At 34.8% G+C, this 144,179-nt stretch overlaps 1 protein-coding gene across 2 annotated transcripts; it reads left to right on the top strand.

The window, feature by feature from the left end:
* The first annotated feature begins 59,575 nt into the window (after positions 1–59,575).
* Positions 59,576–129,689, top strand: LOC120770427 (pneumococcal serine-rich repeat protein-like). Of its 2 annotated transcripts, none has more exons than XM_040097879.1 (10): positions 59,576–59,961; positions 78,690–83,895; positions 124,523–124,644; positions 125,328–125,412; positions 125,479–125,557; positions 126,903–127,071; positions 127,141–127,299; positions 127,496–127,664; positions 129,049–129,215; positions 129,309–129,689. In XM_040097879.1, the coding sequence occupies exons 2-10, from the start codon at positions 78,941–78,943 to the stop codon at positions 129,515–129,517; spliced, it is 6,114 nt and encodes a 2,037-aa protein (XP_039953813.1). In that variant the 5' UTR covers positions 59,576–59,961; positions 78,690–78,940; the 3' UTR covers positions 129,518–129,689. The 2 variants fall into 2 exon arrangements, with proteins under 2 accessions (XP_039953813.1, XP_039953812.1); XM_040097878.1 differs by having other exon boundaries at positions 127,487–127,664.
* The last annotated feature ends 14,490 nt before the right edge of the window (positions 129,690–144,179 follow it).

The following is a 144,179-nucleotide window of genomic DNA, read 5'->3' as shown; positions in this document are numbered from 1 at the left end:
GTTCATACTTTTTTATTCTCTATTCGACTATGGTATGCCGTTTTTCGTATTTGCAAAAATTGTAAAAAGTTATATGCCTAATGTCCAAACATGCTACATTCAAAAAATAACAAGGAAACGTTAAAACTTGTGATAAGTGAGAGTTGAAAGTAGCAATAGAAAATATCTTTAGCAAAATTAGACCTTAATGTAACACTGAACATAGTGTAATTATAAAGTAATTAGTTCAAATTTTGCACTAGGCCTTATATACCTAATTTAGTGACTTCCACTTTTCAGAAAAGCAGTTTGATGGACGGGGCAAGGATTGAGAGAAGTAGGTCCTTAGCGGCTAAAAATCAATAAAGTCAATGGATGGTATTTCAGTAAGGGCATTCTGCATCGACCGGAACAAATGGTACTCAGAAGAAGGAAGGTCTGTGTCATAAGACGGAAGAAGCAAACGCAAAAAAAAATAATAATTTTTAAGCGGTCTTGGAGCATGAACGCCCATTGTTGTCATGATGTAAAAGTATTGACGCGGATCTAGTCCCAAACTCCAGGCGTTTTTGGACAATCGTTTACCTTAATGTGATCAGTTGTTATCGGTAACGTTCTCAATGTTGTTGTTGGTCCGTTCCGGTTACGTCGACTTGACCGTCGTGAAAACGGTTCCCATAAGTGATTTCGCCTGGTTTTAGAAGCTCATAATACAGAACGCTCTTCTGATCCCACCATATACATACATATCCATTATACCTTGGCATAATGTATGTTGTTGTTGTAGCAGTAGAAAATATTCCAGAAAGAATTTCGAGGATTGGTGTCGAGTCGAGAGTCCTTGGCCTGATAAAAATCCGGCTGCTTAGACCCGACCGTCGTGGGAACGGTTGATGAATGGATTTTCGGCTCTGCCGTTGATTTAGCCAGTCAGAATTCATTGCGACAACGCACTCCTTTTAGTGACCATGCAGAATTTCTGACATTAAAAATCGTCTTTAAACTTCTCTTGGCTTGAATTCGGCTGGCACCCAAATTCCTTGTTTTTGAATGTATCCGCCCACTTTTAAACGTTTTGAAAAGGCTGCTTGATCCTATGTAATCGGATTTTTAACCGGTCAAGGACTTTCAGCTTTAAATTATTTGGAGGAAAACTTTTTCACGCTCTGCAGGCAGATGTAAGCAGCCAATAACCATTGATATCGATTTCGATTGTATCCAACTGCTTGAGATATATTGCCACTAGTTCGGCCTCTATATTTTTAAATCTAGAATGTACTTCCTAGACTGGACAATGTAATGTTAATTTCTAAAATGTAAATATATCCATTGTAAATCGTCACAATATCGGTGCATTTCTTATTGTATAAAAGCGTATAAAAATATTTTATCTTGATTTTGATGAGTCAGTTCGTGTGTAAGCTATATACTATAGTATATAGATATCGGGAGTTCTGAAAAATTAGTAGCTCTGTATTCCGGACTATATCAGATGCCTCTTGATGTCTCCTATCGAACATCTCCACAGTAGAGACCGTATGCTCCCAGGCCGTATGCTCTCCAGGCAGTTTCATCTGGATGTTTCGAAGAAACCATCCCTGCAGTCCCCTGCTTGAAACGGAACCGCCTCCTACGGGCATCAAGATATCCTTCTTTAACTAGGTCGATGACATAAGACATTGCAGACGAAGAGCTCGAGTTGCTACGAGAATCGAAAGTAACCCTTGTGCAGCTTCGTTCTCCATACTGTAGCAGTTTAAACTCTTACTTAACCAGAATCAACCTCGACATACCAAATATTTGTCCAGCATGCAACGAGTCCCCGCATGACTCTAACCATATCTGACACCCCTCTGCCTATGGCCCGATCCCGTCGAAACAGCATGTTTCCTGGTCCTACCGTTAGATGATCTCGATGATAACTTATTTGAACTTTGCCAACCTAACGGGGACTAAATAACTGTTACAACAACAACTGAGTAAGTTTGGAGAGAAAAGGATGTGTAAAAAATTTCACATCTGTACCTCAAAAGCTGAGCAGCTAATTTACTTACATACATATATACAGGCTGCTCAATGGGTCTTTGACATTTCATTCGAGTGCAAATTTCGTGGCATATACACAGTTCACTGTACAATGAAGTTTCCAAAATATGTTCAACCAATTCATCGAACGTTTACTAAACCTCAAAGTTGTTCAAAAATGTTGGCCAACCCTGTATATTGTAAAGTTTCGGTACAAAAGCAGCAAATAATGATACACACAGGTTTACTTACATATGTATATTATTATATATATGTACAATGTACATGTACATTGTACATATATGTATATGTATATAAGTGGTTGCCATTTTTTCTTATACATGCTTACTCTTTGTTTGTTTCGAATTTTAATTGAAAATTGCACACAACCAACGAAGCAACTACTGAAAACATGAAAACTTTTTACTTTGGTGTTGTACCTTTCAGCCTAAAGAGGTTACCAACATGCGCTGTTTTGTTGCTGTACATTGAAAATGGAAAGTTTGAAAGCATTTGCTTGCAATCAAACAACACTTTGATTCACATTCAACATACACTTGCGCGCGTGTGTGTGTATGTGGATATTGCAGCTTCTTAACCTGAATATTTGTGCCTTTGCAAACTGAAAGCATTTCACTGCGTGCGGCTTTTTTCCTAACGAAACTTTTATGAAAATCTTATGTACATACATACATATGCCTGTATGTCTGTATGCAGTAAAACACACCAACAAAAAATGTCATAAGCTACCAACAAATCGCAGTGACATGAAGTAAATTATATATTGTGTATAACTAAATATGCATGTGTCCATACCATATATGTATGTACATACAAATATGCATGTGTCCATATCATGTATGTATTTATGTGTGTGTATTTCATCTAAATTACCGCATAGCTTCTCCAGTCAACACAGTTCAGCGCTGGTTAAAGCTTGTCAAGCGCCAAGAATTCCTTTCTCAGCCAAGCAAATAACTTCCTACATTATACTAGACTACAAGAGTCTTCTAAGCTGAGTTAGAGAATTATGAAAGCCAGCAGACACCACACACACTGCATTGAAGAAGTTGGAGAATTGAAAAAGTAAATGTGTAGAAAAGAATTGTCAGTGTAGGCGCCTGCTTGCTTGCTTACAAACGGAAAAGTATGAAAGTTAATACAGCTGTGGTGAAAATATTAGCAGTAAAGCGTTAATTATTTATTATTTAGAAGAAAACAGTGTAGATTATATGCGTACTATATGCATATAATATACATATGTATGTATAAATGATCAGCACGACGAGATGAGTCGATTTAGCCATTATCGTCGGTCTGTATGTATTTACGCGTATTTGTGCCTTAATTTTTCATCTGTCGGAACCACCAATAACGGACACCTATAGCATGTAGCTGCCATACAATCTGAACGATCGGAGTCAATAGCTTGTATGGGAAGCTTTTTCATTTGACGAGACATCTTCATGAAATTTTGCATGAATTACTCTCCAAACTAGTGCTATAATTTCTAATTAAATTTTTTAGATCGAATCACTATAGCATATAGCTGTCATATCAAGTGAACGTTCAAAATCCAGTCCTTGTATAGAAATCTTTTTTAATTAACAAGATATCCTCATGAAATTTGGCATGGATTTATGTCCAAAGCAATGCAATAATCTCCGAAAATTTTTTTCAGATCGGACCACTTTACTATATAGTTACCATACAAACTCATAGTTCAAAATTAACATAGTTTATTATCCAAGGCATCGCTACTATCTCCGAACATATTGTTCAGATCGGACCAACATAGCATATAGCTGTCATACAAACGGCTCGGACTAAACAAATACATATAATGATCATTTTATACCCTTTTATGCTATAAGAAATGCAACCGTAGGGTATTAAACTTCGTAAACGTTTTTTCTGTTTGTTTTATATCGAAGTTTGCTAGTATAGAAAATAACTTACCTACGCGTACTGCTAATTTTACCAACATAGCTGTAACTAATTGCCTGCATTAAGAATCTCAATAATAAATGCGTATTCTGCATTTGAAAAGTCACAAGAACATAATGGCGACATCAACGAACAACAATAAAAGCAATTGCAACATGAAGTATTACATTGCCGCCAAATGCACTGATGCTGCCGCTGCTGAATGCCACGAGTATCTGCCATTGTACAACATTACGACTTTGTTTTCCCATTAATTAACCGTCACCGGAAACGGCCATCATTATATACTCATGCTTGTAAAATACTCGACATTTAATTGTGCTATATAAGTATATATATGTATGTATATATGTATATATTTACTTGGAAATGCATTTAAGTGAGTGTGTCTTTGCTGCTTGTATCGTCCCCCTCTTCATTGCTATTAATTAATTACTAATAACATGCGCTTGATCTGCTGCAATTACGTATTGCATACTCACACACACATACACAAACATGGTACATAGTTGACCTTTGCCATTGTTGTTGGCCCCTTAGCGCTTGTTGAAAGTTGAAGGATGCTCAAGTGTGGCAATAATGTCTGTGGCAGCACAATACCCACAGTAATGGCCAACACTTTGGCTCTTCAATTTATTCCATTTGTTTTTGTTCTTTGTCTGCCAGCTTGTCTGCCCGCCTGCCACCACATTCCGACTTCTTCACATTGCAAGTGGTGTCAATTCAGAAGGCAAAGCAGCAATGAGAAATAAAAACTAAAAGTATGTAATGAGCAAAGCGCTCGCATTTACATCTGTATGTGTATGTGTATGTGTGCTTGTTGTATGCAAAAAATTACTTTTCATTTTATTCTCTCAGCAATTACTGATTGCATCATATTACTACAATAATACACTTAAAATTTGTAAGAGCTGTCTGTCGCTGCTGGCGCTTTTCGGTCGACATCGTCACCGCCATCGCCCAGTTGTGGCACTTTGGCCTCCTTCCCAATTGGCGAGCCGCCAAAGGAGACGTCACTCGGTAGTGCACACCTACTTATTTATGTGTATGTATGTATGCCTGTAGTATATAAATTACTTAGCGCCACAATTGCTCATAACTAGCCAATTTTTGTATAGTATGTATCATGTATATATCGGTAGACATGTTGAAGTTCTGTATTGTGCCACTAGGGTAGTCGCTAAACAAAATTGGATGTATGTACGTATATTCAGAAGTCAGCTGTTTTTTATGCATACAAATTTTTTTCTAATAACAGTTCGAAGAGACTAAAGCACTCTAGAGTTAAAAGAAAGGCCTTTAAGTTCGGTTGCATCGAAGCTATAATACCCTCCACAAACACAAAAGACTCCATACAAGAACTTGATTTCGATACGTCAGTTTGTATGGCTTATATGCTATGGTGGTCCGATCTAAACAATTTCTTTGCAGATTGTACTTTGGCTTGTGCAATAATCCATGCCAAATTTAGTGCAGATATCTCATCTTTACCAAGTTTTCCATACAACGACGGGATTTTGATAATTCAGCTTGTATGGCAGCAATAGTGGTTCGAGACCGTAGGCTCCGACAGAGCCTACCCATTTCTTGGGAAGAGGATGTGTGCAAAATTTCAGATCGAAATACAGACGGACAGATATACGGACGTGGCTAAATCTACTCAAGTCATCACGTTAATCACTTATTATTATGTTTTATAGCCTCTGACAGGATTTCTAAATTTCCTCCGACGGATTGTAACAAAGCTAACAAGAAGCGAATGTACACGGACTCCACCGTTTGTAGGTCCAACGCTGGGACTTAGCTATAATTAAATAAAACCTCAGACGGAAAATGTACATTCAACAACCGGTTCTACGTTGTCGGAATTAACTCGGTTTTTATGCGGCCAAAAGCTATTATTTCGACGATGTAAAGTGGATATAAGTTTGTGATGATTGCAGCAATACCTAGTAGAAGAGTCGCAGATTATCCTCTTGATCCGCGCTGGCATTGAGTCCAACCCGGGGCTGTTGCGTTTCCGTCAAAAGACGGAATGATGGATGGAGCCATCTAAAGAATTGCTCAGTCTTTAAAACACGATACGGTCGCCTGGACCAAGTGAAACGCGAACGAAGAAGCTTCACACATGCCAGAACATCTACATACATAGTAAGGACTAGTTCTTACTAGCCACTGTCCAATAGGCATTCATTATGTAAGGCTTAAAATCTTGTCGGAAGTTAGTTGTCAAAGTTGTACGGAGGAGGGTGAGCTGGAAACATCCCGGCACTTTCTCTTCCGTTGTCCAGCCTCTGCAAGACTGAGACTGAAAAATTTCGGTAATCTTACCCTCGGCAATCCAGAAGACATAGCCGAAACCGGTATTAGACGTCTCAAAAAATTTGTGATATGCTCAAAGCGCTTTGTCGATTTGTAACCTTCCTAAGATTGACCTTCCGGCTAAGGAGTACAACGCACTTCTCTCCCAACAGTTTCAGCTAAGATGCTTCCGCAGGAATCACCCTTACAGTCGTCTACTTGTAATGAAACAGCCTTCTAGGAGCATCAAGAGCTCATTTCTTGACAACGTCGACGATGGATGCAAATAACTTCAGACACGCACTGAACGCCATTCATATTGGAGTCATTAACACCTTCGCCGACTTCCTCTCAGTGAGTGGCGTACTTGAAGTTTAACCCTAGCGCAATTTCATTCTAAATGTTGTAGAAGGTTAAACTCCTACCTATCCAGAATCGATCCCGACATGCCAAATATGTGTTCTGCGTGCAGTGGTTGCTCGCATGATTTTTGAGTTTCCATATCCTCACAAGAAAAAGTCTAACAATGTAATATCACACGATCTTGATGGCCAATCGACCGGACCAGAACGTAAAATTATCTGCTCACCGAAGTGTTCTCATCGCTGAACAAAATTTGGCTCGTAATCATCGGATTTTCTTGGAACCTTTCAAGGGCCCATAAAGCGAAATGATATCTCAATGGAAGGTCGATTCGCGTGATCTGCCAAAAAAGGCTATTGAAAAAAGTACTCCTACTTGGATCACCCGTTATAAATCTAATATAATATTTCTACAAACACAGATGATAAACAACGCTGACAGCCGATTTACTATATATTCGGCAAAGAACTGACTTGGCAGCTAGCAAACTATTTGGGGAGCAACAACATATGTTTGAAATATTAATATGAAATTATTTTAAATAAATTGGAAAAACGGGCCCGCTCACCCTGGTAAAAATAGACATATTTTTGTACGTACATTTAAATATATTTATCGTTACTATCTGCCGCATGTGGCAGCATTCGTAAACCCACATTGTTTACCGTTTATTTTTTTACCATTTTCGTAGCTTCCTCACTATTGTTTGCTTGTTTATTCTTTTTCAATTTCTTTCATCTTTCATTCGCATTTACTATTGTTCTGGGCGTGTCCGATAACGACGAAAATGAATATCGCATTGGAAGGTTAATGTTCTTCAATTCCAGGCTAATCATTAATTCGCCTGACGTTTCGTGTGACTTTGACAGTTTCTCAATTGCAACGGACACACATTTTCACTTGATTGTCATTTCATTGCAAAGTGCGCTATTTACATACATATAAACACTTATGATAATTGTCCATTCTGTTGTAGCGCCCATATTTTAATAGCTCTTTATTATGCCATTATTTGCATTTCAAACAAGTGGTCGGTCGGCTGTTATAGAATCTGCATAGTGAATGTCTTGCTGGATTTTGTCGTTAATTTGCTGTATTTGTAGCATATTCTATAATTAAATATGCGTGTGGGTAACGGAAATAACTGGCTGGCGCACTTCTAGTCTGTGACGCTGACCATTCTTTTCTTTTATAATGGCAAACTCGTCTGGTGTCTATCTGCTAATCATGCTCTTTGTACACGACCTTAACACTATAACATGTTTTTCTTGATTGATATAAGCGCTGCTGGTGGGGATCCGGCATCATCTGTAGCTGGTCGGGCGTTTGGGAAGGTACTCTGTTTGTATTCTCTTGTCATAACATAACCATAATTTATATTCTTTTGGAAAAATCAAAAATTTCAAATTATGTTGTCGTTTTGGCTTTGAAATCGCACCAGGATGGTAGATTACTACAGGAATTATAAACGCGTGTCATAAAACGTTGCTATAGTGGCCCCATCTGTATACTACAAGTTCTGAGACTGTAGCGTTGCTTTGAACAATAATGCCAAATTTCGTGAAAATATCTTGTTATATAAAAAAGTTTTACGTTTTGGATTGGTAAGTTTGTATGTCAGCTATATGTTATAGTAGTCTGATTTTTGTTTTCAAAATACAATTTTGTTGTTCGTTACAGCTCTATAGGTTATTATCCAATTTTGTCGTAAAGAAATTCAGATCTCAAAACGCAAGCTGCTTACCTCTTTATTAAGCTAAATTTCTTTTCAAAAAGCATTTTTTAGATCTGAGATCCGAAAATGTTACTTGGAACCGACCTCTGCGGAATTTCGAAAAACAATTTAAGCAATTTTACCATCGTATACATCGATTTGAAGCACGGTCAGCTATCAATTTCACTTGTACTAAAAACGATGATTCCGAATGTCAATAACCCTAAGATTTCAGTTGTGAAATTTTACAGCTTGTTCTTCACTCCTCACTCGAGCACTAGCCGGCAGCACAAAGGGGAAAAGACAAAGCAACGTTGTTGTATATTGGCAAGGAAATCGGCCGGCCGGTCCTTAACTACGCCGAACCAATATGACCACCTGGATGCAGTGAAACGCAGACGAGGAAGCTACTATGACAGGATGCCTCTTGATGTCTTCCAACGAACACCTGCACAGTGAGGCCCTTATGTTCCCAGTTAATGAGCATAATAAACTCCTCTCTAAGCAGTTTCTGCTGAGTTGCTTTCGTAGAAATCATCCCTGCAGTCATCTGCTTGAAGCTGAACCGCCTCCTAGGAGTATCAAAAGGTCCTTCCCCAACTACGTCGACGGCATAAAACAGACTTCAGACGCAACAAATTTTAGACATGCACTGACCGCCATTCACAGCGAAGCCATTAACACCTTCACCGACTCCCTCTCAGTGAATGGCGTACTTGGAGTAAAACGACCATCCATTGCAGACGAAGGACTCGAGTTGCCGCGAGAATCGAGAGTGATCCTTGCGCAGCTTCGTTCTGGATACTGTAGCAGGTTAACTCCTACTTATCCAGTATAGACCCTGACATATCAAACATATGTCCAGCGTGCAATGAGTCCCCGCATGACACTAACCACTTCCTTACATGTCCTGCTAACCCTATACATCTGACACTCTTCTCCCTATGGTCCGACCCCGTCGAAATAGCACGTTTCCTTGGCCTACTGTTGGATGACCTCGATGACAATTAATCTAATCCTCACCATACTATCGTGGATTAGGTACACGTTACAACAACATCAATTTCATTTTGTGAGTTGTATTGATATTTTCATCTTTAACATTCTTTTGGACGACCTTTGCGTTTATCACATTCCATATTCATTTAGCTTGCACGGCTTTTGTCCAACACCTAGAAATAGTTGCTCTGCTTGCTAATAAACACGGATGAAGTCTATCGAATTACCTGTTCCTAATGCTATATCTCCTGAAACAATTTTTCGCCGGCTGTGAAATTTATACTAAATGGACTGCAATATACGTAGATACTTATATGGATTCAATTCGAATTCTTTCCTGGTGCAAACCTCTAAGTCTATCTGGTATACGTATAGTACGAATTAAGAGAAAAATTTTCAACAGATCCACGTTGGCAGATTTTCTTTAACTAATTCTAATCTTTAAAATTGGAAGTAAGGAAACAAATTACTTCCAATTTTAAAGAAAACAAGAAACTGCTTCTACACATGTTTTTCCTACGCCATGGCGAAAGCGAGTATTTTAGAACCAGAAAGCTTTCGTGACACCTGTTCTTCGGTAATTATAATAAATTCATTTTATTGCCTTACATGAAGATCCAACCCAAAAATAGGGGAAACTCATCAACTAGCAAAGATTCAAGCACCAATTAAAAATCTTAAATGAAAAGAATAAAACAAATTTAAAAGTGCACAATCAAAGAAGCACTTATATGGTGGCTCACACTTGAGCTGAAGACGAAACTCTAAATTATTCTCTTCGTAACGATGAATTTAAATCATTTTAATAACTCCACAATTTTGTATAAAAATACCGTTGCGCACACCTTCTCTTAGTTGTCTTTTGTATTCATTGGCACTTAATTTCGAACTCAACACTGTAGTCGTAAGTAATCAAGAACGAACGTGCAAAATAAAGTGTGAAAAGCAGCAAATTACTAAAGCGCCGAACTGATTTGAAAGTGTTTGGCACCGAGCTCGTGATCTAAGCAGAAAATCTTAACGGAGCTTAGGAATATAAGTGTGTACTATAAACTGTTTCTTCTAGTTCTACGAGTAGTGGCATGGCTGTGGGTATGTGTGTATGATTGGACTATCATCACTGGTGGCACTGATATCTCATACTTGGATCTGAAAGATATTTCAATAACAAAAAGTTCACATTATATATTCTTTAATGGAAGAATATAATTATACACGTTCAGTGACCCTCTTGGCCAAACAAAACGGCACAAAATAAAAAACAAGAATGCCAGAGGAGGACACTTTGTATGCACATAAGGGGAAATAAGAGGAAAAGTGGAAAATGATGTCGCCGACGCACAGTGTTCGGTTTATATAAATATATGAGAATTGGACCACGACCTCAGGTCTATCGTGTAGTTTTAGAAATTGTTGTATAAAATCGATTAGTCTATAAATATTTATTCTGTATTAAAATTATTAAAAAAGGTAATTTAACCATCTCTTTTTCTGACGGATAGATAAATTTCTTATCAACATAAATGTGTCAGTATTTCCAACAACTACAATTGATTTGGTGAGACTGAAGAGCAGGAATAAAGGGATGTCCAACTCATTCCAGTGTGAGAGCGCCTCAAAATTAGCGTTTTTTATAACATTTTCCATTATGGCCAGATTGAACAAAATAATAATTTTTGGGCATTTAAATTAAAACACCAAACATTTAGTATGAATAAAAATTACTATATAGTGGTTATTTATTATATGAAGAAACTATTTAAATCTTTTTAAAGTATATTAGAACAACTGACTTTTGACCTTTCAATACCCATTAAAAGGATTTAAGCTTGTTAGCTCTCAATCATTAAATGTTTTTAATCATTTTCCATTGAAAATAATATTATGATGCTTCAAATTACAAAACATTTCATCAAATATTTTTAAATTGCACGAATTTATTTAATTTTCATTGTTTTACATTTTTTATAAGTGGTCTTGAACGATGCAACCCTCCGTATACATTTTTTTTTGGGAAGATTTCAATCTGGCCATCGCTCGTTTTCAATTGCTAAACGTCAAAACCTCCTGAACTCGATGAACTGTCAAAGTTCAGGAGATTTTGACGTTTAGCAATTGTTCTCTCACTTCCAGTGAGAGAGGACTTGGACATCTCTCTGCTTTATCTCTGCTAAGGAATTTGTTTTCAAGTTAAGACCTGAATTTAAATTTGGTTCGTTAAAAACTTGAATCTCAAAAACAGCTAACAAAAAAAAACCTTCGTCTAAAACTTACCTATTTTTTTTATTGGAAAACCAAAGTATATATGTGCCGTCAAATAAAAACTAAGACTATAGATCAATAACATATTTTTATACTCTCTCAGAGTACAATAGTTTTGCTCATCTAACTTAGTACACATGTGTCTCGGCAAAAAAGTAATTCGGAGTTCTTAGATGGTCGTAATCGGTCAGACCACAAAACATCATAAAGGAAAACCTATAAAGTGCCATAGCATAGCAGTGTAAAGTGTACAATCTTTTAGAACATATCATCTTCCCTATTTAGTTTTGCGAATTGTTTTCTCCAGGATTAAAGACGGAGCTTTTGGTATTGCTGCACGTCAGTTTACACAGTCGTATTGGTTTTGCGGCTTTGTGAAACCAAATTCAGACATAGCGCCATAAAGACAGCTCCTTTTCGTGCTGTCAAAAGCACACGGGTCTTTTCCAAGATTTGGCGCATGGTGAATATCTGGTTTGTTGATTTTCCAGGTCTAAAGCCACACTGATAAGGTCCAATCAGTTTGTTGACGGTGGGCTTTAATCTTTCATACAATACGCTCGATAGAACCTTATACGCGATGTTGAGGAGGCTTATCCTACGGTGGTTGGCGCAGATTGTGGGGTCTTCCTTTTTGTGAATTGGGCAGAGCACACTTAAATTTCAATGGTTGGGTATGCTTTCGTCCGAACATATTTTACAAAAAAGCTACGAAGAGTTTGCAGAATTTTTTTGAATTAAATCAAATTATTATTATTTTTTTTATATATTTTTTCATGAAGTTTTATTTGAAAACTAGTTTGTAACCAACACAAACTGTCAAAAATCGTACACTGTGCTGTGCATCGACCCTCAGCGTAGGTGGCGATGGTAGCCAACGCAATGCGCATAGAGCGAAGCGTGTAAAACGCATAGAGTTGGTGAAAAAGAAGTGATACAAAATCTGCCGCAGCAGTTTCAGTTTGTGGGTAAAGAAAACTTAAAGAAAAACTGCAACAATTTTTCCATTTTATTTGTTTTCGTTTTCTTCACCGCTGTTGTTGTCAACAAGTGTTTAGGTCTGAGTGCGTGCGTAGCGGGCCAAAGACGAAAAGCAACAATAAGGAAATAATAGCTGCGACGCTCACAGAAGCGTATAAATGCAATAAAAACAACAAGTATCAATAACAATCGTAAAATCGCATGAAACCACAGTGATTTATTGCGGCAAAGGCAAAAGGCAAAGCAACGCATAAAAATCCCCAACTCACCAAATAAAAATCAAACGAGCGAACGGATGGTGCAAACACTCAGAGGCGAATGTGGTAAAAGCAATCGAATGAAATGAAACAAAAATCGAATGAAAAACTCAAATTCCCTGAAATAAAGTGACGAATAGCGTCGATATGTATGCGAATAAAGGCGATTACGTATTTACATCCGCACGAACTCGATGTTCATACAGATTTCTGTATGTGAGACATGCTCTTGTGTGTGTGTGCGGTGGTGTTTACATGCGCGCATAAAAGAGACGCTGACAATCAGACACGACGTGCGGCAACTAGTGGGTGGCCGCGCGGGTGAATTGCCACACTACATACTTTGGACGCTGAATGTAACTCGCGGACTTACACACACACACATGCACATATTTGCCTACATATTAGAAATTTATATGCCTATAAATGTAGCTACACACTTCTAATGCAAATACAATGCTTAATGGCAGTAAATGGCGAAATTGAAATGTGCGTAACTGCAAATTTATAACGCGCCAGCAGGTAAAGCTGTTTTATTCGCTTTTTTCTAACTTCAAGTATGCGGTTTTCATTTGCTAATTCAGACGGACAGCTGTTTGACGCTCGCCGTCGCCGCGTGACTATATAGAGGCATAGATACAAACACACATACACAAATCCAACCATATTTAGTTGTGTTGTTGTAGCGAATAGTTTGTTGGCGTTGGCGGCTAGCCTCAAGCGTTATGCAGACGGAATAAAAAGCAAGCAATATTCAATAAAACATTTTCGATTTGCTTTTGCATAGTTAGTAAAACAAAATACAAATAGAAAAGGAAATATTTGCCGGTTTGAAATGTAGTGTGCGGTTTTACATTAAGTACTCGCGTTGGAGGGGATCTCAACAGAATGAAAAGGTCCTACCTATAAATAACGAATATGTCAACAGATATACTGTATCCGAGGTTTCCCACTTTTTTTAAGAAGAAACGCACAGAAACTTCAAATTGATTCCCCATTCAAAGTTAAAGTTTATTATCATATTTTGAAGATTATCTCTCCCCAAATGTTCGCCGCAGACAAGTCTCAGAGGGTACATCCGTTGAGTCCAATTTTCGATAAGTCAGGCATTTCGACTGGTAACTGGCGAGTGGGCACGCCCGATGTTTTGCTCCAAGGCCTGAATCGAATAGAGGTTGTCCGCATAAACTTTGGACTTTACATTTCCCCACAGGAAAAATTCTGTAATATCACACGATTGTGATCAATCGACCAGCCCAAAACGTGAAATTATCTGCTTGCTGAAGTCTTCTCTTAATAAATCCATTGATTGATGCGATGTGTGGGAAGTGGCGCCGTCTTGTTAAAGCCAAATGTCGCCGAGATCCGAGCTTCAATTTCAGGCATCAAGTAGTCGGTTATCAAGGTGCGATAACGGTCGCCATTGACGGTTACATTTTCACCGGCATCATTTTTGAAAAAAATACGATGATTCCACCGGTCCCGAAACTACAACAAACCTGTGATTTTTCTGAATAAAATGACAGATCTTGAATCTCTTCATGTTGCGCTTCGTCCCTAATGTGGCAATTTTGTTTGTTTACATACCCAATGAGCCAGACTTGAGCCTCATCGCTGAACAAAATTGGGCTCGAAAACGTCGGATCTCATTGGAACTTTTCATGAGTGCACAGAGCGAAGCGATGTCGGTTGGAAATGTCGAGGTCGAAGAAAGTATCTAAACTTGGATCACCCGTTATAATATCTAGTATCTCTTCTCCTTCCTTATGATGTAAGTATGTATTTTGTATTATCTATCCCATTCGATACATATTTTTTGTTCGCCGTTACCGTTATTTGTAGCGGAAACTAAACTATGTTGTAAGAAAATGTGCCACTCAAAAAATTTCCTTGTATTTGCCTTTTAGTTTTAGAACTTCAGGACTGTCATTGTATCAGAGCTTTCATTGTATTAGTCCTGTCTTTGCATTTATAACAATATGCTTTCACGTAAAATAATAATAATAACTTTCCCACTTCGATCAGATTTTTGCATCTTTAAAGACTCGAGATCTCTTCAGGAATAAAAATTAACTACGATCAAAAGCAGTTTCGGATCACTTACCTAGGGAATATGTATATTGTACTGTCAGAGCATTCTTCGAGATGATTTCAGGGGATCAGAGTAACGCATATTAGGCTCAAAAGAGTAACTAATAAAATGAAAAAGAATCTATTGAAATTAGGTTATGTAATTTTAGTAAAAGAAAGAGGGAATCAAAAACTAATGAAGAGGAAATAGTTCTCGCCTGCCGAATAGCCTATCGGTTTCAAAACAAACCTATTTTTCAATAATACACTATCTTAAATTGGAAATAAATATAATGCTTTAAGTAGTTAGTGGCTTCGGTTTTATGTTACTCCTGCTCGTTTTAAAATATATCCACTTGCTTCCTTTTCGTTTTCTTTACATCTTCCTTCATGTATTATGTTTTTGCTTCATTACTTCCGCTTCGTATATTTCTACTATAGTTTACTATATTACAATATATACATATATGTTTTATATGCATGTATGTATGTATGTATATACGCATGTAAGATGTCGAGCTTAAACTGCACTTTGTGGGGCATAGTGAAGTATGCAGCCAGTTTGGACTATCTTGTGAGCGGAGGAAAATCGCAAAAGTTTGTAAATTTGTTCGTAGTAAAATGCTACAAAACTCTGACAAGTTTGCTTTGGTGCAGCTGCGTTTGGTTTCACTCCTTTTTCTTTTCGTATAAATATACTCGTAACGTTACTTCCAAGTTCGTTATCCAAGCAGTCACTAAATGCGTAGTCGCAGATAAGCTTGTTACTTTGTAGCCCCAAGCTCTTGGGGCGGCACACCCATTTTGGCTCACAAAGTCTGTCGTCTGCTGGTCATTGCTCCAGTTGTAACTTTTACTGCGTTTAATATGTAATTTTGACAGCTTAAAGTGAATAATGGCGTATTAATTAATAGAAATTATTAGTTTGTTTTGTTGGTTTACTTCGTTGGAGTTGAAAAAGTTAACTGTTGCACTGTCAGAGCTTACTGCTTGCAGCATGGGATCTCTTAATTGCATTATAAATTCCCCATTCATTGAATTATGAATTTCCTTCAAAACAATGATTAATTAGTTTAAAGTCATTTTGCGTCTTATGTCAGAGGCTGTTTCTTGCTAAACCGCAAATGTTAGTAAAAATTTCCTAAAACGTAGGATCTTTTGTGTTGTAGTCAAGAGGTGTCAAACCACCACCATTTACTAAAATGACAAAAATAGCTGTGCTTGATGAAAAATTTTTGAACTCAAATTCGTTATCAGGACGCCTCAAATACCCCACAGACCTCTTAACACATCAGTCGCAATTTTTTTCAAAGCTCCAAATGGTATTTGGTATGTGGAAGAAATTCGAGGTTCAATTCGTTGCATCGCCTTGTTTGCCATACAAACTGAACAATCAAATCAAGTTCCTGAATGATTTTTCTTTTGTAGCACTGTAGCATACAAGGTCTGTCGCAAAAGAAACAAGACTGTTAAAAAAAACAACAAAAAATTAATATTTTTCAAAAGTTATATTTTTTTATTCAAAATAAAGTAAAGTAAGTAAATTTCAAATGAGTGTTTAAGGTCACTTTTCGGAATGCTCTTGAGAATATCGGTCGTCGCCTTTTGGATAGCTGAAATGTCCTGAAATCAGTGTCCTCTCATGGGCTAATGAAGTTTTCCAAATAGGTAAAAATCACAGGGTGCCAGATCAGGTGAGTAGGGTGAGTGATTAATGGTTAATATGGAGTTTTTTGTCAAAAAAACAGTGACAAGCGTCGACCGATGACACGGCGCATTATCGTGCAACAGGCGCCAGGACCCTGCCTCACGGCATTGTGGTCGAGCACGACGAATGCGTGACAAAAGACGCTTCATAACTCCAAGGTAAAACACAGCATTAATCGTTTGGCCAGGTGGGACGAACTCTCGGTGTACAATACCCTCGAAATCGTAAAAACAAATCAGCATTGTCTTTATTTTTGAGTTCTGAAGACGACCGACTTTTGATCGTCACAGAGGTCCTCACGACCTTCTTGGAATCGCTTAAACCACTCATGCACATTACTACGGGATAGGCACTGATCACCATAAACTTTTTTCATCATTTGAAATGTTTCAGTAAACGTTTTCCCAAGTTTAAAACAAAATTTAATATTTGCTCTTTGCATTTTACGACCGATGACCAAAAGCTGCTGTCACTTTTTGATCGATAACATCGATTGTAGTTATCCAATTGTCTTAACATTTTTACGAAATGTCAACTAGAGAACAAACTTTTTATTTCATATACCCACCAATAGGTGGCGCCACCATATTTAAAAAGTTCTTTTGCGACACACCTTGTATAATATGTATGTATATCTGCTATAAGGGAGTTGCATTTAATTTTTCGGAATTGGAAAACAAACTAAATATTAATTATCGAAAATAGCTTTATGTTGTTTTTCTCAAAATATTCTCAAACTAAATTTTGACACTCTGTATCTCCAAAACATGGATTCTGGTCGCATCAACCGTCTTTCAGGTATGGACAAACGTTGATTTCTTACATATATGTACAAGTCTTTCGGATAACCCTTCAAATCGATAAGTGCTAAATATGTGATTGTTTTAGTCTACATTTGAGAGCTTCATGGTGAAGGATGATCCGTTGGTTTTCTTGACTACTTGAAAGACAACTGGCACAAAGAAGGTTGTGTACCACTAAGAATTTACCATACAGTCGACTACTGTTTACTTGTAACCTGTCATCACCGCTACCGCTACATTTGATCAATCGACACGAGCCTTTGTTTGAGTGATTGGCAAATTGTGTTGGATCTAGCGTGTACAAATTTTTGTACAATCAAATGTTCAATAATATTATGAATGTATGCTGGTCCCACTAATGCCTATTGTTGTCTCAATCTCACAATGGGTCACATGACGACCTTGCAATATCAGATTGCGCACAGCATCAATAGTTTCCGGAACAATAATTGATTTGGGACGATTCTCACGAAATTCGTCTTTGAGTGATCTATGGCCTCGATTGAATTCTCAATACTGTCAATAAACACTGTTTCTTGGTGGAGTTTCATCGTCAAACATTTAATTAAGCTCATAATATATAATATATAACTGTTGCGGATTTAATCCTCGTCGAAAAATGTAAAAAATTAACGCGTGAAAATGTTCTCAACTTAATTCTATTTTTTGGTCAAGAAGAATATTTTAAGTCACTATAAACAACACAAATAGCGCTCGTATGTCAAAACATTCTGAGTAAGTAAAACATCAAAATTGTCAAACTTAACAATAAAGTTGTGAGTTGCCACATTGCAGCAATCCCGAACGTAAATGCAAATTGAAGGATCAAAATCAAGTTCTTGTACTTTTTTATTTTTATAAGTGAAAGTTTTATAAGTACATACTTATATATGTAAATATATGTATATATATACATATATATATATATATTTTAATTTATTTATATTTTTTTGTATATTAAAAATTTATTTTTATTATATACATATATGTTTTATTTTTTGTTCTTTAATATTTTTTTTAACTTTTTTTTCTAATTTCTGTTTTAGATGATAAGGGGAGCTGTAAAAATTATGCTTGTCTAAGTACAAGACTCATGACTCAATTATACAAGTGAATAAACTTTTCATAACTTTTCAGCCCGCCTGTTGTAGATATGTCTTTAATCGGTTAATAAACCTTTTATACTATAATTCTCCATAGTAACAGCTTTCTAACTATTTTCATATTTCTAAATAAATTATAATAAACATACTCGAAATGCACCAGCGTTCCCGCCAACAACTGAAGCACCAAATCGCGTGTGTGAGTTTAATATTGCACACATTTCCTTACACCTGTAAAAAATGCCATAAATTGCCGTTACAAATAAATAGCAACAAATAATTTTCGTGGTTGCCTTACAAAAAATGCCCGGTCGTAGCAAAAATCCAATTTCTGATCTGCCAGCTGTGGCTAAAGCCGAATTTTTGTACTAAATGTCTAAAACATTTTCATAAATTACTATTTTTTATATACTAATAGATTAATATTACTGTTGTTGGCATTTTATGCACGTTCGTGCGCACTAGAAATGAACGTGAAACTTCGCTGCCAACGCGTCGTGTTCGCTTGTTGTTCGGTTTTGATTTGATTAAGGTTCTGTTTATTTGCTTTTGCAGCTAACCTAAATTTGCGAGGCATGATAGGTGCACACTTGGCGCTGCTTTTACTTTGCCTTGTCTTTTTTTCTTGTTGTTATAATTTTTTATTTGCATATCTTGTTTTGCCGGCTTGCTTGACCACTTAGTTGCTTTTATTTTTTATTATAAGAATTAATTTTTTATACTGGCATCTGGTGTTTAAAACACAGTTAGCGTGTACTTAGTCAATTATAAGTAAATATTTGCATTTGTTTATACGAGTATTCATGTTATTTAAAGATTCTTATCGTCATATAATTTGATTTGTCTAATGACTCATACGACTTTAAAAATATTTACTTTTAATTTTCATTATTCACTCATTTTTTGATAACATAGCAACACGGATTGACCCTTAGACAGAGAAAACGATCTCATTTTTTTATTATAATTCTGCAAATAAAGTGCGAAACGTTTTCAAAGCTTATGCGTAATATTTGTATTTATTATCGCGTAAGTATAGTCGTGTGAGTTATTTGCAACATAAGGGGTTGGGACAGTCTTACGCTAAAAAATTGTATGATTTTGATGATTTATTCTGGGAGAAATGAAAAATAATAAGACTTTCAGTCTTTGGGGTTGTTTTTGATAATATAAAAATAATATCTTGACATTTTCGCTCAAAATGGCCACTATTTCACCTATTTTTTTATTGTGCTACCTGAATAAAGAAAGTGATTATAACCTTCTTAATATTTCATAGTGTAGCTGGTAGTACGTTACTAGTTTGACAAAGTTTTTCTCAAAATGGCGAACTTATAAGAAATATTTAAATTTTTCGACTTATAATACATATAAACAGTAAATTTGTAATAAAAAGTAGCAAAAATAACCAAAAATAGTTAAAATTTCAAGCGAATAGTAATGTGCGATAATATCCGAGAGTCGCCATAGACCAATGTCAAAATCGCAATGGAATCGATGGCATGTGCTCAAACGTAAACGTATCTCTCCAATCTTTCTTGCTACCCCGCTGCACGGAACCTAACACTCTCCCTCACTAAATTCACAGCGACCATATTCTCGGATTTCCGGACGGTCCTTAAATACGCACCAATGTGGACGCCTGGATGTGGTGAAACGCAGACAAGAAAGCTACAGATATACTACGACATAAATATGTACAACAAGGTCTCTCTTATGTCTGCCATAATGAGCTCTTCTCCAAGAAGCTTCTAGTAAACCACCACCCATTGCAGACGAAGAGCTCAATTTGCCGCGAGAAACGAGTGTGACCCTTGCGCAGCTTCGCTTTGGATACTGTAGCAGGTTAAAGTCCTTCTTATCCCGAATCGACATATCAAACATATATCCAGCGTGCAGCTGGTCCCCACATAACACTAACCACCTCTTTGCATGTCTTGCTAACTCTACTCATCTGACGTCCCTAAGTACTATAATCCGACCCTGTCGGAACAGCACGTTTTCTGGGCCTACCGTTGGATGACCTCGATGACAACTTATCTAATCCTTACCATCCTAACGAGATTAGGTAACCGTTACAACAACAACCGATTTTAAAACTACAGTCTCGAGAAAAACGATCCGACGCTACATCGGTTTCAAGAGAGGGAAACATGTTTTCAGTACTCTGTCATAATAATAATACTTTTAGGGCCCTAAATGTACTACAAGCCAAAAATTGCCAATTTGTTTGTTTAATCCTAGACTGATCTAACCTCTCAAACGACAATTCAGAAGCTAGTTTCCAAATGGCCAAAGACGGTATTTTCGAAACTTCAGTATACCTATTGACTATAACTAAATGTCATTGACCCGATACGCTTGGATATTTTCTTCTTGGAAGCTTAGTAATGTCATCCTCAAGTAATGTTTGTCGTAATGTTTTCGCAGTAAAAACAAATACAGCTAATTGCGTTATACAGAAACATCCCTCCAAAAATACGGACAGTATTCTACTTTTTGCTTAAGAGATATACAACAGACGGCGTGTTCTATTCGACATCTTCATTACTCTCTTGCTGTGCCACCACTACATAAGGAGTGGATCGGATTTTAGCCCATTGCAGAATCTAGAACAAAGTTGTGAAATGGTCACACCGGTGTCATGATACTACTCGACCTCTTGTTCTACAATGGGTGATATATGGGCTTCAAAGACGCCATGAACAGGAGGGAAGTAATGAAGGAATGAAGCTGTTCATAGTTCCATTGTGAATGTCTGCAACAATGATTTCTTTGAAAGCGTCCCAGTAGAAACGGCTCACTATGCTCCTCAATCCTCGTTGCGGAGATGTTCTAAAGGCGAAATCAAGAGACATCAGGAGATATCCCATGGCCACCCCTGGCTGGTCTAGATATTCTTCTGTTGTCGTTTTTCTTCCAGTTATAATTTACCCCCGACCGGCCGCTGCCTTATAATTTACCAACAACGTCTGTTTAACTCTTCCCCAGTTTCTGCCGGCTAGTGACTTGAGATTCTTTTGACTTTCGTAGTAATAACAGTTGCATGCGAACAGCTCAACATTTTGGTGTTGTTTACTGTCGGAATTTTGATATCGTCAAAAATGTCAAGATCTAGTCTGCACTCCTCTCCTAGTTTTTGAATATAGGCGCTGTGGATGTAGCAGGAGAGAGTGTTAGGCTCCTAGCAGTGAATGGGTGTGGTCGTTCAGATAGGTTAGGTCAAAGACCTCACCTAAACTCACCATTTATAAGAGCTGCTCAAATAACAAAACAAAAAAACAATGATGAAACTCATGTGAATTGAAATGACACACCTTTTTGGAGGTGCTACATTTTTTTTTTTGTTAAATATGTAAAGTAATGTAGTTTGTAATAACAAAATATTTAGTAACTAATTTTTATCAATAAAAAAAAAAATAATAATAATAACAATAATAATAATAATAAATAACAAAAATGTAGAAGAGTAACATTATAACTGTATATTATTTTCTTGGTGTTTTCTATTTAATTTTCGAAAACCACTTTTTTACAATTTAACTTATTTCGTATTTTCTTCTATTCTTTCAGGGCGATTGGTGGCTCGCACGCAGCAAGAAATCCCGTCAAGAGGGCTATATACCTTCGAATTATGTTGCCAAATTAAAATCTATTGAAGCAGAACCGTAAGTAGTTTATAAATAATCTTTTTTTTATAAAAAGGGAATTTAAATTAAGGTGAAAAAGTTTGCAAGCAAGTTTGGTGTTTTAATTCCTATATTCCTATGAAGAAGTTTTTCATGTCGACTTTTATGTATTTTTAATACAATATACATATATGTACATATGTATGTAGCTATGTATATATTTTGTGGCTCTGGCTTTAGCCGCAGAAGCAGATAAAAAATCTGAAAAAATGTAGGAACATAAAAATAATTAAACATTCTCTGACAAAAGCTTTCAAATTGTTTTCATACGACAGCACTACACAGTGAGCTTTCGCTATGTCACCGACTCGCTGTATTTTCATGCCTAAATGTATGCAATCATTTATATAGCCGCAAGCATCTCAAGCACAATGAATTGCCATGTATTAATGTTTGCACAAGCGTAACAACAAACGCTTATAAAAATATAAAATTCGTTTGAAGTTTCGGAAATAAATGCAAAAGCTCGAATTTTTACTACTTTAAATTATTAAATTTTTTTTTTGATTAATTTGATTATTTTTAATATTTTTTCTTTTATCTAAATATGTAGAAATATAATATGTGTTTAAAATAGTGGGAAAATTATGGAGTAACAGTATCTTAATAAATAGAAAACGGTAAAAGTATACAAAATATGTTTGGTCTGACTTCCATTATTTCATCAGCTGTTTGCTCTATATCTCGTCTTCTGGCATTTTGTAACACTTTTTATATGATATGCAAAATAATTTACTATTGCTGTGCGATTTTCGCAAACTACAAAAAATCAATCACTCACGCACACGCGTACAACTATGCATATTTAGGCACTTGAAAAGTTTAATCAACCTAATTACACAATTTGAAGGCATCACGACACGCTCACGCACACTTCGTCATTTAGCTACTGACCGCCCCTGAATTTCAGTGACACTTGCATACTTCTGTTTTTTTTTTTTTTAATAATTTCATTTCATTATTGGACCTTACGTAGAATCGTAAATAAAATAAAATTAAATTACTGTTGCCTTTAAATGTGCCTCAAAAGGCACAAAGCTGCGGGATCAGTCACTTTTGCAGCTCTACGAGCTTTTTAAGTATCGTACGGTGTAAATTTTATCATTTTACTGATTTCATATTTCTGTTATTTTATTGTTGTTATTGTAAAGAGTCACATAAATATACTACTTATTATAATTATATGTGCCACGGGGTTACTTTTTCGATTGCTGATGAAGTGAAGCATGTGTGAAAAACTTCAAAGACATAAAGTTTTTTTTAGCTATTGTTGAATACGTGTTTGTGTATGTTTTATTACTCATTCAATAGTTCAATAATTAGGTTTTTTTCCTTAAAACTGTTTATGCTCATTAACATTTAAATGAAATTTCCTGATTTGAAATAATACATTTCCTTTTGACGAGCTTTTTTGCACTTGCATAAACTATAGAAGCTTTAACTTCACTGAAATATATTTAACCCAATTTAATGTGCTCATAACAAAGTGACCGTTATCGCTAAGTTTTTAACGGCCTGTCATAAAAGTTTCAACCTGTCACTGTACAATTCATAGAATTAGTAACATAAGTAAGGTTGGAGAGTCTATAAAGAGGAACCACCTTCGCTAAGCCATACATACATATCTCATATGTAGCTACAAATGTAATGAAACTAAGTGAATTACAAAATTTTTTCCGTTCCTAAGAGAGTCGGGTCTACGTAATTGGAAAACTCTATGTTCTATGTCTGGTTGATATTCGACAGCATTCCTCAAATTAAAAGGTGATCCATTTCGAGGTTCCCCACTTTTTTTTAAAGAAAAAATACAGAAACTTCAAATTTAATGGGGAATGCTTATTATCATTCGAAAGAACAATCTTCGGCATTTATTTTTTGAATATCTCTAAAATGTTGGTCATGGCTACGTCTCAGATCGTCCATCCGTTGAGTCCAATTTTCGTTGACTCGTTCGAGCATTTCGACTGGTAACGGCGAATGACTCGAGTGATGTTATGCTCCAAGGCCTGAATCGAAGCGGGAATTGTCCGCATATACTTTAGACTTTACACATCCTCACAGGAAAAAGTCTAACTTTGTGATATCACACGATCTTGGTGGCTAATCTACCGGCCCAAAAGGTGAAATTATCTGCTCACCGAAGTGTTCTCTCAATAAATGTATTAATTTCTACGATCTGTGGGAAGTGACGCCATCTTGTGGAAACGAAATGTCGCCGAGATCACGAGCTTCAATTTCAGTCATCAAATAGTTGATTATTATGTGCGATAACGGTCGCTATTGACGGTTACGAAATTTGGATTGATGATCCACCGGCCCACAAACCACACCAAATCGTTGTTTTTTCTAGATGAAAAGGCAGCTCTCAAATCTCTTTAGGTTGCAATTCGTCCCAAATGCAAATGTCCCGGCGATTTTGCTTGTTTAAATACCCATTGGGCTAAAAATGGGCCTTATCGCTGAACAAAATTGGCTCGAAAACGTGGGATCTCCTTGGAATTTTTCACAAGGCCACAAAGCTACGCGATATCGCTGTGAAAGATCGAGCGGCTCCAGTTGTAGTACAAGCTGCATTTTGTACGCTTTCAATTTAAGATCTCGACGTAAAATGCGCCAAGTTGTTCGTCAACGTCATTCCGAGTTGCTGCAAACGGCGCCGAAGTGACTCTCCACGGTCTTCGTCTGCACTATCAGCTACAGCTGCTATATTTTCATCACTGCGTGCTATCTTTTCGGTCGAGTATTATCCAAAAATGAATGCTGGGTCTCAAGATGGGTGATGGTGTTGCGAATACTACGCTCTGATTATGGCCGATTATGTTGACCTTAAGGGGCTATACCAGTGTGACACTTTCAAAAAAAAAATTTTTTTTTTGCTTTTTTCGATAGCTTATATATTCAAAAATATCCTGTGAAATCGGCGAGGTCGTATTTTAAATAGTTTTTGAATGGCAGCGTTCTAAATAGCGACCGCTCAGAGGTGCAAACATATATAAGTGAAACTTTAAACGCGTTTTTCTCGAAACGACATTTTTCAAATTTGCTGACATTATAACTCAACGAGAAATTAACCGATCGACTTCAAATTAAAACTGGATATAGTTGAATACATTTGCTATACAATAGACTACGATCTTTTTGATTGGCTGAAAATTGTCAATTTGGCATTAAAAAAACGACAATTTTTTTCGTAAAAAAACGATTTTTTTTTTCAAAATGGCGCCATTTTCTTAATTTTTGATATTTTTCAAAGATCGTAGTCCATTGTATAGAAAATATATTTAAGTTTAATAAACATTTTGAATTTTTTTGTTTCAGCTACTCAATCGACCGGAATCATGCCAGCAGTTGAGGCACTTTTTTTCTGGCACTTCCGCAGACAGCACATTACTCCGTTATTTTTCAATATTTTTGTAAAATTTTTTTTTAATATAGCTAAAAATATACTTTATTACGTCCATAGAACGTCGAAACATTCAATCTAGTACTTTCTTTTAAAGAAATTCACGAAAATCGCCTAATTTTTCATGCGTCACACTGGTATAGCCCCTTAACTTGAACGAAGCTCGCTAAAGACATTCTTTGCAGAACGTGAATTTTCATAATAAAGTTGAACGATTTAGTCTTTCCATGATGAAATGCCAAACAATACTGAACAAAAATAACATTTCAGCTTGAGACGACGCACGGGTGATCTGTCAAAGAGAGGGTATTGAAAAAAGTACATCTACTTGTATCACCCGTTATTTGGAATGTCTTTTGCCGCTAAAAGAAGAACTAATATTTTATACTAGAACCCACTTATTGAATTGCGCCGTCTTAGCCGTCTTATTAGTGTTCTGCTATAACCCGTTTTTCAGTGAGGGCTTTCTGTATTTACAGGAACAAACAGTAATCAGAAAATGTAAGATCTGCGCTTAAAATGGGTAAGACAAAACTTCCTTGTCGCCGTTTTCCAAAGAGCTTTTACTCGGTCTGAATCGAGCGTTGTCATGATGGAAAATTATTGTCTCATGTCTAGCCTCCAGCTTTCTGATCCCACCAAATACAGATTATCTTGACGTCATGATTTAGCTGGTTGTCAAAGTTTCAAATATGATTTTTTGTACTGAATGCTCTGCTAGTAGATCCAAAAACAATCCAATGCTAAAACGACTTCTTTTTGTAACGTTCGAGCAGCATTTCTGACGTGAAAAATCATCTTGCCATGTACCTTGGCTTCAATTCATATGCCATTCAAATTCCTTGTTTTTGTCTGTGGCCGACTATTTTTAAAGTGTTGAAATGGCTGCTTGAGTGTCTCCTGAAAGTTCTGTGAGCTCTTCTTGTGTTTGGTAACATTTTTTGCCGAGTAATGCTTCCAGTTTCTTATCTTCAAACTTTTTTAGTCGCCCAGGACATTCTTCGCCTTCCAAGCTAATATCACTACTTTTAAATCTTGCAAACCATTTTTGTCATTCCCACCATAAGCTTTAATCAAAATACATGTTCGGAATGTTGAATCAATTGAATTAGAATCAAGTTTCGACAGCTTTTTGCAAACCACAAGAGTATACATACATATGTAGTTGTAGAACCTAATTGCAACCCTGAGATTTAAAAGCGTTTAGTGAGCTTTATGTCAATCATGCTCTAAGTATTAACCCCCACAAAAGATAGTTCAGCGGTATTAAATCGCTCGATCTTGGAGGTTACGTCATAAGCTCAAGACGCGCCCACCAAAAGCTTCATTCATTAAATTGATTGTTTCGTTAGTTCTAAGGCTTGTAGCGCCAGTCGTACTTCCTTTTCGCTGTTTGGCGCCAATTGGAATTGCAAGGTTCTTCTCCACCTGGTCTTTCCAGCGGAGTGGAGGTCTTCCTCTTTCTCTGCTACCCTCCGGCGGGTACTGCGTCGAATATTCTCAGATCTTGAGTGTTTTCATCCTTTCCGACGCCATGGCCTAGCCAGCTTAGCCTCTGTCTCTTAATTCGTTGAACTTCGTCAATGTCGTCGGAGTTCTCATACAGCCCATCCTTCCATCGACTGCGTTATTCGCCGTTGCCAATTTGCAAAGGATCGTAAATGTTCCGTAGAATCTTTCTCTCGAAAACTCGTAACGCCGACTCATCAGATGTTGTCATCGTTCGTGCCTCTGCACCATATAGCAGGACGGGGTGATAAGTGACTTGTAGAAACTCTTTGTTTTTGTTCGTCGAGTGAGGACTTCACTTCTCAATTTCCGACTCGAATTCTTTTCTCCAGGAGTAAAAAGTCTTTCCCGATCATGACGGAGCTTTTGGTACATACATATGTAGAGACTTATCGATCGGCCCTCGTATTCACATTTTATTCAATGGAGAATTTCAAAGTGCAGTAATAATCAAGGAAACAATAAACTCAATTTGCATTTAATTTAAAGGGCAATTGCATAAATTGTTATTGTTTTTATAGCAGCTTATATATTTTGTGCAACTGTAAAATTGAACGTTTCGCAGTTTCACTGTCAGTGCTGCACTTTTCTTTCAATATTTGCGAAGAAAGTGCAGGGAAAGCCCAGGCTCTTCAGCGGCTTTACACCTTCAATGAGTATAAATTTTGAAAAACTTTGCAATCTTGTAACTTGAGACATCACTTTTTCGCCACCGATAATATCAATTTACAACACACAATTACATTGATATTTGTTGTTGTGTTTTTTGCTTTGACTTTGCTCGCTACTTTCGCATTTCACCTACTTAATTTATCCTGAAATCTGCTCACCCTTACACAGCCTTCTTTGCATATGCCTCATTACTCTTCAACGCGTCGAGTGTTTGTGAACGTCAACCTCAAAAAAAAACCTGAAGTGGACTCAGCATCAGATACAAGACGCCAGAGCTCGGACTGCGTTGGCAAAACCGCTTCCCTAAAGTATACATATATTTATGCGGTACTTGAAGTTATTTACGTGCACCGAAAGTGGGTTAACGAATATGAATTTGTGGTAGGCTGTGGACGGCAGGACAAGTGTGTAGGAGGCGGACGTGCAGCCGGCCGAGAATGGGCGCGACGGCAAGGTTGCAAATGCAGTGGTGGTGTTCTTTATTACGGTGTTACAGGGACATTTGACGCGTGCATTTTATGACCACTCTTTCTCAGCTGTCGCCAACATCTTCTCACACACACGTGCGAGTTGCAGCCTCACTCACTTTTTACGGGTACTAAATATAGTATGTCAAGCCAAGCGGCTAAAATCTGCTGGCGACGTCTGCTCTTGCCACCCTACAAGTGCAATCTTCAGCCAAGTAATCGGGGAAGAGGCATCTGGCAGCGACAGCTGATAAATCTGCTAACTTCTTTGGGTTTTTTGCTTTTAACCAGTTTTTATAAGAGAGTATAAAATTACTGTGGGTCACTCAAGGAGCCACACAAAAGTAGAATTCCATACACTTTTTTATAGTTGTTTATCTTTAAGCAGCCTGAGTGATATGCCATTTTACGATGATTTGGTTACTCATGCGTTTTACTGATGTCCGTTAAAGATGGTCCGCAACGAAAGTTTTACAACATGCAAGACAATGTTGTGTTACTTTTTGTCGTAAAATCTTGTAATGTTGTATGTTGGTGCAGAATACCTTCGGCAGAAGTCGTTTTCAGAGTACTTGAAGTTTTTTTTAAAGCCTTGGTCAACTATAAGTATATGTATATGTATCCTGATACAGATATAAAGGCATAAGGGCAGCAGCTTTGAAATCGACGAAGAGGTGGTGTGTATCGATCCTCTTTTACGAGTCTTTTCTGGTCAGTTGTTGTTTTTCCAGGCCTAAAGCCAGACTGATAAGGATGATGGGCTTTAATTTTTTACACAGTACGCTCTATAGAACCGTATAGGCGGTGTTGAGGCTTATCCTACCCTAGTTGGTGAAGATTGAAAGGTCACTCGTTTTGTGGATTGAGCAGAGCAACTTTAAATTCAATCGTCGGGCATGCTTTCTTCTGTAAAGAAGCTGATGCATGCTCCTTATCAGTTCTTCGCCGCAGTACTTGAATAGCTCGGCCGGTAACTCTTCGGCCCCGCCGTTTTGTTGTTCTTCTGACTGGTAATTGCTATTCGAATTTCTTTATGGTCGGGCAATGGAATGTCCGCTCCCTCGTCATCGATTAGGGAATCCGGTTCACCATCTCCTGGTGTTATGCTTTCACTGCCATTCAGCAGGCTGGAGAAGTATTCCCTTCATTATTTCAGTATGCTCTGGGCAACAGTTACTGACCACCTCTGGGGGTTTTACAAGAGTTATGCTCCGGCCTTGAAACCTTCTGTTAGTCGCCGCATCTTTTCCTAAAATTTTCCAGCATTACCTCTGTTAAGCTCTTCGTATTCACACCTTTCGACCTCACCTTTTTGTCTGCAAATGTTTTATTTGCAGATGCAGACCTAATTTTATCTCTTTAATACGACGATACAACCAATAAATACTCAATTAAAGCGAACAGAAAATTAAGTAGGGTAGTACAAGGACAAATTTTCTGATTTGTTCGGGTCTCGGAACAATTAGCCGAATATATTATTATATTACAGCTGTTGCCACTTTGTCGTGAACTGAGTTATCATTTTGACCATTATACGTGCGTAACTGATTCCAATAATCCACAGCTGGCAATATGGAAATTTTTTGGCAACTTATGCAACAGTTTATGTGAATCATTTCTTAAACGGTTTCGATGAAAATTTTGAAGTAAACTATACGAAATGCGTTTTTTATTTTAAAGATTAAAACATGTTTGAACAAATACTTTTCGGATTTGTCTGCTTAGTATGTAAATATATGCCGAGGTATGTGCAAAACAGACTTTGAAGATCATTAGTCAAGCATGAATAACAATTACAAAATAGTTTTTGATTGCATTTCTGCTCGTGTGTCAGTGAACTTCGTGTTGGCGCCGTACGTCATTCCTACAGCAACTGCAATTTTGAAGTCTGTTTTTCATTGATGATCTCACCTTGCGGCAGGGAATGCACCGCACCGCCTTTACGTCGCCAAACTTAACAATACGCAACTGTAGATATTGACGTCATCATTAGCTATAACCGTTAAAATTATGCAGCATAATGTTTGTTTTAAACAAAATTCAATTATGAACAACAGGAAACCAACTATTTCTTGTTTTTATTTTTTAACTGACGCCTGGATTCTACGAATTGCATTTCAAAAGTTGAAAACAAATGTTATGTGACAATACCCATTGGAAAGAAGTTGTTGTCTGATGTCTCTTTTAGGGGGAATCCACGCGAACAGGTTCCTTTTTTTAACCCTTTAGTGGTCAAGTAGTTAGAGTTGAGATTTTAAGAGGATTTTGTGGCTTAAATTTTTTTTTATAATTTATTTAAGTTTTGAGAAATTTCTAGTATAAATATATTTTGTATATATTATAACATTTTTGAAGAATTTCTTGAAAAAATATCGACGATATTAGCGACCCCATTTTGCATGTCGCAATCAGACTCGGCATTTTGCGTATATTTTGGAAACTTCAATTTTCATCTAAAATCAAACTAGGTTGCAATTCACTTTTGCTATAACGGGTTTTTCAATAAGAGCGCTACAAAATGCCAATATGTGTGAAACTAGATTTCTCTTGCATGACCATATCGGGCAAGCTTCACGTTCAATATTCGTACGAAGTTCATCAATCGACGCTCGCTTATTGGTATAGAGTCTATAGACCATAGACTTGACGTAGCTTCATAAAAAATAGTGTAACGGCGTCAAATCGCACGACCGAAGCGGCCAATTGACTGGGCTATTTCGTGAGAAAACACGTTCCCCAAACTTGGTTTTCAATAAATCGATTGCGTCATTCGCTGTGTGGTTTGTAGCGCCGTCCAGTTGGAATCATCTATTGTCCAAGTCCATATCATCCAATTCGGGCCAAAAATATTCGGTTATCATTGAGCGGTAGCAAAGAAGTACGGCCAAATGACGCCGCAGGCCCATAAACCGCACCAAACAGTAATTTTTTCAGGATGCAATGGTGACTCATGTTACGTTTGAATTGCTGCCTGACTAATAAGGCATATTTTGCTTATTGACGAAGCCAGTCGGTCAGAAAGGCAATCCGAATCATCTTAAAGTTGTTGCTCAGCCCAATTCACGAATACACGACAATTGTGGTGGTGAAGCAGCTTTAGTTTTTGCGTCAATTTGATCTTGTAATGATGTAGGTCAAGATCTTTTCGCAACATTCGCCACGACGACGTCACAGAGATGCCCAACGCTTGAGAACCACGTGTGAGAAACTGATTCCTCAATTGATGCGCTAACAGCAGCAATATTCTCGACACTACGGGCACTTCTTTGTCTCACTGGCACGGGACCATTTTGTACTTTGCCTGTGGTTCAAATTTTTCCACTAGACGCTCAATTGTTGATCTGACAGGACGATTATGACGGCCATAAATTCCACGTAGCGTTCTTAAAGTTGAGGCCACTGACTTCGAATCTCGGTAGTAAATTTTTATAATTTCAACTCGTAGTTGGATCGTACTTGTATATCTTTCCTTGATGAAATGGCAAATCATACTGAAGAGAAATGTCAAAAGAGCCCTATAGGGCTACTTTTGTAGACTCTCTATTGAAAACCCCGTTAATAACAAAACGACTCGAAATTTCCATTTACAATTTTGGAAACATATTTTTCAATACTTTTACTAATAAATGAAACAAAAGGAAATTCTTTGAATCATCTAAACCTATTCCACCTCTTATGAACAAACAAGCAATAAACGATCAATCTGTGGAACTTTTGAGATTTCATTGAAATTTTTACAAATATTGTTGTCGTACTGTCTTTGATTTTTAATCTTCGAAAATTGCTTGAAATAAATAAAATAAAAACAGTTATCCTACATATTATTAATCTATGGTAACAGAAGCGACTTGACATATCGCATACTAACTACAAAAGAGACACAACTCGAAAATTTGCAAATGTTCAGCAGGCAATTTTTTGGGTAGGTAGTTAAGTGTATTACACATTGATATATTGAAACATTGATTTCGAAAATTTTTTAGTTATGACTCTTTTCTTCCTCAAAGTATGCCATTTTTTCTATCACCGCCAAAACCATCTAATCCAATATTTTGCAAGCATAAATTTTCATTTTGTAAATCTAAGAGTAATAAACGGTCATCTGTGCTACTAAAGGGTTAATAAACATTTTGAAATTCTCGGTAATTCATAAAAACTTCGTTTATCGAATATCTGAATCATATGCGAGTTGCTTGATGCTGACGCCACCTCTTTGGTGATTTTTGCTTTCGCGCTTAATTTCTTAAACCAAATCTCTGTTGATAAGCTACTTAAGTTAAAAGTGAGCCATAGTACGTTTTTAAACACTTTTGTCTGAATTTTTTCGCAGAAGTGTGCAATAAATACATTTTAAATAATTCATAACTATATTTTTTTTTTGCGTTTCGCTTTACTTCTTGAAATTCGCGATTTTCCCTGCTTAAATCGAAATTTGCGCCATTTCTGAGATTTTTTGGCCATTGCCATTAAGCTTGGTTCCTTATAATTTTTAAACGCCTTTTCTGCATTTTCTCATTTTGACAGTTTCGCCTGAAATCATAGCAAGATATATACATAAATGTCATAATAGCTGTTAATTGCTTGCTTAAATATTAAATTACATATATTTTCCCCAGTTTTTGATGATATCACAACAGCGATTGTTGACTTTTTCGAACAGCCTTGGAACGTATACATATTTATTTGTAGTATGAGACGTTGCTCGTAATTATGTGTATTTGTTTTGCTGATATCTTATTCCACACTTTCGATTTCCTTATATTTGAGTATTTAAGTAAATAAACAGTCACTTTCTTTAAAATATGTATTTGCTGATAATTTTCGTATTTCGCAATTTTGTGTTTATATAATTTTAATAGAACATCGCTGAACATTAGTCAATTATATCTGTATGGAAAAGGTAGCCCCATGGACGAAAATGAATAAAAATATTTGAAAATTGCCAACTGTTTCTGAGTTATATTTAGTTTTTTTTAAACTTAGTTCAAAATATTGATGACTTGCAACCTCCGAGACATCTTCCCTAAGCACTCGATCGATAGTTGCGATTCTTCTCCCGTACCAAGCCTTGCATTCGCATTGAAGACGTTGTTCTTCTACCGCTTCGCAGATTATACAGTCTGCTGGCGTATCTTCTAATAGGACAATAACTTGCTAGCACTCTTACTAGATTTTATCCCGTTTCTGCCACGTTTGCCTGCGAGTTGAATAAGTTAAGGATTTACTCCACCAAGATCATATAAGTGTCTCTATAACATGTTTGCCAATTAAATATCCACAAATATCCAGAGGCATATAAATTCCCTCTTTATCGAAGTCTACTTTTATAGTCTGTTCGTCTACTTCACAGTTACCTGGAATATCAGTATGTCCTGGAACCCATTGCAGGTTTATCGTGAAATAGCATTTTAGATTCACTAAGAGATCAATACTTCGGTAACCTTAACCAAACCCTAAGAGACTTTAGTGAGTTCGCTCTTTGTCAGAACAAGAAGGCTTTCTTTAATTGCTCTGAACTCCGCTTGGAAGAATCAGCAGGGGCTTGTTAGTCAAATTGCGGTTCTGGCATTTAATTTTGCTGAAAAAACATATCCTAACACTCGATTATTTAATTCGGACCCATCCGTTTAGATATTTACCCCTGTATCTCTGTCCATCTCACCCCTTTCCCAATCTTCTCTGGAATGAAGAGCCCAAAGTACTATTTTACTACCAAGGAACTTCAAGAGCAAGAACAGCTCATAAAACCTGAATTGTTTCCATAATAAATGAAATTGCTTTACAGGGTGATAATGTCGTAATTCAGCTAACTAACAGGCAGCCTATATAGTTTTCTAAGATCTTCGCGATTACCTTGGATTTTCTTTGGATTAGACCTTAAATGTCTAAAATCGGTAGACTGAAACGAGATATTAGATATACTTGTATATAATTTAATGTAGCTTCAAAACAGCCACTTGACATCGCCTTGACGGTCTGTAACAAACTACCGACCTAAAGCGTGATCCATTTCGAGGTTCCCTACTTTTACCTTTTAAAGAGAAAACAAACAAACTTCAAATTTATGGGGAAAGTTTACTATCATTCCAAAGAACATTCTTTCGCATTTAATTTTTGAAGAGTATCTCTTTCAAATGTTTGACCCGGCTACTTCTCAGATGGTCCATCCGCTAAGTCCAATTTTCTATGATTCCTTCGAGCATTTCGACTGGTAACTGGCGAATGACACACGTGATACTTCGCTCCAAGGCCTGCATCGAAGCGGGATTGTCAGCATAGAGTTTAGATTTTACATATTATACGATTTTGCTGGCCAATCGACCGGCCCAAACGTGAAATTATCTGCTCACCGAAGTGTTTTCTCAATAAATCCATTGATTGTTGCGATGTGTGCGAAGTGGCGCCGTCTTGTTGAAACTAACTGTCGCCGAGTGCACGAGCTTCAATTTCAAGCATCAAACAGTCAGTTAGCATGGCGCGATAAAATGGCAGCTCTTGAATCTCTTTAGGTTGCTCTTCGTCCTAAATGCGTCAGTCTTGCTTTTCAAGAACCCATAGAGCGAAGCGAAGTCGCGTGAGAAGGTCGAGCGGCTTCTGTTCTAGCACAAGCTGTATTTTGTACTCTTTCAATTTAAGATACCGACGTAAAACCTAAGTATACGTCAGTCCGAGTTGCTGCGAACGGCATCGAATCAACTCTCCTCGGTCTTCGTGTACAATCTCACCTACGTCTGCTATATTTTCTTCACTGCGTGGTGAGCGTGGTCTATTCGGTCGAGTATTATCCAATACAGTAGAGGCCCGCTAATCCGGATCAATTAAATCCGGGCCCTATCCGGAATATAAGGAAATTCGGATTACCAAAGACATATCAGAAGTATGTATTATGAAAAAATATTTATAAATTTCTGTTTGTTTATTATAACAAATAATACACATGTTCCAAAAAAACAAAAAAAACTTAATCCAATAAAGCATAAAAGCGAATGTAGTGATCCGGATTAGAGAATACGGATAGAGAATTTCGGTCCGGATTACAAGGGACATAATAGAAATTTTGAGTTTTTTAACCCTCTCCGGATTACAGTGGAATCCGAATTAGGCCATGTCCGGATTAGCGCGCCTCTACTGTAATGAATTCTGGGTCTCAAGATGGGGGATTGTGTTGCGAATAGTACGATTATATTTACCATAAGTTGAGCGAAGCGTGCGTAACACATTCTTTACAGAACGTGAATTTTCCAGGCATAAGCCTTTCCATGATGAAAGGCCAAACAATACTGGACAAACATAACATGACAGCTTGACACGACTACTGAAAATAGTATCTCTACTTGGATCACCCGTCAGTTGCCTTAATTTCTTTGTGAAAATTTCCATTGAGAAAGAGCTGTCTCTATCAGAATAACATATGGTTTAAATACACCATTCTTTTCATATATCTTTATACTTATTGTGGTTCTTTAGATCAATTTGCAAAGATAGCAATAAATTTCCATCAGAGAAACTGCAAATTTTTTGCGCATTATTCTGAACAAAGTGCCAAAAGTGCGTTTGCGAATTCACATTAAAAAAGTTAGTATGCAAAAGGTGTTCGCGTTTTAATTGACATTGAATTTCGCAAACGACAATAATAACAATATGAAAGAAAAACACACAATAAAAATGAAAAACTCTATAAATAAAATTTAATTGACAATTGACAGTACGCGGAATATTATGCCAGAGCTACCGTTGTGGTTGTGCGGGTGATAAAAAAAAATATTTGCGAAAATTACAATTCTCCTACGAGCGCCTAACAATATTCCTTCCGCACCGGAAGATAGCCCGCAAACGCGCGGTCCAACAGGTAAACAAACAAACGAGCGAGTTTGTATGTGACTATTATCGCGACAGAGCGTGCGAATAATTCGCTTGCAGGCGGCGATACGCAAATTATTTTCGAAAGCATGCAATAAAGTAATACAAAAACAAATTATAGTAACACTTATAATTGTTGTGCAGAAGTATGTATATGTGTGTGTGTTCAGGTAAGCACGTTAGTTTTCTAGCCATTGCTGAAAAATATTAAGTATTCACCCAATGGCGTTAAAAACACACACGAAAATAATTCGCGAATTTTCAATACCCGCTGCGACATGCGACATATTAGGTGTGTAGCTGCCTCTCTTGACAATGAAAGCGGTGAATCACCTACGTAAACAAGTACACATAGGTGTACATACAGGTGCATATGTGGTATATAGTATATATTTATAAATCTCTATGTGCAATTAACGAGTTCACAAGTCGCTTTTTTTATTTTACGAGGTCGGTCGAATAAGTACGAGCCTTTAAAAGAGAAACGAAAATGTGGGATAAAGCGCGATTTGAAAAATTTCTTTTCTAAGGGTCTGCAAAATAGGCATCCATGCGCCGACGTAATAACTTACTCAAATTTATGTCCGGCTAGTCGCTTTTTCAAGTTTCATAGTGTTGTCAAGATGGAAGAGCTATTTTCTTTTCCTATTGAGCCAATTTGTTATGCAATTCGGCATAGAGTCCGCCGTGGTAGAGCCCTGTCTGACGTTTAGTGCTTATGCAAGAGTGGTCTAAATCTTCCGCAGAACCTTCTCTCGAAAACTCGTAACGGCGACTAATGAGTGACTTATAGAATTTGGTCTTTGTTCGTCTAGAGAGGACTTTACTTATCAATTGCCGAAGTAGCACCTGTTGGCTAGAGTTATTCCGCTTTGGATTTCGAGGCTGACATTGTTGTTGGTGCTAATACTGATTCCAAAATAGACGAAGTTATCTGCTACTTCGAAGCTATGACTGTCAACAGTCACGTGGGAGCCAAGTCCCGAATGCAACGACGGTTTGTTTGATGACCGGAGATATTTCGTCTTGCCCTCGTTCACTACCAAACCCATTTGCTTCGCTTCTTTATCCAGTCTGAAAAAAGCAGTCAAGGTAGATCACAGTTTGTAAATACCACAAACCGGTGGTTTCATCTTCCTCGTCCACTTTAAACAGGCAGTCTGCCAATATGAGATTTTGGAGTTTTGTCAATTTATCCATCGTAGTAGCTGTGGTGTAGGCACCTTTAAACAAATGTCCGACAGTCGTCATCTAAGAAGTAAAGTTGTTGTATACGGTATTCAAGCGCTAATTGTTCTCGTTGCGCGAAGTCTCTACTAAAAAATCTACTAATCATCCTATATTCCTTTCTTTAATTTTTACTTCGGCTCCCCACGCGGTCTAAACAAAATTACGCATGAAATCTTGACAATAGCCGTCTATGAGAATGTTCCACACGGCTGTAAAATTGTCTTGCTACTGTCGCGACTTCAACGTCAACTTACTTATATACTTATACTTAATACTTATTGGACTACCCTTTTATTTGCCAAATTATCCGCGGTTACATTGTAATATCACAATGCGACACTGCTACGCGATCAGCTGTTACAATTTACCTATTCACATACTCACTAATATTTGTTCCATCGCGAATTAGCATTATAAATAATTGCGTAATTCAACCTAAAAATTATATAATCATTCGCCCAGTACTCGTATTCTATAGCAAAGGTCGTTCGGGTTCATTGTTTGGCAAAATTTTCCACTTTCATGATCGCCGCTCGCCGCCAACTTGTTTTGCATATCGTTTGCTCTCGTGTGCTGCCGCTACGCACGCCACAGTTTTCCGTTTTCGTAATTGGTAGTCATTGGTTCGGGTGTGCCATAAAAACTGTATTAGATTTTTATGATGACATATGAAAACTTCATGTGATTTATAGCGAGTTGCAAACCGCACTGCTAATTCTTTTTTGTCACAATGTTTTTTATGTTTTTAGCGGCAGTGTTGCAATATGCAACTCTAACAAAGTTAGAAAAGCGTTTGATGTTTTTCAATTTTTTCCAACAAATTGTAGTTTGAGTTTTGTTGTTTGTAGTTAACGTTTTTTATTTAAAATATCTGCTTTTGTTTCACTGAATATTAAAATAATTTTTTGTTTTTAAATCCACTAGACTTATAGTTTTATTATCAGAATATTCTATCAAAAGCTGTCTGTACGAATTAGGAGTTCTACGAGGAGCTAGAATTTACCCTTTACCCTATAAAAGGGTATACAAAGATATTTGTCGTAATTTCTATAGTTTTGTTTGTATGATAGCTATATTATATAGTAGTCCGATCGGAACAGTATATACGGATATTGTATCGTTGCTATAGCCAAGAATCTATGCCGAATTTCGTGAAGCCCCCTTGTACCTTTATAGAAAAGTCTTCCATACAAGGACTTACTTTTGATCGGTTAGCTTATATGACAGGCATATGCTGTAGCAATCCGATATTGGCGTTTCTGACAAATTAACATCTTATTGAGAAAACTGAGGCATTAGTTCAGCTCGTCAAGTTAATATACCGATACACATATAGGGCTTCCGACATTTCCTTATTTAGATTTAGTACATTTTATTCAGGGTATAAAAGTAGTTAATCCGAAATACATATATATATAGAAACATATTAGACACGAATTAGAAAATTAAACGAATACTTTCAGTATTTAAGACACCCAATTATCGCTTATGTCCACACTTGATCTACTATTCGAAACTTTTTTATACTCTGAGTTCGGTATAGGCAACAGAGTCTCGAATACCTTATTTACCCGCATCTACTAAAGTGTATCCCTCGATGCGGCTTTCCGTTTATATCGAGCAGAAAGTAGTCGAAAGCAGCCATATCAGATGAATTCAGTGGCTGTTGGTTGGTATTTGTATTATTTCTCTTCAAAAAGGAGCTTTTAACCCAACTGAATTGATTAATGGAACCAAATAAAGTTTTGATTTCTTTTGTCGCCTTTCTGATGGTTAATTTTCGGTTTTCTTATACCAGTTATTTAATTTTCATCAGGACAAAATGGAGTGAGTTTGGTTACCAATTGGACTTCTAAACGCCTAGGAGCGTCGTCGGACATCCACTCTATCAACCTGCCCAGTATATCAGTATTGTAGGACATTATAAATAAGACGCAACAGATTTAATTATTCATCAATATTTAATTTGTCGCCTTCAAATAAATCCCCACCTGATTTTATACACTTGTGCAAAAGGGTTTTCCTTTCGAAACTCCTTCACAATCACTTAATGGGATGGCCTGCCTTCAGCTCCTTCAGAGAATTTTAATTTTTCTCTTAGATTGACTGGAAACGGGTTCTATTCCGATGATTGTTGACTTGTTTGCAAATTCATAAACCCATGTATCATCGTCAGTTATAATGCTTTCCATGAATGGATCAAGCATGTTCAAAGAGGCCGTACGTACGGTACTCTTTAAAAAATAATCAGCTTTATCGGGAAGAGTCGAGCAAGAACGCGTTTCATATCCAAATATTCACTAAAATAATTTGAACGAACTCGAGAGAGATGTCGAGCTCTCTTATCATTTCTCTAACACTTGCCTGACTGTTTTCAAACACCACATCCTTCACTTTGTTAATATTTTCATCAGTTAAAGAGGTCGCAGGCATGTCTTCAACGATTTCGCGACCGTCTTTGAAGGCTTTGTACCAACATTCGCAAAGATTCGTTATTACCATCATCCTTTCAGTTCTTAAATACTCATTACCGCTAGCCTCTCTGCCATTTAGGGCATACCCGCGATTTCACAGCTTGCCAATACACTTAAGATACTCATTCATAAAATTTTCTACAGCATAACAACAAGTAAACCAAATACAGTAGCAGCTGTTTCAAAAATTTTGTAAAACTTCTTTATTTGTACAATTTATTTACACTAATGTCTGCCGAAAAATTGTCGCCGAAAAGCTTGAATTATTTTCAACGTGATACAAATTACATAAACATGTATTGTAGTTTTTTCCCCACCCTCTCTCTTGTTTCCGCTAAGTTTTCGCAAAATTTTAGCACACGTTCGAGTTTTGTATCTTATTTGTGTTGTTGCTGTCTTTTTGGTGGCTCAGTTGTAGCTGACTAGAAATGTCAATTAAACTTGTTATTGAAATCTAGCGAAAATGTCAGTGACCCGCCCAAACGAATTCTCTATTATTGTGTTTAAAATCGACAACCGAATATAAGTTTATTGTTTTCTTTTTGTTGTAGTAATGAAATATTATCAACATATTAAATAATAAACAAAAGCAATGTTAATTTGAAATCAAACGAAATGTTTTTGCGTAAATTTTCCTTTCAATCGCCCTGTAGCACATTATATCAGATATTTTAACCCCTTACTTCCCTCCGCTTTGTTTCGGGAAATCGCTTTGTGGCTGTAAATTAAGCAGCTAATTGATTAATGCACAATTTGTTACGCAAATTTTCAAATTATTTCTGATATAAATAGACTAAATTACATATATGCTTGTTGTGTTGTTGCTGTTGTGGAAGTCAGGAAGCACTTTCGAAAATTTTTTCTCCACTCGTAAAAAGTAAAAATAGAGCATTTCAATTATGGGCACACTGCCATAAATTAATGCTAATCAGAAATCGGCTGTCAACAGGTGACAACCGAATAATCGATTACCAGTGTGCGCTTGTGCTCATACAGTGCGCTCGAAAACAGTGCGGACACATTTATTAGCGTTTACATGAATATTATAAATGTATTTGATTTTTAAGCGAATGCATGGACTTTAGGATAATAAAAATCGTTAACTTCGGCTGCAGCGAAGTTACAATACCTTTCACAGATGCTATAGTGGTTGCATTGCCATTAGAGAGATAGCAGAAGATCTCAAAATCTCTTACGGATCGGCTCAACACATTTTTGTTAATGCTTTGGGTATGAATCATGTCAATGCACGACTTTTAAAAAAATACCTGAACCTTTTGCAAACACGGCGTCGACTATGGGTCGCAAAGATCTTGACAACGTAGCTGAGGAGCCTCCATTCATCGAGCACAGCATTACTGGTGACGAGACGTGGGGTTACGAATATGACGGCGTTACTGTCCAACAATCGAGCGAATGGCGCTCCAAAAATTAGCCAAAACTGAAAGGAACAACTCATAGTCAGAGTATTGGCTCAAGAGTTTATGTTAAAGGCGACAATAAAGAAATATTGTTTTTGCTCGTCTAACTTAAATTTGATCACATGGTTTCTGCGGATATTGTATCATTGCCTAGAACAATAATCGATGCCAACTTTCGTGAAGATATCTTGCCAAATAAAATCATTTCCATACAATTACTAAATTTTAAGCGATCAGTTTGTATGCAATATCCCATAATGATCCGGAATACGGATCATTGTGAGCAATTTAACTTTGGCCAAGAGGCTATGGGTTTAAAACCGGTTTCGAGCCAGCGATTGGTCTTAGGTAAAGTTTACTTTTTCGGGTTTATAAAAATTTCTTCGTCAGTTCTTGAGATATCCGAACGAAAATGAAATTTAATACTTAGGTGCATCTTAATATTCTATTGATCATTTGTCGAAATCGGCCAGATCGGACAACTATGTTACATTCCTCGCACAGTGCGAAGTGGGCGAAATCGGACTATAACTACGCCTACTTCCTATATAGCACAATTTTAAATTCCTTTTGATTATTTCGCTTTCCAGTACACAAATCAAGCACCACTAAATACAATATAACGGTATAAAATTGTGCTTTCATATTTCCTTTAATGTATATCACCTTATGACCAAAAATTGCTCAAGTCAATACAAAACTGTTCAAGCCCCTGGGTACCGAATATGTGTATCCCAGTATCTATTGTTGACTTTTGACTGAAAATAACGGTCAATATGTGAGATATACAATTAAGATTCGGAGAAAACCCTTTCCTGGATATAGTAACTCTGTGTATTTAAAATGGGTTGAATCGGGTAAATATTTCCTGAGTTCCCATATAAAGATTTTCGAACTTCCCGGTGACTTTCGGCCAATATTTGACTTATCCTTTTTGAAAATTATAGAGCCTGTTTTACTCATAACAGTATATCTTTGTGTAACCTAAAATAGATAAAATTGACATAGCCCCATATGACTAATATCAGAATTTTCGAACATCAGGCTGACTTTACTCCATATGATTGGTGATTGTATGTGAGGTACATCAATGAAACCCAGGAAACATTTGTTTGGTATGTGGCATGATAATAGTTAATAGATAAAATCGGTTCGAACTACCCCAACTACCATTTACTATATATAATGATTTCGCTTATTCCAACAAATCTTATGCCGAATTTGTCGGTCACTGTATGAGTTATGTAGAGTTTGATATGATTCCGATCCTCTGGTTGACGTTTTACGTCTTAAAGTATTTCCATGGCTTTGATTCCTGCAAGTTGTAAGAGTATAAAATGTGCACCCGAACTTAGACCCGTCCTTACTTGCTCAACATTTATTTATAGTCATGCAGATGTTATATATCAAAGCGACTTCTACCAAAAGTTAATGCAAAATGCGCTGCCAGTAAAGGTGATAAGTTTCTGTGCAAGAAGCTCAAAGAAAAAAAATTCTTATGGAAAATGTAACTTACACTTAATTTTCACTTAAGTTTACACTATTTACCACATGAATAGTCCGGGGCCAGGCATATTTTCTAAACAATAACAACTGTTTGGAACAAATAAAATAAACGAAATGTTTTTATTGTCCGCGTCGCTAATTGAAAAATCAGAATAATTTTGAACAGTCGCAAATAATTAGCACTGAAATAATAATTCGAGGAGAAAACGTGACAATAAATAAACAGCGAGATGAAAGGTGAAAAATATCACTTATAACGCAAATGGGTCATGTGCCTGTTTGTAATGTATGTATATTATATAAGTTCAACTAATTTTGTTGGTAAAAATTAAAGACCTCTTTAAAATTCTGAAACTTTTGCAAATATTCTTTATACCCTGAGGTCAACTTTTGTAAAAACAGAATTATATGGAAAAGTTATTAGCGGTTATTACAATATTCTGGCTTCCTGGTTTCAAAGAACTTTTATATCAAATATTAAATTGTAAGTCACAGAGTTTGTTAAAAATCGCGTCAAGCGCAGAATTCCTAAAGAATGACTACTCCTCTTGGACTTTGTAACTGAACTCTATCTGGTATCGCAAAAGACTAAACTGGTCTATGCATGGCTTATTGGCCTACCAGATTAAGCTAATCTAACCTAAGTCGTCGCCCTTCGGCTGAAAATTTGAACTCTTTGCCTATGCCATATTTCGGCCATCTTCTTATAATATCAAGAGGCGCTCGACAAAAAGGTAGAGAAGATCAGTTAAACAATTTAAAGAAAAGTACTCTTTATTGTAGAATAGTATATATGTATGTACATATAGCATGAATAATTTGGTGAATAATAACCATGGAAATTAGTAAGAAATAAGTATAAAACACGCAATAATGACTCTCCGTAAATGGTCTATACTAAGGAAAACGGAAGATGAAATACAACAATTATTATGCAGCAAATGTGGTATTTTAAAAACGGTGTTTATGGTTTCATTGGATTTATATTCGTAATTTTCTCAATAGATGGCTTCCGGGATGTAATCCTTCGTATAGTTCTGAGAACATATTGACTACGGGAAATTAAATTTTTTTTTATAATGCTTATATATTTACAAGAGGACCCGCCCATGTTTTACTGTGGCTGATACATAGGTAGTACTACTAATACCATCTTTATGATTTCTATTAGTTAGATTATAAATATTAGTTAAGGAATAATCGCATTTTTGGTGAAGCAACAAAAATGAATCAAAAAGCATTTCGTGTGTTAAGAAAGAATTGGTTTTTGGGGTAAAAAACTATTGAATTTGGGCTGTGCATCAGTGAAATCAATCGAGTCCAATCGATTGTCAGCCTGGTGAACTGCATATTAAGAAACGGTTCGCAAGCGTAGAAAGACAAACAAATCGGCTGGCAAGGTTATGGCATCAGTCTTGCAATGCTTCAAAAAAATTTCTGTCTCAAATTTTAATAGACCTTTATATCAACAGTTCAGTTATGCCGCAATTTTTTTATGCCAGATCTTTTGCAATTTTAAATTGCCTGTCAAGATACCCCCTCCAACAGTTAGCAGGTTTGAAAAAAATTTTATAGCTACCCATAGATGTATTGAATCACCCAATTTATTACTTAAGAACGAACAACTCTGTCCACGTTATGAAAACTTGTCTACAGATGTCGCCTTTTACTTTGGCATCGTTTTGTTTATTGCACGTTTACGCCAATTTAAGGTTTGAATATTGGATACTGCGATGGTAGCGCAATCTATCGGTCAAACATTCCAAAATTAGCAATTGATTACAAATGAAAAATTAATTAAAGAAAAACATTTTCCAGTGGACCAAATTGTGAATCTAAACCATTCTCGAATCTCCTTGAACACACACAAAAAATTTCATCAAAATCGGTCCAGTCGTTTAGGAGCAGTTCAATTACAAACACACGGTCAGAAGATTTATATATAAATGGGTTGTCAAAAAAGTCTTGCGGTATTTTTATCGAATTTTTTTTATTGAAATTGAAATGAGTTTTTGATGACTCATGCCCAGCTCTTGACCGATGCTACGGCTGCTACTATGCCGGTCTCGTTCGACCAATTCAGCGATTTTATCGACGACAGGTCTTCCGGAGCGTGGCGCATCTTCGACCACCTCTACACCAGAACGAAAACGTTGAAACCATCGTTGTGCGGTGGAAATGGCAACTGTATCGGGTTCATAAACTGCACAAATTTTATTGGCGGCTTGAGATACATTTTTGCCTTTATCGTAGTAGTACTGTAAAATATGCCGTATTTTCTCTTTATTTTGCTTTATATTATATACTATATATATAACTCACGAACGACTTAAAAGAAACGACAGTCAATCAAACACGTGTTAGCGCGTGAAATGATCTTTCCAAAAAGGTATAGCATGACCCGATGCGACGAATAAAACTAGAACTACGCGCTTTCAGCGCCAACTAGCGAAAATACCGCAAGACTTTTTTGACAACCTAATATAAAGATTTTCCTGAATTCATAACGTCCTGGGTCTTAACGAAAATAGACGGTCCTAGATATCAAGGTACAAAAAATCTAGAGAAGTTATGCTGTGGCTAATTCTTTTGTATTCCTGTGAGCAAATTATAGTAAGACGTTTTAATTTAAATTTCGCGTGAAAACGCATTCGTCGAAATGTTTGTTTTCTTGGGTGGCATGACTGTCAGTGACATCTGAGTCAAATGTCACATCAATATAATCGTTGACGACGAGCCACGTCCAAGACGGCCGTAAAAATTAACTGATGAAGTCGATAAAATAAAGCAATTGGTGCTTGAGAATCGACGATTAATATTTAGAAACCTTTTTGACCTCGTTGGAATATCGGAAGGATCAGTGAAAAACATTTTGAAAGATATTTTGGGCCTAAGAAATGTGAAAGTATTCTTTCCGACCACCAGGATGTCATGAAACGTATTAATACTGGCGATGAGTCTTGGATCTATTCTTACGATTCGAAAACAAATGAGCAATTAACCAAATATCGTGACAAAGGTGAGACGAAGTCGAAAAAGCCTTGTCGAAAGTTTTCTTCGTTTATCGAGGTGTGGTGCACTCCGAATCCCTTCCGACCGGCCAACCCATCCTTGTTGACTTTTTGTTGTTTGCGCGAAGCTATTCGTAAAGAGGGGCCGGCATTATGTGACGACAACTCTTGGTTTTTGCACCTTATCGTGGCTACGTGCATTGAAGGATATTCCGAATCTTATAAGAATTTTAAAATCATGAACAAAGCTTTAGTATTTTCTTGTCATAGCAGTATACAAACTTCTTTGCGTCACTGTTGTTCCGAATGGTTATCGCTATATTTTATATTCTGAGTCTTACGATTAGGCATGCACCACGGATCATTAGTTAATGCATATGCACGAATTAAATATAAATTTGTAAGCGCAAAATAGCTAATTTGTTCATCTATTTTAGTTTGTTCGAATGCATTACCGTATAAAATTTCCATTTTAGTGTTTTAACTGCTGTTAGTTTAATTGCTACCGTACATTTCCGCCAATGCGCCACGCCCTATCGTCTACACGTCGCGATGCTCCTTTGTTTAACACATGTTTGATAAATTATTGACACACAATTAATTGTGCTGTCCAATATTTGTCGGCTGTTATGCATATTCCATAAATTCGTTGCCCTTTTCTCCCTCTTAGTCCCTGCAAGCAGCGTCCAAGCATCTGTTCGGCTTATGTATGCGGATGCGCAGTGCCGCACATGCCTTTCGCTGACCCAGACTGTCGCGTTTTGGCCCTTAGTTTCGTATATTTGTATATAATAGTTACCAAAAATTTTCCTCGGTTGGTAGGGCTTTCAGCTCGAATGCATGCACATTTAGCATCAAGTCTGAAGCAAGTCGCTTCTTGCCGTACACACATACACATCTCTACATATCATCTTTATTTCTTCTGCTGACTTCTTCATTTTCGTAGTTCGTTTGTTTTTGGAGTTTTACTGTTACTTTGATGTCGAAAATGAGCAGATAAATAAATTCCGTGCATTTTTGTGTAGGTCGCCACATTAATTTGAATTTCGGCTTCGATTTTTTTCCTGACGCTGTGCGCTGACTTTGTGGTCAGTTTGGCTTCTCATGTCTCGACGCAATTAATCGTTGCTTGATCCACTGTTCGGTTGCTTTTATCACGTGTACGTCGCATGATTTCAGCACTCAGTTTTTCGAAGAATTTCGAACTTGTATTGCGGTAATTTTGTGTGTGTGTACATCTGTGTCTTTATTTGAGTTTGAATATGTATTTGTGAAAAAAATTATTAACATTTTTATTTCTTTTCATCCTCTCTTTTAGGTAAGTACCCACTATGCATTGACCTTTCGAAAAGCTGCAACGTCACGTGACATGCACATATACCATTTGTATGGCAGCAATCTGAGCTTTAGAATTATTTTTAGATCGATATTTTCTGTGCACTCACCACCAACAGGTAAGTACTTATGTATGAAAGTGTGTGCAAACAAAATGCGGGATGACCTAAATTAGGTCAACCGATTGCAGCTGCCCGGCATCGTTTGAGGATGCACAACTTTTGCCCAGGTTGAGGGGCAACGCATTGGTAATGCTGCACCCAAACAGCGCCATAATTAAGTTTGGTAAAGTAAAATTTGTTTAAATCTTGATTGAACTGTAAATACCATTGTGTTTTAACGGGCTCATTAAAACCCGAATTCTGACCCAATTCGACTTAATCAATCGGGTAATTAATCGGGATTGAAAGTATCCCAGTTGGTTTATTGCCTGCGTTTTGGTTTATTTGGCTATGGAGTTGTTGTAGTTTCAATATTTAAAAGTTCTGAGTTGTTTTGATCAACTACTATATAGATATTTTTGGCCTGGCATACAGTTGTGTTTATGAAGAGAGTAGTGTAACAGCTTATTTTATTAAAATATCTTTTCTAACATAAATTATGACAAAAAAATACCCGGAAATTCTTAATAAAATACAAAATATTTGATTATTCATAAATATTTATTTTATTGCCTTTAAAGTAATCCCCATCAGATGTAATACACTTATGCTAACGATTTTTCAGTCCTCGAAATACTTCTCATAAGCACTTTTTGAGATGGCCTTAGGCTCCTTCAGCGAATTTTGTTTTATCTCTTCGATCGACTGAAAACGGGTTCCTCGGAGCGGCAATTTCAGTTTGGGAAACAAGAAAAATCACACGGAGCCAAATCTGGTGAATACGGTGGTTGATCGATGGTATTCCTTGCGTTTTTGGCTTTAAATTCGGTCACAATCGTAGCTCGATGCGATGGTGCATTATTATCGTGTAAAATGCATGAATTGTTTTTCCACAATTCTGGCCGTTTTCGACGGCTGTTCTCACGCAAATGCCTCAATGCGGCCAAATAGAACTCCTTATTGACCATCCGTCCCTTCGGTACAAATTCATGATGGACTAAATCAGGAATATCGAAAAACGCAATGAGCATCAGCTTTATTTTTGAGCGGTTATAAATACAAAATTTTAGGCAAATTCTGTGTTCGATATATTTATCCGACACACTACTGAGGTGTACCGATTTAAGCAGCTGCTGCAAACAAACAGGATCGTGCTCATTTTTGGCATGTTAAGAACATTCAGACTTCGTAAAAATAACAAAATCGACTGAGCCAGACAGAGGAGGCACCCTTGCCCCACACACATCAAAATAGGACCGTGTTGGATCTCCATTGGACCTCGCATGCGCTTAGCAGTCGCTCGTGGACTACCGGTTCCTCTATGACTGCGAGGCCCTTCTGACCTAGAGTAGAACACATGACATCCACTGAACTACTTGCCTTGAGCAAACTACATTTTATTGCAATTGTAAGACTTCTTACTGGGCTTTGTTCAATAGGCATTCATGCGGTAAGGTTTAAAATTTTGTCGAATGCTAGTTGTCAAAGTTGTAGCCAAAGCTTTATCGATCTGAAGGGCCTTATGATCCGGCATTTAGAAGTTTATAGCTACCACAACGGAGCGGCGTTCTGTGCTGTCCAAGTGAGATCCTTCTTAGGATTATAATAGGAATTGCTGCAGATATTGGACAACGTTACTTGATGAAGCTAGTTAGCTTAAAGAGAGTATCCAACTTTGGTAGTATAGTACATTTGGATTACAAAAATAAAAACACATTTTAAGAAAGCTTTTGCTTAGCTGAATAAAAAAGAAAAACGAAAAAAAAAAAATTTCCTCTTCAAAAAATTATTTAAAATTAATAATCCGACAATTTTACTATAAAATTAAATGAGGCTGCTTAATTGTTGTTTTTTCAGCCGAAATTGTGTAGTCTCTGTTACATATGTACATATGTATGTCTGTATGTTTGTGTCTACATAATTTATTATTTCATATTGTCAATTCATATTTAATGCCTTTAAAAGCTCAAGAAGAAGAAGAAGAACTCCATCAACGCTGTCGATTACCGTTACTTAAACAGACGCATTGCTGCATTCAATTAATCTTCAGCTTAAATGGAATTAAACTCTTAAAGTGATTGTCTGACGGATGGGTTCCACTTCAAGCTGGCACCCAAGTAAGGCGACTGAAATATGTGTTATACATAGGTGTATGTGTACTAAATGGTGTATATATTCGGCATTAAATATTGCTAAAGGGAAAATCCCACACAAACTATATTCTGCCATGAAGTTAAACTCCTCTTCAACTCACACTTAATAGCTGAGCGCTAATTTGACCGGCAGAGCAAATTTGTACGAAATCTTAAGTTCATTAACGAACATTCTAATCAAACATACTTGTAGACAAACATGGGCAAACATACATACACACTTACTTATATATAAATATGTACATAGTATGTATGTGCATTTCAAAATATTTATGTAGCGAAATCAAAATACACCTAGAGCTAGAGTAGCGTTTGCTTTTAGTCACTTGTTGTGGCTGTCATTGGTGATGCTTGTTACTGCTGATATTGTTTGCTGTGATAACCGTAATATAATTTACTTTGAACGTTACGTACTTTGTTGATTTTACATTGTTGTAGTTGTTCTTGTTGTTTTCTAACTTAGACGTTAGGTTTTTACTGTTGACACTAATGTTGATGTTTGCTTTGATGCATCATCACTCACCGCTGTTATGTCAATGTACACACCGCGTAGCACACACACACACACATGCACACAGACAGTTAACCACTTAAACCACTATACGTCATAAATATGTAAGTCTGAACATTTGTTGTGCTTGTAAGAATTGCAGGCAAAAACTTGCTGCAACAATAAGAAGCAAAAACCTTGATTGCTCAACTTTAGTCGCGCGACTTGTCGTTCGCGCATTTGACATTTATTAAATCCATTCGATGACGTTGCTGTAATGCACATTAATTAGGTTCAAAGTACTGTTTTCCTGTCTTCACACATGCACATACATATACATAGGTACGTAAGAACATTTTTCACATTGTTGGCGATGTTAGTCGGTCGGAATTTTTGTGATTTCTGTGAGATTGATTTCTGGTTGGAGAAGTAATTATTGACTTACTCGATATACTTTAATATTAGCTAAAAGTTAATAATTAATAGTTAAACGCGCAAATAAATCACACTGCCAGACAATTTGTCGACATCAGAAGCACAGAGTGATGCTAATTATAAGAAAAAACTATATATTTCAACATTTAATTAATTGGAATAATATTTACGCTTATAGTTAATAACTAACAAAGAAAAAACCTTTGCACCGAGCTATAATATTCTTCACAAAATGCAAAAAATTCTTTACAAGAACTTTGATGGGTGGCATCATATAGCTGCTGTTCCGATCTTTGACAATAACCTCTAAGAAAACTGCAATCATGTCAGAACACAGCTTTCTGGACTACGACAGGATGCTTCTTAATGTCTCACATCGAACAGCTGCATAGTGCCGCCCGTGTGCTTCCAGTTAAGGAGCATATGAACTCCTCTTCAATTAGTTTCTGCTGGGGTGCTTTCACAGAAAGCATACCTACAGTCACATGTCTGGAGCGAAACCGCCTCCTAGGAGCATCAATAGGTCCTTCTTCAACTACATTGGCAACATAAGACAATACGCCGACCAGACTTCGGACGCAACTCACTTCAGACATGCACCGGCCGCCATTCACAGTGGTGCCATTAACACCTTCATCGACTCCCTCTCAGTGAATGTCGTACTTGAAGTCAAACAACCACCAATTGCAGACGAAGAGCTCAAGTTGCCCCGAGAAACGAGAGTGACCCTTACACAGTTTCGTTCTGAATACTGTAGCAGGTTAACTCCTACTTATACAGTATAGACCCTGACATGAAACATATGTCCAGCGTGTAATGAGTCCCCGCATGACACTAGCCAACTCCTTGCATGCCCTGCTAACCCCACACATCTGACACCTCTCTTTGGTGCAACTCCGTCAGAACAGCACGTTTTCTCGGCCTACCGTTGAATGACGCCGATCACAACTTATCTAATCCTTATCATACAACAACAATAACCCATGCCAATTTTTCGAAGATATCTCGTCTAAAGAAAAAACATATATGCTGTAGGGATCCAATCTGAATTATTTCTTCCGAGACTACACCATTGTCTTAGATAAAAATTCATGTCAAATTTTGTGAAGATATTTCGTCAAATGAAAGTTTTCCATACAAGCACTTGATCCCGATCGTTAAGTTTGAATGCAGCTATTTGTCGGTCCGGTGTCCGCTCTCCCGACAAATGAGCAGCTCCTTGTAGAGAAAAGGACGGATGCAAACTTTCAGATCGATACCTAATAAACTGAGAGACTAACTGAGTTGTCGAACGTTCAATTTACGCGTAATTCTGCTAAGAAGATAAAAATCGATATAGAAAAAAAAAGAAGTTCTAAAAAACCGACACGAAAATTATATTTTTGCTTAGAACGAGTAATACTCTAACAAAAACCTTGGACAAAATAAAAGCAATATACTCTGTTTCATGCGAATTCAGTAATTCAAAAACTTTTGTAGATGGAGCTGCACCGCACAGAGGAGAGAGTGGGTACTGGCAACAGACTGCAGGCAGCAGGAATGCCCCATGCCAAGCTGCTATTGGGAAGTTAAAACCTAATAAGGTTTAAAGATATGATCAACCGCCCCCGATACAAATTCCGTCTCCCTGTCGTGCTCTATACTGAACACTGCAGGATCAAGAAACACCTGTCCAAATTGGGAAAGGTCTCTTGTGCAAACTACCGGTTTTTCGACATGGAACTGAAAACTGCAGAAAATCTGACGCTGAATTGTCCATTTGTGGAAGCAGGCTTATGGGTTCAGTAGGGTAATCTGGCCTGTTTTTTTTACATTTTTTTTCATAGAAATTTTTGTTCTATAATAGAACTTTGTTTTTCGGAATTTTTTTATCACATCTGTCGGAGAAATGGCTGGGTGAATGAGATGCGTTTTTTCACTGGCGGACACGATTTCTCATGTTTGGATCATCTGAAACACAAAAACCCAATTTATTCTTAAAAAGAGCGTAAATGGTTATCGTCCCTACTAGAATCATGAAAAAATGTTGATAATTTTTTTTTTTTAATTTTTGCCCATGTTTTTTTGCATAAATTTTGTCATAACATTGTCAGTAAATTATAAAAATTTGAGGGACGATAGCCAGGTGTTTTGTAAACATTTAAAAAAAATTAAGCAAGTCGGTTGAGTAGTTCGACTGGAATCATGTCCGCCAGTTTAAAAAAGTGTGTTTTGAGAAAAACGCGTTTAAAGTTTGAAGTACTGGTGTGTACTGTACCAGGTGTGCACTCCGAGTGCGCCGAACGTCGAGCGGTATTATTATTTTTCGAAACCTTCCAATGGTAAAGTGGGTTTCTACATTAATTCTAAGGTTATAAGGGAACAGAAAATGCTTTTGGCATTTTGACACGAAGTCGTCTATGTATACTATACCGAACTTTCTTAACAATGCACCCCACTGGAAATATTGAGTGATCAATCTCAATATAATCTAATGATCTAAATCTAATGATGATTTCAACTTTTATCTGTTTTCAAATTACTCTAATATATGTTATTTAGAATATATTTTTATTTTCAACTGAAAGTGTTCGATACCTTAAACAAGCACTGCATTCATTTCACTATACCCTTTAGTTTGGAAAAATCTGCTACTACTACTTGACAACTCTGGTAAGCTAAGTGTGCTAAGAGCGCGTATTGAGCGCATACCACAAGCTTGTCTCAGCTGCTTGACGTCAAACCAAACAAACACAATCAGCTGTTGCATTCTTTCGAAAAAGAAAACGCAATAAAAGTCACCTGTCCACAAGCTACCATCAAATCTTCGCCTTCTGCTATTATAGTTTGGTTTTGTAAAAGCAAAATTCAAGCGCTCCACTATCTGTAGACAGCGCATCAAACCAACGGTTGGAACTACATGCATTACAAGCCCATTGCGGCTCACCACTACTTACGCTGACGTACATTTTTATGAGTGAAGGCTTATATTACTTGTATTCTCGCTAACGAGCGAATGCGTAAGCGGCGGTGAGCGTAAAACTGTGTTTTTTACCTGACACTCAAGCTCAACGTGGCACTCATTTTGTACTCAAATTTAAGTATTTGTTGGCTATTGGTTCCAAGCCTTACTTTTTTGTAATTTATGTCAGTCGGAATTGGTTATTGGATGTTTCATTTAGTTGTTTAATATTTTCGGTTTGGTGTTTAGGTTATGTTCTCTTTCGACCAATTCAGCGATTTTATCGCAATTTTCGATGACAGGCCTTCCTTCGATCACCTCTACACCAGAATGAAAACGTTGAAACCATCGTTGTGCGGTGGAAATGGAAACTGTATCGGGTCCATAAACTGCACAAATTTTATTGGCGGCTTGAGATGCATTTTTCTCTTTATCGTAGTAGTACTGTAAAATATGCCGTATTTTCTCCTTATTTTGCTCCATGTTTGCGACGCTATAACTCACGAACGACTTAAAAGAAACGACAACCAATCAAACACGTGTTAGCGCGTGAGCTTTCCAAAAAGGCATAGCATGACCCGATGATGATTAATGATTTTTAAATCTTAGCACCCCGAAGGAGTACTACTATAGGTTCTTATAAAGAATTATTCAATATACCGCGGTGTCTTTACATTTACATTGGCGCCCTTTTCTTGTTTTAATACAATTCCTCTGTATTATTAGTGATGTTTTATAAGAATCTATTGACCACTTGGACTAACCATCAACCTGTCAAAATTTGAAGTTCCAACAAAAGTTGAATTAATATGCATATTTTCCCATTGTGCGTAGATGGAAGATAGCGCTTCAACAAACCAATTATATTTAGATTTATTTATCGCTAGATAAACAATTATTCGTATCTTTGTATATTAGGTTTCAGTAATCAAGAGTAAGTGACTATCTTTCTTTATCCGATCCTAGTTACTCCAACCAACTTTCTCATTTGAATTAGTTTCTTCATTCTTGAGAAAATGAATACCGAGCATGAAGAAAAACCAAACCGCATTAAGTAGGCCAACAGCTCATATTCGAAAGGACTAATGAATATTTTGAAAGATAATAGAAGAAGAATGAAGATTTCTCTCATAATAGAAGACTGTATTTCTCTCTTGGAACTACACGTATATCCAGGTCCTTCTCCACTTGGTCTTTCCAACAGAGTGGAGATCTTTCTCTTCCTCTGATTCTCCCGGTGGAGTGTTTTCACCCATTCGTACATCTCGTCTTTTCATCGACTGCGGTATTCGCCATTGTCAATGCGCCGAATTTTTCTCTCGAAAACTAGTAACGCCAGCTATCAGATGTTGTCATCGTCCATACCACTGCTCCAAGGCTGTTTTGTTCTTTTCATCTGGAGTGTTTTTCTAAGTGGCGGGTCCCAAACCCAGAGCACAACCCTGGGGAGGGATATTTGACTTTAGCTCGCCTTCAAACGGATGTGTTTTTTTTGGCTACGCAGAGAATACTTGGTCTAAGACCGGAAGTCGTGAGCTCCTTGAGTCATATGTAAAAGAATCCTTTCTGACTACTCCCAAGTAAATGGCGCTCAGAGAATATTTTTTACTTGCGTGAACTTATACGCTAGGCTCCATCCTCTATAGAACCGACTTACTTAGTATAAAACTCGCACAGATCACTTTAAAATGTTTAAACGATCAGAGACGCATATGTCTAAGTTCAAATGGACGCAAAAAGTATTTCAGAAATTAGCCGTCGATTAAATTGGTTTAAAAGTGAGTGGGTACAATATTTATACTCAATTCCACTATTACTTGGTAATGAGGTTGATGTGATCTTCGCATTTTGAAGATTTCAATTTATTTCATGACTTACATATTTAAATTCAATAGCTGTAAATTTTTTACTGTGCATTTTTTCGAAATCGATAAGTGGTCGACTAGCGTATGTGTCTTGGTATGTATGTATGTATGGTACATGGCTGAAACCCGGTTTAACTAACTCACAACTTAGCGGGTGGCTCAAAAGCCGTGCTCTGCAGTACAAATTGAGCACACAACTACAGTATAACGTAACGGTTCGAACTGCTCGATTATGCACAGGTGTGAGTTTTAGCAAATACTAAAAAAATGTGGAGAGGAAACGGTTAAAGCTCTCATGTTGGGGCCCAAACGAATCAGTTGTCTGCTAAACGGTGAGGAAAACGGTTGTGCGAACAAAGCAAGAAACGCAACACTCCGCAATCGTGCAAACAAATCGTGTGAAATTAATATAAATTTTTTGCTTTTCAAGAAGCGAATTTTTTAGCATCAAATTTTATTGACTTAATGTAGAATTATTTGTTCAAAATAATATTTTTTTGTTAAAGAAAAATATTTTCTATTAAATTGTGTACAACAACAATAAAGAGAGTTAACGGGGTTAGTAGTGAAAGAAAATATTAAAAAAAAAATTATATTAAAGAAATCAAAACCGTGCACTGAACATATTTATTTTTCAACGAATGATCGTTTGCCGAACGCATATTGAAAATGTACAATAACAAAGCAAATGTTGAAGTGCACAAGAAATAACAACAATTGCCACTAACTTCTGGTCGCTTGTTAGTGCGTTTGGCTAGCGAGCGGAAATGTGCAGCAGTGCAACAGTATTTCACCCGATCGTTTCTATTTCTTGTACTCGCTTGGCTATTGACCATTTCCGTTTTAACGCGCTGCTTCTATGCTTGCGCGTGTGTGTGTTTGAATGCCTGTTTTGTGCTGTCTTTGCGCGCTGTCGAGTTTTGTGTTAAAAAAGCTGCATAAACAAATAGAAATAAAATATATAATTAAAATAAAAAAATTAACTGATTATCACCAATACCACTGCACTCTATGCGCTTGCTACGGTTGGCTGAAGTTGTTGCTGATTAGCCGTGTGTTAGGCCCACGTTAACTACTGGGCTGTATTACAGTGGCACAGGTGTTTAGGCCACAGTTTTGAGGTGTTTCGACTTTAGTGATTTTGACTTAATTTAATTTTTTTTTTATTCTTATTTAATTTTTTAGGATTAATTTAATTTCAATTTTTTTGCATGTATTAAATGAAATAAAATTTAAAAGAAATATTATTACATAATAAAAAATATAATTAAAAAAAATAATATTGAATAAAAAAAAATAAAAAAATTAGTATAAAATTAAAAAAAAATTAATATATAATTATTAAAAAAAGTAAAAAAATAACATATGATTAAAAAGAAAAAAATTCAAAATAAATTTGAAAATATGTTAATATAAAATTTATTTATAAATAAAAATATTAAAATTTATTTTTATTTTAAATATTTATTTTTGTTTAGTTTTATATATTTTTTTTTTTGTAATTTTATGTATGTACATATACATACATATATTTTTGCTTTTGTATTTTATTTTATTTATTTAGTTTTTTTTTAACTCTGTACCATTAATTTGTTTTGTTTTATGTTTTCCTTTAATTTAAGTTTTTTGATTTTTGATAGCCGCTAAGTTTTAAACCGCACATAAGAAAACCATTCCATTTGAAAAAATATTTTTTTCATTTCGTTTGCCTTTGTTCTTAATTCATTTTAATTTTGCTTTTTTTTCGTTCTTTAAATTGAAGATATGAGCGTAAATGAATATCAAATACATGTTAGAAATATTTAATAATATTATTAAACATTTTGCGTAGTCACCACAAAGTTTTTAAGTAAATCCCATACTATTTTTAGTAAAAACATTTAATTTAACTAAAATTATGCAGTTTTTATTGCCATTGATGATATTATTCAGGTTCTAGCAATGTTTAAATCTGCATTTTTGCATAAATAATTTTTGCTTTATTAAATGTTTTTTCAAAGCTAAAGTTATTGACTTGTTTTTGAGTCTGTTTTTATTTAACTTTTTATTATTTTTTTAGTTTTTTATTATTTTTAATTTTTTTATATATTTTTGGCTATATTTATTTTTATATTTTATTTTTATTTATTTTTATTTAATTTAATTTTATATTTTTTTTTATTTTATTTTGTTTTATTTTATTTTATTTATTTTTTTTTTTTTTGTTTTAATTTTTCACTTATTTCTTCATTTCTTCTAATAATATTTTCTTTTCTTAATCTATTTTTAATTCAATTTGTTTCGTTTCTTTTCTCTATTTTCTATAACTATCTTCACATTTGCTATTCATAATTATTTTATATTTAATAATTTACATAATGCCTAACGTTCCACCACTTTCGTATGTGTTATAAACATAACTGGCTCTTAAACTTTATATTTATATGAAAACAGTACATGTACAGTACACACATGCATAAACTTGAATATATGTACATATGTACATGAGTGAATTTTGTTTGGCTTTTGTGTTTACTGCATTTCGTGAAGCAACCAGTTTTGTATTTGACTCAGTGTTCGTCAAAATAACAAAGCAACAGCCGCAAAATAATTTACTTTGTGAAAAATTTGTTTTCAAATTAAATAATAAAATTGTTTTTGCACACTTTCGTTGCATTTGCAATAAATAATTATGATATTTAGCGCGGTGTAATACAATTTCCGCTTACTTTTCATATATTTTGTATAAATTTTACTTTGTTTTTAATGTGTTTTTCTTATATATTACTCATAAATGCCTTCAACACACATTTAATCTTCATTACAAACAACGAACGCTTGATCTTTGCACCCACCAAATTTGTCTGCATGCTCCTTTTTTGCACAGCCCCAAACAAAACATGTTTAAAACTGCACAAAAAGACAACTGCAAAGCAAATATTTCTCGCTTGTTGCACGCTGTTACCAAGGGCCACCGTGGCTGTCAGGCGCATTTGTTTTAACATTTTCTCTGCTTTTATTTGCTTTACGTTCGCAGCATGCAAAGCTGGCTTCCACACGCAAAGCTCGCAAATCAGCATTTACCCACTGCCAGTAAGTTGCTGAGCCAGCGCTCCAGCAGCGTATTGCTGTTGTTTTTGTATCAAGCTGTGCAGAATCCACTTTACCGCCCAACACTGCGATCGTGTTGTTAGTTCAGCCCTCACACCAGCAAACAGTCAAACATTTGCTGGTTTCGTGTTAGCTAACAATTGAACTCTGGCTCAGCAAGAATTGCAGAATTGGAGAATTGTTGCCAAAGTGCACGCGAGATACTGTGTATATAAGTATGTATGTATATGTTTATGTTATCTGTTTGTGGGTATGGAAATATCCATTCACAAACTCGCGCATATGAATGGCTGCTGTGTTGGTATGCAACGATGCTGCCATTGATTGTTCCCTGTAGGAATTGTTTGAGAGAAAGGAAGCATAAATATTTGTTAAGAAATTTTTAGCTAATTTCTACAAAATATTTTCTCTAATCACAATTTTGTATGAGGTATATAATTTTTCACATTTAAGAGCTCATGTATACACCTAAAAATAATTGTATATTCCTTTGTTGGATAATTTTTCTTATACATATGTATGTATATGGCGGTTGGAAGATTATTGAAAGACAATTTTGTTTAAGCTAAAATTAATTTGAAAAAAATTACGAAAAGTATTTAAATTAAATTTTAATTTTTTTTAATTGAGGATAAGATAAAATGTTACAGTTACGGGAAAAAATCGAAATGTTTTAAACATTTCATTTAAATTTTAATTAACAAATAAAAATTAAATTAAAAAAAAAATTAACATTAACATTAAAAGCTGTCAACCATATAAAGCTGTAGGTTCTTAATTTCGTACAGGGCTGTTACCATAGTCCAATTCTCAAACCCACCACTTAGTCACCCATTTCGACAGCCATTCAGTCACTCAGTCAACATTGTATTATAACAGATATTGCGTTTTGTTCAAAAATATTATATATGTGAGTGCCATGTGTACGGATATGTTTTCAACTCACACATACACACAGCCAACACAACAACTGCATTTGCTGCACACCACATACATATTTGTAAGCTGTGTAATTCATGGCACACAACATTCATTCCATTGCTTTTGCTTAAGAATGTGTTAAATTGTGAGGCAGCGAAGACAAGCAAGCCAAGCAGATACAAGAAAATAATAGAAAATGAAACTTAAAAGAATAATAATAAATTACACAAACAATAAACAATAAATAAGCCAGTAAATGAACGTTCAAAGAAGTGCAGCAAAGCAAGTCAGGAAAATAATTGCAAAACTGGCACGAAATAAAAGCGATATACATACATATGAATGTACCTGCATATGTATTGCTGTGAATATAGTACATATACATATGTATTTCCAGCAGTACATACATATGTGCATTGTATTCAGTAAATACCGCCAAATACATGCAAATGAAAAGTAAAATTTTCGCAATTTTTCCTTTCGCAAGCAGAAAAACCCACAAAACACAAGTAACTTGTGCAACAAATTGCCGCAACATATTCGCCATACATGTTTATAAACAAATGTTGCAAAAGCGAAAAACAAACAGTGAAATAGTGAAAATACAGCGAATTCACGCGCAAACGAAAATGAAAATAAATGTATTAAAATACATACTAATCAAATACTGAGCAGAAAAAAAATAACCACAACACTAACAACTATAAAAGCGCTTAATAAAACATTGCAAATTTTGTAAGTGAAAATTATTTTAAAATTCTACGACTGCAGCAACATTAATCGTCTGTGGAACAATACTTCAATGTCACCACAGCAGCCTGCAAGCCAGCAGCAATAACAAGAAAAAGCTGCACAACAACAACAACACTTCAGCAGGTAATTATTATGCATTCATTGTAGCCAGAGCAGTGTCTTGAGCAATGTCTCAAGTGTTGCTTGCTTCTTGAAGCTGAAAAGCCGAAAGAAGAAATAAGCGCAATGAAAAAAGAAAGAAAATAATAAATAAAGCAGAAATAAACAAAGTAGAAATTAAGAAAAAGTCTGTTGAATTTTTTATGCAGCCGCCGCACTAGCAGCATTAATTTGCAAAAATTTTAAAAAAAAATGAAATTAAATAATAAATAAAAAAATAATAAAAAAGTAGAGAAATTACAGAAAAAAAATTATGGCATGTAATAAATATAAATAATTAAAAATAAATAATAAAAAGGTAGCAAATAATATTAAAAATGCTTATATGTTCAGCTATGTCCTTTTCTGTTTATCATTAAATTTTATTGCTTAACTTTTGTTTTTGCTAAATAGCTCAGCAACACAACTGCGTGCGCGCTGCTGCTGACATAAAAACTGTCAACAGAACTTTCTATTTTCTTTGCTGCTTCGTGCCGTTCGTCGATTGTTGTTTGCAAATTTTATTTATTTCTTTATATGTTAAATTTTTTTTTTTATTTATTTTTATTTTTTATTCACGCAATTATAAATTTTATACATTACACACACGCACGCACACATCTGTCAAACACCAATTCATTCACCACACACACAATTGACGTTATTGTTGGAAGGCCGGTTACTGCCAGCCTGTTTGGTGGGGTAGCCACTGTGCCTCATTCCATAAAAACCGCACTTTGTTGTCGAAATATAATAAAAAAAGTCGGTGACTAGTAATATGGCTGCGAGTTCTGCTGCCTGCCAGCTGTTTTACGATGCCAAAGACATGAGCTGTTACCGTTAGAATTTCAATCATTCAAAATGCGGTTTAATGTTGATACTCATGCGCATATACAGCAGTCCATATACATACATACATACATATATAATCTCTTTTGTAAATATTTTGTCTTACCTTCATTTATTTTCTCCACTTGCTCATTTGAATACTAACTGTATATCTTCAAATGCAAAAAGTCAAGTTTATAATTTTTTTTGCCGCTTTGTTATTGTCTTTTGTATCTAATATATTTTTCTTTATTTACCTTTACCCCACTCTGTTAGTTCCTCTTGCTTGACGCGTTGCTTTGACAATTTCTTCTTATTATTCTTGACATGCAACTGTGTACACGTACATATGTATGTGTTCGTATGCATGTGTGCGCACTTGTCACCAAACGCGCCTCGGGCTTTGTTGCTAGAACCGTTCAAAGGCCATGTTCGGCTTGGCTATGCTAGTAGGTGTGTATGTATGTGTTCTTGGAGCCCCTCGGTCCGATTGAATTCCAATACGCAACCATTTGTAATGTTCGCTTACTGCTTTCAGTTGTGGAGAATAGGCAAATTATTATAATTTCGTGACTAAACGCATTTTTAGAATTGCCATTCGAGCCAATAATGCAATACATTACCTCTTCGTATGCAAATATGTACAAAGACATTTTTTTGCTGCTGTTCTGGATTATGCAATTCGCGTGAGTTTTGTAACTTTCAGCAAGTGGATGAGCAAACAGCGCCAATTATGTAACCAGGAATGCGGTTATGCGTATTTTGTCATAACTAGCCGCATACTTTTTTAATTTTCCAGTAGTGAATTTGAGTTAGCGAAACAATTTTTTGGAAATAACACGTTTATGTTTTGTTGAACTTATATTCAAAAGAAAGGGAAGAAGGTCTCTTAGATAACCTTTAAAGAATCACAAAGTACTTCCATTAAGGTTTAATATTTCATTTGCTCTTTTGTTAGCATAACTGATTTCTACTGTTAGTCAAAACTGAGCTTTTCAAAGTAATCGAGGAATTTTTATACCCCGAACAGTATATATTAAGCGAGGTTCCGCCTGTCTGTACATACGCAAACTAGCGTCTCAGCTTTTGAGATATCGCTCTGAAATTTTGCACACGTATTTTCTCTTCAAGAAGCTCCTCATTTGTAGGAACCGACGATATCGAACCAATATAATATACATACATAAGTATACATATGTATGTAGCTGCCATATTAACTCTCCGTTCAAAATCAAGTTCTTGCATGGCAACTTTTGTATTTGTGAAGTGATTTCCAGCTTCGGTGCATCAAAAGTTAACGTTTTTTGCTTGTTTATTTGATTGAAAGTGAAAGCAATAGACTCGATTAATAGAACAATTCCTTAATTGAGTCAATTAGCAAATTGTCAAGCGAAAGCATTGCCAAGGGAATCATAGATCTGTAATATTGTATGTATTTTTAGTGGGAATATGTTAATTGACACAACTAAGGTTTTGTTTAGAGAATACAATGAAGCTGATGACCATAGATTGACTCAATTAAGGCTCTGTTTAAAGAATCCAATGAAACAGATGATCACGAGTTGAACTACTTTGATATATATGCATGATATCAATTTATATAAAACAAATCTTAATAGGCGCTTCTGACAGCCGCTTAATTTAAGCAATTGACAAATTATTTACACTGTACATTTGCATGGTAAAATATATTGATTGCCGCTATTAAGGTTCTGTCCGAAACCTTTTATGAGTCTAGTTTAAACTATAATAGGCATTAAAGCATAATTGAGAAAGTTAAAGTGAAGATGATTGATAGTTGCACCGATAAGCCAGCCAGAGGAGTCACATCGCATCAGTCACATTGGACAGAGTTGGAACTACATTAGCGTCTAGCGTTCTAGAACTGAAGCAATGAACCTCGCGTGCGCTTAGAAGTCGCTGGTGGACGATAGAGTAGAACATACAAAAGATCTACTGAACTACTTGCCCAGATCAAAGTACATTTTGCCACAATTGCAGAACTTCTTACTGGGCATTGTCCAATAGACATCATACGGTAAGGTTTAAAATTTTATCAGACGCTAGTTGTCAAAGTTGTATGGAGGAGCGTGAAGTAACAATATCCAGGCACTTTCGCCTCCATTGTCCAGCCTTTACAAGACTGAAGCTGAAATATCTCGGTAATCTTACCTTCAGCGAACCAGAAGACCTAGCCGAAGCTTTGTGGATCTGTAAGGGTCTTATGATACAGCATTTAGGAGTTTATAGATACCACAACGTATAGTGACAAACTTACGATTTAAAGAAATCGCACAAAAAATCGTCAAGTCAATTAGGTGCAAGGAAGATAATGATAGATTGTGTCGTGGTTTATTTTATAGAGATTAATTTCAAAGTGAAAATATCCAACTGGCACCACGTAGCGAAAAGAAGAAACGACTGGCGCGCTGTTGTTAACTCGGCTATAACCGCGTAAGCGGTGTCTACGCCAATAAAGAAGAAGAATAATTTCAAAGGGATGATTTTTTGTATCTATTGTGTATTAATGCCTACATTTGAATGTCACAATTTATAGTCTAAAGCAACGGTATCAGCAGTTGTAACTTATTTTTTATAAGGTTGAAGTATTTGGACTTTATTCCGCTAATATTTTCTGACAAACTAGTTTTTCCAGCTTTTCTAAGGGATTAAAACTAAACTGCACGTGAATCTATCACATATCTTATTTATAAGGGAAATTTGAATAAATTAATAAATTAGCATTAAAAATATTTACTTAAAAACTTAAATGCTTCTCACTATAGTTATAATTATTTCTTTAAATATTTAATGGTTAAATGAGAAATGGTTGTCTCTTCATGTTGCTAACCCTCCACCTGCCGTGAATACTGTAGCATTAGCCATATTTCCGCAAATTCTAATAAATTCAAAATAATCAACGGCACTTTTACTCGTTATCACAAATGTAATGAAACACCGCAAAGCAAATTAAGTAGGTATTTATTTTTTTACTATTAATTACTAAAGTGCGGTTCAACAGCCTCAAATACGCTGCTACATGAACAAGTCTACACATTGTTGGTGTTCATTGTTTTTCTTCGCAACGCCGAAGGTTTGTTTTGTTAGCGCGGGTGTTTGGCCTTTAATTACAGGTCCATTCACAGCAGCGCGTTCGTCAAACTTACAATAAACATGTAATGTATGTAATTTATTTGTATTTATCTAGCCCTACAAATTCCTAATACCGTTTCAATGCTACACACAGCCGCTGTTTTGCTTCAGTTCTCGTATGCTTTTCTACGTTGGCAACGTAATCTAATTCTGCTAATCCATTTAGGCGCAATACGGCCTCCACTCACATGTTGACACACCTGCTGAGTACCTTTACGTTTGAGCGGTTTGGTTTTTTGCATTATCGCGTAATTATGTGCTTATATAAGTGTTGAAGACGCATTAATGCAATTTGTGGAAAACAAAAGTTTTAATTTTCGCATTATTAGCTTTTATCTATATGTACGTGACTTGCCCTAAATACTTGTTCCTTGCATTTTTAGCACATTTTTGCACACTTCGCGCTGCAAAGCGGCATTTTGTTGTTGCTGCCCACAGCCTACTCTCCAAATAGACGCAACTGACTAATTTTCCGGCGCTTTTTTGTTTATGTTTTCGATTTTTATTTTTTTCTTACATAATTTATGCTTTTATTCTTTCGTTTCGTTTTTGTTTTCGGTCATAATTGCAATTTGCAACTACTGTTTTACACACTCGAAAAAACACTACACACTTGAAAGCGTACAAATCGCGCTTTTTTGTTCAGCGTATGTATATTTACATGCGCTATTTAAATGTTTTTTTAATTTTTATTTTTTCTATTTATTATTATTTTGGCTTAATTGTATCGCAACTCAATCCATTGGCGTGGTAATGGGTGTGAGTCAGAGCGCGAAAGTGTGAGCGTGCTGCCGTCATAAATCGGCAAAACAATTAAATTGTATAATTTGCGTCTGTGTATGTATGGGTGTTTGTATGCGCTGTGTATTCAGCTGCACACGAAAGGTGTACGCCAGCAATTTCCATATATGCTGCTGAAAAGTTTTAAGGTGAGCTTTGAAAAGTGAGTTTTCTATGGAAATATAAACACCTAAAGAGTTGAGTTTGTGTTTTATGGGTAATTTTCGATCCGTTGTATAGTTTATAATATTGAAAGCAACGTGATTATTTGTGGCTTAGTGGGAATTTATAGCTGAAGAATTAGCTTAGTTGAGTTAGAATCTGCGAAGTTTTTCAAATTTATAGTATAATCATTATAAATCTGCCAATATGTATTTTTCAACAAATTTTTAAAACTAAATACCTAAATTAATTATTATTTAAGTCATAAAATGGCGCATGTGAATCTAATCCATATTTAAATACATCTATGTATGTATTTCTTATTCGTAATTAGTAATAGAATTAATTTTTTGTAACCCCAAAATCTGCTAAATTACCGTGACCAGTACCTACAATTACTTTTAGTAATCGAACGTTATTTCTGTGTCTCCATGTCAACAGGATTAATTTTTTGTAATCCCGAAATCTGCGTAATGAGCTTGATAAATACTTACAATTACTCTTAGTAATCGAACGTATCTTTTTTGTCCCCTGTTGTCTTGATTACTGTATAATAAACTGTCAAACATATTCCATATTTAATTATTTAAATCCAAGTATTTCTTATCCGTAAGCAATTTTTGAACTCATCATTTAGAATCCTGAAACTAATTCGAACATAAAATCTGTGTCCCCATGTCCGCATGATTATCTTATAATAAACTGTAGTAAATACAATTACTTCAAATTTGATTCAAATTCTCAAACACCGTTAATTACATTAATATACTTTCCAAACAAAATAAGTTCTCAAAGTCAATATTTATATAACTAATTGTGAACAGTAATTGCAATTCTTTGTCTGCCTACAATTACTAACCATATCTAATCCCTTAAATCTTCTCTGATAGTTCCAAATACCTAAATAAATGTCCATAAAGTATTCTTAACCCAAAATTACAGAACTAGTAATCTAAAGTTAGTTAGTAATCTAAAGTTAATTAGTAATCTAAAGTTAATTACTTACAAATAATAATGATTACTTAATTTTTTTTTTAATCTTTAATCTAATAACTTCACTTGTACCTATAATTATTTAACATCATTTTGTAATTACAATAATTTCAATTACTTATACTAAGTAGTAATGATTACAAATGTCTTTATGACCGGTGCTGCTACTTATGTCATAGTGAAGAGGCGTATATTTCATATACCTTAATTGCATTACGGCATACACATTTACTTGCCAATTACTTAAAGTAATTGTGCTACAAATGTATGATTCCATGTAAATTACTTTGGTATCCATAAAATATTTTTAACCTAAAATTACAGGATTGTATTTAGTAATTTAAAGTTAATTACTTACTCATAAATAGTAATGATTACTTAATTTTTGTCTTAATCTAAAAAATGCACTCAAATCTCGAAGTATTTAAAATTATTTTTTAATCACAAAAAATTTTATTAACTTCCGTAAGTAGTAATGATAACAATTACTTTCATCTTTATGACCAGTACTGCTTTTTATGTCATAGTGATAGGTAGTACATTTCATATATATTATTTAAGTGATTACCGCAGCAATGATTACGACATGAAACTTTAGTAATAATTTTGTGTTTACAAATATTCAGCATCTTACTGTTATTATCTAAAATATTGTTAAACATTGAAATAAATTAAAATTTAAATACAAATGAGTCACTCAAAGTCAGTTATTGGCCCAAATAACGCCGTTATGAAAACACTCGCGGTGCCTGCGTCAGATTTTAATATGCACGACTCATAAGCATTCTGAAAGTTTACAGCTTTTCATTTTTTAATTTTCCTTTATTTTTCAAAACCGAATAACTGACTTTTGTGCACGTCATTGCTCGAACACATAATTAACATTTTGTAATGGCGTTGAGTTTAAGCTTCATCATTCAAGTGCTGATTGTTACGCCTTCCACATGCGGCACTTGCTTTCATACACACTAATACATATGTACGTATATATGTAGTATATCAGCAATTTTTTCGTATTCGCATTATTGCCAAAATGCAGCTGTTGCTTTATTGTTTACGCATTTCACAGGCCTCACAGCAGACGCAATGCTGGCGATAACTCTCAAAAGTCATAAATACATGAAACAGCTTCCTTCTGCGGCGTGCTTTGATTACGCTGATTAATTTCTTAAAACATTCATGTTTTTATGTATACAACTTGATTGCGCCGATTATGGCTTTAAAACTTAATACCATACCACTTATACATATGCATACATATGTATATTTGTTAATATGTGTACCTTCCTTTCTGCATTTAACCTGCAGAAAAAATAAGGAAGTCCCGAAAAAATATGGGCCGAGCCTTTTTAAAATGCAGCAATGTTTTCGTCGCCAAAAATTTTCAAAAATCGCCGCTGAGTTATTCAGGAAACCACTTGAATGTCAAAAGTCTGCATAAATTTGTATAAAATCGCATTTTTTCGTAAATGATTTTGCAAAATTTCGATTTTTCTGCTTCTTTGCGCATACCTACGTGAAACCTACAAGTAAATCTGAATGTGATCGAGCAAACCTACATACATATTTGTGTCCACATTGCCCACTTACTGACTATCTATTGCATTATTTTGCATTTCATTAACCAAATACATGAATGGGAGACATAAAATCTAAAAAAAAAAAATTTAAATCAGAAATCGACACAAAAAGAGATTTCCTATAAAGTGTGGCAAGCACACGTGCTCTTCAGCCCAGCTCATTGCGGCCAGCTTCTTTTCGATTCCTCTAACTATTTGCATTTTTATCCCCCAACTAAGCGCTGAGCAATGTTTGCTTGACTCGCAACGCTTGCGAAAATAAAATAGCGAGAGGAGAAAAAATCGAAAATATTGGCTTTTGGCGCGCAGCAAGTGTCCATTGAAAGCATCGAACGAAAAAAAATGAAAATCTGCCGCTCGTGGCATCATAAAAAACGCGTTTACTACCCGTCACAGCGCTCCTAATTTGGTGGACCCGCAAAAACTGACCACTCCAAAGGTGCTGACATCGCCAGCACCCTCATCACCAACATCATCATTGCCATCACAATCATCGTTGGTTGCAGCGCTGGTGGTGCTCTGGCCATGTTCGAGCCAATTGTTTTCTCGTGTTGTTTTTGATTTTTCTGCTCTACGCCGATATTCCAACAAATCGCTAATGCTAATGCTAATGCTAAATTTAGTCTGGTCTCGTTACCATTGTGCAATGACCCAAATCAAAGGCAGCAAATATACTTGCATACATATACACATACTTACATACATATGTATGTGTATGTATGTATGTTATGTACGCTATATACACTTGTTACTACTTCAATGGCTGAAATGTTTTACTAGCCAGCAACAACAAAAAGCAAATTTGTTTGTGGCTATATGCTTGGATAGTTGGTTGCTTGGTTCGTCGTTTAGTTAGTGGTGGACTTTTTCTTTGGTTGTTGTTGTTTCACTACTTTTTCGGGGGTTACGCGCCGCCAGTAACGCTTCAGTACGCTTGACCGCAGCTAGTTGCTCAGCTGTGTATATGTTTTCAGTGATTTTTTTGTGTATTTGTTCAACTTTTTTTTATAAGTTTCATTTGCTCGTTTGTGGATATGTGTATGTGTGTGCTTATAGGGGAGTGTACATGTGCTTATGCTAGAAATTTGCACACCAATGCTTTGTGTATAGTCTTTGGCTTGGACCTACCGCTGGTTTTGCGTACTAGCCGTCCAGCTTTTTTGATTTTCAATTATTTTTTTTTGCAGTTTTAATGGCTTTTTAGCATTTTAGCGCGCCTCAGCCACTAGCTTTGTAATTATGTTTGTATGCGCCTACATATGTATGTATTGATTAGTTCCATCGTTTATCGATTTAATCTACGCATCGGCCGGCTGAGTTTGAATTATAGCAACTATTTTTTCAGCTTGTCTAGAGAAAGTAGCTGCTAAATATTTTCAAGTTTTATAACATTTTAATTACGGTATAAATTTTATAGCGCAGTTGTTACTAGCGCTCAGGAGATCCGCTGAAGCTAAGAAAACACAGCAATTTGGCTTAGCGAAGGAGATTTAAAAAAAAACTTGTTTGGATTTTTAGTTTAATTTATTAACCTAATAAATAGCCTAAAATCTATAATTGCTTGGACTTGTTCAGTAAACACAACAAATTACAAATGATTACTGCCACTATTACTTTATTGGCGTTATGACTGCAGCTGCTAAATCCAGTACTGAACTTTTATTAATCACTAAATTGAACGCAATTACTTGCATACCAGTTACTAAAGGTCAGATATCATATTTAGCATCTTCAGATTCCAATTATTTTGGAAACTAATTACTTATGCTGGTGCGTTTAGTTTCACAATTGGTTTTAAATTCCTTATTTACGCTGAAGTTTCTTTATAATAATATTGATTACTAAAATTATGATTACTGCAGTAATTATTACCCTTAGATATCTTGGAAATTATTGTAAAGTAATTACTTCTGTGTTTAAGTAAGCTTTATAACTAATTATTTGCTTATAATTATAATTATTACCACTTTAATGATTATGTTATTACTAATTATTATTGGAATGATTACAACTTGGGATTTGTGTAAAACAATTATTTCTGTGCTTCATTTAGCTTTTTTATTCATCATTTATGTTTAACTCTGGTTGTTATAATAATGATTACCAAAAGAAGTATTACAATTGGAATGATTACAATTGGAATAAAATCAATGGTGTTGTGATTAAGTTAGCTTTTTAATTAACTCCTTGTGAAAACCTTTGGTTAACTCAGTAATGATTACTATTAGTATGATTACATTTTGAAATCGCTGCAAAATCAATGACGCTGTAATTGAGTTAGCTTTATAATTCATTCCTTATGCCGAACTTTGGTTAACCCAATAATGATTACATTACAATTACATCACATCTATTACTTATTCCCATCTGCTAAACTTCTGCTGGATCTGATCTCAATTTATTACCATTAAGCGTTGAACAAAATGAAAGTTCTATAAACTTTTATCTTCTCTTTTGAAATATGAAGCTCAACACACATTCGTTTTTTTTTTTCTACACTTTAAAGCGCATTTGACACGTGCGGCGAGTAATATCGCTTTTAATATGACTCAATTTTCACGCTGCCACATAATTGCAGCATAGAGCTTGTAATTTATTACATAGCAGCTCGAAGTTGTCAGAGTCATCGACTTTGCTGTCAAACCATCAACCGAACACCACACTTCACAACGCGCTTCGCTTCTACGAGATTATTATTATGCGGTCTTTAATGGCTGGGTGTTGAGAAAAGCTACAAAGGCAGTAAGCCGAAAAAATGCTCTGAGGAAACCAAGAGCAAAGTAAAAACAAAACAAACAAACGGTAATTAATAAGAAAAAAATGTAGCTGCGAAAAACCGGTTCAAAGTGGGTCGTAGTACATACTTCGTAGCGCTTTGCCTACGATTGGCAAAAGGGAAGGTGTCCAAGTGCTCGCTCTTAATGCTCGCTGTCTGACGAATGCTCCTAACGCCAGTCACACAAAAGAGTAGAGACGGTTTAGCTTTGGTTATACTTGATTGCTTTTGCATCATTTGGTAGTAAATATTTTTCATAATACAAGCTTTTTTTTCAAAAATCTATTTGTCAGAAAATTGCCAAATTTTTAATTAAATTATTATTTTTTCGTTGCTAATTTGTCAATCCGATTTTTTGCTATTATTTTGCGCTTTTATTCATTGTTATTTATTTACTATTTTTTTCGATATTTTCTTCAACCGCTAGCTCTTATTCTTTTCAAACTTCTAATATATTTTTTTTTTGGCTGAGGTGTTTGCTTCTCTAACAGCTGTTTTTTTAGCTGGGGGGTTTTTCAGTTTGTTTTTTGGTTTGGTGTTTGTTCTCTACCCAACTGGCTACAATAATATTTAGCCGTTTTTGTCAGTTATGGCAGGTATAAATGTCTTTTCAATTCTTAGAATCAAATGAACGTATTGATGGATGATTCTTTCTCTTGAAAAGAACCCAAAATAATGAGTGAACGTTATTTGTTCAGTAAGAAGAAGCGCAAATTGTGTTCTGTATGTAAAATTTATATATTATTGCCCTGAGTTCCAGCATTAGCAAATATGCACAGACGATAAAGATAATTTATACTATAATTTATCGGATAGTTATCGGTTACCGTGTAAAAATTATTATATTCTGAAACAAAGAAGTGGGGAATTACGATTTGTTTTCGATTAATCGAAAACAACGATTATTACGATTATTTAACGCACAAAAATGTGCGATTACTCGATATTTTAAGGCACAGCGCACGAATTTAATCGCGACTTTTCTTGTTTTTGGTCATACATAGTCAGAAGATGCAACGATGTTTTCATTTTTAGTATGAGCTTAGTCTGGATATCGGAAATACCAATTCAACTACTTAATCAGAAATAACTGTGCAATTTTGACACCCGATTGTGTTGTTGTTGTTAGATTAATAACAATCGCTTATTTTGTCGCTGCCAGGAAAGTGAAAAGACAGCATTTTTGTTTATCAAAATAATGAAACAAAATTCCGATTCATTTTTATTTTTTTCGATTAATCCCAACACCACTGCCCGGAGCTTCCATAAAGAGTGCGCTTTGTTCAAATAATGCGACAATTTGCACCTCATTTTATCTCTGTGTGTGAGATTTGCTTCACTACGGAATGCCAGACATTTTTTTTATTTTAAATTAAAAATTATTATGTGCATATATGTATTAAGTAATTTATTTTGTAAATCACTTTCAAGTGCTACGAGCAATTATTTTTATGTTTATTGATTGAGTCTTCAGTTTTAGTTTTTTATTTTTTTGCTTATTTCTTTTAATTTTTATTCCGTGTTTATACTTCTTTTGCTCTTGCCTTGCTTTGTTTTATCTGTTCTACACATATACAGCAGCTCGGCTTTGTTTTTACTACTCGTTTCTCGCTGTTCACATCAGTTAAATACATAAGTACATGTGTTCTCGGCCGTAGCTAATCGTTTATGCCAGCGATCTTGTCTGGCTTGCAAAATTTTATATTTTATTTGTTATTATTGTTGCTTTTTTGTTTTATTTGGCACCTACTTTTTTCGCCGTTGGCGTCGTCAGTGCCTCCTCATAGCGCTGATAACTGCGTGACTCATCGCTGGTATTGGCTAAATATTTCTTCTTCTTCTCCGTTTATAAAGCGGTTTTGTGATTTTTACCCTTTATTAAATGAGTTTTTATTATTTTTCCTTAATACAGTTGTTTATTTCAACCTTGAAAACTCACTTATTAGTGCGACTACTACGAAAACGAAAGGCCGGTGAGGAGTGTGTTGAGTATCTTTCTCATGCTCATTGATGCTGCTGATAGCGGTTATGAGCAAAAACGCAAAACAAGTACGCATTCGGGGGCTGGAATTTTGGGAAATTTTCAGGGCGTTTCCATGCACCTGAAATTTGTGTGGTTTTTTTGGAAGCAAGCAAACTTTAACCCTTTATGCGTAATTTTTTTTTTTTTTGATTTTGATTTTTTTTTTTATAGTTCAACTTTATCTTCGTTTAATGCCGAACTGCATCTTAATTTTATGGACTGTTAATATCTATTAAATTTAATATATATGTACATATGTATGGTATGTATGGTATACTTACTTACATATATAGGATATATGTGATATTCAAGTAACCACTGATACATATGTACATACATACCAACCATATATGTATGTATGTATATTGTCTATATATTTTGCATTATATCTTTTGATGCGTTTCTCAAGGCTTACTTGATTGCAATGCATTAAATATTTTCATGACCATGGCATGCCTTTTTTGCTTGCAGCTCACTCGCAGCTTCACGAGACCAGCCCACCGAGGGCAGCGTGTGCTTTGCGCTCTTCTTTTATTTGCAGCGCAAGCGTACAATCAGACACACAGAGACCTCTACAGTTGCGCTTAAAATACTTGCTGCATGGCTTTAAGTATTTTTAAATATTTATTGCAGTAGTGTTAATATGCACAGCGTTTTTTTAAGTTTACTTGACGAGGTTTTAGTAGTGGGCTACACATCTTTGGCAGAATTCTTGCACAACTGTGGTAGTTGAGGTACGAGTCTCTGAGATATCTGAAATTTCAGATATATTTTGTTCTTTTTCCATGAAATCATGCACATACAGACACAACCTTATCACCTATGCCCTTATCGCTTCATTTTACGATTTTTCTTTTAATTTTTATAAATTGACCCCAGTTTTCCTTGCAATTTTTCGCAATGCCTATAAAAATTGCTTCTTTGCAGAATTTTATTGCTGGCAATAATAAGCTTATTGTACTAAGAGTCCATTAGTAATTACATTAGTCCACAACTGCTGAAGTCATCACAAACCGAGCTGTATAGGTATACATATTCTAATAGTAGAAGAAATGTTAAGAAGACTTATAAGCTTGTGCTTAATGAATTGATAATGGAAAAAGTGTGCCTAAAATAATCACATTCGTTTGAGAGTTTTTGTTAGAAATAAAGGAAGATTTGAATAATTTGTCGTTATTTTTTTTTATTATTTCAATATTCTAATTCAATAATTAATTTTAAATAATTTATCAAATTAAATTATAGTCATTTTTTTATTTAATTTTTTTAATTTTTATTTAATTTATTGTTTTATTTTAATATATATACATATTTTTATTTTTGTTTTATTTTTTTTTTTTTGATTTCGACTCAGTTTTAGTTTTATATGTTTTGGTTTTTGTACATAATTTTTTTTTTGCCCTCACAGTTCGGTCTGTCCTAATTTTTATAAAAACGTTTATATGAGTTTTCTTGACTTCTAGCAACGTTTTACTAATACATTTCGTAAGCTATGTCCGTCTGCATTAATTTCTAAAAAAGTTACTTTGTGCAGAAATTACAAAAACTACACATTATAACGCTTTTCAATGCACGGCTTGACCATTGAGGCTAAAGTGGCTTCTGCAATGGGCAATATTTCGCTTATATGTAAATACACTAGTCGAGCAAAGAGCAGAAAATATAATTTTCTATGATTTTGTTGTTTTTTGCAGTGATATTTGTTTATAATATATTTTTAGCATGCAAAATATTTTTGTGTTGACATTGACATTTGCGCGAATGGCACTTTTTGCATTTGTGTATAAATGGAAACTCTGTCAACTTGGTACTTTGCTGCAAGCTTGTTTTGTTTGTTTAGCTTTTATGTTTTTCGCTGTGTTCACTAGTTTATTGTTTACATTGTCTTTGTTTTGCATGCGCGTGTGTATGTGTGTGCATGGCGCGCATTTGTTGTAAAAAGTTGCTGGCTTTTTATTATTGCAACATTTTGCCCGCTAAAAAGCTGTAACAAAAACTGAAAAACAAACAAATCTCGAAAAAAGCGAAATATTTTTATTTCATTTTCAAAAACATCAAAAGCAAAACGCAAAGTCAACAACTCGTTGGCAAACAAAGTCCACTCGTTAGTCGGCCACTGATCAACTAGTCAGCTAACCCTTCAAACACAGTGCGTTGTTCAAGCAACCAAGTGGCCAGCAGTTTTCTTTTTGTTTTTTTTTTTAACCTTTCTGCATTATTGACACTGATCATTGATCGATGCAGCCGACATGATTTTGTAAGCAATGTTGTTGTTTTTGTTTATTTTTTTGTATACGCAAAGGTACGTTTTTATGCAAATACTCGCTAATTCAGTTTTGGACGCAAATAAGTTTATGGAGTTTACGAAAGGATGTCGCCACTTAACCTCTTTTTGTGTCCAGTGTTGGTAAATACGACTGTTTGACGGCTGCCGTGCGCAAGTTTCGAGCGATATCCTCTGTCTTTATAGTTTCGCAATAGCAATTTTTGTTTTCTTTGTATATTTTTTTTAGTTGCATTTCATAACTGTCTCAAGTACCAAGCTGTGGATAACAGAACTTCGTGAAGAGGAGGAACATATGTAGTGTAGAAATACGGTTGGAACTTTTTTACTAGTTCAGATTTTCATCTTTTCATTTTCGTTCAATTTAAAGTAAAGCCGTCAATCAATCAATCAATTTTAGAGTATTTTTTTTTGTTTTTGTCTATTGTTTTAATATAATCTCAAGATTATCTGCTTTAAGATATTCAATAAAAATCCCAAATTCTTTAATACTAATATTGACTCTCTTCCGTTGGGATCACACTTTCAAATGGTTCAGCAATAAGATCGTCTTCACTCAGTATTATTTTTATGTGTACAGTTTACGATCAAAAAGTAAAACACGACTGCACTAAGAATTAATATGAGTATATGCTGTATTAGGGCGATCAGTTTTTGTTCTAAATCCGCAAGAATTTAATCATAAATAGATATAATAGCAACTCTACGAGCACTAAATATCTACATATGTCTTAAAACTACTGTTAAACTATATTCTTATAAAGCCAAAGACGAAGAACCTCAACAAAGAACTTAAATAAGAAAATATATATGAAAAAGAACACCTGTTGAAATAAGCTAAGGTAAATAGATAGGAATTGCACCGTGACCTAAGATCTAATGCGCCCTCGCCTAAGTCACAACGATCCACATAGCCCCAACATATTGATAAATTCCAGTATACTGCTAAGTGCTAGTGGGGCGATGTGATCCCTATTTGGAAACATGGATTCAATGGCCTGTATCCTGCATCTGCAGACTGCTCTGCACTCAATAAGCAGGTGATCTGGAGTTTCAGTCTCCATGTCTCAGAACCGGCAGTTTGCACAAGAAGAACGTCTGTTAGAGTGTTTGTTTTTTCAACTGCGCTCAGCTTTATCTAAGGCTTGCACATAGTGGGCTCCAAGTGGTCGTAATATTATGTTTTTCTTTTAGAGTTTCTTCGCAATGTTTTTAAATATGAAATATCAATGTCTGCAACTCTATTTTGTAGGGGTTTATATAACGCTCGTCGAATGTTTACATATATTGACTTCCTATATCTTCCACATATTCATATGTTAGATTTTCATATTTCCAATTAGCTTTAATGTTCCCTTATCTAACTGAGTGTCTGGCACTAAACGCATATCTTTATTCACTGTCGCTTCATGGCAATAGAACACGGGTCGCCCACACACCACGTCTGCTTTCGCAACAGTTATTAAAGCTCCGTAGCTTTGGAATTACTTCCAAGTATTGGCTGAGATTGTCGCCAGCATGATGATTGATGAGTCTTCCGCCAATTGCGTAAGAACTAAAATAAATTATTCTTACAACTACAATGTGCTAAAAGTAGACAGCGCTCGTAAAGCAGAGCTTATATGCCGTTCTAAACAAATGGAGTCGCGCAAAAAGAGTATGAATATAAAAAAGTTATAACTGAAAACGGAGAGATAAAACATATGTACATAAATACTTCGCTACGTTGCTGTTCATTGACTGGCGCGCTGTTAAATGAGTGTTTTGTACTATTCGCCATTGACTGTTGTAGAGGGATTACTAGAAAAGAAAAAGGCAAAAACATGCACAAAAAAAAAAAGAAAAAATTATGTAAACTCAAAAAAAGGAAATGAACGCCCGATTGACCACGCCAGCCGTTACCTGCTTAAGTACACACATACAAAGATTCATGTTGAACGCCGCGCATGTGCAACGAATAAATGAATGAAAGTGCTCGCTGAAACGTAGACATGTTTTTTGAACACCTATGCATATATATATATATATATATGTATATGTTCAGACATATGTGTCTGTTAGCGCTGCTATCCCTAACGACCGGCCTATATTATATCGAATGGCGGTAAAAAGAGCAGCGCGTGCGCGACGCGCCCAATACTGCGCAATCCACGCTCTTCAGCAGACATACACTATACGAGTACACACACACATCCACACCGTATGTGTAAATACGAGGCAGATTGCCGAAAATAATGTCTGCAATCTGTCAGCGCTTTGCACGCTTTGGCCGCTCTCTCACATTGAAATCAGTCATTTACCCCTTCTCAGCCGGTATTTGGCGTTTTGCCATTTTCGCAATCAAATAGTGTGTTAAATAAATACCAAATGTTTGTTTGTATATAAATCGTTCGCTATTTCATTTTACATGCATTAATTGAGGTGGCGCTACAAATGTGTTACATTGATTTAGTTAGTGGGTGTGAACAATGGCTTGTCATTGTCGCTTGCTTAGCCTTACTGGAGCAGTTTTTGAACTTTGCAAATGACAATGATTTTTATTGACGCTAAATTGCCATTTCTGTGCTGATTTATATATATTTTTTGTAGTGATGTATTGAAACAATTTGTAAACTTAATTGGCGATGACTTCAAAAAATGAATTTTTAAAAACTGTCTTCAAGTGGAATTTTAACTCAACGCCCATCGATTGAAATCAAAAATCGAATTTAAAAAGTTTTTACAAAGTGGTTAATATTCCTTTTCGATTTATACAACTGATTTAGACGATTTACATACACCACTCTGAATCGATTTAGCCATGTCCGCCTGCCTAGTCGCTCAGTTTTTGTGATACTGATCTCAAATTATGCGCAGGTCGCTTTCTCCTCAAGAAGCTGCTCATTTGTCGGAATCGTCGATATCGGACCACTATAGCGTTAGCTGACATACAAAGTGAACGATCAAAATTATGTCCTTGTAAGGAAATAATTTTTATTTGATGAGTTATCTTCATCAAATTTTGCAAAAATTATTATCCAATACAGAGGTTCAATCTCCGAAGAAATTGTTCAAATCAGACCACTATAGCATATAGCTGTCATACAAAGTGACCGATCAAAAGCATGCCCTTGTAAGGAAAACTTTTTTATTTGACGAAATATCTTTACCAAATTTGGCAAGGGTTGTTGACCAAAGCAAGGGTTCAATCTCAGAAAAAATGTTTCAGATCGGACCACTATAGCATATAGCTGTCATACAAATTGAACTGGTCAAAGTCAAGTTCTTGTATGCCAATTTCTTTTATTTATGCAGGGTATGCTAGCTTCGGTGCAAACGAAGTTCGTTTACTTCTTTTTAAGCTTTCGTTATATTAACGATGTGATTTATAACAGTCTATTCGATTCACCACTTTCCGTTGTGTATCTCTCTAAGCCAGCTACTGTATCATATAGTATCGAATTAGGAAACAAAACGGATAAATTAGTAATATTAAGACAAACAAGTTTTCGCTGTAGTTTCATGTTAATAAGCTTTTAACGGAGCAATGACTAGCTGGTAATTAATCGTGTTATTAACAGTATTTTTGAGAGAGCGCACTCAGTCTTTAACATCAGTTCTGTTCTGTTGAAACTGATGAAGAAATAGGAAAAAAAGGAAAATGTATAAAAATTCTTAATCTTGTTATGAAAAGCTCTGTAATTTCGTCCGACAAACTTTCGGGTTAAAATGTCTTAAATTTTTGTTCTTGATTTAAATTTGCTTCTCTTTTATTTCTTATGAAAGGTTTGGTTTAAACTACTTACGAAATGGCTTTTATTTATTCATATCCAATTCTGCAACTAAAAGAATTTTTTTAAATATTGTGAGGGATCATCAAGATTCTATGTTACATGGCAAATTTATAGGAATAGAATATGATTTCATGTTAACAGCGCCTTCAATTCACTGATTTCACTCAATACTTTTCACACATTTTCATTCAATGGGTTCCATTTAGTAAGACTTTAGTTCTAGAAAGTGAACTGCAAACAACAAACAACGCGAAGAGTGTCACGAAACAGCAAAGAGAAAAGCACGAATTTGTGTTTTTCCTTAAAGTAACATTTCCAATAATTAAACTCTCACACTCTTTCCCAACTCAACGAATTATAGCAACACGCGTTATTTATAATGCTGAACAAAGAAGATAAATAAAGAATAAACGAGGACAACTTCGTCTGGAGTAACATACCAGCAAACAACTAACACTACGTTTAAATACTAATAGTAGTTAGCGGAAAAACAACAGCAATAACAATCCAAATAAATCAATAAATATATAGACTGCTGCGAATCCAAAACTTGCCAATGACAATACTTGTTTTCAGTTAAATTAAGCGCAATTAGCGATATCATAAACACTCATGCGCACCGAAAGCATTACGAGCGGGCGACACAGTTGCGCATCCGCATACACCACTGCAACTGCCACGGCCGCTGCTGCAGCCACAGCCACGGCAACAGCATCCGTTGTGGCGGCCGCCGCGAGTGCCACCAAAATGGCAAGCATGCCGGTCGTGTGGTGCACCGATCCAAATTCAGTGAATAAACAACCCACAGCTTTCGCGCTCCACGGCATACAATTGCAGGGAAACGTGACCGAGAAACAGGTGCTGGCGTTGCGCGAACTGGTGAATGCCGCCGCCGAGGGTAGACTCATATTGCCCGCGGACGGCTCATTTGTGCTGCTCGACAGTGGCATTAGCATCGAAAGTTCGATTGTAAATAGCAGTGGTGGTAGTATTGGTGAGGGCACTGTTGTCGATACGGATGGCAATAAAGAGAACACAGCGCAGAATGTCGCACCAAATGTTTCGACGCATGGCTGTGGCGCCGAGGAGAAACATGTTAAAAACACATATATACTAATGCCTGTGACAACAAACAAGCCGCGCGCAAACGCAGACTTGCCTGCCAATCTAGAGCAGCGCGATGTGATAGACGAAGAGGAGGAGGATGAGGAGCGAGAACACGAATTAGCGGAAGCGGCGCGCGAAGTGCCGCCACAGCAGTTTGAGTACGATGAAGAGGAGTACGAACCGAAATACTCCACATTCACGCCGCCCAACTCTACTGCCGACGATGAAATTCTCTACGAATTTCTCTGCTGCGCAAAATGCATGAATGATATATATGCTTCCCGTTGTCAGGCAAATGCTGCGGCGCGCATGCGCAATAGCAATTGCCAGTATGCCACGGCCATCTACCCGCCGAAAAGCAATCAAACCCGACGCGCTTTAGCCGCAGAACGTTTACAGCGCTTGCTCAGGACTTCCGGTCGCGGCAGCGCCTTTGTGGATTGGAGCTGCACAGCAACAGCGGCACGAGCCAATGAAGCGTTAACGCCGCTAGACGATCCTGTCTACAGTATTGCCAATAAGTACACGCGCCGCTATCATCGCAAGCATTGCCTCAACTTTGCTTCTGCATTGGCGGCACGTAATCGGCAAAATCGTCACAAATTACCAATGCAAAGCGTAAAAATCTTTCATAATCGTAACATTGCAATCACAAATGGCGGTGGCGGTAGCTGTGCTGGTAGTGGGAGCAGCAGTAGTGTAAGCAATAGTCGTAGCAATAAAATCGGCTGCATTCCGCTGCCGACATTATCATTACTGCCCGCGTACGCGTCGGTGAATAAAAAGCAAATTGTAAGCGACGCGACGATACAGTCGGCAAATAATCGTGCATTGCGAGCGCCGGTACGCTTTGGAGAAATGCCAGTTTCGATGGAGAGTAATAGCGTTAGTGAGAAAGTACTGCGCAGTGACGTGGAGTCTGAAATACGTGGAGCGCCGCGTTTGCCAACAACAGAGCGGATGGCTTGCGCCCGGCCAAACAACTGTGATACACCAATGGACGCGACAGTAGCCGCTTCCGAAGTAGTTAAGGACCTAATTAGTTTCGATGATGATGATGAAGATGGCAATAATGGTAGCGATAAATTGACGGCGAGCCGCAAGGCTGGCGCTGTAGCGCCAAACTTCGCTTGTGATACGAAGACCTTCGATTTGTTGTGCGCTCCCAATCAACCGTTGGCCGTCACAGCGGACGCGCACGAATACGCTGACAATAACGTCAGCGACGGCAAAAACAACTGCAACCTTCCATTGCCAGCAGATGCGCTTTGCATGCAAATTAGCGAATCAGTCGAATTCGGGGCAGCGCAAGCAATACAAAATGCCAGCGACGATAGCGTAGTCGCTGCGAACGCTGTTGCAGTTGGCGCGCAACCATCGAGCAATAATTCTAGTCGCAAAACAAGTTTCGACTCAACCTGCACCATTAGTTCGATGGATTCTGGCTTTATTGAAATGCAGAATAAGTTGGAGAGCTCGTTGCAGAGCGCCGCTGGTGCGCTACTCTATGCTGCTACTGCCGCAAACGCGGCAAATACCCGACCTACGCTGGCGCAAATATTCGACGGTCTGGAAAATTCCACAGCGCCAGTTAATGGCAACGCTGTGCGCGTTGGCTACAATACGGCGGAACCGTGCGATGCACCCGAGAAGATAGCGCGCCTCAACTACAAGGAATGCTTGACGCAGTCGCGCAATCGACGCAAGTCCTACGAAGAATTCAAAGCCATGTTTGCCGCAGCGGCGCATTTGGACGGCGCGCATGGTGCGGTAGCGGAAGCAAGTGCGCGGCGTAAGACGCTACTGTCACGTACTGCCACTTGTTTGGAAAAGGAAACTCAATACGCTGCGTCAATGACAATGCAAACGGCATTAGCGCATGCAGCAACAACAACACCAATGTCCGCGGTTTCGCAGACGACGCCGACTGGGGCGACAATGTCGAACGCATTAGAATCTATATCAGAACAGTCCGCGACCACAGGCGAAGAGAGTCACGGTGGCGCGGCTGTTAATGCCCTGCCAAACGCCGCGTCTACACTTGCCAATCGTCAAATCGGTGCAGCGACCGACCACTTAGACACTTTTTCAGTGCACAGCGACTCGAAACCGGATTGTGTAAACAAGTTTGCGGTGCGCACCGCTGAAATGGATACTGCTGACGTGTCCGCCTCACTGAAAACACCATCAACCACGGCAACTACGCTGGCAGCAACGCCAATATCGCAACGGTCAACCACAGAAATTTTGCGTAAGAATTCGGATTTTCTATCGCAAATACTCGATCAAAAGGTGCTGGCGGCCAAAGAGAAAGAAAAAGCGCACATACGCCGCAAATCATACGAGGAGTTCAAACGTTTGGTGCGCGAATGCGAAAACATGGACACTTTGGAAAGCGCTGGTTTAGTGGCCGAAGGCGCCGCGCCAATCGCCTCAACGGCAACGCCATTTAAACGCCAAAACTCGCGGCATCGTAAAAGTTACGCATCGTTTTTACTGATGCGCCGCAACTCACTGAAAGAGCAGCAAGTGGCAGGCTCCAATGCGGCAACACCCACGAAGTGCGGCGATGCTGCCACCGCAACTGCAAGTGAGGCGCAACCGCCAAGCAACGTCGGTGCCATTGTACCCTCGGCGGCAGCGTCTATCAGCAAAGGTGTCTGCGGTGGTAATAATTATAAGCGCAACTTCAAAATCTACGATAAGCTTGTTTATGGCACCATTTATGACATCATACAACGCAAGAATGACATTTACAATCTAACATACCATAAGTATGACAAATATATGACATATGGCACCATTTATGAGATTCTGCACCGCAAAACATCGCAAGCCTCCTCAACCGCCTCCTCCGTCACCAGTGCGGGCGACTTCTTTCAACGCAAAAGTCTTTCGGCTATTTTGGAAAAGGATGTTGCCACGCGACACGAGCGCCGCGATAGCGCTCTGAAGACGGAAAAAGATAAAGACAGAGATGCAAAGGAGAAACACAAGCCATTAAAGCCAACAATGATTTACGATATTATACAAAAGCAACAACAGCAGCAACAGACGCAGAGCAACGCGTTGCAGGCAACATGTACGGATGACCGTAGCGTTAGCGCGTCAAATTCGGTCACCGCAGCCGCAAATTCCACTTCCTCGTCGGCGCGTTTGGGCAACAATCGCAAATATGGTACGATTTACGACATCTTGCAATTGGAAAAATCGGATGCAAGCAGTGCGCAGACGACGGCAACCTCAGGCGCGACGCACCCAGAATCGAAGAATCGTTTTATTGTCAGCAAAATCGATGAAACCGCTGTCATGCCGACAACCGCACAGCAGGGCTTGGAAGTACACACACCAAATGTGGACACGGCAGGTACAGCCGCCGATAAGTTGCAGCAGGGCGACGATGCCGCCCATTGTGATGCACAGAAGTCTGTCAAAACAACGAAACCAAACAAAATGAGAAGACTGTCTAATATATTGTCCTATAGTAAGCAACATTCCAAGCCGGAGAAGTCGTCGAGCAGCGAACGTATCGATGAGCAGCCCGAACCTGCGGACTGCGCCGCCGAAGACGCGTCCAAATCGAAGCACCATGCGCAACACAAGCGACGTCTTGGCATGCCGCAACTATTGCCGTTGGACAGCGAGGAATTATATGCGCGCATTGTGGCACAAAACCGCGCCAACTCAACGGCCGGCAAGCAGAAAAACTCGAGTGGTCCTATTATGAAATCGAGCTCGCTGGATGCCATCTCCACCACAGCTGCGGCTGCACTGATTTCTCCACCCGCCACACCTTCGCCACCGTCGCCGCGTCGCAATCTGAAACAACATAACTGCCTGCAGCGTGCCGGCGCGCAAACGGCCCAAAGATTGCTGGTCAAAAAACTGTCGTTGGAAAGCTTCGAACCGAGTCGGGTGCGTCAAGAACGCTCACCACTGCGCCGTTGGTCCAATCAAATGCCCATTAAATGCAATTGCATGCTGAACGGCGATTCGCGCGAGGGTTCGCCCATTTCCTTGGCGAGCAGCAATGAAGATTTGTGCGCTTGCGCCACAACTGCGGTCAATGAAACGACAGCGCAATGGCAACGTCATAACTTCAGTCGTGAACACCACAAGCACCAAACGCCACAGCATACACATACGTGCCCGAATTTCTTGACATTCACACTGAACACAAACGCAACAGCGACAACAGATAAAGAAAACGGTGCTCTCTTGCCATGGTCGCCGTCTTCGTTGTGTGTCGGCAATGCCGACTGTGCGTGCGCCTCGCTGGAGGATTTCAAAAATTTCCGTCTGAATGCGTCAGCAAGCGCAACAACAAATGCCGGCACCAGTGGTCATCTGGTTGCAGGGTCGACAGCGAAGGGCAGTAGCGCGGCGCTGGCGCTCACCAAGAAAGCCAAGTCGCGTCGCTTGTCGGAGTTTACGCGTGGCGAATTCTTAAACGAAAAACCGTAAGTGTTGTGTGCATATTTTTATTTTATTTATATACTACATTTATATTTTTTATTATACAACATACATATTTGAAAAACTTGTTCATATATACCTTAAATGGGTGCCATTCATGCCTTTAATATTTGATATTAAAATGCTAGAAGATTTATTCAAATTGAGTTATTTTTGACGCCTTGAGTTAAGCGGTCCATATTTTTTTGAACTCGACTTCGCTTTAAAATTTTGGTAATATTTTTTATAATCGGAAGTCAAAGTTGAAATGATGATAAAGCATATACTAAATTATGCTAAAAATGCGAATATCAGTCTTTGCTAATGTCGTCTTAAGCTTTTCTTCATTTTGTCACAGAAATCGCTGTTCAAAAGCTTGAAACTTTGTATGACACTTTTGTAAAACTAATTTAATATACATATGTATTTCGTTGAATTAAAATTTTTACGAATCTACAGAGTTTATGCAGTTTTTGCGTATTCAGCGCTTTGTTCAGCAATCAATATCATATCAATACGGTATAAATAGTCATCGTTTCACTTAATGTGCTCCCATTCAGTTTTGGTAGCTGCTCAGTATTTAATTCAGCTGTCATTGACTTGTGCTGAATAAGCGCTGACCTGCGCTGATAAATTACTGAATGCCGAACTATTTCAAAACCATTGTTTTGTACTTTTAATTATATTGTGAGTATTTGTGCGATCAAATTTTTATTATCTACTTTTCTCATGGAAATTAGTTGCATTGTTTATAATTTTTAAAAATTATTATTAAATTATAGTTAAAAAACAATCCCAGTTAAAAAGTTATTATTTTAATTTTAAAATTAAGAGGATAGATTTATATTTAGAAACTTTCTCATTCAGCGCTTTATTCAGCTAAAGAAAATAATAGCTGAATAAAAAAACTGATGGCTGAATATGATTAATCTTTAGCTGAATAAAGAAATTGATAGCTGAATATGCTTAATCTTTAGTTGAGTAAAGAAAACTAAAGCTGAATAAAGAAAATAATAGCTAAATAAGCGCTAAATGACAAAGCGCTTGAAAAGCTTAGTAAGCGGTTGTGCTCTAAATCATTTAATCGAGAATATTAAATGCCTTGGATACCTTAAAATTTGTTTTAGTAAAAAAGGAAAATTCTAGCGGTGAATATAACCTTTAGAACTGCTTCTTCTGGGTAAAATTCTAATAATGTTGCACCAACATTCGGCATTATCGGTACGCATTCATAAAATACCATTTAAATGCAAATAAAAAAACAATTTTATTTTAGGCATTTATAATCCAACCCTCAACTAAGTGTGGCGTTATTTCCCCGCATTAACGGCAACCTTCCACATATTTTGTTCGGTGTTTTTGTTTGTTATTTTGTGCACTGCTTGTGTTGTCGCTTTGATATTGTTTTCAAAATAACCAATATCATAAAAATATTTCTGTGTACAAACTACAAATATTTAATATGCCCTCGTTTTTATAGCATTTTTTGTTAAATGCTCGCACGCTAATAGGCCAAAATTTATGCTATACGCTCCTAAGTACAAACTAATAAACCTGACCTGTTTTTGATGAGCCATTAAACGCCTACAACAACATGCACTACTTGCATTATGTAGGTTTGCAAGTTTGCATATTTTGTTGTACTGCGATTTTATGTTTTTTTGCAGCAATCGAACAGAATGAAGTTACGTATATTTGTTTTACATTGCTTGCATAGCAATCACTTTGCATATACGCATATATACATATGTATATGGGATCGTACAATATACTTTTCAATTCATAATTAAGGGTTTTTCGCCGCCAGTCACCGTTCAAGCCGCATTATTGCCATGCCAATGCTTGTAACATTGCGAATTGATTGTCATTCGTTTGTCTGTGCGATTTTCATATGAATGAAGATAATGTTCATAATATATATGTATATATATATAAATAACATACATATGTATATTTATAGGTAGTTATTGGAAATTGTATGCAAAGTACGCGTATTTCGCTTGGCATTACATTCATAGTTTTGAATGACTAGCCTCTGGGATTTTTCGCAATGATTTGTGCGCTCTTGTATACATATATAAATATATGTGTACATTATTAATATTACATTATGTACATTTTATTTAATAAACCTGCGCTAATTTTAACACAATGTTCATATATGAAGTGACGCGCTTTGTCAGCGAATTGTGCTATTATTTACTTCAATTCTCCTGAAGACATTAGCATTATGTGTACTTTTTTCCAATTATTGCGAAATTTCTGTGGTCAGCGGGGCGCTATTTATTTTCCGCCTTTTTCCCTCACTTCTTGGAATCCGCGAAATCACTCATAGCTGCAGATTTCATTCATGATTTTCAAGTAAGCAAATAATTGTCTGCTAATTGTTTGTGCATATTTTCAGGAATATTGTATTCATGTTTATTCTGACGATGACAGCGGATAAAAAATAAAATTAATTGTCTTTACTTACTTGATTTTAAGCGCTTAGTTTGTATGGCAGCTATAATCTATAGAGGTCCGATTACGTTGGTTTCGACAATGAGCAGCTGCTTATGGACAAAAGAACGTCTTCAAAAATTTGGATCTATATCTTATAAACCGAGTGACTTGTTTCGCGTATATACAGACGGCAGGCGTTACAAACTTCATGACAAACTTAATACATCCTGTTCAGCGTATAAAAACTTGCTATGCTGAATCTATGTATACTACATGCTTGCAAAAAACACTAACTAATATTGATATTTTTTTCAAATAAATAACAAAAATAAATTATCTGAAAATTCAAATTAGCCAATTATATTGTGATTTGACAAAAGTACTCCATACATTCTTGCAAAAGTTTACTCCTCATACTTAATGTGCTTATTTTCAAACTTTGAAATAATTTAACAAATATCACTATTTACAACTTTGTATGAATATTGTGATAAGAAAAATCCATTAGCTGACTCAAATCTGAATTTTCGCATGAAACTGCATATTTAACGTTAATTTTTGCAACAAATATGAGTATGGGTAACAAAATTTGCAACACAATTAAGTTCTTAATAGACTCAATTAGACAGACAACAAATCTAAGTATTTTTTCCCCAATTGTCATCAAAGAGCATCTGTTATACAATGTTTTTAACAGTCTCTCCTATAGTTTTTCGTAATCTCACAATCTAACAGTGGTCCTTTAAGCCCTTTATACCACTTGGTTGCGCTATTTTATCGAAGTAATATAACACGCAATTTCGCGTACAAAAATGAATAGTTGAGATAACGAAGATATGCGGCAAAATAATATTTTGAATAAAAAAGAGCTTAAAATCTAATTCGCACGATTTAAGAAGGCTTCAGAAAGTTTCCTAATGGAACCCATTAGAATTTAATATAAAAGTTGATTGAATGATTATATGTTCCGGATCTTCTTTGAAAAAAAAACTTAAAAAGGCTTCAGAAAGCTTCTTGCTTGAACCCATTAGCATTAAATTTTAAAGTTGATTCAATTAGGCAAAAATCAACAAGTTGCCTGAGTAATCTATTACAGATAAATATTCTTTTTAAATGGAATCATTCAGGTCGAACAAACGAAAACGAAAATATCCGATTTTTATGAGTATAGATTTGTTAAAGGAATTTCAGTTACCATTTTAGTGATGCTAATTGACTGATGGAATAAAGTGTTTGTTCATTGAAATCGTTGAAATAAAAATTATTCGAATTTCATTTAGTTAAAAAGTTATTGAGATGTCAGAAAGTCTCTTAAAGTGAGTCAATTATATTATTTTTCATATAGTATGGCTAATTGACCAAATTAAGAGTGTCTATTATAAAATATTTTTACATATTTCTTAATTGAAATCATATTAATGAAAATGAAAACTAATTAGTATTTTTTTTAATCTAAAATGTTGTGTCTGTATGTTTAGTGTAAGCTAATTTCGCGAAATTTTAAACACACACCAGCGTTCCCGCAAGTGTGCTTATTTCCCATTCGTATTGATTACCAATTTCAAGAACATTACCAAGTAAACATTTGTGTACATACATACATATGTACGTATGGATTTGTGTGTGATTGCGGTCTACACGTAAATGGTTTTATAACAAGCCTTGGCGATTGAAATGTCAACGATCAACGTGACGAAGATACGATTACTTATTGCAATTGCATTTTAGTGCGCGTACTGCTGACTTAAATACATACATATATGTATACATATAAATGAATATATATATATATACATAACTACATAAATTCGCGAGTACATTTCCTGCTGACATCCATCACATGGCAACGCTGGCAACGTTAAAGTTAGCACAAGCGCCGCCAATAAATCAAGGTTGTACAACAAAATCAGTTGGTAATGCAAAATCGTTGAATTGAATTTAATACATTTTCAAAAAACACAAAAATTACAAACACACATTTTACATATCGCACAAGAGCCAACACGTGAGGCTGCAGCTTGACGCAGGTGAAAATTTGCTTAACACGAGCGATTGCTGATAAGTTGTGGGCTGGAAAATAAATGTGCTTATTTACAACTACAAGGCACTCTATATATATATATATACATATATATGTATATATTATATGTGCGATATTGTTAACATGAAATTATTTACATGTGACATGAAAACTGTACAAATTTATACTGCATCCAGGTATGCATTGGTGATGCGACTCGCCCCTGCATTATCCAACCTTAATTGCTGTCTTTATTTGTGAAGCTAGTTGATTAAATTTATCGGCTCGTTTCTAGCGGTGCCTTCATGTGGAACATCAAACAATTAACGTCTGTATTGTTTTTTTTTTTTTTGATAGCTACTGTTTTTCATTTTGTCAACAAGTGTTTATGGCGACGGCGGAGGCTCTAAGCGTAATTGCCGGCCAAATTTTCCACAGGGCACATAAAGGCGGCGTTTAAATGCACATAAATTACATTTAGTTTTTTAAAGTCAACCTTGATGACATTTAAAGACCATTTGACGTAATATGATCCATGTGTTATTCATATAACAACTGTATTCCATTTCGTCACTTCTCTGCTCGGTGTGGTAAACCCATTGCTCTCGCGTCAATAAAATTGCATGTGAAGTCATCCAATTGAATTCAATAAAGAATAGAATGTGAATAACTCATAAAAATGGTATATTTGCATACTATTGTATATTTATTGGATTTATCGGCTCGTTATTTAACTTAGTCCAGTTGCGCGTTCGATTCGCCGCTCTACAAGTTTAAAGCTCAGACAAATTCATAAATTTGATGGAATCCTTTTTTCTTGTTTTCATTTATAATAATTACACTAATCACCTGGCTGATGCCCTACTGTAAATTTTCTGTACTTTTTTTTATATTTAAAATAAATTTAAAAAATAATCTCTATTTCTATTTATATTTGTATATGTTAAAAGCTTTCAAGCTCTGAAATGCTGCTAATATCATGATTTTACGTTTATAATACAATGAATGAAAGCTTTATTAGAGAGTGTTTTCAGATTTTCAGAAGCTCAGCTCTTAACTTCCAAATACAAGTAAATATCAATTCTTTAGGGCTCATAAGAAATGGAAGTGAAAGCTTAGATGAAATTTATGGTATGAAAGAAGCAGCAGCTTTCACGCTTTCGAAAGCTTTAAACTTTTAAAGGCAGTGGCATACTACTTTTTTTTAAATAATAGAAAAGAATTCGTCCGGGAGTTTAAATAAGTTCTATTGTTAGAAAGCTCTTTTAAAAACAGCTTTTGAACTTTCAAAGAGCAAACGAAGTTTCTTTATACACCAAGTTTCTATACCCTTTTTGGGCTAAAAATAGAAAATAAAAATTTAAATGAGGCTTATAATATGAAATCTCCTGCAGCACGAGCTTTTACTCTTTCAAGGACTCTTAGGCTTCAAAGGTTTGCTTTTTTTATAACTCAAAAACAATATCGCAAAGCAAAGTCAAAATGAACTTTGTGGTATGAAAGTTCCTTTAAAGAGAGCTTTTAAGCTTTCAAAGATAATATAGTTTCATGAGCTCAACATACCTAAGGCTGCGGTGCAATCCTCATCTATTTATCCTATAATTAAGCACCATATAATGTTATACAGCACTAGAGATTTATCTAAAAGAGTTTAGTTACGAAACCACAAATTTTCTTTAATATTACAATATTTTGTTTATTATTTTTTGTTTGTACCATTCGTTCTATTAATTGTCTGAAAATTTTTATTGAAAAACTTTCGTGGAACAATAAGTATCATCACAACGAATTAAGAAATCTATGCAAAAATCGGGAGCATTAGGTTGGTAAGCTTTTGAAGCGTCTTTTTATAAAGTTGTGTACTTTTCTTCAATGAAAGCTTTCTACGAAAAATCTCAAAATATTAATATATTTCTGTTTTAAATTGCATACAAATTTCTAATACATTTATATTCCTGAAGTCAATATTTCATGCTTTTTTTCTATACATGCTGTGACGTTAATCCCTTGTTCTAAGAATTTCTGACCCACACGGTTATTACCAATAGCTAGACATTCCATAACTGCTGATTAACCAATCAACCATAAACGAAAATTAGCAAATTAAACACAGCTGTCTGATTATACAACTGAAAACGGTGTACTTTCAAGTTACATACATTGTATGTACATATATGTATACCTATATAATATATATTTATATTTATATAAGCGAAAAGTAAAATCTTGTCATAAGAAAAATAATAAATGCCGAGCTGAAGAAACATGAAAACCAAAAGTAACTTGTTTTTTTGTACATTCAGTTAAATTTAAGTAAATATGTACATACATGTATGTATAAATCTTTGAACATACATACCTACATATATGTATGTATGTATATTATTGACACTTTGAACTTTCGTCGCTCAAACAAAAAGCAGCAACAAACATTAATGAAGTAATGAAATAAAAAATTTTGTCGTTATTGCAAAAATAAAACTTCAAACACTACGTTTATACATATGTACATGTATGTGTATACTTATATGCAAATACCATGTACTCACGCTCAAACTAATTATATAAAATATGGCAATTAACACTGTGTAACATTGAGAAAGTGATTGAAACGAAGGTTTATTTGTTTTGAAGAGCATCATATAAATTTTGTTGCTGATAAATTTGATGTGCTTTAAGCTTAAGCGTGGATTACGTTTAGGAAAAGTAAGTTTAGCCAACACTCTGTAATTATGCGGACCTATTTATAACCTCAAATGCATTCAATGAAACCAATTTGGCAAAAAAATTAAGTAGAAATGCAATTTACTATTAAAATTCTGCTCCGCTTTTTAAACACGAATTATCCAAAAATAAAAAATCCCCTTTCATTAATATTTAATTTTAAATTTTTGTTTTTTGATTTAATTGAACATTTTTTAGTATTGGAATTTTTTGGCCGTTTTCAATATGCGCCTTTTTTGTCACAATTTTTTGTTCGTTGTTATTAGCGAGCTTGATTGAATTAAATCGTAATTAGCAAAAATTACAATGCATCATAAATTTATACTAAATATAAACGTTTCTTTGTTGTTGTTCAATAAAATATCTATATTAGCAGCAAAAGCAGTAAATAACGAATTCGGATCATATCAAATGTTCAATTTTTAAAAATTGATTAGGGCGGCCCTTAAAGCATTTTCACATGGGATTCAGAACTTTTGCTTCAACAAACTTCTATTCATAAGTCATCAAGCCAAAAATATATGATAAATGTATATGTGTATACAAGGTGCGTTCCAAAGTAAAGTAAAATCAATTTATTTTATTCAAAATAGTCTTCTTCCGCTTCAATACAGCACTGTCCAAAAGCATGTCGAACGAGTGTTTTAGCTCGTTGGCCGGTATGAATGGTTTTGAATGGCCTCTACGTCTGGTCGTCTTTTGGTCGTCAGTCAATTTGTGCGGGACAAACCGTGCACACACCTTTCGTAAGCCCAAATGTTCGGTCAAAATGCGATAAATCGATGTTTTGGAGATGTTCAATTCCAATTCCATGAATTTCAATGATGATTTCGGCTGATTTTTGATGAATTCACGCACAGTTTCGATGGAATTTCCGGTGATCACGGATTTTGATTGGCCAGAATGTTGATCGTCATTTATGTCCTCACGACCATTTTGAAAGCGTTGAAACCACTAGTGCACTCTGCTACGCGATAGGCAATCATCGCCATAAACTTGTTTCATCAATTGAAACGTTTCGGTAAAAGTTTTACCAATTTTAAAACAAAATTTAATGTTGGTTCTTTGTTCGAAGCTCATTTTCGCACCGATAACACAAACACTTGAAACGCAATATCTTCACTTCCAATTGGTGAAATGTTATGAAATCACTGGACAATCGATAAAGATAGCAGATTCTAACGCACCAGTCGACATATATGTAGATGGCGCCACCAGGGGGCGCTAGATTCAAAAAGTGCTGTTTACTTTGGAAAGCACCTTGTACTTTGGTTCGCTTTGCAATATCGCTTATCGTAATTTTCAATTTATTAAGAATTTTTTATTTATTATTATTATTTTTTTATATTGTGAATTATTCTTTTCTGTTTGTAATTTTTTTTGCTATTTTCTAAAACTTCATTTATTTTTTTGCTTTTGTGGTTTTTGTGTTTTTTAAATTTTTTTGTTAGTTTTAATTGTTTCATATTGTTTTATTTTATTTGTTTTTAAGTGTATATTTTTTCATCGATATTTTTTTTCGTAATTTTCTAAAACCTCATTAATATTTTAAATTTTTGTTTTTGGTTTTTTGTTTTGAATTCTTTGATATTTTTATATAATTTTTTTCTATTTATATTTTTTAATATTTTTATTACTTTAAAAAATACTAAAATTCAAAATCAACTTAATCTTTTATTACTTATTTTTTTTATATAAATTATTGTTAATTATTTTTGCGTATTTTTTAAATTTTTTTATTTATAATTTATTTAGTTTTTTAATTTTTTTCGGTATGTCTTCGCATATATTTTTATTTTATATCTATTTATTATTTTATTTTAATTTAATTTTTTTTATAGTTTACAATTTTTTTAATAGTTTTTTTAGTGTTTTAATTTTTAAGCGTTTTCATATATTTTTATTTTATTTATTATTATTTTTATGATATTTTACAAATTTTTATATTATTTTATTTTACTACTTTATTTAAATTTTATTCAGCTTAAGTGTTATTTAATTTTCAAAAGCTTTTTTTTTTTTAATATTTGTCAGAATTTTATTTTCTGAGGACTTAAAAATTGAGGCGCATTCCTTAGCTTATCGCCGATCGATTGAAAAGCGTGAAGTCTTAGCCTTAAAAGTGTTTTAACCAATTTTTGAAACTGCTGGAAAAAGCATAAGAACTTCACTTCTTGCTATCAATAATAAAATAAAAAATTATTACGTTTTCACATAAAAGTGGGATATTAAAAATTATTACTGAATAATATGCTTATATCAGCTTTTAAATTGCCGTAAAATGTTTACTTTTACTGCAAAAGGCCTCCTTCTGTCTGTTATGATGAAGCTTTTAATAACTTCTAAATAGGCACATTTACATACTCATGTGTTACAAATGCATATATACATAAGTATTATGGCAAGTGTGCGTATTTTTGTGGGGCACTGTTACTAGTCGATTAGGTTACTAAAACCACAAAAGCACACATATGTTAATATAACAATAATGCATAATCTCTTGGGTGTGCAGAAATATAAACAAACCCATTTACATATATTATTATTGTTACCGCTGTAGGTACCGTTACCTATTGCAATAAAAAACTTTTACTTGCGCAGCCTAAAAACATAAAAATATGCTTAGATTCACCAGCAGGGGGCAAGTAAATAAAATAACTGCATTTGCCACACATTAACCGCTTTCTCATGCAAACATTTACACTTTGCCCCAGTCGAAATTTTATGATTTTCTTTTGCATTTCCAGCTGCCGCGGCACACACACATTTTTATCGAAATTAAATTTCGCTAAAAATAGCTAAAATAATGGCCTGCGTGTTGAGTGTGGCATGTTATTATTAAAAACAAAGCAAACACCACAAACGCTGCCATAACGGTGCGACTTTTGTCGTGTTAACTGTGTTCCACATACGCCCCGGTGCATTTAAATGGCGCCAAAATTCAGATGAAATGCAAATATCCTGCCGCCGTTGGCCGCTTGTAAACAAGCCACTTGCCACACTGGCGAATACAGAAAACTACCACAAAACAACAACTACAGATGCACACAGTGGCAATTAGTGAACAGCAGTGGTTGAGTAGAGTGCGGTAAGAGTCATCACCAGTGGCGGTTGTGTGGCGGCAGTCGTGTCAGCCGCTTGAAAAGCATCTGTTTTGACACGCCACAAACGCATCGGCTTCGTCGTCTATCGTCAGTGTGTCAGCGGCATATCCGCGTGCGGCTGCTGCGTGCACCGCTCGCTTCCGCCCGCCGCTCGTGCGTTTCATGCGCTCTCAGCTGTGTACGCGTGTGTGTGCCGCGCTGTGCTTTGCACCGCATGAATATGTATGTGACTGATGTGACTTGCTACTGTTTTTATTTCATACTGTGTTGTTTTTATTTTGCCCCATCAATCATACATATTTATGCGCGAGCGCGCGCGTGTCGTCGCTTCAGTTCCGCCCCCAATGGCGGCTGTCGGACGGTTGATAGCGACGCGCGCGCTCGCACATACATTACGTGCGTATAATTAAATTTCTAAATTCGTTAACTGATAAAACATGCATGTTTTCGCTGCGGTTGCCACTGCGTCGCAATTTGTTACTTTTTGCAATTTTTTCAAGAAAATTTAACGCTGAGCTCGCTTATGTACTTACTATTTTATTTATTTACTATTTTATTTTTAACTTGGCGCCAGGAGCAATTATGCTATTATAGCGAAATTTCCACGTTTTATAGCATTTTTTGGTACGTTTGCACGCCTTGCAGGAATGGCAGGAAAAAAATTAAAAATGTTAATTAATTTGAAAAATTTTTCACCGAATTTTTACTCTACAGCTCTGCTTTTTATAGCAATAAAGTAATAATAATAAATCAAATAGCTCAAATATATTTTTGAAAATAATTTTTTACTTTTCGGTTTCCCTAAAAAAACGGAACTGAGCTAGACATACATACTAACATAAAATACAATAATTAAAAATTGATTTTTTGGTTTATTCATTTTACTTTTTAATTTCTAAATTTTTTATTTTTACTGTTTAATTTTCAAAAAAAATTAAATCATAAATTACAAAAAATTATTATTAATATTTTTTTAGTTTTTCATTTAATAAATTTTTATGAAAAAAAACTATTTTAAAATAATAGTAATTTTAAATGTCTTTAGAATTTAACAAACAAATTTTTTATATTTTCTGAATTTCATTATTTACTAGTTTTAAATAATTAAATTTTGGAAAAAAAATTAATTTTAAATAAAATGATTTTTTTTTATATATTTTTTTCTACTTTTCAATTTTTTTTACAAATTAATTAAAAATAATAATAAATGTAATAAAAAATAATAAACATTTTGAACACTGTAAAATTAAAAATTTTCTGAAACTTATTATTTTATCATACTTTTATTTTAAGTTTTTGTTGTATAATTTCTTGAAACAAATACAATATAACATTTTATGACAAAAGTTTATTTAAAAAAATTATAAAAAATGTATTAATTACAAAATTAAGAAAAGCAACAAACAGGAAAATTTTCTAAAATCTATAATTGTACTTTTTATTATATTTTTTTCATAAAGTTATAAGTTATAACGATTCGAAAACATTTAGAGTTGTAAATGTGCAAAATCATTTTTGTGTGAAATCCAACAACAATTTTTTTAAACAAGTGTAAAAATTTATAATTTTACGATGCTTTACGATGGGTTGTGAGTACCCCAAATGTAAAAAAACTTATAATTTTATGCTTTATGAAAAAAATTGAAAGTCTTTAAAAATAGAAAACAGAAAAGTATTAAGTTATTGCAAAATTAAAAAAACAAATAGAAAATTTTCTGAAATTTTTTATTAATTAATACTTTCCATTTTATCTTACTTCTAAAATGTTTTTATATAATAATAAATAAAAATTTTAATAAAAAAAAATTTAATATTGAAAGTCGTTAAAAGTAAAAAAAAAAATTATTAATTTATTCCAAAAATGAAGATCAATAAATTTTCTAAAATTTATTATTTCTCGAAATATAATTCTTATTTACTGCTGACTAAGGTATGCATATGTATATGGACAAATGCACATACATATGTATATGCATAACTCATTTGTCATTTCTCGCGCTGCTTCCACAACGTGCATTGAAAGCAGAAAAAACATTTGTGCCAAAAATGCCACTTGCCACTTGCCATTTGTCTCAGCTGTCATTTGTGACTTTTCAATTGTTGATTAGTGAATGTGCCAGTTGTTTTGTTAGCCATTTCATGTTTGTTGTTGTGCTTTGACAAGTTGTTGCCTCAGCGTTGGCAGCACGTGAAGATTAAAGAGTGTAACAAAAACAAATGTAATGTAACATTGCTCGATAAATGTGCAATAATTTTGCACTACAATTAAATTAAAAAAAAACGGTTAGCTACTTGTATATAATAGCTGAGTGAAAACAAGTTTAGTTTTTTAGTAATTATTTTGTATTACTTTTTGAGTATTTTTTGTTGTTGTCCAAATTAATAATATTAATATATAACAAAATAATACACTTGTAGGAGGAAAAAAATTAAAAAAGAAATTAAAAAAAATTAAAAAAAAAAAATATTTAAAAATTAACAAAAAAATACTTATAAACTATTCTTATTTTTGTAAATGAGTATTATAGTATTATATTACATCTTATTCTCGTTATTCTTATATTTTTTAAATACTTATTATGTTACATTTATAACTGTAATCAAAACAGTGTCACACCCTTTTCCACGTACCGTACTTCGCTTCGAGTATTTCACGCCCCTTTGTTGTACAAAAAAAGAATCTGCTTACGTGTCGCAATGCATACATTCTGCCGAATGCACGTCTTCGTCATTACGTATCCATTATAACTGCGTTATATAGAATCACACTCTGAGAATTGCATGCACAAGTTCCATTGAAGTTGTTATTATTCGCTAGCTTTGTAAGTGTACATTCTCCGGGTCGCTCCGTGCACCTTACACGAATTTGTTGCAATCGGCTGGTGAGTAGCATTATGCGTATAGAAGTTTGTAACGAAGTGTACAAATGAATTACGCAGAAATACTCAAACTCTTATTTACACAAACTTTTGCGTATAAATTTCGTTAAATCCAACTGTTCGCCACTACAAAGAACATATTGACTTACCACACACGATTCATACCCACATACCTCCCTCAATACAGACCACATTGTCTAATGCATGGCGTCGTACAATATTATTTGTGTTTATATCGAATCACAGCTATAAATTATTCGCATACTTTTTGCTCGGCTGTCGTGTTTCGTCCAACACAGAAAGGAAGCGGCGAATAAGACTTGATTTATTATTGACTAAAGTTGTCGACTCATCTTTGTTGATTAAATTAAGGCAGTTAATTGGCACGGTAAATATATATAAGTATATTGTTTAAAGATATGAGTGCATATACATATATAAAAATATAATTTAAACAAACATCCGTCAAATGAGTTTCGTTGTCGCTAATAACGCTGACCAACACTAAAAAAAATTCTTACAGGGCGCATCATTGTCAGCAAAAAGCAGTTGGTATAACGCGAATTGAAGTTGGCTAAAATCTCAATAAGCTTAGTATATGCTATGCCACTGAAAGCTGGAAATTTTAGTTATTCACACCCTGTATTTATTATGCTGTTAGCCCAAAAACAAAACGTTGAATTTATTATCATCGCTGCGTAATTGTAGTGCAATTTGTTTGAGTAAATTTGGCTAAGTGTTTTGTCTAATTAATTTATATAACAAGTGTAAATATTGACGTTTACTATAACCATAAAAATAACTTATAACAAAGCGCGTACACTCTTACTTGCATATTTTTATCAGCAAACCACCCTAGAGTTCTAGCTTCATTGCAGAAAAAGCAAAAATTTAAAATTTCTCTGTTGCATGCCACTCTTAAATTGGAATTATATTACATTTTTTCTGTAATTATTTTTAAGTGTGAACAGAGACAAAATATATTAATTCATTCTGGAAAAATTTGTCTGAATAATACATCACACATGCCGAACTTAGTAGCCAACCATAATTTTTTATTATTTATTACCACACTGCCAAGAATTGTCAGTGAAAACTAATCAACCGGCTCAATAGTTAATTATGACATATTGTTATTATTATTATTAAACATAACTAACACATGTAACACATAAGATGTAATTCGGAATACCGGTACAACAGATAGATGCCATACAATTAATTGTTTATGTGCTCACTAATGTTCGGTAATGCTGGCAAACGAATGTACTCCTTAATTAAGACATAAAGCAATATAATCGGTGAGAACCCGTAACAAAATATTTATTTTGCAAATATATATAAAGAACAAGTAATCGTTATAAATATCAAAAATAAAGAAAGAAAAAGTAACCATTATAAATATAGAGAATAAATACTTTCAGACATATATTCGTCAAGACAGGTTTATTAGATATTTGATTTTCTAAAATAAGAAAAATAAACTTCATATTTTCTGATATGTATGATTTAAAAATTTTAGATTTGAAATTCGTAAAGCTGCGAAATGTTTCCCAGATTGCATACTTCCCTACTATATATACAGTTAGTAGTAGGTAACTTTACTAAAATAGGTTATAGTAACCGTTTCCCTGGAATTCAAGAATTATTGTATGTTGTTTTTAATATTCCAATGGGTGTTCTAGACCGACTTACAATTCCATAGGCAAGATAAAAGTGAATTCTTTCTTAAATATGAAATTTTAGAACTTGTACTTGATTCTATTGAAAAATTGAAGATTGTTGTTAGAAGTTGAAAGTCTTTTGACCGCATAAGAATACGATTCCGTTTCGGTTTCTTATGCCCAGCTGTCAATTACTTCACATTGATGCCACTAGTAAACAACGCAGCACAACGGAACTGTCGTAAATTAATTGAAAACCACACTACCGAAGATTTTGCATTGCGCTCGTTCTTTTGTGCAAAATTTAGGTGGAAAGAGCTATATGATTGAATTTATGTGTATGAAAATATAGCCATAGATAATACTAACATTTTTAGTGTTTGGTGTATTATATCTAGTATTCATATATAAATAAAGTACGTGTCACGATTTGTCCGGGCTAAACTCCTAAACTACTGAACCGATCTTAGTAAAATTTTGCACACTGTGTCCAGTTTGAACCAACTTAAAAGATAGCATAAATTAAATCTCAATTATATTAAAAATAAAACAATTCTTAAATAGAAAATTGTATAATTTGTAATTCTAAAATAAAAAGGTTTCCAAAATTCAACAAAAAAATTCTATAATTTTCAGTAAATAGTTAACTGATAAATATTAGTATCCATCATTGTGAAAATTGAACTTCAAGTACAGTACCATGTTAAAGAAAGCCTTCTCGAAAGTATTTGAGCGGTCTTCAAACTAGATATATTTCCGCCGAGACTTGTCATCTAAAGAAAAGAGTTTATATTTCTGGCTATAGGCTCTATTATAAATTACATTTGTACATACATATTTAACAATTTATTTCGTGCATATTTATATTTCTTAATAAAATTCAGAAAATCGTAAATTTCCTTCCACACATATGTGCATGTCACGTGACCCCTTAAAATTCAATTAATTACTGCAATCAATTTTTTATTATTAAAACACTATATTTTACTGACAAATGCGATCAATGATTGCTAACATTTTTCTTTTTTCTTTCCAGGTAAGTCAATTTGAAAATCCCGTCATTTCAAGCCGTACAACAAACGTTTGCCAAACGATAAGTATGAATTATGCATATTAAAGTAAGGCCATATTTGAAAAGCTAGATAATTTTTTCCATTGCAACTGGAGCAAGTAATTGTTTTGTAATTTTTTTTGTAATTGAGTGTGTTTCCCCGAAGCACAGAGGTTTAGACGAATGTTTGTCAATTCAATTTACTGACCGAACTGTGCGTGGGCAGATATTTGCAAACTTTAATGCAGTTAATTATTTAGCTAAGTGTCTAAAATGGGAGATGAGTAATTTCTTGCCTTGCATTTTGCATTTTTCCTAGAAAAAATTGATTGTGCTCATGTTTGCATTGTAAATAATTTGCGCCTGCCCAATTAGGAGGGCTAATTAAGGTTACACTGTCGCGGTAAAACCCGATTTCTATGCGGTCATACGCGTGAAACTTGTAATATATTTTATTGTATCCAAATTACTTAATAGAAAATTAAAATTATTACTAAATAACGCTGGCTCGTGCTATTCTTACGTATTTTTAGAAAACATATGAAGGTATTACAGCTGACTAGAGTTACCTAATTTCGTACCCAGACAGTATTTTCACAAATACACAATAAAATTGCGAGAAAATATTTATAAATATAATTATCTAATATTCTCCTGATTATTACTGAAAATTTAATAGCTTTTTAGCTTAAGTATAACTTTACTTAAGCTAAGTCATAAGATGACAGTAATGATATTTTCTGAAGCATACTTAGGAGTCTGAGTTAAAGCTCACGCAAGTCTGAAAAGAAGTTAAAGTTGAAATAACTGAAGTTGAAGTTAAACAAGTCGAATGAGTATGTTATTAAACTAGATTTTGATGAAAGCTCGCTTCTTCTAAAAATTAGTTAGATAAAACACTGTGTGAAAGCTTACTGCAAAATGCATGAAAATTTCAATGATGCGAAATTTTATGAAAACTGCTTTTGAAGTGTGGTACCGTGAAGGTAGCGTAATTTTAATTATAATATTTTTAATATGTTTGAAAGGAAGGGTTATTCATTTTTTTTGCTTGCGTTGAAAACTCTCATATTCATGAAGTAGTGCAAGGTTTAGATGAAAAATCTTATTATCTTCGCAAATTAATGAAAGCTCTCGATAAATTAAAATCTTTTTCATATGGTTATTTTGGCGCTAGCGATGAAAGTTCTCATTGTGTTTATAAAATAGTAAAAGCTCTGGGTGAAAGCTCTCATCGTACTTACTCATAAATGATAATAATAAGGTTATTTTGGCGCTAGCGATGATAGATTTCACTATGTTCTTAAATTGGTTAAAGCTTTGGGTTCTGCTGTTATTCAAATAAAAAAAAAACAATTTTGATAAAATACTAAAACGTTTTGACTTAAAGAATATATGTACATTTCATTTTTAATGAAATCTCTAGCTGAAAGCTCTCATTAAGCTCGAAAATTAATGAAAGCTCACCATGAAAGCCCAATTTTTTTTGAATAAGCTAGCATACTAAGAACATGAAATGTAGCTAAAAATGAAAGCTTCGAAGTGATGTCTGATGAAGTTCAGACTGAAAAACAAATTTATATTAACATTTTCATGAATTCCCTACATTCTTCTCTACAGTAACGCAAGATAAAATACAAAAATAATTCAACTAGTAGAATGTATGCACTTTTAATTTTTATCGCCAAGGCTTAGTCATCCTACGGGCGCACTTTGTTTGCCCCAAAAAAATTTAGCGTAATTAAAATAATGTCTTTTAAATTATTCTCCAACACATGTTGCATTTTTATTATGCCTACAGCATTCCTGCATATATATAAGTACACACAGTGAGCTACATTTTACGCCATCAAAGCCGTAAGTTGGCATTACTGTCAACTGAAGTTAAGATTTGATTTAACGTGCAAGTGCGTGGCGCGTGAGTGTTTGCAAAGTGTCAGAAAGCGGCACGTCAGCAGCGCTGTACCCATTTGTTTTACGCGAGTGTGTATGCAAAATGACGCATAATGCTGTGACGAATTTGCAGGCCCATTAAGGTTGCAGTACCCACATACGCTTACACCGAAACACACCTCCACACCGCCAACCAAGTGCGCCTAACACTGACAAATGCTGCAGCAGTAGCTGTCACTTGGTTCGATTGACGTTCGGTAGACATAAAAACCGCGCGCAGAGTGGCACAGACAAGCGGCAGACAGTGATGGTGGTGAAGTCAAGCCAAAAGCGGACGACTCACCTATTTATTAGAAAAAGCTACACATCCATACATATGTATGTATATGGTATATATCTAGCGATTTTTGTATGAATATATATATTTTTTAAAAACAACCAACAGCATAACCATGCATTGCTCCAGACTTTCGAATACAAAAATAATTAAAGTGGAAAAATATTTCTCTACATACCGATATATGTGTTTATACAAAAACACCGTTGCATTCCAAATTCCAAGCTTTGCAGTCGACTACCTGGCAGCCTGCACGGAATTATGTCAATAGCTGTAATGTACTGTTTTGCTGGCTGACGGATCGTTTGGCTGGCACAGTTGTTGTTAGGACATATGGCAGCAGTCGTCAATTTAGCGCACGAAACCGAAATAAACACAAACATTGCATGGCTGCAGTCCAATAAATATATAGGTTATTGCAAAAATTGGGATAAATTGCAAAACAACAAATGACAAAGTGCATATTAGGGTGGTGCTCAAAGTAGGGAAAAAAAATTTCAAAATCATATATCAAACTTCAACAGTCATGTATGTTGTTAATTTTAGAGAGGCACATTTTCTTTGTATAAGGAATATTTGTACATTAGGGTGTCTCTTAAATGTACAAACTTAAGTGCTTGTTTCGAAAAATCTTTTATTTGACAAGATATCTTCACGAAATTTGGTATAGGTTATTATCCGAGGCATTGCTACAATATCAGAACATATTGTTTATATCGGACTAATACGGCATTTGGCTGGCATACAAATGGACCGATCCTAGTCTAGAGTGCTTTTGAGCTCACTAAACTAAAAAAAAAATAACTTTATTTCTTAAGAACCACCCTAGTAAACATTCTAAAGCGCAAATATCTTTATCAAAAAGCAAACTTCTTAAATTAGGACACGAGTGTTGCAAATATTTGAAATATATATTTTTAAACAAAAAGCAAATAAGGAATTCTTTATAACTTCATTAAAAGCTCCTCGCCGTTGAAAACCATTATTTACTCATTCAACATTTAGCATTCAGCACAGTGCCTACAAACGTTAATTGTTATCCTCATAATAAATCTTAATAATGTTTTGCTAATTTTATGCGGATAAATACCGTGCAAATATTTGTTGTAGAACAATAAGTAAATAAAATCAACGAATAAAGCAAACATTTACATTTCATGCTGTTGAACAATTCCAAAATTAAATTGGCAAATGTTTGCATTGAAAGAGTAAAACTTATTTTACATAAGCGTGTATTTATATACTTGTAAATAGTTTTATATATATCCAGCTTTTAATAGTATGTATGTAAGCATATGCTAATTAGCAAACGAACATACTAATATCTAGATATACCTGAGGTTAATGCGCAAAATATGCAAAGTGACAACGAACATGGCGGCAGCAAAATGCCAAAACAACAACAAAAGCCGAACATCATCACTTTAGATAAGTGAAATGGCTAAAATCGCACTTAGTCGTGTGAATTAGTCATCGCCGAGCAAAGCTACAGCGCTACTTGCCTGGGTGCTAATGTACGAGCTACCGTTTTTCCCATTCATCAGCCACTTTATTGTTGTAATGGTAACGTATATTTTTCGTATGTATGGTTTTTGTAGCCAGCTTCTGTTGTTGTTTAGAAACTCTGGCAAGATTTATAGCAGGAAGAGTTATGCAAAATTGAAAACATGTCAACAATCGCCAACATTTTTGTATTGTTTGCTTTGTTTACTTAAATCTAAGTGGCATCTCTTTGAATTAGTTTCTGGTTGGTATTCGTTTTACTTTTTTCTAATTTTTGTAAAGAACAAGAAAACACGAATCGGGAAATAATTTAATTACTGAAAACACACTTTAAAACTTATATTTATTTGCTAAAAGTTGCTTATGAAACAAGTTCTTAATATGAGCGATTAAAAAATATTATATCTGAGACATTTACGTTAGATTAAATCGTATTCATATAGGAGTTAAAATTTTCACGATGTAGTTGGTGCAGAGATATACTGTCCATAGTTAGGCATAAGGCAGCCTTTGAAGTTGCCAGACCACTGCAGTATATTTCAAGCTGAGGTCTTTGTTATTGCGAAGCTGGCCTCTAATGTGCCTGCAGGCAATTCTAGAGGCAACGTCTACGTAGACAGCTAAGCAGCAATCAAGGCAGTAACCTCGTATCATATACCGACTAGAAGTGTCTTGAGAAGCAAGGATGCAAAGAGCTACCTTGGTGCAATACTGCAAAAGCCATGTGCAAAAGGGTAGATCGTAAATGCACAAAATTCCTATTGGCACTCTATGGAAAAGACTGTGATAGTGATAATTAATTAGAGTTAGGTGATGAATTTCGAATCCGGCGAAATTCACAAAAAATCGCTCTATACTTGTCTAACATACATATATCTATTCGAACCAGGGTCACTAATTTTTGGGAAAAAAATAGGACCATGAAAGTCATTGAAAAAAGAAGAGAATAAATGCGATCTGGCTTCGGGATGTGTTTTGGGAACGTTTTATTTCGATTTCCGGAAAAACTATAACTTCTTTTGTGTTAGCCTTTTTTCACATAACCGCAAAATGTATTGAAAATTCAAATATATAAGTTTTTGATTAAATATTTTTGTATTTTACAAAAAAAAAAAAATCTTTCCAAAAAACTTGGTATAAACAGACCTTTTTATGTCCCAACCACACTTAAATTTTTTCACTTAAAATCTTAATTTGTTTGCCTTTCTTACTTAATATCGAAAAAGGTTTCTAATTTTCAGTCGCAAATTTCCACATCAAAATATTTGATTTCGGTTGGTCTATTCCTTGTTGTAGTCTCTGCTCTCTGATGATCAGTAAATGAAAAAAAAATCAAAAAATCCCACTAAACGATTGAAAGCTGCTTCTACCAAATAACAGAATAAAAACAACGGTTTAACGTCATTTGATTGGGTATTTTTTGGCATTTTCTAAAAAATTTTAGAATCTTCATAAATTACCTAAAAAAATACTCTAATTTCCCGAACGAACAACGAATATTCATTCATTATTCATATTTATATTTATTATAATGCCAAAGAACGCTTTAGAAATCCCCAACCCTGTGTGTTGTGTGAATACCCACATTTTTTGGCAAATCACCATCTTTCTTTGCCTCATACTCTAATTCACCGCTAAACGCTGATTCGGCTAATGCAATAAAACCGAGTATCGGTTAGCAGGCATTACACGCAAACATATGTATGTACATCTAACCATAAAAGCTAAAACACATTCAGGGGCATCATGGCGCCTACTAAATTCGAGCTAAATCTGACCCAATGCGCCGACTGCGGTTAAAGCAAGAAGCTAACAAGAAGTGTAGAAAAAAACTTGTTTCTGGGTCACAACGGTTATATGGTTAGAACACGAAAAAATAACTGCACATCAAACTGACATTGATAATAGCTGCTGCCAACAACAACAGCACAACAAAAGTGGCGCACCAATTTTGAACTGTTTTGAATAGATTTGCAATAAATTCCAATCGTTTATTTTGTTCGCGAACTATTTAGGCTGAAGCGCGTTCGCAGCGCACAAAGCAAACTAGACTAAAACGCTGGATTTAATTAAAACAAATTTAAAAGCAATATAATAGCTTATAGCATGGATAAACAAATGCGAGCGTCGCTGTTTGGTAGCAAAGCGATTTTTAAGCGCTAACGAGGCGCGCGCCAATATAGTCAAGCAGCCAAATGGCCAAAAACTATAATAACAATAAAACTTTCTCTGCGGCGGTTTGTTTTTACCGTTATTAGCCGTGTTGGTACTCTTGCAATTTTATTTCTTACGATTTGCATTCGGATTTCGATTGGCCGGTGAGATATAGCCAGTCGTGTGTGGTGTTTCCAGCTCAGCTGTTTATTGCATTTGTGATTTCTTTTTATATTTTTGTTTGTTTTGCTTTCATTTTAGTTGTTAATTAAAGCAATATTGGATTTTTTCCTTTTTTGTCAAGGCGGTAGTTGATTGCATAGATATTTTTCAAAGTCTTATTGTCAACAGGAAAATCATTTTAGATTTACTACAACAAAAATTAGCATATATTTGCATGAAAGTCAATTTAACTGAGTTATGGCAGCAATTGAGTGCACTAATTGAGTTGATTTATTTAAAATTTTATGTGAGATATCTATTTTCATAAAAAAGTTCATAAAGTCTTTTTAAAATATTGCGAGCTTCCCCATTCCTTTTTCTATTCATTTTTTATTTCATGAAAAGGCTGCAAGTGCAAAGCCAAATACTAATACATTCTTTAATCGAGTCACCTAACTTATTAATCACATAATCAAATGTGGTGTTCTTACAGACTAACACTTAGCATTTTGCAGCCAAGATGCAAACCTTATTGATTCAACTACATTAAGTTGTCATTCTTTCGCCAAGCGTTAGAGAGTAGCGAAACGAACATGCGGCAGCATTGTGTTATTTGATAGCTCTAAAAATAAATAGACTATGCTTAAAACCACATTCTATCAGCCGATGAATCAAAAGTGCTGCCGGAAACAAAAATATTGTACTTAAGCGCCAAGAAACCGAAAAGCTGAATTCTTGAAAAGGCTATAGAGCTTATATTTGATTGGTTTGTTACGCTCCTTTTTTGGTGATTTTACAGTTTACTTATTTGAAGTTGAGTTTTTAAAATAACTGTATACTTCGTGAAAAGTGTCATCACAAATATAGTGTTGCGATTTGCCAGTGATGTGTTATTTTAAGCTTAATTTGGTGACGCATGTTTTATAATTAGATTTCAGCCAAATTTAGCATTTTTCCTTTGATTTCTGCTCTTTGTTTTGTTTGTAGTTATTTATTCACAGTTTTTTATTTAATTATTCATTTTGTATTATTCTTATTTTGCTTTGTTTCTTGTTTTTATTTGGCCCTCATTTTTTGCTTTCTATTCACATGCTTTTTTAAGGTTTTTATGCGCTTCTTGCAAAATGCTCGTCGATACGTATATATATATATATTTTTTTTTTTGTTATTTTTGTAGTTTTTAGTTAGTTGCTGATGTTGTAACAAATTAATATGACAAACATGTCGATGTTGGCTGGCAAACAAATGCACTGGCACTGCCCATTGCTGTTTAAACTCCCATTCATTGAGTATTTCAAGCGATTTAAAACAATTGGTTTTCGTTTTTATTTTGTTATATTGTTGTTTCAATGATATAATCGACTTTTTAACATAATTTGTGTTTCTAAAGGGTTTCAGCGTTGCTAACCGTTGATTTTGTGCATGGAATGTAATAAAAGTAGATAAATGAATTTTAATCATAAATCCCTAGTTCGTGTCAATTAACTACAATTTCCAACACAGTTTCTTAAATAATCCTAATAATTGTGGTTTTTTTGTATGAGAGTTTTATTATACCCTGAACAGGGTATATTAAGTTTGCCACGAAGTTTGTAACACCCCGGTGACCCTATAAAGTATATACACATATAAATAATCAGTATGTTGAGCTGAGTCGATTTAGCCATGTCCGTCTGTCTGTCTGTCCGTCTGTCTGTATATATACGAACTAGTCCCTCAGTTTTTAAAATATCGTTTTGAAATTTTGCAAACGTCATTTTCTCTTCAAGTAGCTGCTCATTTGTCGGAACTGCCGATATCGGACCACTCTAACATATAGCTGCCATACAAACTGAACGATCGAAATCAAGTTCTTGTATAGAAAACTTTTGCATTTGACAATGTATCTTCACAAAAGTTGGCACAGGCTATTTTCTAAGACAACAATGTAATATCCGAAGAAATTGTTCAGATCAGTTAACTATGACATATAGCTGCCATACAAACTGCACGATCGGAATCAAGTTCTTGTAGGGAAGACTTTCACATTTGATGATATATCTTCACGAAATTTGGTATGACTTACTGTTCATATAAATATTGTAATATCGAAAGAAATTGTTCAGATCGGTTAACTATAGCTTATAGCTGCCATACAAACCGAACGATCGGAATCAAGGACTTTTATGGAAAACTTTTGCATTTGACTTGGTATCTTCACGAAATTTGACAAGGATTACTGCTTAAGGTAATAATATAATCTCCGAAAAAATGTTCAGATCGGATTACTATAGCATATAGCTTCCATATAAACGGAACTATCGGAGGCAAATGCTTGCATTAGAGACTTTTTCAGTTAACGAGATATATTCTGCAAATTCGTCGTGGTTTATTCTCTAAGTTAATCTTTTTATTATTTATATTTATTTATTTTTTTTTATTAGAGTATGTTTCAGTTTTATTTTTCTAATTAGAAAAAATTTTTAATTATATTTTTTGCTTATTATTTTTTTATATTTTCTTCTCTTGTATTTGTTTATTTAATTTTTGAGTATATTATATTGAGTATATTTTAAAATATTTTTTTTATACTTCTGTTTGTTTTTTACATATTTTTTCTTTATATATATTTTTTTTAATTTTTTTATTTATTTATTTTTTTCTTTGTTTTAAGTGTTCTTGTTTCGTATGTATTTATTGCATGTGACTTTCAATATGTTTAATTTGTCATACGCGCATTTACATCAACTCTTTTATTTAAATAAAATGTTTAGTATTTTTATTAGCAGCTTTATTGCTTCTTTATTTCGCATTATATCGTCATTTCAATTCACTTCCTCTTATTTAAATAACATCATTTCATCAATTAGTATTACATAATTTTTTCCGCATTTTTTATGACTTATTTTTTGACATGTTTCAACCCTTTCAACCCACACGCAATGCCGCTTTGTTTGCGCATAAAAAATTGTATGCCAATTTCATCATCAGATCCAATCGTTTTACGGCACTTAAGTGTGAGCACGCGCCCTCCCGCGCATTCACACGAAACAAGAGCAATGCACTTTTCCTCCAAAAACGCGAATAAACGCAACTGAATCTGAATGCTTTGGCAAACACATAAAACACAAGAAAAAGGCAAATAAATAAATTTAAGCAAAGTGTGAAAAAGATAAATCGTCCGGCAAAGCGGCCGAAAGCGCTAATCCGACCCCAACATTGCACGTCTGGAGGCGTGTTCGGCAAGTGGGCAATCGCTCAAACGGTAGCGCAAAGAAATGACGACTGCCTTTGCAGCAAATGCAAAGAAATTATGCCATAAATTAAGTCAACGGCAAACATCTGATTGCTCAAATGTCGCAAATGTGCAAAGAGTGGTGCAAGGCACGGCGAATTTGCAGCGCATTTCACACTTCGCGTTGACACTTGGTTTTACGGATATTAATTCATTTACTTTTTAATTTTTGTTGAATTTAACAGCTTTTAAAGCACATTTGCGCTGTCTACCGCCGCTTGTTGGTTGTCGCCTGCGAACATGCTGCATGTCACATCGTCGCACACGGCGTATACGCAACCACCGAACATGAATTGCCCTGCCTGCTTAGCTTATGCTTTTTCTTTTTCTTCGTTTTTGTTTTTTGTTTATCAGCGCGCTGCATATGCTTGTGCTGTTTTGCATTTTAAGTGCGCGCTTCAATTGCACAAACACATACATATTTATATGGCCATATGTTCGGCGCTCAAATATTTTTTGGGTTTGCTCGTTGCTTTGTTTTTGTTTTTGGTTTTGAGTATAGAGTTTTTTGTGCGCTCTGTAATTTAAGTGTTATTTTGATTGCCACTTATTTGTTGTTGATATTTGTTTGCATTATTTCATTGTTATTTTTGTATGCACTGGTTTGAGCGCTGTTCCTGTTATCTGATTTTGTTTTGTTTTTGTTTTTGTTTTTTTCTTGTAATATTTGCGCATGTTTGCTGTGTGCTGGCAGGTGTTTGTGTGTGTGCGCGTATCCGAATTTAGTAATTCACCACAAATTTTCAGTTTCAAGGTAGTGTCGTTAAACTCGGCGTGCGTGTCGTGTGCTCGGCTCGCAACAATTTCAGTATCTGCAAAAGTGGAAAAAATATACGATCAATTTAAATTATAACAAGTTTGCAACTGCACATGCACACACAGACACACACACTTCAATTGGCACTTGTCAATGAATGCGAAGTGAAGTAGCCATTTGGTAGTCGCTAAACTGTTGACATGCATTGCCAATTTGCGAAAGGGAATGTAACATCGAAGCTGAAGTAACACTTCATGATAGAAAAAATATGCAAAATTATTTTCCCAATGCAATTGATTTGAGTGTTGTCGTCATCATTATTATTATTATTTTTTTGAATTAACAAAAGTGAGCAATATTTGAACATCTGAAAAATTGAAAAAAAAATATTGAAAATTAAAAAATGTGCAATTTTCAATATTATTAAATTGTAGAGTTTTGCCGTAAATTATTTTTAAAAGATTGGAGAAAAGTTGAAATGTTAAACAACAACATAATGTTATATGTATGTATATTTATAATTAGCAAACATTTTAGGTTATTGCTTTGCCAGAATTGTTACAGAATGACTTTGAAATACGAAACATAATATTTTTGGAAATCATTGCTTATTAGACCAGGGTAAATAATATTCAAAAGACAAAACAAAAATTTGTGTAGAAACTTTTTTTCTTTCAAGAAATTTTTTGTAAACTTACCTTCTTATGTCCAAGCACACTGTATTTTATATTAAAAATATTTTTTTTTCTTCTTATTTTGGCTTAATATAGCGTCAAAATTTCAGGTTAAAAGGGTAAGAGGTCTACTGTTTATAGATTTTAAAATACGTTTCAAACCGTTTTTTTTTTTTTTTTAATTTATCAACCTTTTATTTCGTAGTAGTGGGATCTTTTTTTCATTTTGTGCACGGCGCATAGTCGCCAGATCACAAGCGGTCGCACTTAGGCCAGTTACGAATGTTACTAAGCTCCAGTCTGTGCATCATCAACGCTTCCCCAAAGTAACTTTGTGTTATGCCCGGTGTTGCTTGTGCTCCAAGACCTGAGGTGTTCCTCCAGGGTCCACTGCTTCAAACCACGATGGCCTGTCGTCCAGTTTAGGGGTCCAGTTCATCTGCCTATTCCTATATGACCAGCTATCCAGATGACATTAACTGTGTTTCCTGCTGTTTTCATCCATTCGAACGGCGTGGCCTAGTCAGCGTAGTCGAGAGAGGACTTTTCTTCTCAATTACTCATCGGCGTACGCTAGCAGCTGTACACTCTTATAGAAGATTGTATCTTCTCGATTCAGATCTGCAGCTCGAATTATTTTCTCCAGCAGAAGTTGCATGTTAGGGAGTCACCTTGTCTGAAATCTCGTTTGCTATCGAACGGCTCAGAGAGGTCCTTCTCTATCCTGACCGACCTTTTGGTATTGTTCAACGTCTGTTCAACCCTTATTAGTTTTGCGCGGATACCAAATTCAGACATCGCCGCATAAAGGCAGCTCCTTTTCGTGCTGTCAAAAGCGGCTTTGAAATCGTCGAAGAGATGATGTGTGTCGATCCTTTATTGACGGGTCTTTTTCAATATTTGGCGCATTACTTGTGCCAATATTAAATATTTAATTTGGTAATATAAATTATACATCAAATAAATTGTAAAATAATTATACTACAATTATTTGACAGCCAATTCTATTTGTCATCTCACGGCAAATTGAATCTCGCTCGCTGCACAACTTAATACCCATGCACAAATGTCAGTTTGAAGCCTAGATGTGTCGGCAACATTTGTGCTTGCCTCGTATACTTTGGTGTTCTTATTCCTAATAAGCCATAAGCATCTATGCAGTCATATACGAGCAATTATCGTGTATAATTCGCAAAAGGATGTGTGTAATTGCCTTTTTTGCACCATAATTAGCAAGCTTTAGTTGCAAGCGGCGCAGCCAAGCAATTTATATGCTCTTCAAGCCATCTCCAACGACTATTTTTAAACCGCAGCTCCCTCAGGCCGCACAGAGACAGCAAATACACAAGGAATGTACGAACGTATGACTGTTTTCTATCAACATTTATGCGCATATAATGTGAGAGTGTATGTGTGTGTGCGTGTGGCATGGGCAGAAATTTATGCGTGGTCCATTGGGCACAAGCGCATTTTGTATCTACCAATTACAATTAAATTGCATTCTCGTGTGTCAGCAGCGCGGCTACTGCTATGCATAGCATGCCGAGCAACGCGAGCCCATAACTCTGCGCACAAAGTGGCTTTGTACATGCGCCACACATATTCACTCACATATATATTTGTGTGTGTGCTTGTGCACTCGCGTATTAGTTGCATTATGGTCACTTCGTTGGTTGGTTTAGAAGCTCTATGCGCATGCGCAACGACCGACTGCGTAAAGTCATAGGCACAGCGATAAAATTACAAACTAAAATAAAACAACAGCAACATTAGCAGCGAAAAAAATGGCTAGAAACTGGCAAATCGACAAGTTGCGAGTTATATTTTTAGAAAACCACATTTGGCAGGCAACTATAAATAGTTTAAATGTTGGCCGCAAATGTTGGTTAGTTTGGCTGGTACACAGCGCGTCGTGCGCTTGCTCGCCGGCTGCGGCTGAGGAGGCTAGCCAACATCATGTGATTGTGTCGGCCTGTTAGTCGCTAAGCCGTGGCTGCAACAAAATACCTTCCTGCCAATTTGAGCGTTTGGTCGTAGCGCCTAACAAAGGCTGACAGGCAGACTGACGCCACAGCTACAGCAGCGTGCTCATTGCTTGGCTTGGACGCGCTTTGGGCAAACACATGCTCGTAGTTTAGAGTTGCAATCGTTGCTGTATGTACTACATATATATGTATCTGCTATGCTAGTGTACGCGAATTCTGCGGATGTGCGGCTTTATGATTTTTTTTTATTATTTTTTTAATTTTTTTTTGTGTTTTAACTCCGCATTGGCTGCTGCGTTTTATTTTAGTGAGCTTGGAATTTTATTGCTGAGCTTAGTGGTTCTCTGCAGTAGCAAGCGCTTTTATTGCTTCTTATTGAAAGGATGTTTGTCGCAGATTGGAAATAGAATAACAAAATATTTTTGAAGAAATATTTATTTAAGTATAATATACTCAATTTATGACCTGAATTTATGCATGGTGAAAGTTTTAGCATAAAAGCCAGCTTTGATTATTGAGATTTTTAGAATTTGTTTGGAAAAAAATGGTGGTCCCTACAAAGCTTATGGCAACCAAAATAAAAAAAAAAATTTTTTGTTATAAAAATATTATTTATTTATTTTCGCTCTTGTGGATTAATTCACCATCATTTATATTTTAAAAATTGTCACATTTATACATACACCAAAATATGAAATATAAGGCAATCTAAGTTCATAAAAAAAAAATTCCTGGTGAAATGAAATAATTGTATTTATTTTTAATATCATGTATGTAGTTTAATTTTTTGACTTAACTTTCAATTTAATTCTTAATTTCAAAAACAGCAATAACTCAAAATTTATAATACAACTTGTATCTTTGTATCCTGAATTGAAAAAAAACCTTTTATTTAAAAATTTATATTTTGTTAAAAAAAAATTTTTGTTAATAATTAAAGACAAAATATTTTTTTCTTTACATTAATTTATATAGTGTTGAGATTTTATTTAATAAATTATCAATAGTCGTAAGCACTCGCAGTACATGCATGTGGCAACCTAAATTAATGACAAAAAAGTTAAATTTTTTTAAATCTGCTGTTAATAAAATTTGTGTATATAGCTGTCAGCTTAATTTTCATAAATAAGTAATAAAATCGAAATGGATAACATGTGGCAACCTTACTTTATAAATTATTCCTTAAAATTTTTTTCTTCTATCAATTATTTTTAAACTTCTTGATTTGCTTAAAAAAATATTTGAAATAATAAAATCAAAATAGATAACATGTGGCAACGTTACTTTAAAAATTATTCTGTTTAAAAATATTTTTTTTTTAAATTATGTTGAATCTTCTTGGTTGGTCAACAAATATATTTGAAATAATAAAATCAAAATATCAAACAAGTGGCAACCTTATTTATAAATTATTTTGCTAAAACTATGTTTTCTCTAAATTATTTTAAATCTTCTTTAATAAAAAAATACTTATGTAAAATATGGCAACCTTTTTTCTCTTTTGTGATTAAATAATAAACAAATCTTTTCATCCAAATTATATATTTTCTAGTAAATGTTGAAGTTGAGAGGATTACATTACAAACTACACATCATGTGGCAACCTGAATTACAAAAAACAATCCAATTTACGTATTTCTCTTATTCTTAACTGTAAAGTGAAACTGAAACGAAAACTCTACTCTTAATCATTTTCTAATAAAAAAATCCAACTTTTCACTTCACTGACTTTCCTTACCGATTCGGTTGAATATAAAATTAATTTCAAGCTAATTTTTCTATTCTGCTTGGCACCAAACGAACTTACATATGTGCATATGTAACGAATGTACATACTTATAAGTATATATATATACATGCTATATACGTTAATACTCAAATACATACATACATACATACATGTATAGTCACATCATCCCCTGTCGATTTTCTCATTTTTTCCAATCTCTTCGACAATTTCTACTTTTATTTGAAATTAAAAAAAACATGCAATTTTCTAGTTGGTCTGCAATTTGCTGGCTATCAGCTAGCTATTTTTAAAAGCTCTAAAAATAGCCGCACATAAAACTGGTCAATGCACCTCCGCTGCTCGTGTAGTGGCGATAATTGTGAATAATTACTGCAACACACCGCTTTTATTGGAAAAACATGTTGGTTTTGTTGTTTCTTTTTTAAGTAACATGCATGCTCAAAGTATGATGCTACCACAATTTAGCATCTAACCGCAAATCAATCAACTGGCGACGACCACGATAGCCAACTACAATGTCTGAGCAACCAAATTGCCGCTTGTAAGACCAAATGCAGCGACATGTGTTCGCATGTAAGTGTGAATGCAGCGGCCAATCGTCTATTTGTGCAGGCTTAAATTCATACATGCATGTATATATCTATGTGTGTGCATCACTGTTTATGCTGCTTGTTTACAAACGGATATTAGCGGCGAAGTGTGATTGATATGATTTGATTTGTAGTTTGTTGTGTGCCACATCCTGATTGAAATCGATAAAAATAACTCTTTGAGTGGCGTTAGTTGGCTACCTGGAGAGCTGAGCTATTTTCGGAGATAGTGTTCGCTGAAAAGAGAAATGTGATATTTAGTAGATAGGAGTATAAAAGGATATATGTATGTAGCTCTCACGTCCTGGCGAAGTTACTTTTCTTCCTTAGACAAAAAGAGAAGGGAAAAAAATACATAGTGTTCTTCTAAAAGTTGAGGAAAGTCTGCTTTATTGTCAAAGACCAACGACTTTAAAGAACCCTACAAGAAGTAGTCTAATGGAGTTAAATCACAACTTCTTGTAGGCCGAAGGAATTACGCACCGATGATTCCACCAGACTAAAAAACTTACCAATTGGTAATTTAGGTAAATGTAAGGCTGTTCATGAACAATTCGAAGATTTTCTTCGCCCCAGAATCGATAGTTTTGTTTATTTACCGCACCGCTCAGATGAAAGTGAGCCTTATCGAAGCAGATGACATTTTTAAAAACATCATTATGGTGTTCAAGTTGTTCTAAGGCAAAAATCAGCCATGGTCCAATGGCTCTAGTTCTTGAGTGACACAATTTTCTATGGACTCAAATCCAAAATCTTTCTCAAAATCGGTCTGGTTGTGGTTTGAGACAGTCCTAATGCTTGAGAATGTCTTGGAATCGACAAATTGCAGTATTCAGCAACGCTTGCTTGAACGGCAACAATATTTTCATTACTTCGAGAGGTGCTTTGTCTTATTGGCATGTGATCGTTATGTAAAGAAAATGTACGCTGGAAATTTCAACAAATCAACGATTAGTGAGCACAGGTGGACGATTGTTACGAGCATAAAATGGCAAAAGCGCACGAAAAGTAGCAATTGGAGAACGATTATATTTTATTATTGGAAAACCCGGTATACCTTTAGTAAAAATGAGGTATATGCTGCCAAGGCTTATTCGTTGAAAAAATTCTTTAATTTTATATATTTTTTTAATAAAAAAAATTCTACTCATTTCCTGGAGCTGCATTAATGAGATGGTGATGTGAAAGGGCGCACATACATTATAATCACCAAAAAAATCTTTGAATAAAAACAGCGCCAAGTCTTTAGATACTCCATCGTTCTAGTTATACTCGTAAAAGAGTGAATGATGTGAAAAATACACGCTTACATAACCGATACAACTTAGGGTCCGCAGCTTGCCAAAGGAAGTGAAATAAGTGTCAAATATCATATGCATATAGATGTGAGCTTTATGTATATGTGCAGGCATATAGTACGGATATATAGTTAGACACTAGCTAGCGGTTATATGTGTTGGTGAAGACACAGAATGATGAGTTTCTATTAAAGTTTCACACGCCAAATAGGGCACATCAGCAGCGCAGTGATGTGGTGCCAGGTCTCGTGGGGAATGCGCGCGATACAAGAGGAAATTATATATATATGTATATCCATATGAAAGAAATATATGGCTTGTGTGGTGCTTGTTTCTACAGGAGAGAAGTAAACTTGCAGAGGCAGAACTACTAGCCCGTGCAGTCACACATTTTTAGTGGGTTTAGTGGGTGCGAGAGTTGGCAGAAGAAGGCAATTGAACGGTTTTTTTATTGTGTGTAACTAGAGGAAATCGCCGGAAGGGTTGGCATGTTTAAAGTCCGGTCAGAATGGCGCTGGCGCCAGCTATCGCATACTTTTGGCGTCTTCAACCAAGTCACAAAGCAAAGAAACCTCACACACACACTCTCACACTTAAATGCGCGGCTTGAAGTGGAATTGTGAAAAAGTGAAACAGGAAATTCTTGGGAAAACTGAAATGCGCTCGCACAAGTCAAAGCAAACAAACGTTGCAAGTATGCGCAGCTGACGGCGGAGACACTCCTCCGTGGAATTTCGCTTAGCTGGGAAGTTTATTAAGATTTTTCATCCATTTTTTGTTGTCTTTCGCTTAGATTTGCCGCACTAACGCCGGCTGTAGAGACACAAGCATTGCTACATTGCTAAGCAGTAAGGCGTGAGAGCTTTGTTGCAACAATACGTAGTACATATGTCTTCATATGTTACATCGTGCATTGCGGCAATGAAGATGTGCATGGACGACAGCCAAGAATGCACAGGCACACACACATACATAAACAGAAAAACAACATATGTGACTGCATAAAGTTCGAGTGTTGCAGCGTCAAGAAGACTGGCTGCTGTTGTTGTTGTTGTTGCTGTTGCCTCTACGTCAGCTGGCATGCATGCGGAATGTGCAGGTTGCAAGGCACAATATGTACACATTGCTGGCGTTATTGTATTTAGACATGCCACATGTCGACCAGAAAGGAGGTGTAAGCTTTTATGAACGCACACATGCATACGTACATACATAAATACTTACTAAGCATTAAATACGTGTTTGTTTGTAGGCCGGTGTGTGTTTGCTGCTTGTGAGCGCAAAAGAAAAGTGCAAATTAAAATGACAGGATGTTGGCTGTGCGCCGACGTACTTGCCACTCATTGCAATGCAGCCATAAACACACACACACACATACGTTGTATGGTGGTGTGTTTGCGTGCGTGTGAATTGCAAGACCCACAAGGCATTAAAAGTTGCAACGCCTTAATGGAACACATCATGCAGCAAAGTGCTACAACAACTCACAACATTTGGTCATTTTGCAACATTTTCTTTTTTATACCCTGCACAGGGTATCTTAAGTATGGCACGTAGATGGAAACATCGGAGGCTCTATAAAATATATATATAAATGATCAGCATGGCGATTTGAGTCGATGTGGCCATGACCGTCTGTCTCTCTGAATATACGCAACTTGGTGCCTTAGTTTTTGAGATATCAATCTGAAACTTTGCACACATCATTTTCTTCCCAAGCCACTACTCATTTGTTGGAACCGCCGATATCGAACCATTATAGCATACAGCTGACATACAAACTGAATCATCAAAATCTAGTCCTTGTACGGAAAACTTCTTTATTTGATAAGATATCTTTCTGAAACTATACATAGCTTATTGCCGAAGGCAATTGTATAATCTCCGCAGAAATTATTCATATCGGACTACTATATCAGGTAGCTGCCATACAAACTGTTCGATCAAAATTAAAATGAAAATTTCATTATACCCATTTAAGTTATAAAAATGTACTGTGAAGGGTATAATAGCTTCAGTGCATCCGAAGTTAACTTTTTTCTTGTTTCTTTTTGTTTTTTGTACTTACCCCCACACTCCACGCGCCTAAACACGCTTGTGGTCAAGAACTAATTAATGAATGCTGCGCCATAAATACACACACACACACACATGCATATACATGTACATATGTGCATATATCAGACATTCGAAAGTACAAAGCTCATTTGATGCTTATGAATGTTGCAAACTTAGCGAGCATTTCAGCGATGTTGTTGCAAGCGCATTTAGCTCCTCTGGGAAGCGCCTGTCAGCTGCGAGACTGACTATAACCATTTGTAAACGTGAATTTCTCGAGAATTTGCCTCGTTTATAAATAGATCTCGATTAAAAGTGGTGTAAAATTAAATGACTGCAAAAAAATTTGTTTTTGGCTTTTGCTCCTCTGCAATGTCCAAAGCTATTAAAAGTGGCAACTAAAAGGCATGGGGTACATTTGAATAATCAGTTTAAGTGGAGTGTGTAATAAAAAAGCTACAAACTTGCGTTCCAATTAAATTGTGCGGAACAAAAACCACTTGTTGCACTATAGCACGGTTACAATTAAAGCTAGTGATGAGCCAACAGGCATACTTCGATCCTTTTCATTATTCCTTAAACTTTGAATTAACTGTGTTTCATATTATATAAATATCATCACTATGGTTCATGATTTATTCCAAGAAGAAAAATAATTGTTTGTAACATTTTATATCATTGTTCTTTTCTTTCTTTATTGGCGCGTCTTTGGCTAATTTTTAAACTATATTTATACGCTCTGTAGAATTATTTTTAATGCCGGATAGCTATTTTAACAAATCCGCCGAAATGTAGGCAACACTTTCTGCAATATGTCTATAATCCTCACATTGCCTCAATAGCGCCCATCAGGTTCCTGGAATTCTACAAGAGTGCTGGACTTTTTTAACTACGTGTAATATAGATGAGGCCAAAATGGACCTTAGATCACAGTGGAAGGATCAATTTATTTCTATTATATTTTATACCGCCATATCAAGGTCCGTAAGAGAACGTTTCGCCACTCAAATTTCCAAAAATAATTTTGCTGGATTGTCGAAATTTCGAATTGTAATAAAGGAGTTGCCACATTGCTAGTTTTGCAAAAAAAAAAAAAATTTGTGATTGAAATAAATAGATATTATGTAAAACTGTATAATTAATCCAAATTTTTGAAAAAAAAATACTACGTTTTATATATAAGGTATAGTAGATAAAAAATTATAAATCAGAATAGAGTGGCCATCAAAAATATATCAAAACACAAACACATATAATATTTATGTACTAATTTTTAAAGCTCTAGAATTTCATAAACCATTTTTTTTAATTTAAAAATTAAATTTTTATTTAAAAATTTGATTAAAAAAATACTATTTTTTGTTTAAAATGTATACATAATATTAACGAATGCATTTAATTTGTTGTGTTTCAAAATATAAAGTCTTTTTTCAGAAAAAAAAAAAACTTTTTAGAAAATTTTTTTCTTATATGTCCCTACATCATTTCTTTAATTAGTTTTTTAAAGTTTAAAACGTTTAAATTCTTGTGTTTAAATTGTTGAAAAAATAAAAATTTTTGTTTAGTTAAAAAAACAATGTTAAAATTATTTTTTTTGTTTTGTTAAAAGAAAAATAATTTTTTTTGTTAATTTTTTCAATTAGTTTTTAATGTTTAGAAAATTTAAATTCTTGTTTTTGATGTTTAAAAAGTTTAAATTCTTGAGTTTAAATTGCTGAAAAATTAATGTGTTGAAATTTTTTTTGTTTAAAACAATTAATTTCCAGAAAAATGTCTAATTTGTTCGATTTAGAGGTTAAAATAAATTGCATTTTAATGTAAAAATAATTTCTAAGTAAAAAATAGTTGTCATTCTATAAATTGAGAATGTGTTAGCAATCATTAAATATTTCGCATAAAGCGTGCTGCCACACGACGATAATAAAAATTGAAATATTATATTCGAAAACGTTAACTAACGTCTCATTACTTAAGTGTATGACTTTACGAAATATTATAAAATATTTTAATTAATATAAAAGCAGTTTTTTTAAACCTTGACTGCACACATACAACTACAAATATTTATTTCATAATATCTTATTTTGCGCATATGAGTTTGATAATTATTTGCTTAATACTCAAGCAGCTGCTGCAAGCGCTGCAAACGAAATTCCAAATATTTCAAATTTCATATATGTACATAATCTATGTATATATGTATAACTATGTATGTAGATACATATGTATGTATAATATTTACGAATGCATTTAAGTGAAAGTCTTCTTAGCGACTTATTTGTCCATATGGACATTTCTATGTATAGGTGTGTATGTGCGCACGTATGCCCTTTTTAGTGCTGTACCAAATGAAAAAATAAATAGAGAAAAATTAAATAAATAAATCTCACACAACTTTCTTTGAAAAAAAAAACAACTTTCCGATTAATTAGATTGCCAGAAAAAAGTGAAACTTTTACTTTTCATATGCAAATGCCTTATTTGAGATGAATTTCTACCATAAAAAAATTTTAATATCAAAAAATGCTTACTGCATCAGTTAGATTATAGCATGTTCTTGATAATACGTATATAAAAATACATATATACATATAAAAAGCAACAAATTTTCAAGCAAATGTAAATGCTGTCTAATGGCTTAAATCAATTTAGCCGCTCGTGTGCGCGCAGAATACCTAAAAATGCCGCTTACAGGGCTAATAAAACTGGCTGTCGTCGCTGTGTGACTGTGGCTAAAGAGTCAACACCGACTGGCACCGTTTCGCTCATCAACTTAACGCCGATGCCTAACAATTGATAACTGTTTAACTTGTTATTAGCGACGGCGCGGAGATGACAGACGCGCACGAAGCTGTGCATGCAATAGAATTCGTTAATTCACCACTATATACTTTAGTATATAACATAGAAAAATATATATACTTATGTGTGTATATAAAAATCTGTTATATGTTTATTCTAGGCGCTTAGTCAGTTAATTTTTTATGTTTTATATTTGTTTAGTGCTGTTTTTGTTTTATTATTTTGTTCATTTATTGACACTCGGCAATTTGCGCTGCCAATTAATGTCTAATAAAATTTATTAACAATAAAAATAAGAAATTAACTGTTGCCACCATAACTGCCATGTCTAGCTACCGGTGTTACTGTACTTCGCACAAATGCTGCCCCCTGTCTTGTTGCCTTAGAGCGCCTCTAATATTTATTATTTCATTTTTGCTTCGACTATTTGCTGTTGTTGTTGCTTTTTTCTGGCTGGCAGCACGCCAATCATGACATTCATAATTTACTTCATTTTTTACCGAAAGCCCTTTCATAGGCGCTCGCATCACTTGCTTCGGCACTCAGGTGCGCATACATGATGCATGTGTGTGTTAGCGTTGTAATTTGGCGTTTCACGCACATTTATTTGCTCTAACACTGCACTACTTACATAAATAAATATTGATTCGACATCTTATTGTGCATAATTCAGCCGAAGCGCTCTTGTGTGCTTTTCCATTTATCAGCGCAATTGTTCGCAACAGTTTGTTTTGGCCGCTGGCAAAGCAACACAAACAAAATCGATCAAAAGTAGCAGAAATGTATTGAAAAAAAGGAAAAAATATATAACAAAAATATTGCCGTACTTTTTGAAGATTTTCATATTAAGGTCAATGTTAACGTAATGACAAAGCATTTTGATCGTCTGTAATGTATTAAATGCTGTTGTTGCTTTATTATCTGATTTAATTCAAAGGTTGCTTTGAACCTTTGCAGTTACGCTCATTTTATGGGTCAGGAAAATTGTGCAAATCATTGCAAGTGTGTATTCTTTTTTTGCAATGCACAAACGATTTTTATTATTGTTATTGTTTTCTACAAATTAATTTGTTGGTTTGATGTTAATGAGTTTTCCAAAATTCGTCAATATGTGTTGTAAAATAAAAAATGTTTTCCCCTCAAGAACTAGGTTTTGACCGTTCAGTTTCTATGGAAGCTATAAGTTATATCTACGGTTTCGACAAATAAGCAGTTTCTTGAGGAGGAAAGGTTGTATGCAAAATTTCAAATATATATCTTAAAAGCAGGGACTAGTTCGCATATATATGATATACAGACCGATAAACGGACCTGGTTAAATCGACTGAGCTTGGCACGCTGATCATATGTGTATATGTATGTACATGTACATGTACAATGTTCATCACTTTTTGGTTGTTAGCCATACACCATTCTTGGTCATCTCGTCCACTATTTCATTGTCCTCGATGCCTTTGTGGCCTGGCACCCAGTAAAAGTAAAGTTGCTTGCTTCTGTCAACACTTTCCACTTTTTTGAACTTATGCGCTACAGTCTCATATAAAAATTATTTACAACTCAGTTATATTTAACATTTAATACCAAATGATCAGAAAAAATCGTACCTATTTATCTGACTCACAAGGTATATGCAAAAACATTAGAACACGGTTCTTGAAATTCCGCTAATAATAATCATTCAAGCCCTCCTAAATATAGTTTAGCGTCAACTGCTTGCACATGACATCATGTCTACTGATCATGTGATTAATGAGATAATAATTATTATGATTATAATCATTGAGTCAATAAATTCATTGAATACGCTGTGTTGTGACTTTTTGTTTTCATTTATAGCGTATAAAAGATAAAAAATTATTAAACTCAAGTTTTCGATACCAAACTGCCGGGGAAATTAATAATTGTATGAAATCGGCAAAACAGCAAATTAACTACTTTGTATTATTTCTCATAATAAATAATTTAACAGAAAAATGCATTTCACACAGATTGTTTATACATTTCCCTGCTATTACTCAGTATAAACATTCAAAGTAGCATGCTTAATCGTATTTAAAGCTATTTTGTACTAATTAAACAGCTTTAATTGCTTTAAACACACACCTGTAAGGATTTTCTAGAACTCTCCCTAATAAACATATTCTACAATATGCTTAGAAAATAATTACTAATATTTAAAAGTAAAATGTTCAATAAACTCTATCAAGGTAAGAGTTATATCTAGAGAATGTTTGAAAGAAAACTATTTTATTTTATGAAATTTAAGATTTTTGAGGTTAGAAGGTGTGTAAAAAGACTTTCGTCATAAGTCAAGTATTAACTTGCTGTTCGTAAATTTATTAAAAAATATGTAGAAACATAACTTTTTGCTTGAAAATCTCATACGTTAAATGTTTGACACTAATAATAGCTTTGATTTTCACTATTACAAAAGCTCATTGGAAGCTTTAAATACTCATGAAACTTAATTTACAAAAGCTCAGTGAAAGCTTTAAATACGTATCATACTTAATTCACATACAGTTTTCAGTTTAAAAATTAATTAATTTAGGTTTAAAAAGAAGTCCAGTAATTTGCGACTTCGAAGTTAGAAAATCTTTCATTTTGACCATCATAAAAAATTGATGAAAACTTTGGGAAGTTTTGAAACTTACACAAATATAGGAACATTTGACTTACTCATGAAATATAAAGCACACGTAGAGGGCACATATCTATAGTCTTTTAGGTTTCTATTTAAAGCTTATAATTACGTCCAAGCTTTCGTGAAACTTTTTATGGGGGTTTCAAATATAGTTCCATTATTCTTATTAACAGTAACAGTGTTAAAGTGAACATTCATAAGATCTAAAATAAAGGTAAAATTATAATTAAAGTGTATACAACAAAGCTTTCATGAAACTCTTTATGGCAGTTCCATCACTTACATACTTCCAAAGCCACACTGCCTACAGCAACACTTTAAAAAGGAAATACACTTTGTTTATGTTTTATAATACTTTGCAGTTTTCTGAATTATGTGTATGAAGGCAATATTTTTCATATCGAGACCACACTTATAATTCGAAACGCTATTGCTGCTGCAAAAATTGAGTTTTCACATGCTTTTCTCACGCGAAATTACGTCATTATTGCCGGCCTTTTACTGCCATGCTTCATTAACGCCGTCACAACAAAGCTATTAACACGTTTTATTGCCCCAGACTTGACCATCATCCACGCCAACTGACTCGCTACCTGCCGCTGGCGCTCTCTTCACTCATGACCTATTGCATCACAATGCGGCGTTCGGTAGCTTATCTAACGGCCTTTTTGTTTTATTATAGTTTTTCTAATTTTTGGTATTTTCTGATTTTCAACGATTGCGTACGGCTTTTGATCACTTACAACTCATATGTAGCATATGGTATACTATATTTCCTTGTCTGCGATTAAGCGGCAAACTCCTCTTCTCATGAGCAATGATATTTAATGGCTTATTACATTTTATTTCGTTTTGCTATCTTTACAGTTGGTACTTCCGCAAGATAAAACGAATTGAGGCTGAGAAGAAACTATTACTGCCAGAAAACGAACATGGAGCATATTTGATACGCGACTCGGAGAGTCGTCACAATGACTATTCGCTGTCGGGTGAGTAATGCTATAGGAAATGGGGGGAAAAAATTAAATTAAAATAAAAAATAAATTAAAAAAATATAAAAATTAAAACAAAAAAAAGAAATTAAATACAAAACTAAAAAATTAAATTAAAAAAATGAGTTAAAAATATAATTAAACTAAATAATAAAAACATAAATAAAAATGCACAAAAAAAACCATAAATAAAAGTACTAAAATTAAAAAAAAAAAATAAGTACTTGAATAAATGTACAAAACAAAATAAAATTAAAAATAAAAATTAAAAATTAGATACAAAAACAAAATAAAAATAAAAAAAAAAATAAAATAAAAAAAAAATTAAATTAAAAAACATAATATAAAAATAAAAAACCAGAATTAAAAATAAAAACAATAAATAAAAATACGAAAAACAGGAACATAAATAAAAGTACAAACCAAAAAATTTAAAAAGTGTAAAAAGTTTAATAACAAAAAAATGTAGATACAAAAATAAAAAAAATAGAAATCAAAAAGAAACAAATAAAAAATTACAAAAAAAGTTTAATAACAAAGCAATTTACTTAAAAACATTAAAATCAAAAATTCAATTGCGTATAAAATTGAAAAAAATTGCGTTCGTTTTTTTTAAATTTTTTTCTAATTGAGATTGCATGAATAATAAAAAAATATAATTTCCACTTCACTTTGCGCAGTACGTGATGGCGACACAGTGAAACATTACCGTATACGACAACTAGATGAGGGTGGCTTTTTCATTGCGCGTCGCACAACCTTCAGGTGAGTCAACGCAAAAGCTCTTTCGATTTTTTTTGGAAAAATATTAATTTTCCTTGTCTCCTACAGAACCCTACAGGAACTTGTTGAGCATTATTCCAAGGATTCCGATGGTTTGTGTGTCAACCTCTGCAAGCCGTGCGTACAGGTCAGTACTTCATTGAAATTTACCAATTTCAACAACCACATTCACAGAATTCATTATCACACATTTAGTTTAGAACTTAAATATTGTTTTTTCGCATCAGACATTCACATTTACTTACCGAGCATACATCGTGTTTGTTTATGTTTCTACTTCGTATTGTCTTACGAGCAACTAACATCGTCTCATACCCTTGCCTTCATTTTTTTGGATTGTATGATTTTCTTTATTACAATTTTATTTATCTTTTTTGTCTTTCTACTTTTACAATACGCTCCAAAATAATTGTATAATTTTTTTTGCATACTAAATACTACTTGGAAAAATATTTAACTAACAACTTAAAACAATTCACATTTAAAATTGCCAAAAAAAAATATTAAAAAAAAAATAGGCAAACCAATTTGCGGGTATTTTCGAGGTAGGAGTTTGTTCTAACTAAAACACCAACCACACACACATACACACATGCCAAACGCCACCCACCAATCACCAGTCAGCAGCAGTCACCCACAATTCCGCTGTCACCTAGCTGCCTGTGTTGTGACATTCAATTAGTGTCAAAAAAAAAAGAAAATTGCATTCACGCCCTCATGGCTTGTAATGAATTCAAGTGTTTGCTTTCTTCACCTTTTTTACCATACATAAATATATTGGTGTTGTTGTGTTTATTTGTGTTGTCGTCCTCTTTAAAATGCGTCTTCTCGTTGTTGCATCACCTACTCACATAATCGTCGCATATTTGGTTCCAAAGAATTGTACTGCGTTGAGCATTTTTAGGGAGCAGATTCCATCTTCACCACATTACATATTTATTTGAAGCAGAAGTTTCTTATTGGCGATTTTATTGGTCAGTCATTCACAGCATTTCGTTTTATCCACATACAAGTACTCTACAAAAAACAAAAACAATAAAGGGAGCAGATTAAAGCATTTATGATGTTAGATTATCTAAAAGTAAAATAACATCAAGGAAGTTGAATGGTGGAAATTGAGCGAAGGAAGTAGATGTGCGCAAAGTTTCAGATCCATATCTCAAAAATTAAGGGACTAGCTTGCAACTATACAGAGAGATCGACGGCTATCACCAAATCAACTCAAATCGTCATAGTGATCATTTATATACAAAATTTTCAATGCTTTAGTCTGTCCCTCCACCCATCTATAACATAACGCATAAGTAACATGTACATACATACACAAAAATATATGTAATTGTCTGTCAAAAGCAGCTAAATGTACCGTTACACACCAGCCAATGTACATAACACGCCTACTCACAGTCCAACATAACATCTAACATACGAATGTCATTTAATCGTGTTCTTTATTTCATTTCCGCATGCAGATTGAGAAACCCGTTACCGAGGGTCTATCGCATCGAACACGCGATCAATGGGAAATCGACAGAACTTCGCTTAAATTTGTACGTAAGTTGGGCTCCGGCCAGTTCGGCGAGGTATGGGAAGGCTTGTGGAACAATACCACACCGGTGGCGATTAAAACGCTGAAATCAGGTAAGTCCACAAATGTCATGTGCATGCTAGAGTCTTTTATTAATTCACATTTATTATTTTCCAATTTAGGCACAATGGATCCAAAAGACTTTTTGGCCGAAGCTCAAATAATGAAGAAGCTGCGTCACACAAAACTCATACAGCTCTATGCTGTTTGCACCGTGGAGGAGCCGATTTACATCATCACCGAGTTGATGAAGCACGGCTCACTGTTAGAGTACCTGCAAGGTGCGTTGCCGTTCATTCTATACAATTAACAATTTATTCTTGCTGTTCAGCTATGCATTCTCATATACATACATACATACATATGTACATATAAATATTTATACGCCCATGTATTTGTATGCATTAGTTTGTAGTTTGTCATTGCGTTACATGAAGCTTGTAATGTGCAGTCGAAAATAATTTATAGTACTTGCAGGCAAGGGACGCAGTCTAAAGATGGCGATACTCATTGATATGGCAGCGCAAATTGCCGCCGGTATGGCTTATTTGGAGCAACAGAATTACATTCACAGAGACTTGGCAGCGCGTAATGTGCTGGTGGGCGACAATAATGTTGTCAAGATTGCCGATTTCGGTTTGGCGAGGTAAATATGCGGGTTTGTTATGGGGGGTCTGCTGTGGCGTTTAGCTATTAGACTACGCAGTTCACCGCACAGCGTGCGTGAATCACTAATGAATAGATGAAATGACAGAAATCTAGTGTGCCGTGGATTTGCATACTAAACTTACTTATTTAAAACTTAGATGAAAACGGGTTTGATATGCGATCGACTTTTACAATTGTACTCATTTCTGGTCCGAAATATATCAGTGTATTAAAGAAAAATAAATCAGTGGTATTTCGTACAACAAAGAACATTTCTTTCAAAACATAAATTTGAACTCTCCAATAGCTTTTCTTTCTATAATTTTTGTTTTGCCTGAATTTTGAGATTTTTTATACAAAATAAATATTTTATAACAAATCTGTGTCTTTCAAGATGCGCAAGAAATGGTTTTGCTAACTTGAATATTAATGTAAAAACATAACCTCAATTTTTTTTATATTTTTTCTAAAAAAAAGATTAGGATAAAATATATCTAATTGTGTTTCAGTTTCTAGCACACTTCGAATTTAAAAATGGTTAGAAATTAAAATAAAAAATCGTAACCTAAACAATTTTTGTACTTTATTTCTAAAAAATTTAAGCTTAAAATGTAAGTTATTGCATTTAAGCTCCTGGCGCACTTCAAATTGAAAAATTTGTACTCGGACTGGTTGATTTTTGGTTGTATTGTTGTACAACTTTTTTGGCTCGACTGAAGTTTGATCAAAATCAAATCAGAAATCGTAGTACAATTGGAAAATGAAAATTATAAAAAAAATCTATATAAAACCATGTTAGATAGAACTAATTGGATAAGGTGTATTTTTTAACAAATATGAAAGTAAAATAATTTATGTGCGATCTGTGACCGGGTAAAGAAAGTGGTCGAACTTTTTGGGGTTAGAAACGGTTTATCTCGATTTCCATGAAAACTACGAGTGCTATAGAAAAAACTTATTTGGCAATGTTTTAGTTAATGAAAAGATCTATAACTCTTGTATACAGAGTTTTTCCACATAACCTGAATATTTATGCGAAAAATTCAACGAAGCCAATTTTTGGGTTCTTATTTTTATTTATTTAAAAAAACATTTTATGTGCGTTGAAATCTCTTCTTTCTGTTGGTATAAAAATATATTCCTTACATTACTAAGGTAACTTTTCTCGGAATTTTCAGGAAAGAGCCGCGACTAAATGCTTCAGCAACAAAGAGTCCCGTTCCAAAATACATTTTGAGTTTATTTATACTCAACTTTACTTTGATATTCTGTCATTTACCTATTTTGTTTGATTCCTGTGGTTTTTATCATTTTTATATATTTTTATGTATATGCAGTCATATATTCTGATGCTAATTTTCAAAATCAATTTCTGTTTTTAGACTTATCAAAGAGGATGAGTACGAGGCACGTGTCGGTGCACGCTTCCCCATTAAGTGGACAGCACCCGAGGCAGCCAACTATAGCAAATTCTCCATTAAGTCTGATGTATGGAGTTTCGGCATTTTGCTCACCGAGTTAGTGACATACGGACGCATACCATACCCCGGTAAGTCTAGAAATTAATTCATATTTTTTAGTTAAAATTTATTTACTTTTTTCGAATTATTACTAAATTTTATCACCACTCCCCCTTGCGCAGGTATGACCAATGCCGAAGTGTTAACGCAAGTCGAACACGGTTACCGTATGCCGTCGCCGCCGAACTGTGAGCCACGTCTATACGAAATCATGCTCGAGTGCTGGCACAAAGACCCGATGCGGCGACCGACCTTCGAGACACTGCAATGGAAATTGGAAGACTTCTACACATCCGATCAGAGTGATTATAAGGAGGCGCAGGCCTACTGATAAATGCTTTACACTTCCAGCAGCACGTCTCACATTAGCGATAATATAAAGAAACCACATATACAACATAGCAATTGCCAACGCCACAGGAACAACAACATCCACAATAATATACACAACAATTTGAGTAAGATGAGTCGCAGCAGTAGTAGTATGTTGCCGATTGGTGCAACAGCAGCAGCAACAACAACAGCAGCAGCAGCCGCACTTAATGAAACTGCCAAAATGACAACAAAAACAACAACAACAACGTCGATAGTGAATAGAACTGAGGCCGATGGTGCTAAGTCGATGCAAATAGCAGCAGCAGCAACAACAACAACACCAAAAACAATTAAGCCAATACCAAAGTTGCGCCACATGACGAGCAAGAACAACACACATCGGCATGGTAGCAAAACAAAGCAAAGCAATTCAAAGCATCTTCCCAAATCGGACAATTAAGACTAATAACTGTTTTTTTTTCACACACACACAAGACATTCATTTACTAATAATGATTAGTTGAAAAACGAAATGAAACAGCTTAATTAAAGCAAAAATTAATCTTATAATTTAAATTAATGCGAGCAAAAGGGTGAGGTGAGTCTCGTGAAAATTATGTTTGTGAAAAAGAAATTTGCATGATTTGAAAAATTGCGCGAGAATTTTCGAAAGCACATTGCATACGCGGTAGTAATGTAATGTAGTCTAAACTAGTTCTTATATAAATGTATTTAGCCAAAATTTTTTGTTTTTTCGACATTTTCGTATCACCTTATTAAAATTTGTCACGTTTTCTTTATTAATTTTAAAAAGATATAGTTTTTTTACAAAAGCCACAAATAATAATGAAAATAATTAATGTATTATTATTTATAAACTATACATACATACATACGCCTATATATATATATATATATATACATATATATACTATATACATATATTTAAAAAGGACATATATAAATTTGTAGGCAAAAGTAAAACGCAAATAAACGTACATACACATCATAATGACATAGACATTGTAACAAGTCCAAGTTTGTTTTTTGTTTTTGTATAGAGAAAACAAGCATAAATCATCATACAAACATACAAAACGCATATGCAAGTAAACACAATAATATATTTAAATTTAAGTAAAATTAATGAAATTTGTTTTACAATGACGTTTTGTATTGCTTATCATCACTACTTTAATATATACTTACATATGTTACGCAATTAATTATACTTATGCACACACACACACATGCATACGTAAACGCATTAGCAAGCAGCAGAAGTAAAAAGACGAAAGTGAAAGAAAACAAAAATCAAAATGAATGCATGAGCTTAGCGCATACTCGTGCCTTCTTTGCGCATTTCAATATTTTATTTTTTTCAATTTTTGATTTTTGTAAAAACTGCAAATCTCCAAACAGCAATTTAATTGTCTTTGTTTCATTTGTTATATTACCTTAGCCTACACTATGGTTCCAATACCAGGTAAACAACAATTATTCTACGAAATTATTATTTTTAGCAAGTGTTTACAAAAGCTAAAGGAATCAACCAGCAGTAGCTATAATCTATAATCAAAAGCAGTTAGCAGTTAGCATAATACCACATACTTACAAATATGTTTATTTTGTCAAAAGCAAATGTTCTATTTTTCACGCGAATGTTTTGTAATTCTAATTTTAGTAAACTTAATATTTACATACATACATATATGTATATGAATAAATTTTATATTTATATATACACACATATATATATAAATACATCATATTACCATTTAAGTAATGTTAGGTTATAACTATTATTATTACTTTTATTATGAAAGTGAATGCAAATTGAACGATTAAAATAAATCTATACAAATTTATATTACAACAAAAAAACATACGTCCGTTTATATGAATTGAATGTGTATTGGATTGAATTCAACTGTGTTGTTGTGGTTGTACTACACCCCCCTCCGTATAAAATGTTGGCATTTAGTATTAGTATATTGTGGATTGGCGAAAAGATAAACAAAATCAGCTGTGGGCCAGCTGGCGGCGCGGCTGGCCGGCAGCAAGTGAGACATATGTGTTGTTGCGAAGTGCAAGTTTAACTCTTGATTAAAGTAAAAATATGAATATGTAGTGAAAAACGCGTTGAAAAAAATTGAATTTAATTATGTGTAATGATTGAATTGATGAAGCATGATTTATGCAAATATACATTAATGAATTAATAATTGCATGCGAAATACTTATAAATATGTACGATGTAGTTCGTTTCAGCTATTTTGCATTTAGCTGGAAGGCAGTATAAACGATATGTAAATAAGAAAAATTGCACTTGATTGATTTTTGATTTTAGTGAGATGTTTTTCTTTTTTGCTTTTAATGAAGCGTTTTTTTTTTTGCTTTTAATGAAACGTTTTTCCATGCAAAAGTTTTTTTTAAATTCGTTTTAATTTTGTTGTCTTTTGTTTGATTAATCCACAGTACATTCCAATTTAGTTAAGTTAAGGGAAGCAAGAGGATTTCGCTTTTAAACGTACATATGTGTTTATTTAGAAGAAAATCCGTGTTAAATTTCAATGCTGCACCCTTTAGTGTGCAATGACGACTTAAAAACGGTTTAAACGACGTAAAATTGCAAAGTATGAGCTAAGTGACTTTTTGCAAAGGTAAATTAACAAGTTCCATTTCAAACTCCAATACTTCCCACAATAAACGGGTCTACGGACCCCGATTTTTGAGCGAACAATAGCTATCATGTCAGCAGTTTTTCTTTAAACTAACACCACTAAAGTGAAACGGACATGATAAACGAAAGTCTGTTCCCACGACGTAATCGGAACGTACGCGGATTTTCAACTGACCGTAGACTGTCACTTATTTTCAAAATTGTGGCAAGAACTTCACGTAAATGCTTTGGAATACAAGAGTCTGCTTTTCTATGGCTTCGCAAAGGACTACACATAGTAGTCCACAAGCGAGCTCTATAAATCAGCCATCTAACCTAAGCTAACCTAGCCATAACGTAAATTAAAACTATTTGGTGTTTCTAAATTATGTTGGCTATCTTAATAAGAATAGCAAAGCAAAAAATTTTCCAAATAAACTGGGCTTCAAATTTGTGATTTAAGGAATTATTTTAACTGAACGGTCCCTAATAGTTCTCTGTTGCCCTTGCTATTGAAGCTTCAACCAAGTACTACAGGAAACCATTTTAGCGAGAAGTCAAAAAATGTGTTGTTGTAATGAGTGCTTAATCCCCGTTATAATGGTAAGGGTTAATAAGCTGTCATCGACGTCATCCAAAAAATGTGTCGCTCTTACCGGTTTTGTTGTAGGAGAGAATGACTAAAACTCACATGATAGTCTGCTGAGATACTCTGCGTTTCGTAAGAAATTACGATTTATCGGAGTCTAAATCAATAAAAATAAACACTAAAATCAACGTTCAATATATATGTAATACAAAAAAAAAAAAATTAATGATGGGGAAGACTTTACCTACCTAGGCAGCATAATTCACCGCAAGTATCCTTCCCAAAACCCTTAACAGATTATTTAAATCCAATGTTGTCTCCATACTGCTTTAAGGCTGTGAAACCTGGCTTTTAACCGACCACCTTGGTGGAAACATCCGAAGATGGCTACCTATGGATTACCAGCGTATACAAAAACTGAAATTTGGAAACACGTGAACTAAATTGCGAAAATAAAGATGTCGCACACACTGTGATACCAATGAAGTTTGGTGAAAACCTCTGGATAGAAGCCAACAAAGAAGTCGTAAGGGAGGCTACCCTAAAGACCATGTGGAGGAGATTCTTACACAAAGAAATGGGTGAATTCCGAAAGTCGTGGAACTAACTTCAACTGTTAGTAAAAAACAGGCTCTGCCGAAAATGTTTTCTTCAGATCCTGTGTTCCAGTGGGAGATAAAAGAATTGATGATAATGATGAATATGATTTAAATATCAATAAAAAGTGATCGCTGCGGTCAAGTTATTTACTACTCCACAAAGAGTTGCGGTTCAAGTCTTGGCTGCGCCGAAATATTAAGTTTTTGATTCGTTTAGAAGGCAGAGAAAACTGTGAAAAGCACTCAGTGAAATTGAAGCTCAAATATGCTTTTTTTTTGTAAATATGGTGGCGGAATATCTCTTCACTTCTTCTGTTATGTGGATTTTCGTTAATATTTAAGTTTCCTTATAAAAATGTATTTTATCCTAAAATTTGTAATATGATTTGAATATGTATCTATTTTACAGGCGACTAATTTTCCTTATGCAATTTGATTTTGTGCAATTATTGTTTATAAAAGGGGTTTTATTTCCGTGTGGACTGCTTTGTGAAGTTTTGGTTTGAAAAATTTGTTATTTTTGTGCGATGATCACAAAGTCTATAAGTTCATTATAAAAACGAAGTCTCCTTATTAAAAAAATGTATGTATATGCAAGCAACGAATTTTTCTCTGTTTTCTCATCACACAAATACACACATAAATATAATACTCATTCACACTCACAATTAAGCATGCAAACAGTTATTTGTGTAAGTAAATAGTTATATTATATATGTATAAACAAAAGTAAATTAAATATATTATGCAATTCTGGAAAGCTTACTAGTAATCTTTTCTTAAAAGACTTTTTTTATAAATAAGTATATAGTATATATAACTATTTAACTTATTGTTCTTGAGTATTTATTTAGCTGGTAAGGCAAGTTAATTGGAGGTAGAAATTAATGAAATGGTAGCACTCTCACCGAAAGTCATGTTGGCTACAAAACTTCTAAGTTGGCGGGTCTATGTAATAAATTACTTGATTTAGAATGGGAACTAGAACTATACATATATCGCCACCTCAGATGCAAAATAACGTAACATCACTTTTGATAAGTTTACAGGCGAAGGAAAAACGATATAATACTTGTAGAAATCACTCACACAGAAACAAAATTTGTGGTATGAAATGGTTATATGTCAGTTATAAAGTGGTTATACGAGTATCTGACAGCGAGAGGTTAAAATTTTATGATACATATACATATGTAATATGATTTAGTAAATCGTAAGCAATAAAAAACTCAATTTCGAGTTGTTTGATGATACGTAGTTTTGGACTTTAGGTGACGATATCAACTAACATTTTGAGATCTATATTTAGAAAGGATTTTACAATCATAAAATTCCGTATTATTTTTAAACAGTTTACTTTGGATTGTTCATCAAGCATTTTCTGTTATTTTACGAACACATTTTTTCGTGTTAAATTACATAATTTACAAATCATTTAACTTTAAATTTATTATTTTTTCGAACACATTAAAATACTTTTAATAAATGGTGACTTTTAAACTTGCTTTGAAATTTAAGTAATTAAGTACAAAACCAATTATTGATGAACAAACAAGAAAAAAACTGAATAAATAAAAAAACTGAAATAAAAAATAATAATTAATAACTTAAATAAAGTTCTAATTAAAAAATAATGATATTTTTTTTAATGATAAAAATAAATTAAATAAATAACTATTTTCGTTTTTTAAAAATTATTTAATTTTACATTTATTAAATTCTTTTCAATTACATTAAAATACTTTTAATAATGGAATCTTAATTATTTTGCAAATGAAGTAATTAAGTACAAAAAAAAATTTGTAAAATAATAGAAAATCATTTAAAAACAAACAAACAAAAAACAAATTTGAAAATAAAAAAAATAAATAATAAATGATACAAATTTAATTAATTAAGAAAATTATTATATTTTACTTTTACAAATGATTTAACTTCACGTTTATTATTTTTTTAAATTCCATTAAATAATTTTAATGTAAAGTTAATTACTTTGCAAATTAAGTAGTTACATATGTGCGTGCAAAAATAAGTAATAAAAAATCATTGACAAACAAACAAAAAAATTATAAATTTTGAGATAAAAAAAATAATTAATCAATGCAATAAAATTTTTATTAAAACAGGTGATCTAATTAAATAAAAAATTATTTTCTTTTTTTAAAAATTGTTTAACTTTACATTTATTGATTTTTTTCAATTATATTAAAATACTTTTAATTAATGGACAGCTAATTATTTTTAAAATGAAGTAATTAAATACAAAAAAAAAATTTGAGAAATAATAAAAACTCATTGATGAACAAACAAAAAAATTTAATAAATTGGAAAATAAAAAAAAATAATTAATTATGAAATTAAATTAAAAATTAATGAAAAAAATTAATTCATTAAATGAAAAATTATTACTTTAAAAAAATATTTTCTTTTTTTGTTTTTGGAATAAAATATTGTTTTATTCTACATTAAGTATTTACTTTCTCCACTAAATCTTCCATTTTCAAACACTTCTAACATACAATTATTTAGATTAGAATGTGCTAAACTATAAATACAATTTTAGTATAGGGTGTTTTTTACCGGCTACATTATGGATATCTAGTAGTTATGTAATTATTATACGTATAAAGTGTGTGCTTAAAATAAAAAAAATATTGTATGCCTATTTAACCCCCTAATTAAGAATTGAAGGCTGATTTTAGATAAAGAAAAAGAATTAGTACACGGTAGGTTTTAATTTGTCACTTGCTCTTTATGGACGGGAAGAATTATGCTGAGGGATTTGTATGCAAAAGTTAGTGTGTTTAAAAAAACCACAAGGAAAAGCATAAGTGTTGGACAAGCGACATACATACATACATACAAGTGTAGTAGCACAGCGTAGAGGCATTACAATTATGCAGTTATAAAGAGTTCTAATGAGATTGTTCAACAATTTGAAGTTGCAAAAATGTAAGCGATAACTTAGAAATGCGAAGACATTGCAAACAAATAATATTGTACGAGTATGTAAATGTAGCAGCAATGGGAAATCAAAACAGTATTTAAAGTAGTGTAAAAATGACAAAAATACTTACATATATAAATACAACATTAATAATAAAAACCTAATTTAAATGTATTTGAAAGGACAAGAAGCCTTCAAAGTGAAGCGCTAGAAGAGAGTATTTATTTGAAAAATAAATAAAGAAACAATTGGTGATGGCAGAGCAGTAAAGAGAGCGAAAAACAATAACTGTAGTGTAAGAATATGAGTGAATAAAAATTTCCAAATGTATGCCATGATGCACGAGTATGTAAAATTTTGAAGAAGATTAATAAGCAGGCAAAGTGTGGAATAAGGAATATATGGCAAAGTTATGAGTCTTCAATGCATTTTATAAATCCGATGAGTTTTATATGAAATTCTTGTAATCGCTAGTAATGTTGGCTCTAAATATTTAGTTTACATACTTATTTCATTTATTTCAATATTTTCGAAAATATTTTTAGTTAAAAAAAATTTATATTCTAAATGCATATTCAAACCACTTTAATGAAAGTAAAAATTTTTTGATGCAAGCATCATTATCATTTCTCATTAATTTTTTGTACGTTTTATACTCTTGCAACATTTTGCTACAGAGTATTATAATTTTGTTCATATAACGGTTGTACGTATCACCTAAAACTAAGCGAGATAGATAAAGGGTTATATATATGTATATGAATGATCAGCTTAATGAGGCGAGTTAAAATCCGGGCAGCTTTCTGTCTGTTCGTCCGTTCGTGCAAAATGTGTTTTACTTAGAACTGTAAATTGGCACAGGAGAGCGCAAGAGCAAGAACACCGCCCTTTAATTGGACATACATATTTCCTAAACCATTCTAAACTAACCAATTTCGCTCGAGACAAATCTCTTTTTCTTCTTTTTCTTTATTGGCGTAGACACCGTTTACGCGATTATAGCCGAGTTAACAGCGCGCCAGTCGTTTTTCCTTTTCGCTGTTTGGCGTCAATTGTAGATTTCAAGTGTAGCCAGGTCCTTCTCCGCCTGATCTTTCCAATGGAGTGGAGGTCTTCCTCTTCCCCTGCTTCCGTAGGCGGGTACTGCGTCGAATATTCTCAAAGCTGGAGTGTTTTATATACATTCGGACGACACGACCTAGCCAGCGTAGCCGCTGCTTCTGAACTTTGTCAATATCGCCATATGTCTCGTACAGCTTATCTTTCCATCGACTGAAGTTTTCGCAGTTCTCAATGCACAAAGGAGCACAAATCGATGTCATTGGTGTACGTCAGCAGTTGTACACTCTGGTATAAGATTGTATCTTTTCTATTCAGCTCTGCACCTCGAGATATTTTCTCCAGTAATATATTGAAGAAGTCGCACGATAGGGCTTTCGGCCAGCAATCCATCGGCCCCCCGCCGCTTTGTTGTTCTTCAGGCGAGTGATTGCTACTCGAACTTCTCCATGGTCGGGAAATGGAATATCTGCTTTCTGGTCATCGATTGAGGGATCAGGTTCACAATCGCCTGGTGTTATACTTTCATTGCCATTCAGCAATCTGCAGAAGTGTTCCTCCATTATTTCCGTATGCTCTAGACGTTAGTCACTAGATCACCTCTGGGGGTTCTACAAGAGTATGCTCCGCTCTGTTAATCGACTCATCTTTTCGGAGAAATTTTTAGTATTATCCCTGTCGGCCAGCTTGTACTAATGCATTTCGGCTTCTCTCTATTTTTGTCTGCAAATGCGTCTCGTTTCTCCCTTCAACTCTCGGTATCAATCGCATCTCGCGCGTTTTGTGGTCGATTGTAATTTTGTGAGGTAGGCAATCTGTTCTTCCTTCACTGTGACGCGGCACTCCTCTTCGTACCAGTTATGCCTTTTTTTTTTTGCCTTTTCCGAAAACCAATGGTTACGTTTGCAGCTGTCCCTAAGAAGTTTGAATTGCCGTCCCACAGTTACCATATACCGGGTTGCTGACGAGTGCTCTCAGAGAACAGGAGTGCCAGTCGAGTAGAAAATCGTTCGGCTGTCGGTTGTGATTGCAGCTTCTCGACGTTAAACCTTCTTTACGTTTGTTGACGTTTGTTTTTCCCTGCACAGAGGCGGATTCGTATCTTGGCTGCAACAAGGTAGTGGTCCGAGGCGATGTTAGGACCTCGGAGCGCTCGCACATCTAAAACACTGGAGACGTGTCTTTCGTCTATCACAAAATTATCGATCTGATTGGTGGCTTTGATCCGAGGCTGTTTTATCCATTTTGTTGAGCGTAGTTTTTACGTGGAGGTCCCAAACTTAGCACACAACCCTTGGTAATACTTGGTCTAAGACCGGAAGTCATGTGATTTTTGAGCCATATGAAAAATAATCGTTTCTGGACTCTCCCAAATGAATGGCGATCAAAGAACTTTCCTCACTTGCGCGAACTTCTACACATGACTCCATCCTTCTAGAGAGTTTTAAGCGGTTGATTTATACTTTCCAATAATGAGTGATTGATTTGGTTAAAGTAGGGAGGCCTTATAATCCGTAGATCCCTACTATACATATAAGAGTGTGACTTATTTCGAGTAAAAAATTACATTTTATTATTTACAATTTGAACTAATATCCAGGCACATTGAATACGCCGCTGCACTAGAGTTGTAATTTTGATCTTTTTTTTAATTTTATTTATTTCTTTTCTATAATGTCAAAATAGTGTATTTGTTATAAAATTTTGACACTGACAATCTTGAGTCTAAAGATTTTGAAAATGGACGGCTTAGACAATATTGTTTACCACTTTGTTTTTATCCTGCTGAGACCTATTCAACATGATTTGGTTAGCCATAATTCATACATAAATTCCACACACAAAGCATGCATGTTGCCCATTAATTCTAAAACGCACAGTTACTCATAAAAATGTTCTACAGACAGAAAAACTAACACAACATGAAGAAGAATTCATTATATCAATGTATGTACGTGTAAATTGAAAACGAAACAATAAATCATGGACCGACCTCCAAGAAAATATAAAATTTCAAATTATTGTCAATAATTGAGTTTATTAATTAGTTGTAAAAATATAAAAAGAAATAATAAAATAATGCTTTGTATTAATAACACTTGCCGAACACATAGTACACACGCACATACTATGTCTAGATGTATATGCAGTATGTAAATGGAATGCACGTAATTGTATACAGAACCAGTTATAATTGAATTGTATGCTATAAATAAAGATCGTTCTTCTTTTTCTAAAAAAATTGCCGTGTTTTAATAAATTCATTGCTTAGTAGAACACATAAAATAGGATTATAAATACAACTACTGATTAGACTGAGCTTGCTGACATTCATTTCCTTATCTAGCAAATCTGACCTGAGCAGGTTGTCATACTTTATAAACAATATCTTCAGAACTCAGAAATCGAGCAAGGCAAATCTAACAAGAGCTTTGAGTTTTTCCAGCGAGCTCACTTAATCAGCATCAGAGAATTAGGGACACACTCATACAAAAAAGCATTTTTTGAGATGGCCTTCAGCTCCTTCAGCGAATTTTTTTATCTCTTCGACCGACTGAAAACGGGTTCTAGTTTCCAATTTCAGTTTGGGGAACAAAAAGAAATCAAACAGAGCCAAATCTGGTGAAAACGATTATTGATCGATGGTACTCATTGCGTTTTTGTCTTTGAATTCGGTCACAAACGTACTCTTTTTAAAAAAACTCAGCTTTACCGGACGAGTCGAGAATCATATCCAAAATATCCACCAAAGTCATTCGAATGGACGAGATGTCGAGCTCTCTTATCAACGTTCTCAATCTTGCCTCACGATTTACAAGCACCATATCCTTCACTTTTTTAATATTCTCATCAGTTGAAGTGATCGGAGGTCGTTCAGGCTTTGGTCGATTTTGAAGGTTTTGTACCACTCATAGGCTTGTTTTTTTGATAAACCTGAATCACCTGAATGTGAAATTTATTAAGTACACAAGTTCCCGCTGTTTGTCATTAGATAGCTCCAGTTAGTGGTGATCGATTTTGTTATACAAGTACATTGTACATATCTCAAACGGGATAATCTTAATCTAGGCATTCGAAAAATATACTGCCTTCCTACATTAGTGAATTTGTTTATGAGTCATATAATTTTGCCTGTGCGAATATGTCCGATTCTTGTCAAGTAATCGCAATTTGCAGGAATTGTTGACTTTTTTTCTTTCAGTCAAAGAAATCGGCGACTGAAGCACATCTGTGTATCAAAAAAAGATTACGGAAGTGCTGACTCAGTAAAACAACATGATGGGTTTTGTCGCTTCGAAAGCGGCTTAAAATTATTTCAAAGCGACTAACTGTGCAAGGAATGATTCAGAAACAAGGAACTTGTCAAGGTGGGCACGAAAAAGGGATTCTGTTGCATGATAACGCCCGTTCCACTTTTAATTTAATAACTTACTAATAACATAAAAATACCGACATTTTGTTAACTTTTTATTTTTTTGGAATTTTAGAACTTTTTATTTTAGACCCATCTATGGAGAAGGCCGAATCACTTTTCCTAACACCGTCACCAAACCTTTTACTTTGTATTTGTGAAATGTATATAAATATATCTTTCAAACTTTAAATAAACTGTTATACAAGGTCTGTCGCAAAAGAAACAGAACTTTTTAAATATAACTGTTTCTGATGTTATCGATCAAAAAGTGACAGCAGCTTTTGGTCATCGGTCGTAAAATGCATTTTGAACAAAGAGAAAATATTAAATTTTGTTTTAAACTTGGGAAAACGTTTACTGAAACATTTCAAAAGATGAAAAAAGTTAAAGTTAAGTAGTTTAAGCGATTCCAAGAAGGTCGTGGGGACCTCTGTGATGATCAGAAGTCGGGCCGGCCAAAATCAGTGATTACCCAAAACAATATTAAAAAAGTGCAGGAATTTATTAAGAATGAGTCGAAATCTTCTTTGCATTACATGGAAATGGAGTTAAATATCACCAAAGACTCCATTCATCGCATTTTGATAGATAAATTGGGTCTACGGAAAGTGTGCTCCAAGTTTGTTCCGCACAAATTGACTGAAGAGCAAAAATTGCTCCGAATCCAATAATGCGCCGTGTCATCGGTCGATCACTAATTTTTTGACCAAAAACTCCTTATTAACCATTAATGACTCACCCTACTCACCTGATCTGGCACCCTGTGATTTTTACCTATTTGGAAAACTTCATTTGCCCATGAAAGGACACTGGTTTCAGAACATTTCAGCTATCCAAAAGGCGACGACCGATATTCTCAGCATTCCGAAAAATGACCTTAAACACTCATTTGAAATGCTAACTGACCGGGCTAAACGCTGCATCGAAGCACAAAGAAACTACTTTGAATAAAAAAATATAACTTTTGAAAAATATTAATTTTTTGTTGTTTTTTTTAACAGTCCTGTTTCTTTTGCGGCAGACCTTCTAGTTGTGTTTCTTAATTCCAAAAAATCACTTTTTTCAGGTGTCCTTCTTAACCTACCTTGATTTCGACAATTTAAAAGAAATAAGTTTTTGTGCTTTTTCTATTCTTATATTTCATTTATGTTATCAAAATCCGTCAGGACGATCTAGTGGATCTCACGAACTTCTTTCAAAAATTAACTCCTTTTTAGGCACTAAAGTTATAAAAAAAAAAACAAGAAAAAACGTTAACTTCGGTTGCACCGAAGCTAATATCTCATTCACAGGTTTGTATGGAAGCTATATGCTATAGTAATCCGATCTGAACAATGCAGTAATTCATGTCAAATTTCGTGAAGATACCACGTCAAATGTGAAAGTTTTCCATACAAGGACTTGATTCCGATCGTGCTGTTTGTATGGCAGCTATATGTTGTAGTGATCTGATGTCGACAGTTCCGATAAATGAGCAGATTCTTGAATAGAAAATGACGTTTGCAAAACTTCAAAACGATATCTTAAAAACTTAGGGACTAGTTCGTATACATATATGCAGACGAACAGACGGACATGGCTAAATCGACTCAGCTCAACATACTGATCATTTATATATATACATACTTTATAGGGTCTCCGACGCTTCCTTCTGGGTGTTACAAACATCGTGGCAAACTTAATATACCATGTTCAGGGTATAATTATCGGTGAAAAAATATTTTCGATTAGTTACTAAAAAATATATCTGAAACTAGAGGATCCGGCCACGCCTTGCTGTGGTATACATTTTATACTGTTATTCATATAATAAACTATTCAATACAGTTATAAGAATCCAAGAGATTGCAAAAAATTACGAATTTAAGGCTGCTTTCTCAATGTCTGGTTACCAGCTTATCTGTCCAGTTAATCGAGTTGTCCACTTAATTGATTATACTTAATAAACATCAATAATGTGCATGTTTAATGCAGATGTCCGCTTAATAGGTCGTCCATTTAAAAGAGCTTTCACTGAATTCATTAATTATGAATTGTTTTAACTATCCTATCTTCTAAGTTGGTTCGAACTGGACACAGTGTGGTCAATTTTACTAAATTCGGTTCAGTAGTTTAAGAGTCCATCGCGGACAAACAACGTGACATGTACTTTTTATATATAAAGATTTGAGGCTAATCGGTTTAGCCGTTTTCGAGTAATGTTGGTCACCGACTTTAAAAAGACCATTTTGTGAAAAACGCGTTTAAAGTTTGCCCTTATACTTCAAAGCACTCCGAAACATCTTTTAAAATTTGCGTGTAACTTCGAAAATGTTCACCGGAACGATGTGAAATTTTCTGTAAGTATTCTTAAATATATAGGATGTAAAAAAATTTTAATCAACTTTTTGAATATTCTAACTGTATATAACCTCTTAATGGAAGTGGAACACGTGAAAATTTATGAACTTTTAATTTATGGTGAAATAACTGGGATTCAGATAATAATATATGTAATTAGTTTACCCAAAGAATCTGGAAATTGAAACTATGTACGTATGTATATAACCTAAGTGTAACCTATATGAAAATAAAATTCTGTTAAGGAAATTTTATTATTATATACACTGGCTCATCAGCAAACAGAATCTTTGATCCAGAAAAAACGCAAGAGGTCCTTTGAACTACTTGCTTTTAGCAGGGTACATCTCGCCGCAGTGGTAGATCTTCTTACTGGACACTGTTCCATGGACTAGAATGCAAGTTGCCAAAGCTATATGGAGGAAGTAAAGGTGGCCTATAACCCTCTTTTCAACAGTCAGACTTTTTCTCTCTCGGTAGACACACTTTTAACAAATTTGTGGTCGTGTTGTGTGTATTTTTTGTCGAAGGGTTCGATACTCCATATCTGGCAGTTTTGGGAATCACGGAGCACCAGCGTTTATAGCTAACGCAAGGTGCTAACTTCATTAAAGTCAAAGTAAATGTTATTATATGAAATCACACAAAAGCAAAAGAAATAAAGTACATATTTTAGAATCTTTTGTGTAACGTTAAATTAAATTATTTTTTCGGTAAAGTACTATTGATTCATGCGAACAGGGAACATTCTCTTATTTATCGGACATGGTTTCGTTCATTTGACATGTTTACTCTACATTCGAGGTCATGGCTGGATTGTCGTCTTTAGGTCTTCAATTACGGTACATCACAAAAACATGAATCATCCATTTTGTATACATATTGGGAACTTCGTATTCATTATGAATCTCTAATATGACAAAATTTAACTTTTAACAAAGCTTCTGTAATGCAAATATTTCGCAAATAAATGTCAAAAAGCCGGTTCTGCTATTAACATTAACATTATTCTCCGTAATGTTAACCATAAAATGTTAACCACAAATGTTAGCTGGTTATTGACCAAT

Source organism: Bactrocera tryoni, chromosome 3, assembly GCF_016617805.1.
Source record: "Bactrocera tryoni isolate S06 chromosome 3, CSIRO_BtryS06_freeze2, whole genome shotgun sequence".
Lineage (NCBI taxonomy): Eukaryota > Metazoa > Arthropoda > Insecta > Diptera > Tephritidae > Bactrocera > Bactrocera tryoni.
The sequence above is the reverse complement of the archived record's forward strand: the minus strand, read 5'-3'. Positions and strand labels throughout refer to the sequence as shown.

Excerpts from the sequence above, each read along its gene's own strand:
- LOC120770427 (XM_040097878.1), top strand. The coding sequence starts at position 78,941 with ATGCGCACCGAAAGCATTACGAGCGGGCGACACAGTTGCGCATCCGCA. Across the intron at positions 125,558-126,902 it reads TCTGCAAGCCGTGCGTACAG|ATTGAGAAACCCGTTACCGA; the intron begins GTCAGTACTTCA and ends TTCCGCATGCAG. Across the intron at positions 127,300-127,486 it reads ACTGTTAGAGTACCTGCAAG|TACTTGCAGGCAAGGGACGC; the intron begins GTGCGTTGCCGT and ends AATAATTTATAG.